General features: G+C 42.2%; 1 protein-coding gene across 1 annotated transcript; it reads left to right on the top strand.

The window, feature by feature from the left end:
* The first annotated feature begins 26,026 nt into the window (after positions 1–26,026).
* Positions 26,027–69,680, top strand: LOC126345269 (uncharacterized). The gene is made up of 2 exons (XM_050002091.1): positions 26,027–26,370; positions 67,843–69,680. The coding sequence occupies exons 1-2, from the start codon at positions 26,027–26,029 to the stop codon at positions 68,306–68,308; spliced, it is 810 nt and encodes a 269-aa protein (XP_049858048.1). The 3' UTR covers positions 68,309–69,680.
* Positions 69,681–103,025: the final 33,345 nt, after the last annotated feature.

The raw sequence follows: 103,025 nt of genomic DNA, 5'->3' as shown, positions 1-103,025 counted from the left end.
ACAATATAAAAAATCCACTACGGTGTACATTAACAACTTGCTAGATTATAGCCAATAATACATAACACAAATTTACGTAAGTTACAGCTTCCAGATGAGCAGGAATTCGTTATGCAATTGACTAGTTCTTGCCACGAAGCAAAAGGAATTTTTCTTCTCTCTTAGAGTACCTTTTACACGTGAGTCTCGTAATAATAGTTATGGCAGGCGAGAGAATGGACCAGGTCTTAGTGCTTTACATTTTAAACAGTACCTTCATTGGTGCCTTAGACTTTCACAGACATGGCAGAGGCTAACAGTCGAATAACCTGTAGGTGAGCTGGGAGAGGAAAGAAGCAGTCCGAACCACAGATTTACTCTGACTCCTCCCCCCCCCCCTCTTTCGTCCTCAAAAAAGGGACAAATGGACCACCCTTTATAATGTTACCACCTTCCCGCGGGTCGGCAGACGAGAATGAATGGCGGGAAACCCCCAAAATATACGGCTCGTATAATTTACAAGAATAAGTAAATTGAATTCAATTAAACTTCATAAAATCTGTTAACAATCAATACTCAACTTCTAGTGCGTTACGACTGCAGGACTGAACCAATGTAGCTCCTCCAAATGCTCTGCCGAGCCGCCCCCTGCCAGCCATTTCAACGGACGCAGGAAGGCGTGCCGATTTTCAGAACCGCCTCGCCGGTCGACAGCATACGGCCAAACTGCAAATTAAGCCCTTGACGGACCCACGCTGAGGAAGATTCCTTACGCGACGAGCAGTTAACGCCCCATACCACGGAGCTGCTGCTCACGTCTCTTACGCTTATGTCGCGGTCTGCGTGCTGTCCCTCTAGCACCGGCAGAGAAGTCGCTTCCTGATGCCCCGATTGCCAACTATGCACGAGTGCCCATACAGCCACTTCTTAAACCCACGCGAACAGCCCACTTTTCCCCTTTCCCGCTAGAGGGGAACACCAAAGCCTTCAATTGTGACAACGCTACGCACTGCGGCGCGCTTTTCAAAGCTAACTTTACAACGGCTCACAGGGCTACGCAATTCAGCTAAGGGTCGAGTTTCTTTCCAACAATGACACTTTATTTTGGGCGCCGCACGGAAAAACCCTTCTAGACAGTTCAAACAGTGCACGAATTGCGCAGTATTAAATCTATGCCACTTCATTACTACTTCCACGAAAGTTTAGTGAACACCGTTAGACATACTGGTATTGCAACATCTGAAAGTGCAGAAAGTACATAATCTGAAGCGCTCGTAGCTAAACAATAAGGAAGGATAGCTTGTAAAATTGTTCTTCGTTTATCTTTCATAAAAAAGTTCAGCTTATGTTCAATATAAAGGAAGCTATAGTACCACGTAGCAACCACCAATAAAGAATGAAGTAAAGACATAAGACGATGTGATTAAATATATGGATAAATTGGTTGCCAAGTGTTAGTATTGTGTAACCGCTGCTGCCACCAATGGGGACTTCAACGAACAGGCTGAGAGTGTGTCCTGAGCATGGCATTAAGTAAATACTGTATTACCACTCACAGAGCATATGCTAGCTTTCATCTTCAGCTTGCGACGTCGGCAAGTATACCTGAACTATCGTTGTCGGTGTTGGTCTGCTGAAAAAAGCGTTTGACAATATAAAATGGTGCAAGCTGTTCGACATTCTGAAAAAAGTAGGGGTAAGCTATAGGGAGAGATGGGTCATATACAATATGTACAACAACCAAGAGGGAATAATAAGAGTGGACGGTCAAGAGCGAAGTACTCTTATTAAGACAAGGCTGTAGCCTTTCGCCCCTACTCTTCAATCTGTACATCGAGGAAGCAATGATGGAAATAAAAGAAAGGTTCAGAAGTGGAATTAAAATACAAGGTGAAAGGATATCAGTGATACGATTCGCTGATGACATTGCTATCCTGTGTGAAAGTGAAGAAGAATTAAATGATCTGCTGAACGGAATGAACAGTCTAATGAGTAGACAGTATGGTTTGAGAGTAAATCGGGAAAAGACGAAGGTAATGAGAAGTAGTAGAAATGAGAACAACGAGAAACTTAACATCAGGATTGATGGTCACGAAGTCAGTGAAGTTAAGGAATTCTGCTACCTAGGCAGTAAAATAACCAATGACGGACGGAGCAAGGAGGACATCAAAAGCAGACTCGCTATGGCAAAAAAGGCATTTCTGGCCAAGAGAAGTCTACTAATATCAAATACCGGCCTTAATTTGAGGAAGAAATTTCTGAGGATGTACGTCTGGAGTACAGTATTGTATGGTAGTGAAACATGGGCTGTGGGAAAACCGGAACAGAAGAGAATCGAAGCATTTGAGATGTGGTGCTATAGACGAATGTTGAAAATTAGGTGGACTGATAAGGTAAGGAATGAGGAGGTTCTACGCTAAACCGGAGAGGAAAGGAATATGTGGAAAACACTGATAAAGAGAAGGGACAGGATGATCGGACATCTGCTGAGACATGAGGGAATGACTTCCATGGTACTAGAGGGAGCTGTAGAGGGCAAAAACTGTAGAGGAAGACAGAGATTGGAATACGTCAAGCAAATAATTGAGGACGTAGGTTGCAAGTGCTACTATGAGATGAAGAGGTTAGCACAGGAAAGGAATTCGTGGAGCGCCGCATCAAACCAGTCAGTAGACTGATGTCCAAAAAAAAAAAAAAAAAAAAAAAAAAAAAAAAAAAAAAAAAAAAACGTAATAACGCAATATGTTGATTAATTAAAAATACAATTCTTTCCATCTACTGAAGAGGGAGGGGTAAATATTAGTATAAATAAATGAAACAACTACATATTCTTCTGGTTTCCGTAACGTAATAATTAAACAATCTCAATATATAGTATGACAATGAATGAGTGTGTGTGTGTGTGTGTGTGTGTGTGTGTGTGTGTGTGTGCGTGTGTGAGTGAGTGTGTGTGTGTGTGTGTGTGTGTGTGTGTGTGTGTGTGTACCACTGGGCCAATCAACCAAACTTGGTACACATATACCTCACTGTTACGCCGTAATCGCTGTTAGGGAAAGTGCCACCTGACTATCAGAGAGGTGTCAGTGAAAAATGCTCGCAGCCCGCGACGCGTCAATTTCGAGACTTCATGCATCCAGTATTTGAGAATGAGAACACCTAGAGAGTTAGAACAAACTTCACACATCCTGTCAAAGCTTTACAATTTTTTTCTCGCTTTTAGACTGGTGAATGAAAAATGTTTATCGCTCTCTACTTTTATGCTGTTCATGCTGTAAAATTACTGCATGAGATATGACGCTATAACTTACTACTTCTTTAATACTAACTGTATTCAGGGCACTTTTGCGGACAGTATGCACATATACCACTGAATACATCAACAAAATTATGTCACTGTACGACACATAGTTCAGGACGGGGCCAACGAGATATACGGGCCCTGCAACGAACTTGTGACGTCACACTAATCGGCTTGTCACAGTTCGGGAACGCTCGCTTCGATGCAGGGCGCAAGGCAAATAAGTACAGTACTTGATCAAAAGTATTCGTTAACCCCCAAAAAGGTACGTTTTTGATATTAGGTGCATTGTGCGGCTACGTACTGCCAGGTACTTCATGTCAGCCACCTCAGTAGTCATTAGATGTAGTGAGAGAGAAGAATGGGGCGCTCCGCGGAACTCACGGGCTTCGAAAGTGGTCAGGTGATTGGATGTCACTTGTGTCACACGTCTGTATGGGACAGTTCCACACTCCTAAACATTCCTTGGTCGATTGTTTGCGATGTGATTCTGAAGTGGAAATATTATAGGGACACGTACAGCACAAAATCGTACAGGCAGACCTCGTGTGTTGACTGACAGAGACCACCGACAGCTGATGAAGGTCGTAAAGTGTAATACACACACATCTACCCAGGTCATCTTACAGGAATTCCAAACTGTATCAGGATCCACTGCAAGTACTACGGCAGATAGGCGGGAGGTGAGAAAAATTGGATTTCATGGTCGAGCGGCTGATCAAAAGCCACACATTACGCCGGTAAATGGCAAACTACGCCTCGCTTGGTGTAAGGAGCGCAAACATTGGACGACTGAACAGTGGAAAAACGTTGTGTGAAGTGAAGAATCACGGTACACAATGTACGATACGGTGGCAGAGTGCGGGTATGGCGAACGCCCGGTGAACGTAACCTGCCAGCGTGTGTAGTGCCTACAGTAACATTCGGAAGCGGTGGTGTTATGGTGTGGTCGTGTTTTTCATGGACAGGGCTTGCACCCCTTGTTTTTTGAGTGGCACTATCACAGCACACGACTACATTGATGTTTTAAGCACCTTCTTGCTTCCCACTATTGAAGAGCAGTTCGGGGATGGCGATTGCATCTTTCAACACGATCGAGCACCGTTCATAATGCGTCGCCTGTGACGAAGTGGTTACACGACAGTAACATCCCTGTAATGGACTGGCCTGCACGGTGTTGACCTGTATCCTATAGAACACCTTTGGGATGTTTGGAACACTGACTTTGTGCTGGCCCTCACCGACCGACATAGATACCTCCGCGCAGCACTCCGTGAAGAATGGGCTGCCATTCCCCAAGAAACCTTCCAGCATCTGATTGAAGTATACCTGCAGGAGTCGAAGCTGTCATCAAGGCTAAGGCTGTGCTAACACCATTTTGTATTCCAGCATTACAATGGAAGGCGCCAAGAACTTGTAAGTCATTTTTAGCCGTGTGTCCGTATACTTTTGATCACATACTGTATTTAATTGTAAAGGTAACTACTAAAGGTCTTAATTTTGTATTGCATCAGAAACGGTTTTGGAATGATTCAACAGCTTCTTGACGTGATAAAAATCGATTTTCACTTTTTGTTTTGTGTGGTGGAACAAAAAATAGTCGTTAGGCGATTAATCAGGTCAACTGAGGAATGCGCCATTAATTCCACGTTTTTATCCGTCAGATTATCAATTGTGTACAAGTGATGTCTGATGGCTACAAATGAAGACTGATGCGAGGAAGGATGCTACATGTTATATACATGTTACACACTCTTCGGTATTAGCTGTTGTTCGGTTTTATGATCAATAATAGTGACATATTGTAGTGACACAATCAATTCAAGTTATTAAGATACAATTAAGCAACACTTTTTCAAAACATAAAGACACAGCATGATATCCATTCGTTTTATCAGATTTACTTAACAATTCAATTTGAGTTGTTGCAATATTAGTGCAAATGTTCTTTAAATGTAACAAATAATGTCATCTGTTGGTGGCGCGGAGAACTACTTATGTAAAGACGTTTTTGTATTTTTGTCTGCGAAAAATAATGTACATTGTTTCAGTACATCCATTATGGATGACGAACTACAACTGTGATTTAAATTGGCGATTTATTGAGTATAAATTTGAAACCACACGCCTTGATATGATTTATAGTGCCATAAACATGTTTTCTAGCCACTGCAGGCTCATCATCGCTTCTAACTGTTACAGGAAAATCATATCGTGTACCAAGTATAGCCAGACAATGTGGTGATGGTGAGTACACTGCAGCGTAGTAACCATAGCAAATCCGTTCTAATAATGTACGTTATCAAGTGTACACACAAATATACACTGATCATTATGACCAAAGACCTACTGTCGATATAAACCCGCCCCTGTGATCGCAGCGTAACCTAGCAAGGAATGACTGCTAGTTAGACACAAGCACGGTACATGTAGCAACAGTGAGGGTGCTGTCCGTGTGTAAAATGGGAAATACACTCTACCTGGGTGTCCGAGGAGTTGTGCGGTAGGTGTCTTCAACATGTAGCGAGAGCAAGAGTGAAACCACGTCCACACGTCGTGGGGTTCTGAGGCCACCGCTCATTGCATACGTTGGACCTCGTAGGGTGGACAAGCTGGTACAACCTTCTTCATCACGACTATAGGAGGTCGCGAGTCCGTCGTCTTCCAGTGGAACAGTTTCTTGACACCCGTTACTGCTGGACAGAGACGAGCCAGCGGCGACTCCGTTGTGCTCTGGGAATCTTCACGTGGGCATCCAGGGTCCACTGGACCTCGTGCAAGACACTACAACTGCTGACCACGTCCTCCCTTTCGTAACTATCATGTTTCACGATGGCTGTGGCACTTTTCGGAAGGTAATGCGCCATGTCATAAAGCCAAGAGTGTAATGGCGTGGTTCGAGGAACACGATCGCGAGTTCCTATTGATGTGCTAACCCCCAACTTGTCAGATCAGAACAACGTCTGGGATGTAATCGAACGTGGCGTCAGAGCTAATTTCTCCTCTCTCCCAAATTTACGGGAATTAGGTGACTTGTCTGCACTCCCTCCAGCGGCCTACCAAGGTCTAATTGCTTCCATGCCACGATGCTTAGCCAATGCTACCCGTGCCAAAGGTTGACATACCGCCTATTAGTTACATGGTCTTAATGTTCTGGATGATCAATGTATACAGTATTTAGCTGTAGGCTTACTTATTTTTGTGCTTAGTCGCAAGAGTGAAATCAAGAGCATCTAAATACTGCATATATTTGTGTGTACACTTGATATGTACATTATAAGAACGGATTTTCTATGGATACCACGATGTAGTGCAGGCTCCATCACCACATTGTGTAGCTATACTTGGTCCACGGTATAATTTTCCTGTAACACATCCATCTACTGATGATCCTGCAGTGGCTATAAAACTTGTTAATGGTATAATAAATCACCTGAAAGATCCAAAAACGTGGTTAGTTGCATATTTATTTCTATATAAATCGCTAAAGTGCACTTCGTTTCCTATTATGTTGGAAAATCGGGTTTTGCTGCCGTTAATACGCGTCCTACTTGCACGATATTTCGATCGCGTAACTCGCAATTTCATCTGTTGTTCCCTGAGGCTCAAGGATGAATATTGCGAGTTACGCGCTCGCCGGGAAAGCATGAAGACGTGCTCTTTTTCTTGTTTCTTGTATGTTTCACTTTCGTAAAAGCTCAAATAACTTTCAAAAAGTGAAATTTGTAGTGTGAAACAAAGAATTTATGCTAAAAACTTTGTGAACATGTGAAGGAATACTCAAATGGTCATCTTTTTATTCTTACAAAAGTAGCGTATGTTGTCCTTGGAGACAGTCACTGTGCGAGGCAGTGTGCTTGAATGCGGACGTGTACATTACGGTGCTCGGAAGAGAGCACGTGATCAACACGTTTGTAGAGGCTATTTCTTGCGGTATCAGAAGAAGAAGCTTGCCAATGTCAATTACCTAACATCACCCGTCACAGAAAGACTAAGGGAGAAGACGATAAAATTTCTATCCGCCATTAAAATCACGACGTCCACATCAATCCAGCTAAATTCGATATCTTGTTGTCTGTGTGTAAATGCCTACTTCCATACTTTATTCGACATAATTTCATTAAAGACTTTTAACGAATTAGCCTTTTTATTAATAATTGTGCAATGTACCACCATTTTAAGTCGTTTAAAGTCGCTTCACTAAAAACTTCTTAGAAAACCTAAACGTCTTTGCAATAATATAGTGATTTCATTGGTTGCACGTTATGATTTGTATTAATATCAGTGTTGGTTAATGCATAATTAATAGTGAAGTTTGTATGAATGAGTGTGAGAGTGAGCACTATTAGCGTTATTATGTCGTATCGTCATTATGTGAATAAGTTCTAGAGAATAATACATCATTAGCAACACCCACACCAACCTTCCAACTATCGTCAATAGTTTTCTTTTTTCTTTTTGAATTCGATTTCTCATTTTTGTGCACTGTAACGTTCCCTGGCAGCACACACACTATTAATAAAATGAAATGACATTTAATTGTACTATGTACGCCGCTATGAAGCAATTCGAATGTACTGTAATTGTTTAGCAAAAATGTTATTTAATTTTGTGTAAAGGACGTTGATTATTATTGTAATATTTTCTGTAATAATATTCTCGATGTATTTACGAAGATAAATATGTCGATGGTAAACTTATAAACGAAGATAAATATTTCTATACTCATAATGTAATTACGAAATATGCTAATATCTGCGATGAAAAAATGTAAAATATAGCCACAGAGGAAAATAATGTAACATTACAAAGAGACATTCACAATAAGCAATATAAAAAGCACTACATAATGTGCATTCTTTGTCGCCTTCCTCTAGAGCTGAGAGAGAAAGGAGTCTGTGACGTAGCATTATATGAATGAGTAGACTTCGTTTGTCTGTATCTATCTTTAGCCGCCATTAGAGGAGAAATCAAAAAAAATGTGTAATTTCAATTATTGTTATGGTCTAAATACATTATAATTTAACAAAATTGTGTATTACTAATGTAAATTAGCTTGCCCATCGTTGGTGTTGCTGGGCTGTGCCGCGACCGAACGATTTGCAGCGGCGGCACATTTAAAAAATTGTTCCGCTATAAAATTAACCAAACCCGTAAATCGGGAGCAGGTAAAATTAGCAGTGAATTACGAAATATTTTTCTTTTACAGCGAGCCTGAGGCTGACTAAATTTATTACTGGTTTTACATTTGTGCATTCATAGGCGGATAATTAACGTTGAAGTTGTTAATCTGTAGGTTCTTTCCATTTCTAAAGCAAATAACTTAAACGTATAGTGAAGTGTGTTTTGTCAATGATAATCAAACGTTCAGGTAGGCTTGGCAATATTTAACCATTTTATGCTAACAGAGACAGTCTTGTGTTCCATAGCTAACGCCGGGAAAGAATTCAGTAAATATTTAAAAACTCACTGCATCTAGAAAATGTGTGCCAAAGCCGAAATAAAGAAAAAATTAATTTATCGTAAATAAGTTTCAAATAAATGTGATCAATCAGTTAATTTGAATTTATCAGCATGAGAGCGTTGCTAAGGTTCACGTAATTTTAAATGTGCTTAATTCTGTCTAAATGAATTTTTATTACCACACGTAAATAAGGGGTTCTACAACAAAGTTCGTACTGAAAGTGTAAATAACATAAATATTTAAAGCAATTTCTTCCCCCCACCCCCATTTTTTTTCATCCATTCATTCATTGTTACATAATAAATATTCTTAATTTTTTTCTCGTTAAAGCACATAAAAATAAAATACTTGATGATTTATCAAGTTAACTGACTCTTTCGACACTCCTTGGAAGCACAATATAATTATCAATGAAAGTTACAATATTGTATATTTTCTACTGGATTAACTTATTTAGCCAACAGTCTTCCTGCTTACAGTGTACCAACTAGTTAATAATGTTAGTAAACAACACTGGAAAAGACGTTACTCATCTAGACTAGGCACGAACCATTCCCTGATATACGATTTATCCTAACCGGGGCAGCAGCTTGGTTCGGCATCACTTCTTCTCGAGCACAAAAGTTAAAGTATTTAAAAATAACTCACAATTGTACAGAGAGTGGGATTTTTGTGACCGCGAAAATAAGACCTTCATTAATTTTGCACTCTTTGTTACCTATTAGCTAATAATTTCTGCTCTCGTGTAACATAAAACTAAATATAGGAAACACACAACCAGTGCAGCAAACAGGCAAGCAAGACAGTACACATTTCTCCAATCCTTAGGATTTTTCTCTCTAACCTTGCTTCAGTTATACATTGCGTGCTTTCCCTTCTGAGGAAGAATCTATTAGCTCTTCAAAATTCGTCTCATACTTAGTTTTATTTCCAATGACTGGGATCGTGAGGTCAGACAGACGTTGCTGACTCTTTGTTGAACGCAGATAGCTTTTATTTAGTTTCAGTCTGCTAAAGACCTGCTCACAGCTTGCAGATGTCGTCGGTAATGTGCAGTATATCCTTAAAGCTATGCTACATTAAGACACGCTTCTTGTGCAGATGCTGTAACAAGTCGAATAAACTTGGTTATTCATTACTTTCGGTTACCAGCTTCTTCAATACTGTGATTTCCTAAAAAAATCAACTGCATTCAAGTCTTTCGAATATTTCGTCCAGATCAGCTCCATTTTCTGCAGTTACTCAGTCGACAAACTTAAAAACGAGTGGCCACTGAGGAATCCGAAATTTTCAAGTAGAGTCTTTGTGATCTCTGCCCTTGTCTCAATTCGTCTTAAAACTTTGTCAGTTACTACCATTATGTCTACGGAAAATAGCTTAGTCGAATCTAGTGCTTGATTCGACTTCGCAGATTTCATACGTTGCCCTTTCTTCTTAGAAGTTCGTTTGGTTTTGAGGACTGGCAGGATTTTCAAGCTTTTTGATACATGAGCGGCTTTTTGTTTTCCTCTCGTTTCTTGCATGATCTTAGCAAGACCTTATATTAGGGCCACAGGACGCAAAATGATGATGTTCTCTTTTTGTATTTCGACATTCACTCTATTAATCTCTCGAAGAATGTGAGTCCGGATTGTTGAGGATAAATATCATCTCTGTCACCACATATAGTGCATGATCAGCTTCATACTTAGGCTGTGCGGCAAGATAGGATTCTTTAATTTCTTCCAGAGCTTTGAAAATTTCCGATAAATTATTTAATAAAACTTTAACAACCAGAGATTTAGCCGATAATCTTCTTTGACCACTTCCTTGTCTGTCGGTTTTTGTACACTTTTGCATTATTTCCCACTGCGTGGTAGACTCAAAAAAGAAAAAAAAAGTTTTTGTACAAGTCTTAATAGGCTGACTGATTCTAGACATCATGAAGCTGATTGGACGCCCACGAGATTCGAAGAGTGTCCTGGACATTGTACAAATCCTGTCAGCTCGTTTATTTCCATATCTCTGGATATGCCTGTATATGCCTACCATGTTATATCGTTTACTGTAAGATGTTCCACGCCTTTTTTTGCACATCGAAACCGTCGGCTCCTAGTTTTTTTAGAATTGGTTGTGTGATATATGACTGTACACAATTACGTTTACCTTTTAAAACGCTGTAGAAAGACAATAGCTTATTATTGACGCAGGGGAAACGTCATAGAACAAAAAAAAGTAATGAAAATTTTACCAGCAGTTTATATGACATTTTAGCGTCTTAATGTAAATAGGATCGACTACAAACGGCGGATGAATGGCAATACGACCACCATGGTCTGAAATGTACATTACCTCATCCGTACTGTTCAGTGTGCATGACTGCACAAATGTTGCAGTCAACTGTTGTGACACTGTTAGTTAAGTAAGTGCATCCACCACCGCAAGGTTGTGCACACTGGATGGGAAAAACTAGTTTTCAATTGTCTTGAGGCCAAAAATCGTATAAAAAGCAAAATGGCATCGTTTTTTGCCCTGCAGACAAAAACCACACAAAAAGGAAAGTGACACCGGTTTTTGGTTGTTCTTGGCCGAAAATCGGAATAAAAATCAAAATGACATCGGTTTCTAATAGTCGTGAGACTGGCGCAAGACCTTTTTAATATGCTGTCCACCGTTTTCTGCCGCAAGCTGAAATTGAGAAACAGCATATTCGACAACATACTGAAGTGTCTGCAGGGTCATGATCAGAAAGAATTGTGCAATGCGTGCCTTCAGTTCAATTACTTTTCTAAATGAAGCACTGAACACAACATCTTTCAGACAATCCCAACACCAGAAGTTAACGTGTATTAAGATCAGGTGGTCTGGGCGGACAGGCTGAAGGGAAATAACGGCTGATAATTCGAGTACTTACGCAATGCCTCTGCAACATTCACTTCACTGGCTGTGTAATGTGCAGAGGAGAGCCATCTGGCATAAAAATGATCCTATTCACTCATCAACGGTATTGAAGGTTAGGGATGACGCTGGTGATCAAAAGACTTTCATATGTTTGCGGCGATGGTACAGGTAGCAGGATGTCAGTACTCATCTCCTCAAAGAATCACTGGCCTTCTATAAACGCTGCCGTCAACTCAATCACATCGGCATCTTGGCAGAGTGAAGTGGTACCAGTTGATGTGCTACGGTCGCAGGTTCGAATCCTGCCTCGAATCCTGCCTGCTCGCTGTATTGCAGTAGCTCGAGTGACGAATATTTTTGTGAGGTAAGTGATTCATGAAAGGTATAGGTCACGGCCATTCTTTTGTAGGGATTATTGAAAGTCAGATTTCGTTGCGCTAAAAATATTGTGTGTCAGTTTAGTGATGATCAGAATAAGTGAGAAATGTCTGAGTACGTTCAATTTTGCTCAGCTGTTTGAAAATCAAATAACGTAAGAGGTTTAGCAGCACAGTCTTTCATAAATTTTTCTAAGGGGATGTTTCACCGTCCCTCTGCCACTTTGCACTTCAAAAGAAGTTGTCTTTCCGAATTCTGTAGAAGTTTTCCTCAGTTCCTTAGCAGACATCGGACCAATGCCTAACTCCATACCCTTGAGAGACCGGTACTTCTGCAGGGCAAATGGCGCACAGTCACGTTCTTGTAAAAGAGCTTCACCAGCGGGAGCGGTACTTCGTGGAGACAGTCATGCTGATCGTCTCGGATGCAAACTGAGTAACAGCCGTGTGCCGCGCATCTTTTGGTGCGCATGTTCTGGATCTTACGTCGGCATCTGCTGGTCATATTTTCGTTACATTTTTTTTTTTACTCGAAGTTTCCCCCTGCATCAGTAATATGTTGTTCTAATTTGACATCATTCTGAGTAGTGATTCTCTTTCTACAGCGTTTTGAAACGGAAGTTTAATTGTGGACACACTGTATTCTCCATTCTTTCCATCAACCTCTATAACATCAATAAAGCTTTCCTTTATTTCGCATTCAGCTCCTGTTATTTTCATAAAATCAATCATCTCGCTGATTTGTTCTGTGTGAAATACATGCGAAGTGCAGTCAAACATGATGGCAAAACAGTTGGTCTCGTTGATCTCTGGGGAAACAGCTGGTCTCGTTGATCTCCCTGAAAATGGTATTTCTAACTTTGCTTACCATTACATCGATGATTTTAGTTTACATTCTTTTCCGACAGGTAATGTACCTGTCCTCTTTTTAAGTGGCCTAACTGGTGCTTGAGACTAACACTGTGTTCGGCGTGCATAGTTACCAAATTAAGAAAATTTGCTTGGCAAGATTGAGTAAAATTTTCATTGATATCACTCAGTGTTTCCTTAGAACTTCGAAAAGAAAGTTGTGCAACATACATGACAGTGTCCATTACTACACGTAGAATATGTCTCCAATTTTCTTTCTCAGAGTGAATTAATCGCCCAATGTCGCAATCGATACCCTGACACTGTTTCATTTGCTGCAGACCGGTTCTGCATTTCATAAAACATTCTTTTTGTGTTTGTTATGTTTCATAATCAAATAATCTTTCTGAAACTTTTTTCGTATTAATGAAACCCTCTGTACACACGTCTGATGTAGAAGTACTGCCGTGTAGCTTGCAGGAAGTACGGTAAATAGCACTTTTTTCGAATAAACAAGCCGAACTTTTAATATTCCTCTTGATTGCATACATGATGTGTCAAATGGCTACCGTTGCGTTCACTGGACCTAAACTCTATGTTATTTAGCTGTTTTCATACATTAATACAGTTTTTATGCTGAAGAACGATCTTTTTTGATCTGCAATATTTCTGCAGTCTGGCCATGTACACGGATCTACTAGCTCTATGATTTTGTCTCTACTGCGCGATTGCAGTAGCTTACTACATAGTAGCTCAATGTCATACTCCTACTGAGTCAATGTCATATTCCTAATACCAACGATGAAGACTATTTACCATCATCTGCGCCTCGAAACGTCGTCTGTTCGTTAGAATTATCTTTAATATCCAAATATAGAATTATTCGATGCCTGACGTTTCAGTATCGGGAATAACAATGACACGCCTGCTTCGTGAAGCCATCTTCTAATCTTACAAGCGGCATTACTTACTTCAATTTTATCTTCAGCCCCAGAAAGAGTTTCTCTTGGTGCGCTCACCATGTGCCCTTTACTGCGTAAAAATATAAATAAATATATTTGAACACTGAGGAATTGGTCTTACATACAAAATCATGATCATGTGTCTATATGTATAATACATGTCTTTTTATGTGAATATCAAGCACGCACTTTTTGTTTTAGCCTATTTAAAAGTCTGACATTCTGGAAAAAACTTCCTGCCAAAATTAGATTTTCTTTGATATATTTCATGTCATTATGGTGCTGTTTGACTGGAATACTGCACTGATAGTATAATATGTAATCTTTCTTACCTATTATTCCCATTAATCGTTTATTTCCACTACGGCAGTTTAACACTATGTACTTCGCTGACAATTTAATATCTCTGTTTATTCGCACACCCAGTTAAACACATAAACAAACAACAATATCATTTACACTATGCATGTGTTCAAAAATTAACTTGGGATACGTTCAGAAATCAACTTAGAAAGTATCCAAAGACCAAATGGGATGCATTTCAAAATCAAATGAACAGTTGATGTAATAACGTGCGCTGGACGCCAGACGCTTTCCGAAACAAGTTGTTTCTTCAAATACATAAATCTGGCACTGTATGAAATCGTGAAATTTCTACCCAAGATAGATACCCCGGCTCGTGCCCCCCACCCCCTCCCTCTCCGCGCCCCCTACATCTGTGGCTGGCATCAGCACGAAATAAAGCACTTGTCCTGACTGTGATAAGTTTTATATTGGTCAGTCAGGCAGAGCCATAACATCTAGGTTGGTTGAATTATGGATCTACATTTGCTGAGCATATACTGAGTGAGGGACACAGCCAACAGCGACAATCCTACGTCCTTCAATTAGCAAACAAAGTCCAAAAACGCAACTGTCGGAAGCCCTGGAAATCAGCATACATTTGGCCCACAATTCTGATTTAATATTATTAAATGATCATCCACAGCTCAATACTTCCCATCCTGAAAACTTCACTTAATTCTCATGGTCTGCCAAACGCTTCTCTTACTATCTCATTCTTTGTATTCTTATATTTTCCAGTATTTATTTATTTTATTGTGGGAGCCTGTGTACTACATGTATTCTGCTATTATAACTGTCAGGTCTATCTGTTACTCTGTTTGTAAATCACTTCCCATATGTGATATCTGCCTAAGCCATTATTTAGTACTCCTATGAAGTAATTACTTTATCCTGATTGTTAATTTAATTTAAATTGTTGCTTTTTAGGTTAGTGTTAAAGTTTCTGTAGGGTTTCTCTCTTTATATTTATTTACTTTGTCAACCTTTTACTTCTTCGAGTGCACTGCAGCTGCAGTACCAGAGATGATATTTAATGTGTGTTCGTGCCTCTTTACCATTGTTCATTCAAATATTGTAATTCCTTTTATGACGATAGTTAAAGTCTGGCGATGACCTTGTAAGCCGAAAATCTATTAGCTAAATAAGTTAATGCTGGAGAACAAACACAGCATTGTGTTTTTCATTGAATAATTTATGTTGAAATGCATTGTCGGGTGCGCCATGCTCAAAGTCAATTTTCCAATTTAAAGAAGGTAATTAAATAGCAAATTCCAACTGTCACATTACGATGTACAATGTAATCAAAGAAGCAAGCAAAGATTAACTTGGACATACTTCTAGATAGAATCACTTTTGTTAGTTTCGCTTCATTTTGGAATGTCCAGACATATTACTGCTCAGTTTACGGCTCCTATGATATATCGAAGTGTTATCTGTTGTTGCATGTGGATTTAGCATTTCCATGCACCAACAGGCACTAGACTGCTTTTAGCTTCGATCAAATTGTATAGACTCCATCAAGAAAATATCTTTTTGCAAATATATGTTCATTAAAACTGTATGAAATCATCCAACGAAATCTTTCTTGTAAAATTTCAGTTTTTTGCAACACTGTTTCACTAAACATCGAAATCTTTCATGTAAAATTTCAGTTTTTTTGCAATACTGATTCACGAAACTCTCACTTTAAACGAACTACTCGGTCAGTTTCTGAGCTGACATTGTTGGCGCAACAACAAATGATAATATTTTAAAACAATAGTAATATGACTTCTCAATGAAGTACTTAAGAGGTCGTTTCTAATAACACAATAGGCCATTTGTTTATACTGTTCACGGGATATTGTGCTTATTCTATTGTCTCAGCAGCATTTTCGGCGATGCACTGCTGTCGAGGAGTGTCCGAAACTTTATTGTCAAAATAAACTCTCCAATCTCTCCTTAGATGAGGAATGTGATGCTATTAGTTGCACCATATACCTCATCTAAGGTGGATCGTCAGTGTGTGGCGCATGTCACACAGACGTAAACAGATGTGCAGATATGTATTTTACTGCATACTGTGATTTTTAAGAACGTACGATCATTTGTCAGCGCTAGGTAACTGACATTGCCACGTGGACAAGGTGTTTATTAACTGCAAATGTTTTATTTCTGGCCGGCCGGAGTGGCCGGGCGGTTCTAGGTGCTACAGTCTGGAACCGCGCAAACGCTATGGCCGCAGGTTCGAATCCTGCCTTGGGCATGGATGTGTGTGATGTCCTTAGGTTAGTTAGGTTTAAGTAGTTCTAAGTTCTAGGGGACTGATGACCTCAGAAGTTGAGTCCCATAGTGCTCACAGCCATTTGAACCATTTTTTTTTTAAATCTGGATAACCTGTGTACGAAGTGGTGTATTTTGTCCACCATAATGACTACATGACACAAGGCACTAATTCACAATGGACTCGTTCAGTAAAAGAATTTTTGTTAATACCGGAAGGTGACAGTTATGTGCGTCGAAACCGTTCGACAGAGATAAAAACTAATTATGCAATCTTACATATTGAGTTTTCCACCAAATAAAACAATGATCCCATATAATTTCTCAACGTGAGAAAATTCGACTTTTCTTTGACATTGAAACTCACAATCACATTAATGTTAATAGATTTAATGTTTATTTTTTAAGTAGGCTGTTTAGGTTTTTATGTTGGTAACGCCACGTAGCGCTCTGCCAGAAAACAGCTGACTGCGTTTTGTGCTGTCTGGGGCTGGTTGGACTCACTGTTGGAATATTCGCTTGTGCAGTGTTGGGCAGTTGGATGTGAACAGTGCGTAGCGTTGGGCACTTGGAGATGAGCCGCCATTAGTGGTGGATGTGGGGAGAGAGATGGCAGAGTTTTGAGACGTCACTATGAGCGGACGATATGGATGAGCGTCCGTCAGAAAAAGGAAATTTGTAAGACTGGATGTCATCAACTTTCATATATATATATATAATGACTTTTAAACACTATTAAGGTAAATACATTGTTTGTTCTCTATCAAAACCTTTCATTTGCTAACTGTGCCTTCAGTAGTTAGCATCTTTTATTTAGCTGGCAGTATTGGCGCTCGCAGTATTGCAGTAGTTCCAGTAACGAAGATTTTTGTGAGGTAGGTGATTAATGAAAGGTATAGGTTATTGTTAGTCAGGCCATTCTTTTCTAGGGATTACTGAAAGTCAGATTGCGTTGCGCTAAAAATATTGTGTGTCAGTTTAGCGATGATCAGAATAAGTAATGAGAAAACTGTCTGAGTACGTTGAGTTTTGCTCAGCTGTTTGAAAATCAAATAACGTAAGAGTTTTTCCAGCGCTGTCATTCATTACATTCAAAGGAGAAGTTTCAATTTGCATCGCAAAATGTAACGCAGTGAGCCTGGAAATCAAGCTGTTGACTCACAATAAGGTAGAAAGGAAAAACAAATGCTTATTTCAGTGTCACCCCATTTTGTAGTATATAAGTTGTCACAGAGAACACAAAATGTCATGTAAGAAAAAAATGAGCATCACGTCACTTGTGACACAACAACCATAGTGAAATGTATGTGGGTTTACGCAAAGAACATTGTGTTTTTTTAAGTGAGTAGCCCGGATGCAAAAGCCGTGAATATCGTGATAAGCAGATCTGAGACAATCGCGAAATATTCGTCCCATTCAAACTATTAAAGAACTTATTTCTTTTTTAACAATACTTAAAACTAAATAATTACTCGGTAGTAATGACTGAAGTCTGCCATTATTTTTGTACGTTAAAATCTTAAGTGAAATATTACCTTTGTGTTCTTTGCTCCCAATTTATACAGGTAGCAGGTTTTGCAAATCTATCGATCCAATTACAAAACAAACATGCGGTTGTAAAACTCGTTATTCGGTGATGTGTTAGGAATGACAGAAGAAAGGAATTTGAATACTGTAAATACAAACAGAATACTTTTTATTTCAAAGAGAAGTCTGAAAATTCTACAAAATTGGCATCTGAAAGACGAAAGCGGCATTACCTTACCAGAAAAAAACTGACTTATTTAACTTCAAAAAGAGAGTAAAAATTACACCATCGCATTTTAGATGTCACAAGATGTACAAAATAAAATGGACACCAAATTGCATCTTAGTAAAATATCAACAAGATTTTAGAAAATGAAAAACTTGGTGGAAAGTTGCGTCTTGGCTAAAACAGCGACAAAAAATTCTAGAAAACGAAATTGGCTGAAAATTGATTTTAAGCGACATCGACGTCAACACTATCCATCAACTCAAAATCGCTTCCTATTTCTTCCTCGTTCTGAAGGTTGGCAGCGGCAGGAGCGATTCTAGGAGTGCATTTCTGCTCGTCGAACACCTCGATGCAGAATTTGAGCTTTCCATTGATCACCCACTCTTCAACAATGTGGATTTCCGAAGGCTTTATGACGTTGCCGAGTTCGGTTTCTGAAAGTTCTCCACCTACTGTGATTGGTGTTGAGCCGCTTTCTTTGCTGAAATTGTCTTCAAGATGCTCTTCCCCTCTCCAACTGCAAAACTGTAGTAGGGCTTTCCACGAACTAGACAAATCTTGTTTTTGCTCTTGGTAAACACGATTTCTTAGTTTTTTTGAATCCGGGAATGCCAGTTGCCAGTATCTTCCAATTAGCCTTCTGCGTATTCTTTCCAGTCTTGAACAGGGCTTTCATTTTATTCTAGACGTCCTATCGTTGCAAATTTCTCAATGCGACGAATCTATACAGACAAGTTTTCAACGAAGCTCAACTTGTGAAGTTGTCCTTCGAAGTTACCAAAAACACTGTCATGTTGGATGAATGAGAGGCCCACTATCAGGAACCTCGTTCTATTTCTTCAAGATTGTCGGAAGTATCGAGAAGAAACTAGTGGCATAGCTTGCTGATCAACGTCCTGTTTTATTCTGACCTCCACATCCGTCGGAAAACAACCCAAGTTTTTTCGGTCCTTCGAATTTTAGGTGAGTTAATATGTGATAAACCATCGACGCTATTTGGTTTGATCCATTGACATATTCACGTTCCAACCAAATGCAGCAAAACACTATGTCCGTGTTCTGTGAGGGGTGGGAGGGCTATAAAGGTGTAAATGGACGTTTGACGGGAATAATAGGCTGCTTGGACATGCACATTTGGTAGTACTAGATTCTTTTGACACTCATAGCTGATAGTTACTTAACACTCGCCGGCCGATGTGGCCGAGTGGTTCTAGGCGCTTCAGTCTGGAAGCGCGCGACCGCTACGGTCGCAGGTTCGAATCCTGCCTCGGGCATGGATGTGTGTGATGTCCTTAGGTTAGTTAGGTTTAAGTAGTTCAAAGTTCTAGGGGACTGATGACCTCAGATGTTAAGTCCCATAGTGCTCAGAGCCATTTGAACCATTTGAACTTAACCTTCATTATTTTGTTCCAGATTTGTGTAGAACGTATCAGCTCTCAGTTGGTGGATTTGGAGCTGGGTTTGCAGGCTCTCCTTTTCGGCGCTTCGTTTTTCCGCTTCAGTACGACATTCTAGAGAAGAGCATGTCGAGCTGGTGTCAACATATTTGGGCAGAAGCGCCAATATTGAAATCTTGGCAAAAAAATCTCTCGTAGTAATCCTATTCGACAATGCTTCCAAGGTTCTCTCCATAATACATTTTTCACATCTTCGTTATGCTCAGTTTGCTACTTTAGGGACTCCTCGTGTATTGGTTCCTCGTGAGTGGATGAACTTCTTAATGCGGTTCTCGCTTCATACAACTTGGTTCTTCGGTCGCCTCCTCTCGTCTCAGTGGGAACTGCATCTTGGTCTAAAATTCTGTGGCACAACATGGTAACCCCGTCTTTCTTAATTTTTAAAATTGACAGAAAGGCGCTTTGCAAATAGCGACGTTTTCCATTTCTTCGACCCTCTCTTTGGGTAAAAAAACGTGGGGGTTGATGGTTCATTTCCTCCTTTTGTCCTCGCCAGATCTTCTTTTAGAGGACGTGGTAGAGATATTTCGAGCTACATTGTTGTTCTGCCACTCTCAGATTCTTTTCAGGTAAAAATTTTGGTGGTCTAGCATGGTAAGTTCATTACATCTTAGTTTAACGAAGATATATCTACAATCAGACGTCTTTGGGAAAGTATTGCTTTTGTGTGTGATACAAAGTCTCTTGCTTAAGTAAGCAGAAGCAATAAATGGTGAAGAGGGTGTGTGGGAAAGGGTGAGAGGGGGAGCAACCACATCACAGGTCTTGAAAAGTAGGCAGAAGTCTCTACATGCAGATAAAATAAAAGGGATAGTAAGCACGAAGAGCAAAGTTAAAAAAAAATCAAATAGCGTATACAAAAAGGCTTGATTAAACCACATTCCACCGCGCGCACTCCTTGCTGCTGCCTGCGAGATCTACTGCATTTATCACAAATTTTCTTTAGTTTTTCTATGCATTACACTCTTACTTTGTTGCTAGATAACTACCAGTTTCAGTTTTGCAGGAGTTGTCCATTAAACAGGTCTGTCTAGAGAAGTGCACAGATCGTACCACGAGTTTGTTGAGGTTGTGTCAGAACCACAGCTTTTGTTGCATAATATAGCTTTAACAATACTTTCCATGTTCTTACCTTACAGTTTTGGAAACATTTCTCTTCCACTGGTCAGGACACCTTTTCCTTTCCCGGGAGGGACTGTCGCCCATTTGCAACTGCTACGATTGGATTGATTTCTTGCAGAATTCCAGCTATTTCAGTCACTCCCCCTTCGTTTCTGCCATCTTCTACATTTAAACCGCCCACAAAATCACTTTTTTTTTTCAAAACACTCGCGCAAATACGTCAATAAACACGTTACTGATCAGCTAAACTGTGCTTACAGGCATGTATTTCGACGATGTATCGGCAGCAAGAGCTTCAGTGTTTCGTACGCGATCGCTACAGCGCAGTCAGCCTAATTCTGAATAAGAAAAATATCCCTTTTAATCGTAACAAACTGAAAAGTAGCTTTGAATGTCTAGATTGTTAATTCTGATGTCAGTTGACATGGTCTGCATTAGAATATGACACGGGGACCGCCATGCCTGTTGAGCTTGACAGGTTTTCGAAACGTTGGGCATCTAGCGGGCTTTGCCAAAGCGCAGTTAGCGTCTTTTTCAACCGAAGACTACTTTCTATAGCCATTTGCAGACGTTTACAGCGGGTTTTGCACCGAGAAACCTATTCCATCGTGTAGGCGTCGAAAAAATCTATTCGGCAGTGTGCCCAACTCAAGATCGACAAAAATACATTTAGTGGCTTTTGCATTTGGGCTACTCATGTATTTATCAGGTTTTTATGTATCATGCGAGCCAAAGTTATTTGCTCACGAAACGAGTCAAGTACATGATTAACAGAATGATGATTAGAACATTTCCAAACAAAAGAGAATAAAGAAATATGAAAAGAGGAAAAAATTGTTAAAGTAGGTGAATAAATAATTCATTGCAGAGAAAAGTTCTCAGCTGCTGTGCGGAACCCCTGTACAGAATAGAGCGTGCCATGAAAAATAACTTTCGATTTGTGGACGTCGAGTGTATTACTCAGTTTCTTCAGTTGTCCTGAAATCCTATTAAAAATTAAATCTGCTGAATGCCGCACACTGCTCAAGGGAGTGTTGTTTTCCTGCATATCGTTTTCACATCTAGCGTTCACTTAATTATTGTTGCAGTTTCTTCTCACTCATTCAACACTGTCAACGACAGTGACCGTGCCAAATATTTCACGCAATAAGCGTCGAACGAAAAAACTACAAAGAACGAAACTTGTCTAGCTTGAAGGGGGAAACCAGATAGCGCTATGCTTGTCCCGCTAGATGGCGCTGCCATAGGTCAAACGGATATCAACTGCGTTTTTAAAAATATGAACCCCCATTTTTTATTACACATTCGTGTAGTACGTAAAGAAATAACAATGTTCTAGTCGGACCACTTTTTTCCCTTTGTGATAGATGGCGCTGTAACGTATAACTACGTGGTATCACTTGACATCCCGCCAGTGCAGACGGTATTTGCTTCGTGATACATTACCCGTGTTAAAATGAACCGTTTACTAATTGCGGAAAAGGTCGATATCGTGTTGATGTATAGCTATTGTGATCAAAATGCCCTTGTATGCTGCGCGGTATCCTGGACGACATCATCCAAGTGTCCGGACCGTTCGCCGGAAGTTACGTTATTTAAGGAAACAGGAAGTGTTTAGCCACGTGTGAAACGTCAACCACGACCTACAACAAATGATGATGTCCAAGTAGGTTTTTTAGCTGGTGTCGCGGCTAATGCGCACACCAGTAGCAGACAAATTGCGCGAGAATCGGGAATCTCAAAAACGCCGGTGCTGAGAATGCTACATCAACATCGATTTCACTCGTACCATATTTCTATGCACCAGGAATTGCACGGCGACGACTTTGAACGTTGTATACAGTTCTGCCACTGGGCACAAGAGAAATTACGGGACGATGACAGATTTTTGCACGCCTTCTATTTAGCGACGAAGTGTCACTCACCAACAGCGTTAACGTAAACCGGCATAATATGCACTACTGGGCAACGGAAAATCCACGATGGCTGCCACAAGTGGAACATCAGCGACTTTCAAGGGATAATGTATGGTGCGGCATTATAGGAGGAAGGATAATGGTGCAATGTATGCTGATTTCCTACGTAATGTTCCACCGATGTTACTACAATATGTTTCACTGCATGACAGAACGGCGATGTACTTCCAACATGTTGGATGTCCGGCACATAGCTAGCATGTGGTTGAAGTGATACTGAATATCACATTTCATGACAGGTTGATTAGTCGTCGAAGCACTAGGCCATGGGCCGCACGTTCACCGCATCTGACCTTCCCTGGATTTCTTTCTGTGGGGAAAGTTGAAGGATATTTGCTATCGTGATCCACCGACAACACCTGACCAGATGCGTCAGCGCATTGTCAATGCATGTCCCAACATTACGGAAGGCGAACTACTTGCTATCGAGAGGAATGTCGTTACACGTATTGCCAAATGCACTGAGGTTGACGGACATAATTTTGAGCATTTATTGCATTAATGTGGTATTTACAGGTAATCACGCTGTAACAGTATGCGTTCTCAGAAATGATAAGTTCACAAAGGTACATGTATCACATTGGAACAACCGAGATAAAATGTTCAAATGTACCTACGTTCTGTATTTTAATTTAAAAAATCTATCTGTTACCAACTGTTCGTCTAAAATTGTGAGCCATATGTTTGTGACTAATACAGCGCCATTTATCACAAAGCGAAAAAAGTGGTCCAACTGAAACATTCATATTTCTTTACGTGTTACACAAACGTGTAATATAAAATTGGGATTCCTATTTAAAAAACGCAGCTAATATCCGTTTGACCTATGGCAGCGCCATCTAGCTGGTCAACCATAGCGCCATCTGGTTTCCCCCTTCAAGCTAGACAAGTTACGTTCTTTGAAGTTTTTTCGTTTGACGCTTATTTCATGTGATATTTAGCCCGGTCATGATAATTGGACCACCTTGTATGTGTGAACAGCCATAGTAGAGCTACAGTTCCAAGACAACTGAACAACAGCCTACATGAAGTTCACTAACAGAGCCCAAAGATGAGTTTGATCGCCCTTTTCTGGACTAAGAATATTCTTGGAGAGTGCAGATAGTGTCTTGAGAATATGACATCATAAGAGACAATAGAGGGAAAATAAGCAAAGTAAACAAGCCTCCTTGTTCCTTTGTCAGAGTCAGTAGAGATTACTCTTATTGCGAAGATATCAGGATTCAATTTCTGCTGAAGAAATCTTTTGATCTAACCTCAGTCCTAATAACTGGATGTTTCACCACCGTCGGACAACAAAACTTCGCATTTACAATTTTTAGGTATCGGAAATCGCGTGCATTACACTTTATTACTGTTAAGCGTTAATTTTTCCTCAGAAATTCACTTAGTAATGTTTTCGATTACCCTATTAGCTAGATCAGTAGCGTTAAATTCCTAACCTTTGACAGTAACATAATGACATCGGGATAGAGCAGAAAATACTGAACCATATGCCAGATTTGTTGGCAGAAATTTGGTGTACATCAATAAAAGCAATCGACCCAAAAGAGAACGCTGTGGAACCCACCGTCCATACACACATGAGATGAATCGTTGAGTTTTCCTGTAATCGCATAATCTTCAAACTTAAACAAAATACACTACTGGCCATTAAAATTGCTACACCACGAAGATGTGCTCCAGACGCGAAATGTAACCGACAGGAAGAATATGCTGTGATATGCAAATGATTAGCTTTTCAGAGCATTCACACAAGGTTGGCGCCGGTGACGACACCTTCAACGTGCTTACATGAGGATAATTTCCAACCGATTTCTCATACACAAACAGCAGTTGACCAGCGTTGCCTGTTGAAACCTTGCTGTGATGCCTCGTGTAAGAAGGAGAAATGCGTACCATCACTTTTCCGACTTTGATAAAGGTCTGTTGTAGCCTATCGCGATTGCGGTTTATCGCATCGCGACATTGCTGCTCGCGTTGGTCGAGATCCAATGACTGCTGGCAGAATATGGTAGCGGTGGGTTCAGGATGGTAATACGGAACGCCGTGCTGGATCCCAACGGCCTCGTATCACTAGCAGTCGAGATGACAGGCATCTTATCCGCATGGCTGTAAAGGATCGTGCAGCCACGTCTCGATCCCTGTGTCAACAGATGGGGACGCTTGCAAGTCTGCACGAACAGTCCGACGACGTTTGCAGCAGCATGGACTATCAGCTCGGAGATCATGCTTGCGGCTACCCTTGACCGTGCATCACAGACAGGAGCGCCTGCGTGCACGAATGGCAAAACGTCTTTTTTTTCGGATGAATCCAGGTTCTATTTACAGCATCATGACGGTCGCATCCGTGTTTGACGACATCGCGGTGAAAGCACATTGGAAGCGTGTATTCGTCATCGTCATACTGGCGTATCATCCGGAGTGGTGGTATGAGCTGCCACTGGTTACACGCCTCTTGTCCGCATTGACGGCACTTTGAACAGTGGACGTTACAATTGAGATGTGTTACGAACCGTGACTCTACCCTTCATTCGATCCCTGCGAAATCCTACATTTCAGCAGGATAATGCACGACCGCATGTTGCAGTTCTGTACGGGCCTTTCTGGATACAGAGAATGTTCGACTACTGCCCTGACCAGCACATTCTCCAGATCTCTCAGCAATTGAAAACGTCTGGTCAATGGTGGTCTAGGAACTGGCTCGTTACAATACGCCAGTCACTACTCTTGATGAACTGTGGTATCGTGTTGAAGCTGCATGGGCAGCTGTACCTGTACACGCCATCCAAGCTCTCTTTGAGTCAATGCCCAGCCGTATCAAGACCGATATTACGGGTATAGGTGGTTGTTCTGGATACTGATTCCTGAGGATCTTTGCACCCACATTGCCTGGAAATGTAACAACATGTCAGTTCTAGTATAATATATTTGTCCAATGAATACCTGTTTATCAAGAGCATTTCTTCTTTGTGTAGCCATTTTAATGGCCAGTTTTGTATTTGCAAGTTGTCGCAATCCTGTCTAAGGTGTAGGGTGATGATAGTTTCACTATTTTCAATGGTTATGTATTTTTACAGCGCTGTCAGGTCGCCTTCTTCTCCTGAGGGACGAAGTGGATGGAACAAGAATAAAGAGAAAGGAACAGACTATACCAGGGGAAAGAACTGGGGAAAGAACTGTTATCGTCAGCTCCTTCGTGAAGCATTCTATCACTTCATCTCTTCTGCCTTCAAGGCTGTGACTATCTTCGTAGTCGATCCTCTCGCTGGAGAAGGTAGGCTAGTGTCCTCTCGACGATGAAAGCAATAACGGCAGCGGCGTGTCCACAGAACAGCAGCCAGCAGGCGGAACGCAGGTGCGCCAGTCGGACAACCGGCGCAGCGCGGGGTGGGTTCCTAGGCGGCTGCGCTGGCGCCACGAGCCCGGCGGCCCACAGCTCCAGCAGCGCGCCCTGGTGCCAGTGCTCCAGCAGGCCCGCTTGGCCCGCCAGCGCCACCAGCCGGTCAAGGCGCGATGCCAGGCCAGCAGGCCGCCTACTCGCCACAAGGCTGCAGTACGCTGGCGCCAGCACCGGCTGCCCCACCACGTGCAGTCGAGGAAGCCACGACTCGTCCACGTTCTGCCACAGCCTAAATGCGAGGTGCGAGGTGACTATTCGAAGCAGTGAAAGAAGTACACAGACCCCAAACACTTCTCTAATGAAATTTCTTACAAGTAGGGGTCCATGTGTCTAATCAAATCTTGCAATCTCCTTAAGCTGTGCCTTTTGCCACAGTCTCCCTCAACAAAACATTGTCAGCACTGGAAAAAGCATAAACACATTTTTATTTGCTCGAACAGTCCAAGGATGTGCTGCCAGGCCATAGTGTCCAACGGGCACAATATTTCGGCGATCAGAGATGTCGCCATCGACAGGTGCGCAGTTCGTCAGAGACCCTGACGATGACGACATGTCTGATCGCCGAAATATTGTGCCCGTTGGACACTATGCGCCGGCAGCACACCCGTAGACTGTTTGAGCAAGAAATACGCCGGGAGAAACTGAAGAATCAGACATTTTTATTTATTCATTTGTTCATTTATATATGCTCTTACCGTTTTAGTACCTTTTGAATCTCTCATACATCGCAAAAGATATCCTTGGCTTTCAAATGTAGACATAATTACTTTCATCAAAGAATTTATTAGAATACAAGTGACTGTGTTATCTGTATGTAAAATAATGACAGGAAACAGTACAGGAAGAAGGGGAAAGTAAAGATTCGTGTAAAACTGCAAGGGAATGTGGTTTGTAGTGTGAGGGACTGATTCACAAGGGAACGCTGAGACACCATTACTTCAAGACGCAAGTCATTAGCTTACTTTCGAAATTATGTAAATACACTCCTGGAAATTGAAATAAGAACACCGTGAATTCATTATCCCAGGAAGGGGAAGCTTTATTGACACATTCCTGGGGTCAGATACATCACATGATCACACTGACAGAACCACAGGCACATAGACACAGGCAACAGAGCATGCACAATGTCGGCACTAGTACAGTGTATATCCACCTTTCGCAGCAATGGAAGCTGCTATTCTCCCATGGAGATGATCGTAGATATGCTGGATGTAGTCCTGTGGAACGGCTTGCCATGCCATTTCCACCTGGTGCCTCAGTTGGACCAGCGTTCGTGCTGGACTTGCAGACCGCGTGAGACGACGCTTCATCCAGTCCCAAACATGCTCAATGGGGGACAGATCCGGAGATCTTGCTGGCCAGGGTAGTTGACTTACACCATCTAGAGCACTTTGGATGGCACGGGATACATGCGGACGTGCATTGTCCTGTTGGAACAGCAAGTTCCCTTGCCTGTCTAGGAATGGTAGAACGATGGGTTCCATGACGGTTTGGATGTACCGTGCACTATTCAGTGTCCCCTCGACGATCACCAGAGGTGTACGGCCAGTGTAGGAGATCGCTCCCCACACCATGATGCCGGGTGTTGGCCCTGTGTGCCTCGGTCGTATGCAGTCCTGATAGTGGCGCTCACCTGCACGGTGCCAAACATGCATAAGATCATCATTGGCACCAAGGCAGAAGCGACTCTCATCGCTGAAGACGACACGTCTCCATTCGTCCCTCCATTCACGCCTGTCGCGACTCTACTGGAGACGGGCTGCACGATGTTGGGGCGTGAGCGGAAGACGGCCTAACGGTGTGCGGGACCGTAGCCCAGCTTCATGGAGACGGTTGCGAATGGTCCTCGCCGATACCACAGGGGCAACAGTGTCCCTAATTTGCTGGGAAGTGGCGGTGCGGTCCCCTACGGCACTGCGTAGGATCCTACGGTCTTGGCGTGCATCCGTGCGTCGCTGCGGTCCGGTCCCAGGTCGACGGGCACGTGCACCTTCCGCCGACCACTGGCGGCAACATCGATGGACTGTGGAGACCTCACGCCCCACGTGTTGAGCAATTCGGCGGTACGTCCACCCGGCCTCCCGCATGCCCACTATACACTAAAGTCCGTCAACTGCACATACGGTTCACGTCCACGCTGTCGCGGCATGCTACCAGTGTTAAAGACTGCGATGGAGCTCCGTATGCCACGGCAAACTGGCTGACACTGACGGCGGCGGTGCACAAATGCTGCGCAGCTAGCGCCATTCGACGGCCAACACCGCGGTTCCTGGTGTGTCCGCTGTGCAGTGCGTGTGATCATTGCTTGTACAGCCCTCTCGCAGTGTCCGGAGCAAGTATGGTGGGTCTGACACACCGGTGTCAATGTGTTCTTTTTTCCATTTCCAGGAGTGTACGTTGTGCACTATTTAATTCCTCGATGATTCCATGCAACACACAAGACTTTGTTGCGAAAAGTTTGCACTGTAAGTTGAATTTAGAATGCAAAAGATGGAGTATCTCGTAACATTTTAATGTACGAAAACAGCAAAAAGTTAGTTCTGTTAGTGACATTGTCCAACACAGAAGAGTTTGTTGCGAAGAGTTGCACTGTAAGATGAATTTAAAATTCAAAAGTCGGAGTATCTCGTAACTTTTAAATGTACGGAAACAGCAAAAAAATATATAGTTCTCGTTTGTGACATTGTGTATCAGCCTCCTTAAACGGTAAGTAGCCAGGAAATAATGGAATAATGCGAGCAAATAGTGTTACTTAGATATCGCATACAACAATTTAGGGCGATGTCGTGGGCGATATTGCTGTCTGGACATAATTGCAGCATGTCGCAGTAGTCAAAAATGGACAACGGTCACCCCATACCATTTCTCTTTTTCTCATCTCTGGATACTCCTTCATAGATATAAAACAGTACAGACCATCCGGCACATGTACATTGTTTTTAGAATATGTTTCAAGTATTTATGCAGCACTAACCAAGAATACGTTATCCGAGATGGAGCTCAGCGAACTCTATGTAGATTACTCCATTAACATCGTTGAAAGAAAACATAGCCAGCCCCAAACGCTTATCAAAGACGTATACTTTGCCGGCATTACTGGTTATAGCAACTGTACACATCTTGGAATGGCTTCATTTAGTTTTCTTGTACAGAGAAGTCTTCAGCGACACTAGCTGTTCATTAAGCCCAGTTTAGTTGTGTGTAATTTTGTGGACCAAATGCTAAACATTAAACCCAATATAAGCACACTCATATTTTGTAAAGCATTAATGCATACTCAGTAATTTAAATAGCCATTCGCAGTGTCAGGTAAGAGATTCATAATCTCGTTTTGTGTTGTTTGTGTTCTGTTTACTTTTTGTTTTGTTTTAGTATATAATGTCGCATAACGTTGTCTAATCGAAGGAGGGTTAAAAAGCAAATCACTACAGCTCACCAAGGATGAAGACAACATGTCGTTGCAGACATACATTACGTGAGAAACGTCAACGAAGATATATGAATGCATGGTTTCGAGGCGATATGAGTTAATAAAATTTTCTCTGGCTTGCAGTCGCGTCAGATGATTAAAATCCCACAAGCGCCTTAGTCAAGAATATATAATTTTTAGTTTTGATGTGGCCTCCGTGTTTACACGTGTTCCGATCAAAGAGTGTATAGATCTCCTTTCCCAGTTATTTGATAGCACAGTTGTGGGACTGTTTAAGCACACGTTGACAACGTCCTTCATGGCGGGCAGTATTTCGACCAGTTGGACGGCGTAGCTATGGGAAGCTCATTAGCTCCATCCATAGCCAACCTTTTTATGGAACAATTTGAAGACATCGCATTGGACACGGCTCCAGCTAAGCCAAGTTGCTTCTATCGTTACATCAATGACACTTTTTTCATCTGGCCCCATGGTCGTGAAAAACTGGGAGAATTCTTAGACCACCAGAATAGCATTCACGGCCACATCAAGTTTCCGATGGAAGTCGAGACAGATGGCGTATTGCCCTTTCTTGACGTCCTCGTATTTCTGCCTTTCTGTGGTACAGTGTCGGGAAATATTAGCCAACTCCTGAAGAGATATAACATTTCATCGCTGTTCAGGCCCCCAGCAAAAATCCGATAGCTCATGAGGCCTGTGAAGGATGATTTAGGGCTTAGAACGCTTGGAGTGTACAAGATACCACGTTAGTGTGGCTGTTACTACGTCGGCCAAACAGTACGCTCTGTGGAGCAACGTTGGAAGGAACACGAGAGGTGCTTACGCCTACGGTATCCAGAAAAATCAGCCGTGGCAGAACACGCCTTAGAAAATGGTCACCGAATTCTATTCGATGAAACATCTGTCGTTATGAGGACGAAGGGATTTTAGGGTAGGGTCATAAAAGAAGCTATTGAAACAAAAATCTCTGAAAACACCATCAACGGTTTGCAACTCAGCGCCGGCCGAGGTGATCGAGCGGTTCTAGGCGCTTCAGTCTGGAACCGTGCGACCGCTACGGTCGCAGGTTCGAATCCTCCCTCGGGCATGGATGTGTGTGATGTCTTTAGGTTAGTTAGGTTCAAGTGGTTTTAAGTACTAGGGTACTGATGACCTCACATGTTAAGTCCCATAGTGTTCAGAGCCATTTGAACCTTTTATTTACTTTTTTTTTTTTTTTTTTTTTTTTTTTTTTTTTTTTTAGCTCATCACTGCCTGGGACCGGCCATCGCGAGGTTAAAACGGGTGCGACAGACGCGGGATGAAAAATATTACCATTTACCACATACGGCGAGGAAGAGAGCACTTGTGACGTCACAGCCACGTGTGCGGCTATATAACGACGCGGCCACGGCAACACAGCAGTCAGTGTTACCACTCGACAATGACTGAGGAGAGCTCGGTCAAAAGCTCGTGGGATTTTAACCATCTGACGCGGCAGGAAGCCCGAGAAAATTTTATTAAGTCAACGAAGATGTCTGAAAGACAATACGCTATCAAACCAAAAGTATCCAGACGCCGCTATGTGATGCGGAAATGATCACCAAATGGCCACGAGGCAGACTTGTCAGTATGAAAGGAGGCGAGGAGATTTGTGCTGTCATTACAGAAGCAATAACAGCAAAGTGGCTGGGACAGAAGAGCTCAGTGATTTCGAACCTAGACTAATCATTGGATGTCACCTGAGCAACAATTATGTCTGAGGCATTTTAACATTTCTAAAGCCGCCCAGATCGACTGCTGATGATAGGATTGTGAAGTGGACACGTGAAAGGACAACTACAAGTAAACCAAGACCCAGTAAATATCATGTAGTGACGGATAGGAGCCGTCGAGCATTTCTGAGGTAAGTTGTGAAAAATCGCTTGAATTCAGTGGAAGGAATCACTTACTAGGCTCATATGGCTCTGAGCACTGTGGAACTTAACTTCTGAGGTCATTTGTCCCCTAGAACTTAGAACTACGTAAATCTAACTAACCTGAAGGACATCACACACATCCCTGCCCGAGGCAGGATTCGAACCTATGACCGTAGCAGTCGCGCGGTTCCAGACTGTAGCGCCTAGAACCGCTCGACCACCCCGGCCGGCTCACTTACTAGGTATAACGAGTTAAAAAGAATGAGTTACTGAGGTTGAGCAACTCTACGTAAGCCACACATTTCTAAAGTCAATGTTCAGAAATGCTTGAGGCAGTATTAAGAGTAGCACCACCGGACAGTGGATGACACGTATAGAATGATTTCGAATGATGAATCACTCTGAATCCTGTGGCAAATCCAGTGGAAGAGTTTGAGTTTGGAGAATTCCTGGAGAACTACACCTATCACCATATGTAGTATGGACAGTGAAATACAGAGGAGGGAATTGGTGTTACGGTAGGAGGGTGTTTTTCGTGGTTAGAGTGTGCTCCGCTTATTGCACATGAAAAAACGCTAAATGTGGAAGGATGAGAAAACATTTTACAGCGTTGTGTTTCGCGTACTGTACAGGAGCAGCTAGGAGCCGATGATTGTATCAGTTAACAGTGCATTCTGTCGTAAAGCATCATCTGTGAGGCAGTGGTGTGTGGACAATAAGGCGCTGTCCCCAGTGAGGCAGTGCGGTATCTAGTACGATGGGCAACGTGATTCGCAGTATGACGCAGAATTAACCTGCACTGCTAGAGCACAGAGAAACTTAGATGCAGCGACGTAACTGGTTCTCGCGGCGACGACAGCGATAAAATGCAGACACATTGTCGTACAGAGTGACGCAACACTACTGTGCGATACGCTGGGAGGAGTGGAGAGAACCAGACTTTGCATCATAAGACGTGCCACGAAAATATGTTTTATGTAAATGAAGGAAAGCTACCTCAGTCTCTCTACTTAGGTTCTTAGTAGAGCTTTTGTTTCTTACGCAAACATTTGAAATCATGGGTATGAGATCTACATCTGTTCTCCACAGAGCAGTCTTTCTCATTCTATTCTAAGGAAAGTAAATAATCTAGGTAACGTTGAGTATAGCAGCTAATATGTTAATGAGTAACGAAAACTACGTCAGTTCTATTATTACAGAAAAAATGACACAACAAATGTGTAAATACGAGGGCTATTCGGAAAGTAAGGAACGATAGGTAACGAAATAGAAACCATAGTTAAAAGCAAAACTGTTATATTTGTAACAGTTAGCTGCAACTACCAGCTACTTATCTCCATAGTCATCGATCCTACTTAGACGTTTGTCGTGGCGTTGTACCAGCTTTCCAGTATCCTCGTTATAGAAGGCAGCCGCCAGTGCCTTCCGCCAATTTCTACGCTGGCCTACAGTTCGTTGTCTGTGCCAAAATGTTGTTTTCATAGTCAGTGGTTCATATGAGCAAAGATGAAACTCAGGTGGAGACAATTACGGGCTGTCTTGTGGGTAATCAAACATTTCCAATTGAAAACGATGAAGGAGCATCTGCATTGCCCATGAAGAATGCGGCTGAGAATTGTCCTGAAGAAGAAGCCGTACGACAGTTATGTAATGTTGGCTGCATAGCTTCAGGCGAAATTTCTCACCAGGCCCTCGTACTTGGCGGGAGACACTGTTGTTCTAAATGTCTTTATGTGCTGCCTGTTTGCTGGGAACTAAACAGAGCGACGTAACGCGATTGACTGTCATACTAGAGCCACTGTCCAACACACCTGTGCAAAACTTCATCCGATTTTCGCTGTGGTTTCCATTCCGCGACCTATCGTTCCTTACTTTCCGAATAACCCTAGTATTACAGGTGAGATTGTTTTCATCGATCATTCTAAGGAAAGTATTTCGTAAAGAACTAATTTTTCTCTTATCTTACAGTCCCACAACACAGCTTCATAATGAACTGGTTTTCTTTTTACTATTGCCGATTCTTATTGTGATACTTTGAAAACAGGTAATCGACCTAGCATATTTTGAAATGTTTGCAGTGAAGAATATTGTCGCTGGCCAGTTTACGTTTGGTGCATTTTAAGTCATATGTTGCTACATGCTAAAAGTAACTAACATATTGCAGCTGTTTTCAATATTGGAAGGAGAACAATACGTTTTTCCAATCTCGAGCAGACAAATTATATTTCATGTTTGGTCATGATGAGCAGCGACGTGTCACGCTCCCCACTTTGGCCACAGACATGCAAAATTGTGGCTAGTCTTTCTCTTCCGCACGTGCTTTATTAAGCCAGTAACAGTCACATTTTAAGTCAATATTGCGTTAAGAATTATTTTCATTATAAACTAGAGGTAAGCAATCGCAGATCCAGTTTCAGAGTTAGCTATATACTATATATACAAAGTTTTTAATCGATACTAACGTTCAATAACAAAACATTCAGTAACAGTCTTCGTTCACATATTGTCTAACAAATGGCGTTTGTTCCAGGTAGCAATGAATATAAAATTGAATTTCGCTATTGATATAACTAAGCATATTGTTTTCTGGATGTCACCTACTTGAAGGCACATTTACAGCGAAAATATTTGTATCTGCTACAGACTGGGGTGAAAGAGGAGAATTGTGTCAGTGAAGAGAAACAGAGATGCAATAGCAAATTACTTTGTAGGTTAGACTAATACAGTGCTATGGCCGGGCAGAAAAATCGGATGTCTTACATATGGGGAAAAAATTGTTCAAATGGCTCTGAGCACTATGAGACTTAACGTCTGAGGTCATCAGTCCCCTAGAACTTAGAACTACTTAAACCTCCATAACCTAAGGACATCACACATGTCCATGCTCGAGGCATGACTCGAACCTGCGACCGTAGTGGTCGAGCGGTTCTAGACTGTAGCGCCTAGAACCTTTCGGCCACCCTGGTGGCTGGCTCCATATGGCAGAATTTCAGCTGTCGTATGCATTTCCTCTTATAGGCACAATTTTGTTACTATCGTTGCTCTGACTTGATTGCTATTTTCGGTAGTTGCATCTGTAAATTCTTCTGAAACGTAATAAGACAGACTAAGCAGTAGTCCGTGCTTACTGATTGTGGTTTGTTGAATGTTATATTGCTATTGGTGTGACTTTCAGTATTTTAAATAACGTGGCTACCCAAGCTGTTAAAATGTAGGTTAATTTATGTGATGTGGAATCAATACTACACTCCTGGAAATGGAAAAAAGAACACATTGACACCGGTGTGTCAGACCCACCATACTTGCTCCGGACACTGCGAGAGGGCTGTACAAGCAATGATCACACGCACGGCACAGCGGACACACCAGGAACCGCGGTGTTGGCCGTCGAATGGCGCTAGCTGCGCAGCATTTGTGCACCGCCGCCGTCAGTGTCAGCCAGTTTGCCGTGGCATACGGAGCTCCATCGCAGTCTTTAACACTGGTAGCATGCCGCGACAGCGTGGACGTGAACCGTATGTGCAGTTGACGGACTTTGAGCGAGGGCGTATAGTGGGCATGCGGGAGGCCAGGTGGACGTACCGCCGAATTGCTCAACACGTGGAGCGTGAGGTCTCCACAGTACATCGATGTTGTCGCCAGTGGTCGGCGGAAGGTGCACGTGCCCGTCGACCTGGGACCGGACCGCAGCGACGCACGGATGCACGCCAAGACCGTAGGATCCTACGCAGTGCCGTAGGGGACCGCACCGCCACTTCCCAGCAAATTAGGGACACTGTTGCTCCTGGGGTATCGGCGAAGACCATTCGCAACCGTCTCCATGAAGCTGGGCTACGGTCCCGCACACCGTTAGGCCGTCTTCCGCTCACGCCCCAACATCGTGCAGCCCGCCTCCAGTGGTGTCGCGACAGGCGTGAATGGAGGGACGAATGGAGACGCGTCGTCTTCAGCGATGAGAGTCGCTTCTGCCTTGGTGCCAATGATGGTCGTATGCGTGTTTGGCACCGTGCAGGTGAGCGCCACAATCAGGACTGCATACGACCGAGGCACACAGGGCCAACACCCGGCATCATGGTGTGGGGAGCGATCTCCTACCCTGGCCGTACACCTCTGGTGATCGTCGAGGGGACACTGAATTGTGCACGGTACATCCAAACCGTCAATGAACCCATCGTTCTACCATTCCTAGACCGGCAAGGGAACTTGCTGTTCCAACAGGACAATGCACGTCCGCATGTATCCCGTGCCACCCAACGTGCTCTAGAAGGTGTAAGTCAACTACCCTGGCCAGCAAGATCTCCGGATCTGTCTCCCATTGAGCATGTTTGGGACTGGATGAAGCGTCGTCTCACGCGGTGTGCACGTCCAGCACGAACGCTGGTCCAACTGAGGCGCCAGGTGGAAATGGCATGGCAAGCCGTTCCACAGGACTACATCCAGCATCTCTACGATCGTCTCCATGGGAGAATAGCAGCCTGCACTGCTGCGAAAGGTGGATATACACTGTACTAGTGCCGACACTGTGCATGCTCTGTTGCCTGTGTCTATGTGCCTGTGGTTCTGTCAGTGTGATCATGTGATGTATCTGACACCAGGAATGTGGCAATAAAGTTTCCCCTTCCTGGGACAATGAATTCACGGTGTTCTTATTTCAATTGCCAGGAGTGTATTATTGCTGCTTGTCCACAAAACAAGCGCGTGAACAGTATTCTTTATCATAGTTTGTGAGGGTTGATACACATTTTGCCGCTGATGGTTTCAATTTGTCTTGTTGCTTGCCGTGTTGTCCCTGTATGAATATAAGTGTCACATGGATATGCGTAACGTTCTGCAACCTTCGTTGCGACATGTCCTATCGCATGTCGACCGTCTGAGAGCGAACACCGCGTGTAACATTCCTGAAACGGACTAGCCTGCCCCGACTCACGACCTGTACCCAACAGAACACTCCTGGGTTGAATTAAAGTGTCGACATCGGTCCACGTCCCAATGTCCAGCACTAATAACCTCCCTGGTTTCGGTTCTAGAGGAAGAAAGAGTTGCCATTCCTCCTTAGACATTCAGACGCCTCATTGAAACTGTTGTCGGCTGAATTCAAGCTGTGATAAACACCGCCTATTAATGTCTACTAACAGCTGTCTAGATACTTCTAATCAGATATAGTGTATATGCACAAAGCGGTTCATTACAACGAAAGATGGCTCTGTGCACTATGGGACTTAACTTCTGAGATCATCAGTCCCCTAGAACTTAGATGTACTTAAACCTAACTAACCTAAGGACATCACACACATCCATTCCCGAGGCAGGATTCGAACCTGCGACCGTAGCGGTCGCGCAGTTCCAGACTGTAGCGCCTAGAACGGCTCGGCCACACCGGCCAGCTACAACGAAAGAAAAGCTTTTCAGAAGCATTTATTCCTTGTTCCCATTTCCTTCCTTGAATTATGAAATTGACCTGTCAAATGAAAATTTGTGCAATACCTCGGTGCATCCACATTTCTTGTTTTTCATGAGAAGTCGTGTCGGCTGTTAAAGCAATCTAAGCGCTCATTCCACCTCGACTAGACTTCTGTCATTTTTGAACACTACTAACAGTGTCTGTCGCATGGAATATGTTAAAATAGAATTTTTTGTTCTATTTCTAGTCTGCGAACACAAAAATTGCTGTCAGACTGCCGACGTAGATCGGTAGTGACAATCTTCAGATATGCAGAAAAACCCAACGCAACTAAGTTTCTCTTCTTTTGGCTACGCCATAAACACAGTAAATTTTAACAATAACGAATTACATCTCTTTCGCTTCAGTTCGGAACCGAACGACTGCTACGGTCGCAGGTTCGAATCCTGCCTCAGGCATGGATGTGTGTGCTGTCCTTAGGTTAGTTAGGTTTAAGTAATTCTAAGTTCTAGGGGACTGATGACCTCAGATGTTAAGTCCCATAGTGCTCAGAGCCATTTGAACCAATTTGCCATACATCTGTTTCAAATATATCCTAAAGTAAAAAAAAACTACAGTAGGTGAAATTAAGAAAAAAGTTAAGCTCGTGAGTAGGAGAGGAAAGTTACAAAGTGGTCGGCATAGGATTATTAACAGTACTTGCAGTTGTAAGCGACGATAAAAGGAACTGCGTCTAATCGCGTAGTACTAGGTTTGGGTAAGTGGACATATGTTTATTAATTTCCATCATTCTTATGTAGGATTTCTTGTTACGCCTTGTAACTGTGGCATTTTTTAGGCAGATGCTATGCAAACGTAGAGTCACCTTTTCTGTCTCCAGCTTCTAAGGTGTTCCTTCAAGCGGGTGGATACTGCCACGTCAGACCAGTTATACAGAATTTGCCACATTTATATAGCGACTTTGTATATACCACTCTTTTTGCAAAGGTGATTGGCTGTCTTTACCATTGCGAAAAAATCTCCAATAGTCTATCAACATAAAATGTTTTGAAGTTCTTGGATTTAAGCTATCTGGCCACATACAGAGAGACTTTTCCTGACAGTGGAATCTTGCAATCTGTACTAGCTCTTGAGGTGGTAGGCCGAATACAGGGTAAAGAAGAGAGAAAACCTGTTGTTTTTGTTTTTTATACATTATGGAGTCCACCAAGGTAGAATGTAGCCTTGATGACAGTGTTTGCTTGTTTTTAATACAGTTTGGAAGTTTTCATCAGTCATATAAGTTGATATTAGTTAGTGTTACCAAATTCCTCTTTTTCAGGCACGATTTTGTTACTATTACCAATCTTCATGTTATACCCTCTCTACTTTGGCCATCGTCAGTTATTTTCCTGCCCTAGATCAAAACTCATCGAGTACTCTAGTGCCTCAGTTCCGTATCTAACTCTATTACAATCACACGATTTAACTCATTTGCCTTCCATTACTCTTGTTATACTTTTGTTCACATCTATCCTATAACTTCTTTTCAAGACGTAATTCATTCCATTTAATTGGTCTTCCAGGTCCATTGCCGTCTTTGACAGAATTACAATACCCTCGGGAAACCTTTTATTTTTTATCCCTTTCCAAAACTCTCATTGGTGTCCTGTACTGCTTGGTCAATAAAGATTGAAGAACGCTGGAGAGATGTTACAACACTGTCTCACTTCTTCAATTACTGCTTCCTTTTCACGCTCTTTGACTCTAATAACTGCAGTCTGGTTTCTGCATAATCTCTATGTCACTTGTCGCTAACTGCATTTTACCCTTGTCACGTTCAGATACTCAAACGAGTATTAATCATGGCATCTCACGCACTTCAGGCATCAGAAAACGAAGAATATAAATAGTAATATCTCAATACTTCACTGTCTGTCATCGACAAAAGCTACGCACATTTAATAACACTTTCATCTATGTCGCTGGTACAACAGTTTTGTGGTTTACGGCATCAAATAAAAATTACCAAAAAAATTGCTTTGCAGGCATTTCTGATAAAAACAGATCACAAAAGGAAAAGAACCTGCTCTTTCTGGTATCGCCTACTAAAAACGAGTCCGCTTTGTAATGAAAATCGTATATGAACGTAGTTCCCAATCAGTGTAGCATTTCACCTGAATGCATTTGCTGGCAGATGAGTACCGCTCACCTGAATGCATTTCTCATTTCCGCATCAGCCTTGTTTCTCACGTTTTGTATTGCCCCTCGGCAGTCTGCGAGGGAACATCGGAAATCACGCGTGCCAGCAGGGTGACAAGAGGACCGCTGTAATTCTGTACCGATAGGGGCGCATTGGAACGGAATAGCACCCCATGTGTGACGTGCAAATTTAACAGTGCGCTAACTGGAGTTCACTGTTGAAGACAGCCTGATGTTATCTCACTGCGTCATTACGTGAAGAGACTGTGCATCTTGGATTTGCCCATAACCTTCTTAACGTCACAAGATCACCATATCATAAAACTAGTGGTTTTGTGGAAACTGCACTATCTGGCTGGGAATTGTGAAAACTATCATACGGTTTTCTTGTTTACCTGCTTGTATGTTGCGTACCCCCAAACGAAGGCACGTAAAAAAAAAATCAACCCAGTATTCGTCTAAAACTGTGTTGTGTAAGTCCTTGCCATAAGATCTCAAGTAATTGTTAAAAATCTCATGCATTCCGGCAAGAAGGGCAGAGTTGGTACCGCGCAGCTATCGATTACCAGCATCAATATCAGTATTGCAGGTTAATAAGCGGGAATCTTGAGATTGTAGTTGTCGAAAGTGATCCGTCCCATTTAATATAACTAACTATTCTTGGCAGCATTTGTGTCTGGAAATCTGAAAGAGAAAATTCGTATAGGCTCAAGTGCAGACAAAAGGAGTACCAGGCATTGATTCATCGGTAGGATACTGAGAAATTATACACGTTTATATAGATAAAAAATGAGCCCATACGGCATTCGTGATGATGATGTTTAGTTTGCGGGACACTCAACTGCGCGGTCATCAAACCCCAATTCTTACACAGTCCAATTTATACACAATCCGATCTAGCCACAGTCACGAATGATGATAATAATGATCTGCATCTACATCTACATGGATACTCTGCAAATCACATTTAAGTGCCTGGCAGAGGGTTCATCGAACCACCTTCACAATTCTCTATTATTCCAAACTCGTACAGCGCGCGGAAAGAATGAACACCTATATCTTTCCGTACATGCTCTGATTTCGTTATTTTATCTTGGTGATCGTTCCTCTCTATGTAGGTCGGTGTCAACAAAATATTTTCGCATTCGGAAGAGAAAGCTCGTGATTGGAATTTCGTGACAAGGTTCCGTCGCATCGAAAAACGCCTTTCTTTTAATGATGTCCAGCCCAAATACTGTATCATTTCTGTGACACTCTCTCCCCTATTTTGCGATAGTACAAAACGTGCTGCCTCTCTTTGAACTTTTTCGATGTACTCCGTCAGTCCTATCTGGTAAGGATCCCACACCGCGCAGCAGTATTCTGAAAGAGGAAGGACAAGCGTAGTGTAGGCAGTCTCCTTAAGAGACCTGTTACATTTTCTAAGTGTCCTGCCAGTAAAACGCAGTCTTTGGTTAGCCTTCACCACAAAATTTTCTAAGTGTTCCTTCGATTATATGTTGTTCGTAATTGTAATACGTCGGTATTTAGTTGAATTTATGGCTTTTAGATTAGACTGATTTATCATGTAACCGAAGTCTAAGCCGGCCGTAGTGGCCGAGCGGTTTTAGGCGCTACAGTCTGGAACCGCGCGACCGCTACGGTCGCAGGTTCGAATCCTGCCTCGGGCATGGATGTGTGTGATGTCCTTATGTTAGTTAGGTTTAAGTAGTTCTAAGTTCTAGGGGACTGATGACCTCAACAGTTAAGTCCCATAGTGCTCAGAGCCATTTGAACCATTTGGACCGACGTTTAACGAGTTTCTTTTAGAACTCCTGTGGATGACCTCACACTTTTCATTATTTAGGCTGATGTCACTTTTCACACCATTCAGATATCTTTTCTAAATCGTTTTGCAGTTTGTTTTGGTCTTCTGATGACTTTATTAGTCGATAAACGACAGCGTCATCTGCAAACAACCGAAGACGGCTGCTCAGATTGTCTCCAAAATCCCTTGTCAATAGCACTCAACACTTCATGTGAATAAAGAGATACTTGTGTTTCACAGAAACGATGTTCTCTAAACCCATGTTGACTATGTGTCAATAGACCGTTTACTTCGAGGCAATTCATAATGTTCGAACGCAATGTTCTAAAATCCTGCTGCATATCGACGTTAGCGATATGGGCCTGTAATTCAGTGGATTACTCCTACTACCTTTCTTGAATATTCGGGTGACTTGTGCAATTTCCAGTTTTTGGGTACGGATCTTTCGTCGAGCGAACGGTTGTATATGATCGTTAAGTATGGACCAAATGCATCAGCATACTCCGAAAGGAACGTAACTGGTATATAGTCTGCACCAGAAGACTTGCTTTTATTAAGTGATTTAAGTTGCTTCAGTACTCCGAAGATATTTACTTCTACGTTACTCGTGTTGGCAGCTGTTCTCGATTCGAGTTCTGGGATATTTACTTCGTCTTATTTTCTGAAGGCATTTTGGAAGGCTGTGTTTAGTAAATCTGCTTTGGCAGCACTGTCTTCGATAGTATCTCCATTGCTATCGTGCACAGAAGGCACTGATTGTTTCTTGCCGCTAACATACTTCACATACGACCAGAATCTCTTTGGATTTTCTGCCAGGTTTAGAGACAAAGTTTCGTTGTGAAAACTGTTATAGGCATCTCGCATTGAAGTTTGCGTTAAATTTCGAGCTTCTGTAAAAGATCTCCAATCTTGGAGATTTTGCGTCTGTTTAAATTTGGCATGTTTGTTTCGTTGTTTCTACAACAGTATTCTAACCCGTTTTGTGTACCAAGCAGGATCAGTTCCGCCGTTTGTTAATTTATTTGGTATAAATCTCTCAATTTCTGCCGACACTATTTCTCTGAATTTAAGCCACATCTGCTCTACATTTATATTATTAATTAGGAATGAGTGGAGAGTGTCTCTCAGGAAGGCGTCAAGTGAATTTTTATCTGCTTTTTTGAATAGGTATATTTTTCGCTTATTTTTCGAGGATTTGGTGATTACATTATTCAATCTCGCTAAAACAACCCTGTGTTCACTAATCCCTGAATCGGTTTTGATGCTCGATATTAACTCAGGATTATTTGTTGCTAAGAGCTCAAATATGTTTTCACAACCGTTTACTATTCGCCTGTGCTCATGAACTAACTGCTCGAAATATATTTCAGAGAATACGTTCAGGACAATTTCGGGTGATAATTTATGAGTACCTCCGGAATTAAACATGTATTTCCGCCACATAACGAGGGAAAAATTAAAGTCACCACAAACTATTATCGTATGATTCGGGTATTTGTTTGAAATCAAACTCAAGTTTTCTTTGAACCTTTCAGGAACTGTATCATCTGAATTGGGAGGTCGGTAGAAGGATCCAATTATTATTTTATTCCGATGATGAAATGATGAGTACAACATAAACACCCAGTCTCCGGGCACAGAAAATCGCCAACCCTGCCGTGGTCCAGAGTTAGTAACGCTAGCCACTAGACCACTACGGCCTTCGTGTGTGTGATACCTCATCAGGCAACCAGTCAAAGAAAGGCGCCATATATCACGAAAACACCTGCATAGAACATACCAAGAGCTGTATTTAAGAGAAAAATCAAGAACATTCCTCAGCCGTCTAAGCATCAGTCAAAACAGATATAAAATTATGTTAATAACAGCATACACAAGGCACATAAAGAATCTCCCAACACTTCATCTGTGATTAGACTGAGAAGGAACGTAAATCGATTAAAATATGAAAGCTATCCTCTTCATGCGCTTTATAGAAATTTACAGAATGTTCAGGATGAACCAAAATTCATCGGCAAAATTTTGGAGGTTGTTCGTTAATATTTTCTGAGTATGTAGATATAAGGGACCCGAAATTTCGGATGACTCGTTACGGAATAACGGCATTTTGTTTCATTTCTTAACCCCATTTGTCTTCGTATCTGTACTGCAATGAAAATATCTGCGGAAAAGTGGAAATGCCAGTGGTATGCACTCGTGTGTCTTCTTCGATTCAATTCTGCTCCATTAACTCACGGTAAGTGCCACAGAATAAATCGTAAGTACGTCATTATTCTGTAATCTAGCCGCCGGAGGACAGGTATCCCTTCTACCAAAATATTCAGAAAATTTCTGTGAACAACATCGGTAATTTTCAAGATGGAGCTCTGGTTCACCTGGTAGATATTGATTAATATGGTACCGATCGTGTCGGCAACGTTGGTGTTATTTGGGAGGGGTAGCCAACGTTCTACACTGGGCTCGTCAGCTACAAAGTACAACACTACATTTTACATGGTCTCATAGTCACGTTTCGTGAAAGCAAGATTCTGTGATGAGTCTGTATAAGAGGAGGCACTGAAGACAGGAAAAGATGTACAGTACCTAGTCGATGATTCGTTGGACGCAATTGTAAGAGAGGCCTGCAGTGCGTTGTTCATCAGCAAGTAGGTGGAAGTGCAAATTGTATGGGCTAGAGGTCAGTCCAGAGGTCATAAAAGAGACACACAGTTTTACGAGAACACAAATGTTGGAAAATGTATCTAAAAATTAATCGCTTCTGCGCATTGCCCATAGATGAAACATTTCTTTGGTTAGTGAGCTCACTGTTACATACTAGCAACGGTTGCTAACAAATAATTTACCAGGGTTCAGAACCAGCGCTCACAAGTAATAAAAAGCAAGAAGCAGCCCAGAGTGCCTTTTTGTGGTCTGTCAAGGAAGAAATGACTGAGACTTCGGTTCTATTACTCACGTGACGCACATCGACCTCTGCTGAAAGAGACATTGGTCCGAGAGATGAGATGGGAGATTTCTGCTGGAGGTCGCTAATAATTCTCGTCGTGAGTATAAGAGATGACATTCAGGCCAGATGCCTGGCACCATTTGTCCTGGAATGACAGCAACCACACACACACACACACACACACACACACACACACACACACACACACACACACACACCTGAAGCCGTCCCCTCTCTCCCCCGAGAATACCAGGAATGCTGTGTTTTGCCTGAGTAGATGCACTTTTCATTTCCCAATAAGGAGAGGCCACACCGTCACCTAAATATCTGTCTGACAAAGTTGCAGTTGTCTCACAGTAATAAATAACTGACATCCAGTTACTAACCCTTACATTGTTATTAACAGAATGGTCATATTGTTGTTTTCAAATTTTGATTTCTGGTATCAGTGGCTTTGTTTAAACAAATTGGACTGCTGTTTTAATAAATTTGGCGAAGTTTAAATGTCATTAATTTTGCAATTGTCCAGACATAAGTTATTCGCAAATAAAATTGTGCCACTCTAACATTAAAATCCTGTGTAGTGTATTCTGGTCTGTCATTATTCACTTGTTTTCGAATTTTCTAATATACTGTATTTAGGCTTTAGATTCCACTTGTGATTTGCAGAGTACCCATGTATATTTCGAAATAGATGATTTAATTTTGGTTGATCGTATCGAGTAGCGTCCCTCCTTGCCTGTTTATGGTGCAGAGCTTATCACAATGAGTCTGTGGAACACCCATTTGATCGTAGATGACTGCAGTTGCATCTTGGTGCTACCATTTCGTTCAAGCTGCACTTTGACAATAGGGGCAGACATATCCTCAAAGATGGAAACGGTATATTTCAAATCGAGTCCTATGCATATCGCGATAATCAAATTCGCAAAGCTTTTCTTGTTTTTTGTAGGAGGCATCAGTCCTACTTCAGTACCACGAAGGCCAGCCACGTCCATAAGGAGCGTGCAAGGCAGTTTAACCTTTACCCTCCAGGGTAGCCGAGAGCGAAGCGGGCACGGTAGCTCAGCGTGTTCGGTCAGAGGGTTAGCAGCCCTCTGTAATAAAAAAAACTGACCTAATCGATCAACAACGAACTTAAACGGATGTCTTACGACGTCCGCCCCGAGCAGATGCAACGAACAAACGCGAACAAAATGAGAGCTAAAAAAAAAAAAAAAAGAGAGAGAGAGAGAGAGAGCGCTAACGCGCTGCTTCCTGGACTCGGGTAGATGCGCCAGTCCCAGATCGAATCCGCGCGGTGGATTAACGACGAGGGCCGGTGTGCCGGCCATCCTGGATGTGGTTCTATTCAGTGATTTCTCTTTATTGCTGATGGAGCTCTACAGAACACGTATAATCAAGAAGGCACTCGAAACGTTATAGTTTATGTATTTTTGTAATAGAGAGAAGTGTAAAGGGTAAGAATTATAGAGAAAGACCAAAGTTTATTACAGTAAGAAGATACGTTGCAGTAGTTAGACACAGATAAAGAACCTTGCACAGAATAGATTAGCATGCAGAGCAGCAACAAACCATTCTCCGGTATGGGGTCCACAGCAACAGTTATGCTTACTGTTCCGATAGCCAATAGTTCCTCTAATAGGATATGGGTCTCCCCTCGCATCACAACACTGTTGCTAATCTCAGAAAGCAGACACACAGTTCCTCTGTTTTTGTACATATACAAGGTGGTCCATTGATAGTGACGGGGACAAATATCTCACGAAATAAGCGTCAAACGAAAAAAAACTACAAAGAACGAAACTCGTTTAGCTTGAAGAGGGAAACCAGCTGGCGCTATGGTTAGCCCGCTAGATGGAGCTGCCATAGGTCAAACGGATATCAACTGCGTTTCTTCAATAGGAACCCCCATTTTTTATTACATATTCGTGTAGTGCGTAAAGAAATATGAATGTTTTAGTTGGACCACTTTTCTCGCTTTGTGACAGATGGCGCTGTAATATTCACAAAATTATAATTACGCGGTATCACGTAACATTCCGCCACTGCGGACGGTATTTGCCTCGTGATGTATTACCCGTGTTTGAATGGACCGTTTACCAAGGGCGGAAAAGGTCTACATCGTGTTGATGTATGGCTAGTGATCAAAATGGCCAATGGGCGTGTGCTATGTATGCTGCTCAGTATCCTGGACGACATCATCCAAGTGCCCGGACCGTTCGCCTGATAATTACGTTATTTAAAGAAATACGAAGTGTTCAGCCACATGTGAAACGTCAACCACGGTCTGCAACAAATGATGATGCCCAAGTAGATGTTACAGCTGCAGTCGCGGCTAATCCGCACATCAGTAGCAGACAAACTGCGCGAGAATCGGGAATCTCAAAAACGTCGTTGTTGATATTGCTACATCAACATCGATTGCATCCGTACCACATTTCTGTGCACCAGGAATTGCATGGCGACGACTTTGATCGTCGTGTACAGTTCTGCCATTGGGCACAAGAGAAATTACGGGACGATGACAGATATTTTGCACGCATTCTATTTAGCGATGAAGCGTCATTCACCAACAGCGGTAACGTAAACCAGCATAATATGCACTATTGGGCGACGGAAAAACCACGATGGCTGCGACAAGTGGAACATCAGCAACTCTGGCGGGTTAATGTATGGTGTGGTATTGTGGGAGGAAGGATAATTTGCCCCCATTTTGTCGATGGCAATCTAAATGGTGCAATGAATGTTGATTTCCTACGTAATGTTGTACCGATGTTAATACAAGATGTTTCACTGCATTATAGAATGCCGATGTACTTCCAACATACCGAGCGAGGTGGCGCAGTGGTTAGCACACTGGACTCGCATTCGGGAGGACGACGGTTCAATTCCGTCTCCGGCCATCCTGATTTAGGTTTTCCGTGATTTCCCTAAATCGCTTCAGGCAAATGCCGGAATGGTTCCTTTGAAAGGGCACGGCCGATTTCCTTCCCCATCCTTCCCTCACCCGAGCTTGCGCTCCGTCTCTAATGACCTCGTTGTCGACGGGACGTTAAACACTAATGTCCTCCTTCTCCTACTTCCAACATGATGGATGTCCGGCACAAAGCTCGCGTGCGGTTGAAGCGGTATTGAATAGCATATTTCATGACAGGTGGGTTGGTCGTCGAAGCACCATACCATGGCCCGCACATTCACCGGATCTGACGTCCCCGGATTTCTTTCTGTGGGGAAAGCTGAAGGATATTTGCTATCGTGGTCCACCGACAGCGCCTGACAACATGCGTCAGCGCATTTTCAATGCATGTGCGAACATTACAGAAGGCGAACTACTCGCTGTTAAAAAGGAATGCCGCTACACGTATTGCCAAACGCATTGAGATTGAGGTCATCATTTTCAGCATTTATTGTATTAATGTGGTTTTTGCAGGGAATCACGGTGTAACAGCATGCGTTCTCAGAAATGATAAGTTCACGAAGGTACATGTATCACATTGGAACAACCGAAATAAAATGATCAAGAGTACCTACGTTCTGTATTTTAATTTAAAGAACCTACTTGTTACCAACTGTTCGTCTAAAACTGTGAGCCATATGTTTGTGACTATTGCAGCGCCATCTATCACAAAGCGAAAAAAGTGGTCAAACTAAAACATTTATATTTCCTTACGTACTATATGAATATGTAATAAAAAATGGGGGTTCCTGTTCAAAAAAAAGCAGTTGATATCCTTTTGAACTATGGCAGCGCTTTCTAGCTGGCCAAACATAGCGCCATCTGGTTTCCCACTTCAAGCTAGACAAGTTTCTTTCTTTGTAGATTTTTCGTTTGACGCTTATTTCGTGAGATATTTGGCCCGGTCACAATCAATGGAGTAGCGAGCGAGCTGGCGAAATGGTTAAGACAATGGAGTCGCATGTGGAAGAAATGACATTACAGCTTAGCTTTAACCTACCACCCCCACCCCGCGACCATTCAGGTGTAGGTTCCCTGTAGTATGACTAAATCGGTTAAGGTAGATACCTGGATGGTTGCTCCGGCAATCTATCACATCGTAACCAATCCAATCTTATATGTTGTCTGTATTCTTCTGTTTGACGGGACCTGAAGTCTAATTTTCGTTTTTTCCTATTTTTACTACTACCTGTTACGGCTAAATTTCCCAGTACTTGCTCTGAGCCACTCATGTCCACCGCGCTGCTGATGCTGTTCCGTTACGTTGGTCCCTCATTCCACCTCGATGCTGTCACACAGTGTTTGATCCGAAGAACTGACCAGTAGATGAATCGAGAGTCGGACCCGCCACTATTGTAGGAGATGAGGAGCATTGTAGTCAGCAGAGAGGCAGTTACAGCAATACGGGTCGGGCAGGAGAGCTCAACGGCTTCGAACGTGGACCAGTCACTGGACACCACCTGTGTAACAAATCCATCAGCGACATTTCAATCCGTCTAAAACTTCATAAGTCAAATGTTTGTGATGTCACCTTGAAGTGGAAACATGACACAACAACCATAGCCAAATGAGAACCACACAGACCTCACGTAGTGACAGACTAGGGCCATGAAGTATTGCGAAGAGTATTTATAAGAACCACATTAAATCAGTTGAAGTAATCACTCATGAGTTGCAAAGTTCTGCTAGGCTACACTTAGCACAGTGGCTGTGCATAGGGAGTTAGGAAGAATGGGTACAATGGTGAGTAGCCCCTCATAAGCTACACATTTTTGTAGTCAGTACGAAAAGTAGCGCTTAAGGTGAGACTGCTGGAAAGTGGATGACGGAAACGTGTGAACTGAAGTGATGAATCACGATATAATACTTGTAAATCTGATCGAACGGTTTGGGTTCATAGAATGCATGGAAAACATTGCTGCCATCATGTGTAGAATTACTTTAAGGCATGGGGGAGTCTTTCGTAGTTAAGGTGTAGCCCTCTTATTGCATTTACGAAAACGCTAAATGCAGAAGGTTATGAGCATATTTTACAGCATTGTGTGAGTAGAGGAACAGTTCTGAGATGATGAATGCTTCTGTGAGTATGACAATACACTCTATCATAAGATCCGTGAAGTAATGGTTTGCGGACGATAACATCCTGAAATAGACTAGGTCGCGCAGGGTCCCTACCTGAGCCCAAATGGAACCTTTAGGATGAGTTACAACGTAGACTTTGCTGCAGACTCAAGCGTCCAAGCGTCTAATTGTTGGCTCTTGGAGATGAAGAGTCTGGCATTCATCCACAGTCGTTCATACACCACATGGAAAGTGCTCCAAGCGAATTCCAAACGGTCATAAAGGCAGATAATGGATACACCCCACATTAATGTCTACTAATATTTTTTTTCCTTTATTGGATTTTGATTCTCCCAGAAGGGTGCGGGCTGGCAGCAGCTTAGTACGCTGCTCTTTAGTCTACAGACTTTTTAAAACATAAGAAGATAAGAAACAATAAAAGCAGGCGATAAAATGGTGACGTAAATAGTAAAACGACGGAAAGTTAAAACATAAAACAAATGGCGGGCGATGATAATATTGATAATATAATACACAGGAAGCAGACAGGGAAAATAGTAGACAGACAATTTAAAAAAAAAGCGGCGACAGTCTGGTTTCTGTTTGCAAGAGATACGTGAATCACGCCCTGCGACAGTAAGATGTCCGTTCGCAACACCTCAGAAAAGACGCACAACACTTAACAATCACTGGAAAAACTGCACTAAAAAGTCGGCACGAAGATGACACACCACAGGCAAGAGCAGATGGGTGGGGGTGGGGGCCGAACAGATGAGAAGGAAGAAAGGGGGAAGGAGAGGTAAAGCAAAAGGCGGGGGTGGGGGACCGACGAAGGGAGAGGACTAAGAAGGGGGGGGGGGGGAGCAGGGCAGACGCAAGAGGGAATGGGGAAAAGCACAGGAAGGAAACTTAAAAGGACTCAAGGGAGGCAGAGAGAGGGTAGGTGGGGAAATAACAGCATGGGGGGGGGGGGGGGGTGGACAGGGAGCCTAGGAAAAGGACAAAGGAAAGGAGGGGGAGGTGAGGACCAGAGTTGATCGGAGGGATAAATGGAGAGAGAGGGGGCATCATCCAGGAGCGGATCTACTAATAGGTGTATGAATACTTTTGATACAACCGGTATCGAGCTGGAAAAGGAAGCATCGTGTTAGGTTCCGATTGGTGTAATCATAACTTTGTAATCATACGGGATGTTGAACACGTTCGGAACTACATGTGCGAGTTCAGATGGTATATGTAGCAAGTGTCTTGCCTCACCTGCGACGGAAGGTGTGGACGCTGCGAGGGTGTACGACGGCGACTCCTCCCCATACGCCTGCCTCCCTCTCCGCACGCTCCCATTCCCGCATGTCCACCGTCCGAACAAGGCGTCGCCACAGCGGCTGCAGGTCTTCGTCGTCACCCATGGCAAGTTCCAGCATCTGCCAGCAGAGTCCTATGAAGGAGATCAACGCTGATCGAAATATAAGTACCAGATATAAATCATTGTGCTCCATAAATCGAATAAAATAAATTACTTTGATATATTTTATGAATTCCTGTATTCTCCAGAAGCGTCGTAACGTATATCATCAGAATGTTAAATGTAAAGTTTTATAATCATTCGATCTGCCGCACCTCCACGATTTACTCCACATGAGTGATCCCTCATCTTATGCCGTCGGCACACGGACCGTGCTGTCGAACGTTAACGTTGAGCGTGCCACGTTCAACGTGCTGCTGAACGCTCAGGAACGATGCGACTTGTGCGTGCGGTACATGGGCCCCAACCTGGTACACGCGATCGCAACGCACTCCAGGGGCAGTTGAGGGATGTTTCTAGTTCGTAAATCGCACTGTTTACTCAACGGGCGCGCGTAAAATTCCCACGTTAGCTCTATTAATACGCTCATTTCCTCCGTCGTCCACGAAAAGGAAAGTACCATGTCCAGTCAATAAGTACACAGGCTTATAAAAGTTCCATTACAAACAGTGCGGTACAAATTTGGAATACTTCTCCGCATAAGGTAAACATTATTTCATCATTCCCACACTTTAGTAAAACCCCAAGGTCAGTCTTACTTGATCACTGTTCCTACCCAGTAGCACAATTTTTGCAACACGTGAATTACGAAGCGTAAAAGAAAAAAGAGCAAAATGCCTTTATACATGTAGCGCAAGCTGTCCTGTAGGTTAAGCCAAACGAACAGTCACCCCTCAAAAAAGGTGAACTTACATTTATATAACATCAAATATTATAGTACATACTTATATTAAACTAACAATAAAGTATCAGAACCTAAAAAAACGCGAATGTTAGGAAAAAAATTTGGTAGTGTCAAGACGCGAACCACTGCCCAAACCAAAATCTCAATACAGGTCAGCAACGCGACCCATTAAGCTTTTTTTTAATCTCATTTTGATCGCTTCCGTTACTTGCATCAGCTCGGGGCGGACGTCGTAAGACATTCGTTTAAGTTCTTTGTTGATCGATTAACTCAGTTTTTTCTTTTTTTTTTTATTACAGAGGACAGCAAACCCACTAACCGAACACGCTGAGCTACCGTGCCGGCATTAAACCAACAACACATTCCGTGCATCTAAACATATTATGTTACGCCTTGCTGAAAATCTTAATCGTAGATATGTTACTAATTGAAATTTAATTATAACAAATTGTACCAAGAACAATGCGTTTTGGGTGGATCTTCAGTGTGTCGCTACCTATTCTCATAAAGCGCAAGTTACAATAATTGTTTTGCCACGAATATGATGTTTCTCATTATTTTATTGGAACGAATCACACAGTTAACAACGGGTTTTCCAGCGATTCTCAATTTTCTGGTGCTCATAAAAGACATATATACATATAGGATTGAAATGAATGTCAATATGGCGCCTCACAACTCTGTGCTGAAGGGAGTCGACGTGCGTGTGACGTTGGGCCATCTCATTGGCCAACGCTCAGACGCACGCTCAGAATATCTCATATGTTACCCATTGCTCTGCACGTTCGGAAAGACTCCCGAACGTGCTATTCGACGCTATGACGTGAGAAACTCGGCACGCTCGACGCTCAATGATCGGATGCACGGTCCGTGTACCGACGGCTTTAGTCGTAACACAAGGTCTCATTTATATAACACCCCTGTTGTGTCTACCCAAAAGCACTGCCATCTCTCGACCTCAAAGCTCTTGCCCAAAAAAAGGCCTCTCTCAAACAGAAAAGAAAATGCCCTACCTTCTCCTAGTTGAAATTAATGTACAAATTTTCTACCAGTTGAGGTGCTCGTCCGAAGTTGCACCAAAGTAGTTTACTTTTTTTTGATACTGTGTTCGGAATCCGACGAGGAGAATAGAAAGCAGTTGTTCGTGAAATTCACAACGTATTAATTCCCGTTAGTATACCAAATTTAGTTGGCACTTGTGGGATTTAGTTTGCGACCAGCTGAACATTGAAGAGCTGTTTGCATTCATCTGTGCGACAGCAATATCCGTCTCTTCACGTCTGGCACTAAACCAACGCTGGAGGTCGTAGGCATATAAGTTATACCGGGTGATCAAAAACTCAGTATAAATTTGAAAACTGAATAAATCACGGAATAATGTAGATAGAGAGGTACAAGTTGTCACACATGCTTGGAATGGCATGGAGTTTTATTAGAACCAAAAAAATACAACAGTTCAAAAAATGTCAAACAGATGGCGCTTCATCTAATCTAAATAGCAATAAATGGCATAACAAAGTAAGACAAAGCAAAGATGTTCTCTACAGGAAAAGCTCAATATGTTCACCGTCATTCCTCAACAATAGTTGTAGTCGAGGAATAATGTTGTGAACTGCACTGTAAAACATGTCCGGAGTTATGGTGAGGCATTGCGGTCGAATGTTGTCTTTCAGCATCCCTAGAGATGTCGCTCGATCATTATACACTTGCGACTTCAGGCAACCCCAAAGCCAATAATCGCATGGACTGAGGTTTGGGGACCTGGGAGGCCAAGCATGACGAAAGTGGCGGCTGAGCACACGATCATCACCAAACGACGCATGCAAGAGATCTTTCACGCATCTAGCAATATGGAGTGGAGCGCCATCCTGCATAAACATCGTACTTTCCAGCAGGTGTTTATCAGCCAGGCTGGAAATGATGTGATTCTGTAACATATCGGCGTACCTCTCACCCGTCACGGTAGCAGTTACAAAACCAGAATCACGCATTTTCTCGATGGAAAAAGGCCCGATAACGGTAGATGTGGTAAATCCAATCCATAACTTGACTTTCTCGTCGTGCAATGGAGGTTCAACGACAGTTCTAGGATTTTCTGTAGCCCAAATTGTGCAGTTGTGGGCGTTGACAAACCCTCGGAGCGTGAAATGAGCTTCGTCGGTCCCAACACGTTACTCAACCAATCGTCATCTTCCGCCATCTTTTGAAACGCCCAGACCGAAAATGCCCTCCGCTTCACTAAGTCACCAGGTAACAGTTCATGATGCCGATGGATTTTGTACGGATAGCATCGGAGGGTACGCCTAAGTGCCAACCAAACAGTAGTGTATGGAATGCCGGTGCGACGTGCGACTGCACGAACGCTGAATTCCCCGTGCATAGACGGACACGCTACAGTCTCCATTTCTTCCTGAACTGTCTCAGCAGCATTACGCCCTGTGCTCGGTCGGCCACTACGGGGTCTATCGTCAAAACAAACTGTGGCTTCGAACTTCGAAATCAATCTCGCCACAGCTGCATTAGTCAACGGACCTTTACCCGTTCGAATCCCCTTCCTATGACGACAGGATCGTAACGCTGAAGTAGCACATTCCCCATTCTGATAATACAGCTTCACTACAAGCGCCTTTTCAAGTAATGTCAACATGCTGCTGTTGCTGGCGCATCTGATTCTCTCTCTCATTACAGCTCCTTTTACACGCGACTGTCATGCGCAGTCACTGACGTTTTGCTTTCCAGCACCATCTGTCGGACATTTTGTGAACTTTGTTTTTTTTTTCTAATAGAACCCCATCTCATTCCAAGCATGTGTATCAATTTTTACCTCTCTATCTACATTATTCCGTGGTTTATTAAGTATTCAAATTTATACTGACTTTTTGATCACCCCGTGCTTACAGGAGGACAGAATGAACAAGATGCCTCTAACATTCAAGAAGTAAAATAACGAGCTCAGACCTGACTCCTGAGAGAAGATGCTTCCAGGACGACTTTTCATTCCCACAGAAAACACGTTACTGTAGCTTTCAAAGAGTCTCAGGTTGCTATCTGAAAATGTTAGGTGTCCTGTTTTTCTGAGTAGTATGTCAAAATTAACGGTATAATGTGCTTTGATGAATACTTGTAGCGTCAATATGTTGGCTACACCGTTGTCCACAGCATATTTCAGGACATTAACTGCCTTAAATGGTTCAAATGGCTCTGAGCACTATGGGATTTAACTTCTGAGGTCATCAGTCCCCTAGAACTTAGAACAACTTAAACCTAACTAATCTAAGGACATCACACACATCTATACCCGAGGCAGTATTCGAACCTGCGCCCGTAGCGGTCTTGCGGTTCCAGAACATAGCGCCTAGAACCGCTCGGCCACCCCGGCCGACCCATTAGCTACCTTAATTATGCTATGATACTTATGAAAACCATAACTACAGAATACTTAAGTGAATAACAGTCTTTCCTTTCAGATCATCCTTTAATGTAAGGACGCAAAAACATATAGATGGTAACTGTGAAACTAGGACTGACTGAAGGAAGCAAGCTACTTAAGACAGGCAGCGCACCTCCGCCAGAGGAGTGTAGATGTAGACCTGCGTCACAGAGGCGGCAGCGTCCAGCAGCGTGTCCAGCTGGGGCAGGTAGCGCGGCGTGGTGTGCAGGCTGTAGAGGCAGCCCTGGAAGGCGCCCAGGACCACCATGCCCGCCCACAGCAGAGTAGCCGCCACAGGCCGCTGCCCCCTGTGCGCTACGCCCGCCAGAAATGTGGCGTATACGCCGAACAGCACGTTGCTCGCTGCATCCAAACCGACGGAGCCGCCACTCTGAGGAAAACACACTGCACTAGACTCACACATCTACACTACTGGCCATTAAAATTGCTACACCAAGAAGATATGCAGATGATAAACGGGTATTCATTGGACAAATATATTATACTAGAAATGACATGTGATTACATTTTCACGCAATTTGGGTGCATAGATCCTGAGAAATCAGTACCCAGAACAACCACGTCTGGCCATAATAATGGCCTTGATACGCCTGGGCATTGAGTCAAACACAGCTTGGATGGCGTGTACGGGTACAGCTGTCCATGCCGCTTCAACACGATACCACAGTTCATCAAGAGTAGTGACTGGCTTATTGTGACGAACCAGTCGCTCGGCCACCATTGACCGGACTTTTTCAGTTGGTGAAAGATCTGGAGAATGTGCTGGCCAGGGCAGCAGTCGAACATTTTCTTCATCCAGAAAGGCCCGTACAGGACCTGCAACATGCGGTCGTGCATTATCCTGCTGAAATGTAGGGTTTCGCATGGATCGAATGAAGGGTAGAGCCACGGGTCGTAACACATCTGAAATGTAACGTCCACTGTTCAAAGTGCCGTCAATGCGAACAAGAGGTGACCGAGACGTGTAACCGTATCATCACGCCGGGTGATACGCCAGTATGTGCGTTCACCGCGGTGTCGCCAAACACGGATGTGACCATCATGATGCTGTAAACAGGACCTGGATTCATCCGAAAAAATGACGTTTTGGCATTCGTGCACCCAGGTTCGTCCTTGAGTACACCATCGCAGGCGCTCCTGTCTGTGACGCAGCGTCAAGGGTAACAGCACCCATGGTCTCCGAGCTGATAGTCCATGCTGCTGCAAACGTCGTCGAACTGTTCGTGCAAATGGTTGTTGTCTGTTGACTCAGGGATCGAGATGTGGCTGCACGATCCGTTACAACCATAAGGATAAGTTGTCTGTCATCTAGACTGCTAGTAATACGAGACCGTTGGGCTCCAGCACGGCGTTCCATATTACACTCCTGAACCCACCGATTCCATATTCTGCTAACAGTCTTTGGATCGCCACCAACGCGAGGAGCAGTGTCGCGATACGATAAACCGCAATCGCAATAGGCTGCAATCCGACATTTATCAAAGTCGGAAACGTGACGTTACGCATTTCTCCTCCTTACACGAGCCATCACAACAACGTTCCACCAGGCAACACATTCAACTGCTGTTTGTGTATGAGAAATCGGTTGGAAACTTTCCTCATGTCAGCACATTGTAGGTGTCGCCACCGGCGCCAACCTTGTGTGAATGCTGTGAAAAGCTAATCATTTGCATATCACAGCATCTTCTTCCTCTCGGTTACATTTCGCGTCTGTTACACGTCATCTTCGTGGTGTAGCAATTTTAATGGCCAGTAGTCTACATCTACATCTACATCGTTACTCTACAATTACACATAAGTGCCTGGCAGAGGGTTCATCGAACCATTTTCATACTACTTCTCTACCATATCACTCTCCAATGACGCGTCGGAAAAAGGAACACCTAAATCTTTCCGTTCGAGCTCGATAATTTCTCCCTACGTAGGAGAGTGTCAACAAAATCTTTTCGCATTCGGAAGAGAAAGTTCGTGATTAAAATTTCGTAAACAAATCTCGCCGCAAAGAAAACCGCCTTTATTTCGGTGACTGCCACCGCAACTCGCGTGTCACATCAGTGACACTCTCACCCCTATTGCGCGATAACACGAAACGGGCTGTCTTTCTTTGCACTTTTTCGATGTCCTGCGTCAATCCTACCTAGTAAGGATTCCACACCGCGCGGCAAGTGTAATGTAAGCTGTCTCTTTAGTGTGTTTGTCGCATCTTCTAAGTGTTTTGCCAACAAAGGTCAGTCTTTGTTTCACCTTCCCCACAATATTATCAATGTGGCCTTCCCAATTTAAGTTGCTCGTAATTGTAATTCCTAGGTATTTAGTCGAATTGACAGCCCTTAGATTTGCGTGATTTATCGTATACCCAAAATTTATCGGATTTCTTTTAGTACCCATGTGGATGACTTCGCACTTTACTTTGTTCAGTGCCAATTGCCACTTTTCGCCCATACAGAAATTCTCTCTAGATCATTTTGTAATTGGAATTGACCGTCTCATGATTTTACTAGACGGTAAATTACAGCATCATCTGCAAACAATCTAAGAGGGCTGCTCGTATTATCACCTACATCATTTATGTAAATCAGGAACAGCAGAGGGCCTATGACACTATCGTTCGGAACGCCATATATCACTTCTGTTCTACTCTATCACTACGAACTGTGACTTCTCTGAGAGGAAATCATGAATCCAGTCACACAACCGAGACGATACTCCATATGCACGCAATTTGACTAATAGGCGCTTGTGAGGAACGGTATCAAAAGCCTTCTGTAAATCGAGGAATGTGGAATCGATCTGAGATCCCTTGGCGACAGCACTCATTACTTCATGAGAGTAAAGAGTTCTGTGTTGCACAAGAACAATATTTTCTAAATCCGCATTGGTTATGTATCAATAAGTCATTTTCTTCAAGGTGATTCATAATGTTCGAGTACAGTATATGCTCCAAATCGTACAGCAAATTGAGGTCAGTGATATGGGTCTGTAATTCATTGGGTACTTCTGTTTCCCTTCTTGAATATTGGTGTCACCTGTGCTACTTTCCAGTTTTTAGGAACAGACCTCCCGTCAAGTGAGCGGTTGTATATTATTGCTAAGAAAGGTGAAATTGTGTCTGAATACTCTGAAAGGAACCTGATTGGTATAACATCTGGACCGGAAGACTTGCCTTTAAGTGACTTGTTTCGTAACACCTAAGATATCTACTTTTATGTCACTCCTGCTAACAGTTGTTCTGGTTTCGAATTCTGGAGTATTTACTTCGTCTTCTTTCGTGAACGAATTACGGAAAACTGTATTTAGTAACTCCGATTTAGTGACACCATCATCGGTAACATTTCCATCGCTATCGCACAGTGACGGTATTGACAGGTTTTTGCCCCTGGTGTACTTTACATACGACCAGAATCTTTTTGGGATTTCTACCATATTTTGAGACAATGTTTCACTGTGGAAACTATTAAAAGCATCTCGCATTGAAGTCCACACTGAAATTCGAGCTTCCGTGAAATTTAGCCATTCTTGGAGATTTTGCATTCTTCTGAATTTGGCATGGTTTTTCGTTGCTTCTGCAACAGTGTTCTGGCGTGGTTTGTGTACCATGGTGGATCAGTCCCGTCTCTTAGTAACTTATGAGGTATGAATCTGTCTATTCCTGTCGATACTGTATCTTCGAATTTGAGCCATATCTGGTCTACACTTTCAAAATTAGCTTGGAAGGAATGGAAACTCTCTCTTTGGAAGGCATCAAGAGAATTTTATCTGTTGTTTGAAATAGATATATTTTGCGTTTGTTTTTACTGGTTTTGGTTGGCATGGTTTTGAGCCTCGCTCCAATGACCTTGTGTCCACTAATCCCTGTATCCGTCATGACGCTCCCTATTAGATCAGAATTGGTAATTGCCCTATTGGTGGAAATTTCAAGATAGCGGAACTGCATGTCTGACAGCGAAATTAACTGTGTTGCCTGTAACTCAGAGCACGAACTATTATGTCCTGGCTCAAGGCAGTCACAGGAGATTTATTGTAAACAATGACGGTGTTTTTTTGCAGTCGCACGGCAATATCAAGGGCCTCCCCCAGAGGTAATAGAAAGGGTGTTAGGGTTTTTTCGTATCAACAGTTATGGCTTTTTTGTTATAAACATTTTCATCCAAGCTGCATGTAGTACATGTGTCCCACTCAGCACGCACTGCCGCACACAGTGTTTCTGTCTGCTCTTGCTGATCGGCAGCACCCTGGTAATATAACTTTTTTCAACGATTTTAATGTAAGCTAAAAGTTATAAAGATATGCTGTCATTGTAGATCAGTCAGTAAGGTAACTCATTCTTAAACATAGGTTGATACAAAATATATTGCTCCCATTATTATTCCCTTCAGATTGGCTAAGCTCTAATGGCAATGCATTTTTTATCTCACGTAGTAAGAAGTTGGCGATTTCATTTGTATGGAAAAGCATGTAATACGTTAAAAAGTATTTGACTGGTGCTTTTTATGTCCTCTACAACTCACATTAATAAGGAACCATCGATTTTCTTATAACAATGTTCATACGTAGAAATAAATAAATCACTCCGAAATCCTTGAGGTAGTTTCTGAAAGCTACAGTAGCTATCAAATAAACTGGGTCTCAGTTGTTTAGGAAACAAATAACAGTTAATTTCGTTCAAATCACGACGCTGTTCTGCAAGTTTTTTATGTATTTCAAAAAACAGCTTACACATATTTTTTGAGTTTTGAGCCACTCGAATAAGCAATGAGCATTAATACTCTCTTTCTCTGTACTCTCGCTGACCCTGTAGTTTCTCAGTTGCAGCATTGTCATGTATTAAGGAACAATTTGTTCCAGAATATTTACGACTATAGTACTCAGCAGACTTCATGAAAACACCAAGATTTTGCAGTCATCATTCACTTTAGCTATGGTTGAACATTTGAGGTCAAAGTAGGGAGAGATACTTCATTGTTCAGAACCTGTAGTATATGTCCATAGCAATCACTTATATTAACAACTAATATTATTGCTCTGCTTTTATTAGATTTTGCGTCAAGTGTCATAACCTCATTCATTTACAGTTGCATCTGAATACAACTTCAGTGATAGCGATAAAATTGCAATAGACCCCGGTGTATTTTTGTTTTATACCTGAAGCAGAAATATAATGATTTCGAGCAGAGGTGGTATTGCTGTACGTTTTGTATTTTAAGGGTACATGCACTGCTGCAATTTAAATGATATTTACAAATAACTGAATAAGCATTTTCCCATTTATATATCTGCAGGTTTGCGTTGCCCCCAAAATAATTTCGTTCAACCATGTTTATTTTTGAGCTTTCTATACAAGTGGAGTACAAACAATCCTGTTGAGCGCTCATAGGTAGCACACTACGCCTAGTACACTTCCACAGCGGCGCTCGGGAGGGGGGGGGGGGGGGCAGCACGAAGTTATGACACCTGAAGATGGGCTTATAAGAGCCAGAAACCGGTCTTATGATAATAAAAGAACGTTACAGCTGAAGCGGTATTTTCAACCTCTGGCAAGTGGAGTAGTAGCGCACCTTTTATCTCCCTGAACTGCCTGGTCACCAGCACCAAGCCGCCCAGGCATCGCAGAAACAGTGTCCGAACTCATCCGAAGACAACCAGAACTTACAGACCTTCGAACGATGTGGAATTCTCGCAGTTACTTCCCGTTCATGTGTAGCTGCCAACGAAGTAACTATTTACTGTACACTGTGTTCGTTATTTCAGCGTGCGCTCTACTGAACTTAAGGCTTAAGTAACAAGTGAATATGTGAGATAATGGACCAGGTAATTTCCTTGCCCTCTGAACCTTTCAGATTACGCAAGTCTAAGGAAATATTAGGGCTCAAGAGGCTAGGAAGGCTGCCTACTACTTCGAGAATTTTACATACAGTTAAAACGAAAAATCGTCGATTAAACAGAATATTTAACTATGAACTGTACAGAATCATAAATGGCTTTGTGGTTGTGATTTGGAAAACACCTGATTTTGTTTTCCTTGCTCATTATTTGGAGGAGAGCTTTCGTGACTAAAGACGGAGTCTGTGGCATTCAGCGCCTCCATGACAAAATTAGGAAACACGAACTTTCCTCAGTCCATGCGAATAACGTTTTGAATCTGGCAAGTCTAGGCAATGTAAAGTAGCTACAGTGGGCACAGAATAGTTACCTACAATAGGTATTTACTAAAGCTATTTATTGACTGTATACTTTTCAGTGGTGCGTTGGAACTTGCACTTAGACGACATAACGTGACTGAATCATCTTTATATCCTGGCGGCTTTAGTTCCTTTGATTAATTTTAATGCAGAATTAGACTTTGTACTGAAACCACATTTAGAAAAAGCAATAGTTTTCAAAGGGACCTCTAAAACCAGCTAGAATGAACTCCTCCAATGCATGCTTCAAGTAGACCGAGAGGAAATTAGAAAAAAATAAATGATGTGTTGTTTTTGGCTATAATAGATGATGATACCAGTGATGTAGACTGCGTTTTCCAGATGGTTGTAGTGTACAAGTACGTAACTAATAGTAGGCTAGCTGTAAGATTTAGGACTTCATAGCACCACCAGAGAAACGTGATACCGAGACTTTGACAAACTGCTTCATAGTACAGACAAATCACCACTTGGAGAACTGCCCATACAAACAAGTAGAACAAGCATATGGAGAAGCAGTGCTCGTTACGTGAGGTGCAAGCTATTGTTAGTGAAAAAAATTCCAATGCTTCATCCATTCATTGCTATCGCCATCAGGTGAATCTCATTACACTTAAAGCCACTTCGATTAATATAAATATGCGAATATTTTTCGCAAAACGTCATGTACTTTGCAGCTTCTTTTCAGCATCTCCATAAAGAACATCAGTGCTTGAGGAAATAGTACGAAAATGACTGACACGTTCAGTGTCTAGTGGATGAAACTTCCAGTCAAAGAGTGTCAATAATGTTTCCGAATATAAGGACGATATTATCAAGCGCATGAATAATGTGAGCAATGGGGAAAAACTCTTTAATGAAAACACCGTCCTACAATCCTGTGGTTTAGTAACGATTTTAAAGGACGAAAGGTTCATTTTCTTGCTCCACGTGGATATCTTATACAACCAGCAACAAAAAAGTGATATTGACCCAACTTAGTCTCGACTTCTGGTAACAGCTTTTGAGTGTGAAATTACAAAAATTAGAGAAAGAGTGAATGAAAATTCAACAAGTTTGCAGGAGTATCACAAAAAAGGGAGTACTGAAGATGCCAGAGTGATGTGCAATCTACTGCAAGAGGCAAAAGAGTGATTTTATGAGTTACGAGGGGAAAATGATTTACGTTCACTGAGCACCTAGTCGCAGTATCACTATTTCTACCAGAAAAATTCACCATTTACTCTTCCAGTTCCCAAAAACTTTTTTCGGAGTTTCACTTGAATATTATTCGTTTTTGGAATCAAAAAACCCTTAAACGGATCTCTGAGTTATTTATGGACGAGAGGAGATCAAGAGTAAGTGTGGTGTTTACATTAAGTGAACCTGCGAAATTCTTGAAAGCGATCATTACAATTGCAATGGTCACATCAGAAGAAGAACGTTATTTTTATCACTGAAACGCATTATTCTTGAACGTGTGTAATCAACTGCAGTGAAAATTTATGTGGGGAAGGAAAAACGCCAATTCTCCTGCAAAGAATTCATCATGGTATTCGCCTTCAGCACTGTATAGTAATGAATCAAGGAATCTGGGAAGACGGGAAAAGTAAAACAGCAAAGCCATTGAGACATGGTGCTATACAAGAATGTTGATGTTAGGTAGACTGATAAGAAATGAGATTTTCATCAGAACCAGAGAGGAAAGAACATGTGGAAAACAGTGACAATGTAATGTCACGAGCCAGAGGCAAGAGGATTGAGTGCTACAAGAGAGCAACTTGGCGGTATACGCTGGCTGAGCGTTACTCCACTGCACCTGCCTAAGCACCACAACTCATCTATGTCAGTGACCAGTGAGTTACCGAAATCAGAGATACTTCGGCACGTGGTTACGTGACACTTGCAGATGCCACACCGCAACAAACCCACAATGGGGCATAGAAATATCGGTCGTTGGTTCAGATTATCGAATCGGCGAGTCATGGAGCCAGCTGTAGTGTCTACTTCCAACATGAGGTCCCCATTGGTCAACAGTCACCCTTACGGGATCAGCTGCTACAGCGTACAGCTGCGGCACTGATGGAGCGACGATCGAGTTGAGGGCTTCCGGCTAGCGAGCCATTGGGCGTTCACCAGCGCGAGACGCTATAACCGGGCGTAGGTCTGGGGTTCGTACTCGGATGGCTCCATCGCCTCATCCCAGGTCTACCGCCAGCTGGTCTTACTTTCGGCAAAGCCCGGCCGTGTCGCCTCATCCCGCAGCTGAACACCAAGAGCACCTGATGCCCGTGTGCTCATTCATCACAAGGTCTGCTTGCTGCTGCGCTGATCTAAACACAGCAACTGCTGCCTGCATCATGTCTATGTATCGTGCACTGTACGTCACCCACCACCCAGAGCCTGCCTGGCTTGGACACAAGTTACTAGCAGACACAGTTTGGAAATAGATAAAGATTTCTGCTGTCAACAAGCTGGTTTTGACTCACCCTGACCCACTAACCTCCACTATATAAAACCTACTCCCGTTACAACGATAAGAAGGGATAGGATGATAGGACATACGTTACAATATCTAGGAATAATTTCCATGGTATTTGAGGGAATCTTAGAGGGCACCAACTATAGGTTAAGATGAAAATTGGAATATATCCAACAAATAAGTGAGGATCTTGGTTGCAAGTGCCAGTTTGAGGTAAGACTTTGCTACAGGAGAGAAATTCGTGACGGTCCAAATCAAACTCATCAGAAGACCGATGAAAAATTTTATGTGGGTCAGTAAAGTCGACAAATTTTACAAAATGTTAAGAGAGATTTTTTACCAGCCTAAAAACTGGTCAGCAAAAGAAACCGTGATTCTAAGGATTCAAAAATGAGAAAGTGGTGGCAACAGTGCATAATATGAATTAGGTCAGATCATCTCCACAAAAAAATGTTTTTAAGGTTTTGGACATCCCCGCTCCTCCGCCGACACCCAACTGCGCAAGTTGTAATGAAGATAAATCCGAGTCAAAATGCTTTTTATCAGCTTGCTCTAAAGTAAATGAAATTATCTAAAGGTGCTATTTAAATTTCACTAAGTTCTTTTACGTGTGCAAGAGCTGGTCATGACCAGCTGTTACCTGAAAGAGCGTCTTTAAGATATGACGCATTTTTTAAATTTTATGTTGTGTGTGTAAAAAAATATATAAAACTGTGTTATATGCAGATGTGTATGACAATGTATCTGCTAAATTCGTGGTTATCAAACCCAAGTGTGAACAACCACATACACTACACGAACAATCATCCCTGCCGCCATCTTCTCCCAAACGATATGGAGGCATCCCTCTATTGACTGTTTTAGGCACAACTGATATATCAGCTGCAGCTTATGTTTTGCTCTGAAATGATTTTTGTTAACCCCACGAAAAATTTTGTGAAGAAAAGGAAGTCATGAAGGTGAAGCCTATAATCGCTTCATGGAAAAATTTCCACGACTGAGTGAATCAAAAGTCAAAGGCAGTATCTCGTTCAGCTGAATGAAAACAGTTGATTCCGCTGGTTGTTGGTAAACAATGGAATCGTTTGATTAAATATTTAGGTATTGTTTGAATTATTCATTTATTTTTTTTTAGTGAAACCAGTCTATGAGTGGAACCAAATTACAACAATTGACGCTGTCCGGCGCATTCAGTTCTGGGCGGCAATATTCGACCGTTTTGCATTGTTATATTACTATTCTTGACTGCACTTTGTAATCACCTTTCGTCAATGCCATTCGTGCTCCGACATTTGCATTTTATTGACTGCTAATAAGTAGCACATTTATTCAGTTTTTCGATTGTGTTTATGAACAGGCGTCTTCTTAGTAGGGATCTTTGTGCCTGGATCAGAGTGTAAAAACACTCAGTGGAGTTGGACTGAAATAAATCAGCAGACTGGATAAAATACCATCCCCAAGTAAATTCAGTGTGACAAACATCTTCATGCATGGACACATTATGAAAGAGTGTAAATTAAAAAATTCAAAGAAAATTAACGATTGATGAGATATTTTGGGTAAAAAATATTTGTGAGAAATGACAATATATGCTTAAAAAGCAAGTGATTAGTTCACTTGACAATTTCAAAAACTGAATTTTACACGCTTTCTTTTCACATCACGTCAGCATTTATCGAAACATAATTAACGATGATGTGCAAACCAATGGGAAGACAGAGAGGAAGATGTTTCATAAATTTACATTTTTGTTTATTTAATCATAAATTAATGATGAAGTACTAGTTATTAACCTTTTAACACCAACCAAAATTCCATATTTAATGCCAAAAGTGCAAAAAATTCATATTTAATGAAATAACTACGTAAATTTAGAAAATACTTCCGTCTTAGACACATGTTTTTTATTCACCTCTACGGGAAAGAAGATTTGTCTGTAAAACATTTAGAAAGATCTAGTCATGGTTTACGTAAAACCAAGAAACCTGACAAATTCAGATTGCGAACATATTTGCTGTCTGTATTTTATGTATGTTTACTAAATTTTTTTAACAACTGCCACTTTGGGCGTTAAAGGCCTTCAGCCGTGATTGTGGTTACTTGCTTAAAATTCTGATTGCGACCACATTGGCTCGTCTTCAAAATTATTGGCGATCTGTATTTTATGTATTTGTTAAATTTAAATAATTGGCATTTTTCGCGTTAAGGCCTTCAGCCGTGATTGAGGTTACGTGCTCTAAACTTCTGATTGCGCCCTTATTGGGTTGTTTTCAAAAATTATTTATTAAAATAAATGAGTGCAAACCAGTAGTAATTGGTTCGGGCCCCGTCCACAATCGTAACCCAATCCTGCCTTCCTCAATTACCAGGTTTCACAGTATTCGGGCATTTTTCGTCATTAGGGTGTGATCCGCTTATTGACACTTAAGAAAGGAAGGATATCAACACATTTTACAGCTTGTGTACTGCATACAGTAAATGAGCAGTTTGGAGAGATGCTTGTGTGAGCATGACTGTATACCCTGAAGTAGCATCCAATGCAATACCTGTGGGCTAAGTCAGAACGTCGACTTCTCTGCAGACGCCAGTGTCCAAGATAACAAACTTCTCTGGTTTCGGCTCTTAAGGGAGACAAAACATTCAGACACCTCGTTGAAGTGTTCGCAACAGAGTTCAAGCCAATTATTCAAAAACAGTCTTAATCGCATTTATTACTATTATACCGCCAACCGGTTTCAACCCGACGTAGGGGTCATCTGGGCGTTTACACCATTGGTCGACTGCTGGTGGTGTACATAACGGCAGGAAACTATTGGTAATCTTCAAAGAAGATTACCACATTCCAGTCCCTTGACCGAATGATAACTTCATTACTAAGTAATCCATTGACAAATGATGGAGTATAATTGTCATGAGTATCCTGAACCAGCAAAACGGGCACATTGAAACTTCCTACATTTACCCGCTCGCTGCTCGCTCTAGCGCTCCTGTCTACATAACGGCAGGAAACTATTGGTAGTTTCCTGCCGTTATGTAGACAGGAGTGACACCACCAGTAGTCGACCAGTGGTGTAAACGCCCAGAAGATGACCCCTAAGTCGGGTTGAAGCAACGCCGACTCAAAGGAAGACATCGGCGCTTGCTGGTGACGTCACGTCACCTAGGCTCGGCGAACGCCAGGTCTGTTTCAGGCAGAAACGCCTGGGCGTGATTATCACTATAAATCTCTTATTTTTGGACAAAATGTTTGGTAGTGTTTTGGATTCTGCAGTTTTATTTAGATCAAAGATTTTCTTACCATCGTAAAGCTACAAATGAAGATCATAGTTCTGTATTACTGAATCCTGGCGAAACAAACGTATATCAATATGAGAAGATGCTTTGTCCCACTGCAAGATTCAGAAGTTTTACATTCAAGTAACTATATTTACTTGATCCATTTTGTTATCGAAACTTACCTCAACCCCTTTACAATTAACTCATTTCTTTATTTATTTTCGTTTGACATCGCCACTGGAAATGTGAACTAATTTACATGTGTAAATGTCCAACTGATGCCAGTCATTAGATTACAGTCGTTTTCAACGAAAGGAATTCTAAACAGGAAACAAAATAGCTTTATAAAATCGAAAATATTGCTGAGCTTAAATTTTTTTAAACATGCACATTAGAAAAGATAAATATTCCCCTCTTGCAACTGAAAGGAGAAACTTTATAAGATCAAAAAATTTTTTTTGATAAAACAAGTATGTCTCTTTTGCCTCTTCTTCTGTCTCCCACCACCTCCCCCAACGAGTACAATCGCATATTTCATTAACGTTCAGTGCTCCTCACCCCATAGTCGACCAAGATACCTAAAGAAGAGCACCAATATGTTCACAGTTTCTTGTAAAAGCAACCCAGTACAAACGTAAATTCCTCAGATTTACAAATAAGGTAAAGAAGCACGAATTTGTTGCTAATGTACCATGAAGTTGTTTTTGTATGTCAGTCCTTAAAACAGGTGGAAATTTAAGTTCAGGAGTACACTATTTGCTAAGAAGCGTAATGAATTGCACAATTAATTGATTGCCGAAATCTCTCAAAACAATGTGTGTTGGTGAACTACTGCCAATAGTTTCACACTTTCCTGTGTCAGAGAGGGAGACACCACCATTATGAGTATGCCTGCAACACACCTGGCGTTCACCGTGCCTAACTGACGTGACGTCACGAACAAGCGCCGAGGCCTTCCTTTGAGTCGGTGTTGGTTGAAATCGGTTGGCGGTATAATAATAATAAATGAGATTAAGACTGTTTTTGAATAATTGATTAATCATACTAATCGCTGCTTCATCTCCACAACTATGATGTGCAAAAAAAAAAAAAAAAAAAAAAAAAGAGTTCCAGCCGCCATAGTGGCTCATTAATTGGTGTCCGGACACTTTTCATCATATAGTGTAAGAAGTAATTGAATTTTCAAACAAAATTTCTTGCACAGTATTATAGCGAGGACACTGCTTCTTAGAAAGTACCGTTACTAACAGGTGCCGGCCGGAGTGGCCAAGCGGTACTAGGCGCTTCAGTCTGGAACTGCGCGACCGCTACGGTCGCAGGTTCGAATCCTGCCTCGGGCATGGATGTGTGTGATGCCCTTTAGGTCAGTTAGGTTTAAGTACTTCTAAGTTCTAGGGGACTGATCACCTCAGCTGGTAAGTCCCATAGTGCTCAGAGCCATTTTTTACAAACAGGTTGGCGTGGAGCACTCACCAGCAAGCGGAAGGCCGCGCAGGCGAGGAGCGTGGCGGCGAGCGCCAGCCAGACGGCGGGTTGCAGCGGCAGCGGCAGCAGGCGCTCCGCCGGCACCGCCTGCGACCGCCGCACCAGCAGGTGCACGTCGCAGCCCACGTGCGGGTACAGAGTCTCCAGCGGCGCCGCCTCCTCCGGGGAGAAGAGCCGCACGTGGGCCGACACGTGGGCGCGCCCGGACTCCAGGTCCGCCAAGTCGCCCGTGAAGGAGCCGTTTGTCAGCCGCATCCCGACGTGCGTCGCGAACGGATCCTCCGGGAACCGGGCGCGCAGCCCGAGGAACGGCGCCAGCTCCAGCAGGATCGCGCTGTTGTGTCCGGCCGGCTCGTCCACTACCCTGTCTCCCACGGCGGTCTTCCTCAAGAAGACGCCAGCTGGAAGTGTCATCGTGGCGGCGACCCTCAGTAAGCCGTCCTGAGGCTCAGCTGAAGTGGCAACTACTACGTGATGCACCTCCACTGCTGTTTGCATTCCCACTCTCGACAGTACGTCTTTCGAAATCACGTTTCCCATACCCCTTATTTCCATTCTAGGGCGTTCCTCTTCGTACTTGTGCAGAAATATGACTGTTGTATTTTCAAATCCGTCTTCATGAAACCATCGGAATAACTCTTCTGCACAGCTGCTGTTATTTGCTGACGAATAGATTGTCAGTATTAAACCCCTTGTTAAACGGGACGCGATAATTCTACGGCGATCGCTGCTGACGTACTTCAAAATATCTTCGACTTCAAAGAAGATTACCACATTCCAGTCCCTTGACCGAATAACTACTTCATTACTAAGTAATCCATTAACAAAAGATGCAGTATAATTGTCATGAATATCCTGAACCAGCAAAAGGGGCACAGTGAAAGCTCCGACATTTACATGGTTGCTGCACGCTCGAAATACATCTCCTAGAAAGCGCTGACCCCCATCTCGCCTCGAAGCTCCCAATAGCATGTATACAGCGTTACCTTCCTTTGGGATTAAAATCTCCTGAATAAACTGACTTAAGGTTGTTAGCGTTAAATCTGACTTGTAAGTTTGTTGCTCCAAATGTGTTGTGCCTTTATGGTATAAGGTAACGACAACGTTTCGTCCAAAGCCTTCACTCTCACGAAGACAGACAATGTACGTCAGCAGAATGAACATAGTACAATGATTTGAACCCTTGTAAAGCTCAGGTCTACCGGAATACACAGACTTCATAGCGAACTGTGGATACAGAAGCCACACTTATCATCATTCGTCTGCAGCAAACTGCTGCCGAAATTCGTACTAAACAGTATAAATGCAGTAGGCTAGAAACAGCAGCTAAGTAAAGTAGTAATTATACTGAAGCTCCTTTTGAACATCGACGACTATTCTGTCCCTCTGCTTATTGAAGATAGTCCTTTCCCTTTCTCTCCTATTTACATATGAAGGAAGCTAGCGTGTAACATGGATTTAAGATTACAGCGATGCTGATATTTTCTATATATATATATAAAACATCGCCAGGTAGGAAATTCACGTCAAGTGGGAAAAAAAGCCGCACGTTCGCCAGGAGAACGAATCGGAAGTCTTGGAATGTTATGTTAGACAGTTCCTGAGCTAGAAAGAAAAGTGCTCACAAAAAAATGAAAAATTTCAGATTATCAGAATTTGAAACTTTGTGAACCTTTCTCGTCTCTCTTCCTTATCCCACTGTGATGAGCTGTGATGATAACGCACTAAAATAACTTAAAACCGAGATTTTCAGTTTGTTATTATTCTTTGTCATAGAATACAGAGGTGTTACACTTGTTCAACATTGCCTGAATGCCTGTTAGGTGGCTCCAGTAATACAGAAAGATTCAGTAACTATCGCTCTACGACTTGTATATTAGCCTATAGAGACATGTTTACTGCTTAAGTCTTTTCATTACAAAGTCAGTCACCTTTTTCAGGAGCATCGAGCACTGTTACTATGCACGCAAGAGCGTTCTATTGCTTTTTTCTGCCTGTAAGAAGAGGAACAAAAGATTTAATTTCTGCAGTCGCTATTCCACTTGAACAGAGAGAATTACAAAATAAGTCCACGATACGAGAGCACGTACATTATCAATCTGATATTTGACATGAATAGGTGAGTGCTTTCTTAGATATGCTCTTAGCAAAAGTTGTGTGACCTTTCCTGGTGCTCACACCAAGGAACTAGCTGCCACGTCTGTTCAGGAAGTCTTGCCGTCAAACGTGACTTCTGTGCACGGTGTAAAATTTACGAGTATGCTAGTAAATGTTTTAGGCTTGTTGCCAGAAGAGCTTATATCATTGTGTAGTACTGATATCCACCAAGTGAATCACTACATTAGTTAATCAGGACGTTACCTCGGCTATAAAGTGTAATCAACTGACCTCCAGCAAGTAAATCAACACTTTACGTAATACTTCTGCTTTCTCAGAAACTAAATGTATTCACACATATCACAACTGCAATGGTCTAATGCCACAGTACGAACATGTCGACGTTACACTTTCAAAACAGAGAGTCGTTACGGCATACGTTCGCACTGGCAAGTCAGAATTATTGAACTGACGTCTCATGAAGTCGCACTAGTACAATAAAGAGCAGTTGCTTACTCAGTGATCTGAACAACACTGCAGGCAACAGGCGTCGTTGGGTCACGTCAGACACGCAACATCATTAATCGTAATTCTGTACGTAGCGCAATGTGACATCATGTTTAGACGCGCGCTGAGATAACTGACACGCAAGCTTTATTAATTTCCATTTATCTCTTATGATACATAAGTCTGATAGCTGTATCCCAAAATGGCTTACAGATAGACGGTTGTGCGATATTTCAGTAGCATAAATAATTCACCCTCTCATTTTCGGATGAAGAACGCCCATTCGATCATAACATTAACAATATACTTATTACAGGCAACAATGTAATAGCCGTGAACAAAATGTTCGTGACAGGCTTTACGTTATAAGCACTAACTTACGTTATCAATGCAATGAAAGAGCACAGGTGCACCTCATTTAAAATAAAGCATTTTCTTGACATTCACCAAAAGTTGATGCCAACAATACAGTCAGTAAGGATGAAACAGATAGAAGTGATAACCGTTGCTTCTGCGAGATGCTAAATAGCAGATTGATACCTTTTTATTTCACTCACCTTCCTTTTTTTATTAGGATTTAGTTTGACGAGATCATACATCCCTAGACATTATTGTCCGCTCCAAACATGCCGCTCCAATACTGTGTACGAATTTCTTATACTTCGGTTACAGCGTTAACATTAGAGCAAGGTGTAACGCAGCACGTTATTACGAGGTAACATCCGTTGCAGTAAGGCATACAGTCGTCTGGCATGGTGACTTCACGGTGCCTAAGTTTTGTTTTTTTTTTCGCTTTGCTCATAGCACAGCTGCTGTGAGAACTGCATAGCGTAACGTTCAGTCGATACGAAGATTCATATCCTCTACGAATCTAAATAATCCATATTAATTATTATCCGATTTTGTTCAAATTTGATACACAGCTTTTCGTTATTAATGGAATTGTGCTGTCAGATTTTTATTTATTATAGTTCCGAAGATAAAGAGAATTACCCAAAAGTGCTAAAACCTGTGCTTGTTTTTTAAAAACCAATATACGAACAATAACAGATTGACTTTCATTATCATTTGAAGCCACTACAAAGTTGTCAGTGCATAAAAACCAATTAATTAGAATTTTCTTTTTAAAACTTTTGCCACTTTACGTTACGTAATACAAAAATCGGTCAAAATTATTATTTGATTATATTCTAACCGCGCGACTGCTATAGTCGCAGGTTCGAATCCTGCCACGGGCATGGATGTGTGTGATGTCCTTAGGTTAGTTAGGTTTAAGTAGTTCTAAGTTCTAGGGGAGTGATAACCACAGTAGTTAAGTCCCATAGTGCTCAGAGCCATTTGAACCAGTATATTTTGTTGTGTCAGTGCGTGAGAATGATTGAGAGAGTCTATGTACGACATACGTTAAAATTTAATATTTCATTTTACGTAAAACCTTGCACAAAAGAAACGTGGGAAAATTATGTTGCAACCACGATTCAGGTGACGTATGTCTGTGTGAGCATGCTCTTGTATAAAAGCAAGCAGAATGGAACTTAGAGGCGGAATAAGTTTACTTAACAATTTGAAGAATATTTCGCACTTTGCTTATGGTGATTAAACATAACACAAAAAATTGTTTTGCTAAATTATTTACTCTCAAATTAGCGATTGGATAAGGCAAGATTTGCCGAGAGAATGATCAGGAAGGAACATCCTGATTGGTCGTTTAGATCAACAACCAACCAGAATTTAGCTGTTCCCGAGCGAATAGAGGAGCGGCCAGAGAGGAGAGTACCTTCAGTGACTCGCTTGCCAGCCGGCCTACGGATAAAACGATGTTAGATCGCTGCTTAAAAATACTCTGCAAGATGAGGAAATAGTGAGCTAATTTCGGTTCGAACATATCGTGACTGAAGCGACTGGAGTTACGGATATTTTAATGGACGTTTGGTGTTTCTAAGTTACATATCTTGACAGTTATGAGAGTGTGAACTTTCTGGTCGTAGTAACAACTCCACGTGCCGTGTTTTGTGCTCTGTACGGAATATTTTGGCGAGCACTTCTTGCGAAGAAGACCACTGTAACGGCCGAATGTTTAACTATCGAATAGTTGTGGGTCTGTGACTGGTAGAACGTGAAAATTAGTCGGGTCAGACTTGCTAAAGTTCTGGCTGCTTTTCGGTGGTGGTGGTTAGTGTTTAACGTCCCGTCGACAACGAGGTCAGTAGAGACGGAGCGCAAGCTCGGGTGAGGGAAGGATTGGGAAGGAAATCGGCCGTGCCCTTTCAAAGGAACCATCCCGGCATTTGCCTGAAACGATTTAGGGAAATCAGGGAAAACCTAAATCAGGATGGCCGGAGACGGGATTGAACCGCCGTCCTCCCGAATGCGAGTCCAGTGTGCTAACCAGAGCGCCACCTCGCTCGGTCGCCTGCTTTTCGAGTGAATGTTTGTTATACATGCAGTGAACTTTCAATGATAACGTTTCACCATATGAAATACGGATTTGATAGCATTTCATGTGTTTCAATTTAAATAAAAAAACAGAGTTAATCTAATTTTAAAAGCTTTTCTGCAAGTAGACTGAATATCCCGAATGTCCGATTTTTTAATCATGAACTTTCCGGAACTGACTTTAAACCAGAGCTTCGCGGCCTCTGTGTGGTAGGTATTAGGCAGTGGTTTCATCAACGCTGCTTTACACTGCCTAGCACGTATCCGTTACTACAGAGTGAAGGAACATCGGCAAGAATCCTATCGCGGTATGTGGACTGAACGGTAGCTTTAACGACACAGCTGACCGACCCCCCCCCCCCTCCCCTGCCGCAAAGGATTTGCAAGATTTTCTACAACACTGGTGATGCAATTTGTTTCCATTTTCTCTGAAGCAGGGGGAAATAGCTCATACCATGTTATGGAACTGTTTCATGTAATCTACATTCCATTTCAGCTAAAAAATAGTTAAATGTTTACTCAACATGAAATGAAGACTGACTTACTGCTACTACGCACACCTATAATTATATACAAATGACTCCTGTAATTCCTGTATCATTTACACAGAACAGTAACAATAAAATCAGTTAGAAGCAATTTATAATTATATTACTTCTTTAAAAGATACAGAGCATTGACTCTTAGTATTTCTAAAAATTCTTGTTACTTTGACTCACACAAAAGAGATGCTTTTGCATAGCAATCTAACAAGTGACTTACATTTCACTAAGTACAATTACAAAGTTTATCCTTTTTTAAATTACTTCTGCAGCATTACTGTGACCTGCAGCATTTCTATGCTCTGACATTTGTATACCCATACACAAAAATGAAATTACTTACGAAACTGATCGTACAAAAATAAAAACATAGCATACATCGTATCTGTTTAGTAACTGTCTCTCGTAGGGCCCACGGAATGGAGTACATCGAGTGGCAATACGTCTCTCATGGGATCACTTCCATTTTGTATTCATAACCTTCTTGAATACCGGCTTTTTCGTAAAATACCTCCATATGAAGATATGACAGATCAGTTGATTCAGCAGATTGACGATTATGTACACTACTGGCCATTGAAATTGCTACACCACGAAGATGAAGTGCTACAGACGCGAAATTTAACCGACAGGAAGAAGATGCTGTGATGTGCAAATGATTAGCTTTTCAGACCATTCAGACAAGGTTGGCGAAGGTGGTGACACCTACAACGTGCTGACATGAGGAAAGTTTCCAACTGATTTCCATTACACAAACAGCAGTTGACCAGCCTTGCCTTGTGAACCGTTGTTGCGATGCATCGTGTAAGGAAGAGCAATCACGTTTCCGACATTGATAAAGGTTGGATTGTAGCCTATCCCGATTCCAGTTTACCATATCGCGACATTGCTACTCGCATTGGTCGAGATCCAAAGACTGTTAGCAGAATGTGGGTTGGTGGGTTCAGGAGGGTAATATGGAACGCCGTGCTGGATCCCAACGGCCTCGTATCACTAGCAGTCGAGATGACAGGCATCTTATCCACATCGATGTGCAGCCACATCTCGATCCCTGAGTCAACAGATGAGGACGGTTGCTAGACAACAACCATCTGCAAAAACAGTTCGACGACGTTTGCAGCAGCATGGACTATCAGCTCGGAGACCATGGCTGCGGTTACCCGTGACGATGCATCACAGACAGAAGCGCCTGCGATGGTGTACTCGACGACGAACCTGGGGGCACGAATGCCAAAACATCATTTTTTCGGATGAAACCAGGTCCTGTTTACAGCATCATGATGATCGCATCCGTGTTTGGCGACATCGTGGCGAACGCACATTGTAAGTGTGTATTCGTCATCGCCATATTGGCGTATCAACGGCGTGATGGTATGGGGTGCCATTGGTTACACGTCTCGGTCACTTCTTCGCATTGACGGCACTCTGAACAGTGGACGTTACATTTCAGATGGGTTACGACCCAAGACTCCACCCTTCATTCGATCCCTGCGAAACCCTACATTTCAGCAAGATAATGCACGGCCGCATTTTTCAAGACCTGTAGGGGCCTTTTTGGGTACGGAAAATGTTCGACTGCTGCCCTGGCCAGCAAATTCTCCAGATCTCTGACCAATTGAAAACGTCTGGTCAATGGTGGCCGAGCAACTGGCTCGTCACAATACACCAGTCACTACTCTTGATTAACTGTGGTATCATCTTGAAGCTGCATGGGCAGCTGTACAGTTGTACTCAAAAGTATCCGGTCGACCTGAATTGCATTTCGCCTGATTCGCATGCAACCCACATAACGCAGCTGTCTAGCACGTCCTCTCATCGCTCCTTGGTACAGTCGTTTGACTATTGAAAATGGTTCCAACAAGTCACCACTAGAAAACATTGCTCTGTATCGCAATAACTCAAGATGTAAAGTAATACTACGATACTACCTTATCACAGGTATGACTGTCCTTAAGGCTTGCAAGCTCACATTTATTACAATTATTACGTCAGATAGGTAATGCACGTAGTAAGTATGTCGTATTCATAATTTCCTCTTCAAAGTAACATACCGTACTTATTATATAACACAAAATGACATTAAAAATTTAAGTTAATCACAAGTATCTAGTTGAGAATATCTATGAACTTCAAATGACACGACGAACCGCCTCGTTCTGCATATGGATTCCAACACAGGTCATGCATCCTAAGCAAAGATTTCGTGACTGACGGAACCTAACAGTCATTCCTGATTAGGCATACAGAGAGTGGTATACTTCGATTTTAGACAGTATCAATTAGCAAATAGCAACTATAAATTAGATAATGCAAACATTTTTAACGGACTCGAATTCCTACCCAGCACCTGTTGTCCCCGTTAACGAACTACGAGAGATGTTAAATATTGCTTCTTCACAAGTAACTGATCTGAAATGCCGGGAGGTAAATCTTCGTGTTGGACAGGGATTCGAAGCCAGAACCTAATAAGATAGATATCGAAGTACAATCAACAGTGACATATCGTATTTTCTCGGTAGTAGCTAGATGTTTTAACTGAAATGACGAGACGAAACATTAATTTTTTCCTTCCCAGGACTCCAACCCGGCACCTATCGCTCTTATATTCTAGAGAAAACGAACGTTAAATATGGGTTTGTTGCACCAGCAGCGACATGTGAGCGTGTTTGGACTAGAAATAATACGACGAAGAGTTCAGATATGACTGGGAATAGGGCTCCACACATATCGTTGTTGACTACACACAAAGAGACATCAGCTACCGAATTTTTGTCCACCAGCAGCTCGGAATAGCATCTTGAACTTACAGTGATCTCGCAAATAGTTCTGTGTCTCACTGGGAGTCAAAAACGTCAAATATCGTTGGTGTTGACAACGAGTGAAAATACATTAAAAATGGAAATTCTTATCCACCAGCAAATAGGTGTTCTCATGCTAGAGCTTGATAATACATAATGAAAACATTAGTGCGGGGCCAGGATTCGAACCCATTCACGCGTAATATGTGGTTATGTGGAGGAATCTGCAGCTTTGAACAAACAACAAATTGTAGCCGAGCTATATTGTCACGAAGACATCAAATTCCGCGTTAAGGGCGGTCTGAGTTGCATTCCCAGTTCAGAACCAATTTTATCGACATACAGAAGCTCAAATAAAAGATGGAATAAGTGTCCTGTGAGCCTATATATCGTTTGTTTCGTCACTAGAAATAATTAAGTAGTGTAAGAAAGGTTGCTGGGCGATAGAGTTTCTACATATCGCCACTCCAGACTTAATTGTGGCTCAACCTAACGTCTACTTCGTAGAGAAGGAATATCATTTTTAATATGAATTTCACACCACAATGCCATTATATCTTCTTCACTTGGTGTAGTCAGAAGAGAATGGAATCTGTATCTCCCTATCTAAAATGATTGACTGAAGTTGGAATCGAACCCACACCATAGATATATGAACCTATCATCAGCCTAACAGACCACCAAATCCAATTGTCAGTGGCTCATTTTTCTATCATAACGTCGTTGTACCACATTGGCTGATAAATCTTACACACAGGCTCCCTGTATCAATTTGCAGCATGTTAGTAAATTCATTCACTTGGTTGACTTGTGGAGCTGTTATAGCTACGTGTCAGGTAGTGGCGTAATGGTAAGTATCGCGCACGGTAGATTAGGTGTCGCGAGTTAGAGTACATTCACTGCTGTATTTTTTAAAACAGAATTTTGTTGTCTGCTAAAATTATCAATCCAATGAAACTCGTAACATAAATTGCTTCACTTCTCAACCCAAAATAGTCGTATGTGCAAAAAGGGTTAACTTCTGCGACATTTTGTTCGTTTCATGTTTAATTGACAGCCAGACAGTAGATGCATCTCGAAATTTTTGTATTATGTATGGGCAGAGCGCATCGAGCCAAAATATGTCGGAAAAGTATTTTCTACATTAGCTGTCGTCTGGTAGTGGCATTTTATTCTTCTTCATTTTTGTTTGAATCTTTAACTGCGAACAAGTTTTCTACATGCATGTAATCAAATCAACTGCATGTGCATTTTCAGACTGTTATAGATAACATGAGAGAATTCGCATATATCGTTGATTAATTTCTTTCTCATGCTTACTATTGTTTTAACAACATTAAAGGAAACCTTACGAAAATTGTGAACTGTATTATAAAAAATGAGATAAAACTACCCACGATAACCTTACGACGAAAGTCTGTTTTAATAAAACTGAGTATCTGTACACAAGCGTGCCTCTATCGTCACGAATTGGTAAAATACTACTCACTTAGATTGGGTCTATGTTTAATTGGTATGCTATGTCATACTCAAGAGGTATGCAAATGTGGCATTTCATAAATAAAGTTATGTATTCCTAGAAACCCAAAATTTGCTTGTCAGCAGCGGAAAGAGGCGTTACCTGTTGAGCAGCAGTGTAAGTTTTTCACCATTGTACTATGAGCCGAAAGTATTTTCTTGCGATTTCCTTACCGATGTTTGATCTGACTGCTTGTAGCACTTTCAAAGAAGGAATAAAAACGCTACACTCAGTGAGACTGGAAGTGCGCACCATATCAGATGCTTTTTCACAAATCAGTTTGTGCCTTAGGTTCCTCTTACGAGACCAGTATTGGCTAGAACTCGTAAACCGCTATTTGAAGGACGAGATTAGTTGCGATTTCCACGTGCAACGACTTTCCTGGGCCGAAAATCGTAAATTTACAATCTTTTGTTACACCTCAAGTGATAATAACTCAGATTATTCAATGGAAATGACAGGTAAAATCAAGTGAACTTTGAGGGTTAATTCCGTGAACACCAGGAAGTAACTCGCCGATCACAGAGTTGCCAAACATACATTCTCTTGTTGCCAAATCTCAGTTACAATACCAGCAGGAAGAAGACGAACCGATGTGATCTTACAGAGGGCTGGGAAATGACCATAGCTGGAGTCTCCAAGTCGCGGCTGCTACGGCCTGCAATACGTAATGTGTCTGATTCGCATTTCTGTAACTAGGTTTAGGGACTGGAGCGTAGTTACTAATAATACTCAGAACTGACTACAACTAAGAATCATAAATCCGTAACTCTCATGGGACTGGAGCGTAGTTACTAATAATACTCAGAACTGACTACAACTAAGCATCATAAATCCGTAACTCTCATAGTTGTTTTTATATTCCTTTCGTAAAAATAAACTCATACACAGACGTTTTCGTGCCTCGCCGATAGTCGAGCACAACAAACAAATAAAAATAAAAGAAAGAATGTGTGTGTGTGTGTGTGTGTGTGTGATAGAGAGAGAGATAAAAATGAAAAAGAATGAGAGAGAGAGAGAGAGAGAGAGAGAGAGAGAGAGAGAGAGAGAGAGAGAGAGAGAGAGAGTAAAAAGTTGTTGTAAAGAAATTGAATCATTGTATGTAAAGATATCTTTCATTAAAATGACACATTCCACATCATTAGGAAATATCGTATTCATGATCTATGAAACAAGAATTGATCTAATGTAATCTCATCTAATCTAATCATATCATATTGTTGACTAGCCATGGAGAGTCATGAATAACCGAAATATTTGCCAGTACCAGTAACCAAATCTTAACTTGAAAATAAAAGACGACAGTTTTTGTAATAAACCGGGACTTCTATCAAGACCCTTTCGTCCCTGTTAACTAACCACGAAATATGTTTGATATACCTCTATTGTGAAGTAACAAGCGTGCATGCATTTAAAGATGAAGTGCATGATGTGAAGTTCTGTGACGGAGATACGAACCCAACACGTAATCGGATTGTTAACTAAGTAAAATCAAATGTTACGTATAGGTTTTTCTTACCAGCTGCTAGGTGTTTGACTCTAAAATAAGGATACAAACGTTTGTGTGTAAGCGAAAATCGAACTGCACACCTACCGTGCATCCACGAATATAGCTTAAGTATCAGTTGCTTACTCACCAATAGTAACATGTGTGCGTGTTTGACCAGAAATAACGACACCTATTGCGATTGATGCAACTCATGAACAGGCATCAAAAATGCAAGTTAATTTTCACTAACAGACCGGTGTGCACGTGATAGGGCTTGAAATGAAATTATGAATATTTTTATACTGGATCAGGTTTCGGACCCATATACTTACCTTTGGAGGAAAACCTAGAGAAGGCTGCAGTCTTGAGAAAAGGGACGAAACGATTGATCTGTAATGTTCCGAGAGATTCAGATCCTCGAAAAGAGGAGATACGAACTCGAATCACAGTCGAGCACCAAATGTTTCACACGTCTCTAGTTCAATCAAGTACAAGTAAAGTAAGAGCACTGTTCCTTTAAATGGCTATCGGTTCATCAAATAAAATAAAATTTTCTAATGTAAGTAAGTTTACTGGTGACTGTATTTCTGTTTACCATGACTTCCGCTATGTCATTTCCCAACGTAAACCGGCTCTGTCCAGTTGGTAATGAAGGAACGTGATGTTTAATGCGGATTCTGAATTATAACGTCTTTCTCTTGATGTTACCAGGGGTAAAGTAAATCTGTTTGTGCCTCTTAAAAGTAGATGCGTCAACCCACGCATTGCACCTATGATAGTTCGTTCTGCCAGACCATTGTGGCCACATTTCCCAGCCCCAGGAGTGTGCTGCAATAGGTGATGTGATTAGCTTACAAAATTAGTCACGCTGGAAAAAGCGCGAGACTATTAAATAATTAAGCAGAAGCAAGCTTCTGAAGCAGAGATTATGCTATTCTCATGTCAGCAGTATGTAAAGACTCTTCTAGGCATCATAGGGTCAATGTGAGGCCATTTTGAAATTTTCACAAATTCAGCAAATTTCTTAGTTCGAGAAAATCCACTGGGAAGTTTGAAGTTACCGGATAATTCGATTATGACCGCCATTATTACTATCATTTTCTTCATACCGCTGCTGGAACACTGTACTTGATGCATTTTGGTCACTATAGAAGTAGTTTCCCAAGAACAGGTTCTTTCCCTGTCTACGGAATCCTTTTCATGTTAATATCAAACATCAGTAATATTACCGGATAATTCGATTATTACCGCCATTATTACTATAATTTTCTTCATACCGCTGCTGGAACACTGTACTTAATGCCTTGGTCACTATAGAAGTAGTTTCCCAAGAACAGGTTCTTTCCCTGTCTACGGAATCCTTTTCATGTTAATATCAAACATCAGTAATAACTCGTAGATTACATGAAAACTAAAGTAATTGATGAAGACGTTACTTGATAACAAAGAGGGCTGCCTTTCTTCATTTACTTGGGTCTAGAAATGGCTATCGAGTACTGCCAAACCAAAAAGCAAGAGATCTTACTGCCTTCCGATATACGTCGCTGTCAATTCTTCCATATGATTTGATCGACACGACCTGTTTCAAGTTGTGTATCTCAGATAATGTTTCAGAAAACCATTTGTTTTCCTTTGCAATAAACAGAAAGAATTTCATTCTAAGCTGTCCAAGTACAAAATATTCGCAATATTAGTTGAAATTTAATATTCGCTTCTATAATGTAGGAAAGTATTTCACAGTTGCAAAACTCGCATCCGACTCATTGACCTTACACTTAGTCGCTGACCATAAATTCTACCTCAGAGTGACACCAGATTAAGTAACCTAATGTAGCGAAGACTGTTTGCCAGTGCTCTTTCTCACCGGAAAATACACAATTCACTCATTGGGCTCCATAAGTACAGTGTAACAGTAATTTCTGTCTGTAAGCAATGCATACGGATTAGGATTTAGTGGTGCTCTCTCTTCCACTTCTGTATACAATATGCCTGACTTAAACGGACCCTTTATCATTACAGGCCCTGGGCAGTGCAAAATCATACTGACAACAGGAAGGTGCTTATACTGACAACCTGACTGTTCGTTTTACCTGATTTTGTAATCATTTAAATAAAACAACATGAGCTTCCAGTGGGAGACGTTTGTCCCCCTTTTCCTTCTGTGAAATTTGTCAGTAAGCTTTTCGCCTTCCAACTAGTGAAATGCTGCAGAGTACGGCCGGTAAATGATTCACAAACCACGATTTAGTGCCGTTAAGATGATTTATGTAAACTTCACAAGACTGCACATAGGTGCAATCGATTTCGAGGTGCAAACTGTTTGTTATCTTACTTTTGTGACAGGTGGGCATAAGTGATTTCCAAAGACTTTTTATTGTACTGAAATAATCTTTTGTCACAAAGTAACAAGGTAAGTGTTTTATTCGTATATATTTTGTAGGGAACTGTAATTATGATGGAAGATTATACACCTGAATGTTTGACACAACTGCATAATAACCAAACCCCGCGCCTCCTCTCCGTATCCTCCTATGACATGAGCACGGGATTCTCCTCGCCTACCGCTACAGAGATGTTCCTAGCACAGCTGAGAATTGGCAACATCGACACAAACATTAGGCAACACTGTGACAGGGCAATCACTTCCGCGTATTCCCTTTCAATTTGAATGGCTCGTGCTATATAATCCTCATGTAAACTAACACACTGAGACAGAAAATTCAATTTTTTGCCTAAGGAAATGCTATTCTCCACATAAGTGACAACTTTTATTATCTTTCACGATGCGTTATGAGGCTGAGCGACAATGCCATGATGAGATCGGCGTACAGGCAGCAGTGTGTCCGTAGCCCGATGGCACCGCCCGTGTCTCGGGTCATAACGTCTCAATCAGTCATCAGTTCTAACCATGATAGGGGCCAGCGTGTGCGAGCTTTTTTTATGATATTTTATGGAGCTGCGAATTTCCAGAAAAAATTCTGGATCGAAATCGGAAGAAAACCTTTTCACATCTAATCCTCTTGGTAGCTTGACTCAGTAAGTTGTGTTAATGGTCATAGATCTTGGCTTTCTGACTGCCAAACTGCTTCGCAATAGCAGCGTCTATGAAGAAATTCGAATCGACCATCAGCGATACGAATTTCAATATCGTTCTTCGCTTAAGACTCACATACCAGGGTGATAAGTATGAAGGAAATGAACCTCTTGACTACTATAGGGCCTCGATGCTAAATTTCCACAGTTGCAATTAGGAACTCCCTTGCAGACATTTGCTAACAGCGGCTCTAGCAACTTACTTTTTCTCTGGGTAGCTTCAAATATGGGAAATTTTGTAGCCTTAAATCCAATTGAATATTTAAATATCACTTGTGAACAGCGTTCACTTCTCCGTTAATTAAGGTATAGACCTCAAAACAAGCAGTTTGCCTCAGTAGCTATAGAGCAGGTTCTGATAGGTATTGACACAATCTTCTGCATCCATTCACCATGGAGAATCAAAGGAAGAAACCAAACACATTACATTGCATTGCGTTTACTCTCTGTGTCTTGACTAATCCATATGAATCCACGACAATAATAAATTATTTGAAAACCTCCAGTGAAAGGAAAAAGAACAGAATGTGACGCTTTAATTAAAGAGCACTGGATCAGAAACAATTAAATTAATTATGTGCTACATTGATGTATTCCATTCTAGTGTAATAAAATAATTATCAAATAATAACGGTTTTGTGCCTGCTTTGCTATCAAGAGCGAAACACAAATCGTAGACAGATTTTTATGGGTCACCAATCAACAACATTAAAGCATTTTACATGGTCGAGACTGCAGAGTGGAGCAGACGTTGTCGGCAGAAGGCGAGACAATGCAGTGACAGCCCCCGCCGGTAGGCAGTAAACGTGTCCAGAGAACTCACACGCATGCGGTGTTCAGAGGCAGATGGTCGGCAAAGAAATCTTTCGCTAAAACATTGTTGGACCACACTATTATTACCAGTGTGACAGAAAGCGAAATCTATTGTAGATTCGCTTGAATTACACTCATAGCTTCAGCACCGAGAGGAAAGGGGCGAAGAAAACTTTGTCGACGTGTGCTTTTAGCTACCAGACGTCGTATTAGCTAGTCTCGCGTTTGACCTCAAGACTACGGTTGTAGTCAAGAATAAAATATTAAGACTGGAGTCAAGACTTCCTCTGGGAAGTGCCGGAGTCTATAATGTTGGCAGATCGAGCATACTGCCGGACATAGGATTCTGAGAGGAGCACGAGTGTATTGCCCGCCTTACATGAACGATTCGGTGGACAATTATTTGCTCGAAGACTGTATCTACAACACATATTGCACGCTGAAGACCCAGTAGAATTAAAAAACGAAAGTAATTTATGAGTGCAACGTTAACTATAGCATTCGAAGTATTCATAGTATTGTATACGTGTGTGTAAATGGCTTCCAATGCCCACTCAAGGAAGATAAGGATACACAGTCTAGCTTCAATATTATAAATTCGCCTCAGTTTGCGGATGAACTCAGAGTTAGGTTGATAATCATTTTAAATATTTATCAGTACTGTACCCATTGGTGTTAACTCGTTTTAAACCAATGATTCCCACAGCTACAGGAACACTACTTGTGATACGTCATAGACAAAATGCTTACGCAGTGCTATAAGACGAAAAGATCAACCTCACATAAAATGTGGGAAGTTTGTTTTACAACCTACGTACCTGGATAATGAGCTTTTTCCTATTTGAGATGTCTGTGAACGTTGCTGCTTGAGACGATTTAAGATGAAACTAAATTCCTTCAGCTACGACAATGTTAAAAGAAATCATCTTAACTCAACTAAATCGTGGTTTGTGAATCATTTACCGGCCGTACTCTGCAGTATTTCGTTGGCTGGAAGGTAAAAAGTTTACTGACAAATTTCACAGAAGGAAAAGAGGGACGAAATGTCTCCCACTGGAAGGTCAAGTTGTTTTATTTAAATGATTACAAAAACAGGTAAAACGAACAGTCAGGTTGTCAGTATAAGCACCTTCCTGTTGCCAGTATGATTTTGCACTGTCCAGGGCCTGTAATGATAAAGGGCCCGTTTAGGTCAGGCATAATGTATACAGAAGTGGAAGAGAGAGCACCACTAAATCCTAATCCGTATGCATTGCATACAGACAGAAATTACAGTTAGAGTGTACTTATGGAGCGCAATGAGTGAACAGTGTATCTTAGGGTGGGAAAGAGCACTGGCAAACAGTCTTCGCTACATTAGGTTACATAATCTGGTGTCACTCTGAGCTAGAATTTACGGTCAGCGACTAAGTGTAAGGTCAATGAGTCAGATGCGAGTTCTGCAACTGTCAAATACTTTCCTACATTTTAGAAGCGAATATTACATTTCAACTAATATTGCGAAAATTTTGTACATGGATACCTTAGAATGAAAATCTTTCTGTTTATTGCAAAGGAAAACAAATTGTTTTCTAAAACATTGTCTGAGATACACAACATGAAAAGAGGTCATGTCGACCAAATCATATGAAAGAACTGACAGCGACGTATATCGGAAGGCAGTAAAATCTCTTGCCTTTTCCAAACACACACACACACACACACACACACATTCATTTTTATTTGTTTGTTGTGCTCGTCTATCGGCGAGGAACGAAAACTTCTGTGAATGAGTTTCTTAGTTTTGAGTACACTTACGAAAGAAATATAAAAACAACTATGAGAGTTACTGATTTATGATGCTTAGTAGTAGTCAGTTCTAAATATTATTAGTAACTACGCTCCAGTCCCTAAACCTAGTTACAGCAATGCAAATCAGACGCATTGCGTATTGCAGGCCGTAGCAGCCGCGACTTGGAGACACCAGCTATGGTCATTTCCCAGCCCGCTGTAAGATCACATCGGTTCGTCTTCTTCCTGCTGGTATGGTAACTGAGCTTTGGCAACAAGGAAATGTATGTTTGGCAACTCTGTGATTGATGAGTTACTTCCTGTAGTGCATGGAATTAAGCGTCAAAGTTCGCTTCATTTTACCTGTCATTTCCAGGTTATTATCGCTTATTTCTGAGTTATTCTCGCTTGAGGTGTAACAAAAGATTGTAAATTTACGGTATTGAGCCCAGGAAAGTCGTTGCACGTGGAAATCGCAACTAATCTCGTCCTTCAAATAGCGGCTTACGAGTTCTAGCCACTATTGGTCTCGTAAGAGGAAGCTCAGGCACATACTTCTTCGCCAGCTCTGTGGTAACTCCCTGATCTGTGAAAAAGCGTCTGATATGGTTCGCAGTTCCAGTCTCACTGCGTGTAGCGATTTTATTCCTTCTTTGAAAGAGCTACAAGCAGTCAGATCAAACATCGGTAAGGAAATCGCCAGAAAATACTTTCGGCTCATAGTGGAATGGTGAAAATCTTACAATGCTGCACAACAGGTAACGCCTCTTTCCGCTGCTGACAAGCAAATTTTGGGTTTCTAGGAATACATAACTTTATTTATGAAATGCCACATTTGCATACCTCTTGAGTATGACATAGCATACCAACTAAACATAGACCCAATCTAAGTGAGTAGTATTTTACCAATTCGTGAGGATAGAGGCACGCTTGTGTACAGATACTCAGTTTTATTAAAACAGACTTTTGTCGTAAGGTTATCGTGGCTGGTTTTACTTCATTTTTTATAATACAGTTCACAATTTTTGTAAGGTTTCCTTTACTGTTGTTAAAACAATAGTAAGCATGAGAGAGAAATTAATCATCAACGATATACGCGAATTCTCTGGTGTTATCTATAACAGTCTGAAAATGCACATGCAGTTCATTGATTACATGCATGTAGAAAACTTGTTCTGAGTTAAAGATGTCAAACAAAGTTTGAAGAAGAATAAAATGCCACTACCAGACGACAGCTAATGTAGAAAATACTTTTCCGACGTATTTTGGCACGATGCGCTCTACCCATACATAATACAAACGTTTCGAGATGTATCTACTGTCTGGCTGTCAATTAAACGTGAAACGAACAAAATGTCGCAGTAGTTACCCATTTTTTGCACATACGACTATTTTGGGTTGAGAAGTGAAGGAAATTATGTTACAAGTTCCAGTAAATTGATAAGTTTAGCAGACAGCAAAATTGCGTGTTAAAAAATATAGCAGTCAATGTACTCGATACTTACCATTGCGCCACTACCTGACACGTAGCTATAACAGCTCCAGAAGTCAAAACAGTTCATCCAGAATTCCACAGCGCTGTGGGATAATGCATATCGCCAGGTCAATAGTTATGAGAGACAAACAGTTATACCTTTTCGTTTGCACTGCACGACGTTTTCAACAAACAGATACCGGTGTAGAGTAGCTCAAGTGGAAAGGAACACTGCCTATTTAAATTTCTGGATCCTACACTGTTGGCAGGTCTCTGTTGGTGGCAGTCACATGATTTTATTTTGGTGATTACAAAATAAAGTTGAATGCATGCACTGGGTAGCCGAGGCAACTAGTTCATGGTGATTCGGTCAACCAAGCAAATGAATTTACTAACATGCTGCATATTGATACAGGGAGCCTGTGTGTCAGAATTCTCAGCCAGTGTGGTACAGAGATATTATGATAGAAAAATGAGCCACTGAGAATAAGATTTGGTGGTCTGTTGGGCTGATGAAAGGTTCATATATCTATGGTCTGGATTCGATTCCAACTTCGCTCAACGATTTTAGATAGGGAGAGACAGAATCCGTTCTATTCTGGCTACACCAAGTGAAGAAGATATAATGGCATTGCGGTCTGTAATTCACATTAAAAATGGTATTCCTTCTCTACCAAGTAGACGTTAGGTTGAGCCACGATAAAGTCTGGAGTGGCGATATGTAGAAACTCTATCTCCCAGTAACCTTTCTTACACTACTTAATTATTTCTAGTGACGAAATAAACGATATATAGGCTCACAGGACACTTATTCCATCTTTTATCTGAGCTTCTGTATGTCGATAAAATTGGTTCTGAGCTGGGAATGCAACTCAGACCGCCCTTAACGCGCAATTTGATCCCTTCGTGACAATATAGCTCGGCTACAATTTGTTGTTTGTTCAAAGCTGCAGATTCCTCCACATAACCACATATTACGCGTGAATGGGTTCGAATCCTGGCCCCGCACTAATGTTTTCATTATGTATTATCAAGCTCTAGCATGAGAACACCTATTTGCTGGTGAATAAGAATTTCCATTTTTAATGTATTTTCACTCGTTGTCAACACCAACGATATTTGACGTTTTTGACTCCCAGTGAGACACAGAACTATTTGCGAGATCACTGTAAGTTCAAGATGTTATTCCGAGCTGCTGGTGAACAAAAATTCGGTAGCTGATGTCTCTTTGTGTGTAGTCAACAACGATATGTGTGGAGCCCTATTCCCAGTCATATCTGAACTCTTCGTCGTATTATTTCTAGTTCAAACACGCTCACATGTCGCTGCTGGTGCAACAAACCCATATTTAACGTTCGTTTTCTCTAGAATATAACAGCGATAGGTGCCGGGTTGGAGTCCTGGGAAGGAAAAAATTAATGTTTCGTCTCGTCATTTCAGTCAAAACGTCTAGCTACTACCGAGAAAATACGATATGTCACTGTTGATTGTACTTCGATATCTATCTTATTAGGTTCTGGCTTCGAATCCCTGTCCAACACGAAGATTTACCTCCCGGCATTTCAGATCAGTTACTTGTGAAGAAGCAATATTTAACATCTCTCGTAGTTCGGTAACGGGGACAATAGGTGCTGGGTTGGAATTCACTGTAAAGTGTCAGGCAAATCCAACACCTGCCATGAAATCCCTGACATGATAAGCAAATCCAGTAGTATGTCACATAGCTCCGAACAAATCGTGACATTAAATTAAGCAAAGTAATACGAGTAACGAGTGAGCAAATGGAATACCACAGACTAACACAAGAATGCCTAAATGTATGTCGTACCTTCCCACCGTGCGACCGACGCAGTTCCGAGGGGGGAAACGAGAACAGAAGCCGAGAGCAGAACCATGTTAAGCTAGAAGGCCCTACGATAAGGGACGGACTGGACACACACGTCGCCATCTAACCACTAGGGCACACCACTCGCAAGTTTTAGCGTGAGACTTTTTCGCGTCTCTGTTACGTCAAGGACCACCCACCAGCCATGTTAAAAGCTAGAGCCCTCCAGAAGAACAGTATACATCTTACGATAACGCTAAAAGGACCACACCAGCTGCAGGTTTTAGCGTGAGACTTTTTCGCGTCTCTGTTACGTTGCAAACTTTAAAAACATTGCCCCACCACGAATAGTATAACGTTTCTCATTGGATTGACAGAATTTTTGTAGGCGGAGCTTAAGGTTAACATTGAGACCCTGATTGGTCAGATTAAAACACAGCCAGATAGTTTTTTTAAAACCAACTTCGGAAAACTGTAGTAAGGAGAAGTTAGGAGAGGTGAGTTAGTTCCGAGACGGCGAGCTGGATGGCTGCAGCGCCGGCCGCTGCCCCCCTGAAGCTGCCTAACCAACGACAAGGTAAAGAACGCACGCAATGCCGCACAACAGCGCATAAAGCTTCACTCAGAACTGCAGAAGTCTCATCTGTTACACCCCCTTTTTGCGTAATACTAGTGTCGATCGTCAATTAAAGCTCATGGTGTTCACATTTGCCACTTGAAGTAAAAATCTGAAAAGCGATGATTTCTCTGTTATATAATTATTGAGAAGCCACATTAGCCACTGTAATTTACGACAAGCTAGATAAGTAATTAAAGATAATTGAGGGTCAATGTAGACCATTTTGATAGTTTGCTCTTTTGTGAAACTTAATTTAAACCTAGATTATAGATGTGATATGGCATAGGTCATCCTTCGATCCATTGTAGAACTTGGAAAACCATTCAGGGAATATTCGTTCACATTTTTGTTGAACGCAGTTGGTTTTTACCATCCTGTATTAAAACACTTCCTTTTATCAATAGTGCAATTTATAAACAATGTTTTGTGAGTAGAATAAAATTTACAATGGTAAACGTAACTGCTTTTTCGACGTTATTTTACCAGCTAACTAAAAATAGGAAAGCCTTGAACCCCTTCCACTAAATTTAGTTAGTATTAAGATTCTTTTACAGGGAGTGCAGTGGAGCTGACGCTGAGATCATTTAGTACTTGGTTATATCATCGCTAGTCTCACTGAACTCTTCTGAATTCTACATGTCATGTGTGGTCTGGCGTCTCCTTACCAGCAACAGGTCCCAGGTTCAAACTAGTCAATTCCCTAAAAACCATGCTCAGAGCGTCGTTGCGCGAAAGTGGTATGGAGACACGATATAGAACAAACAGACACCACCATGAATGTTTAGATCACGTCCGTTAAAAATGTTTGCTTTATGTAATTTAAATTTGGTATTCGCTCATTGATACTGTCTAAAATCGAAGTATATCACTCTCTGTATGCCTAATCTGGAATGACTGTTAGTTTCCGCCAGTCACGAAGTCTTTGCTTAGTCTGCATGACCTGGATTTGAATCCATATGCGGAACGAGGCGGTTCGTCGTGTCATTTAATGTTCATAGATATTCTCAACTAGATGCTCGTGAATAACTTAAATTTTTAATGTCATTTTGTGTTAAATAATAAGTACGGTATGTTACTTTGAAGAGGAAATCATGAATACGACGAACTTACTACGTGCATTACCTATCTGACGTAATAAAGAGAGTTGTATCATTTCAGGTATGTCATTTATTGTAATAAATGGGAGCTTGCAAGCCTTAAGGACAGTCTTACCTGTGATACGGTGTTCCCTGATATTTGTAGTATCGTAGTATTACTTTACATCTTGAGTTATTGCGATACAGAGCAGTGTTATCTAATGGTGACTTGTTGGAACCATTTTCAATAGTCAAACGACTGTACCAAGGACTTGGTAGACAGCTGCGTTATGTGGGATGCATGCGAATCAGGCGAAATGCAATTCAGGTCGTTCGGCTGCTTTTGTGCATGACTGTACCTGCACACGCCATCCAAGCTCTGTTTGACTCAATGCCCAGGCGTATCAAGGACGTTATTACGGAGAGATGAGATTGTTTGGGTACTGATTTCTCAGGATCTATGCACCCAAATTGCGTGAAAATGTAATCATGTAATCACATGTCAGGTCTAGTATAATGCATTTGTCCAATGAATACCCGTTTCTTATCTGCATTTCTTCAAGGTGCAGCAATTTTAATGGCCAGCAGTGTAGACATATAGTTTTGCGCTGCCACATTTTCAGATGCAGGAGCGCTGGTTTGTTTTACGGGTTGATTATATCTTATTTCCAGTGTTTGCACCTAGTTACTAGGCTGACTATTATTTCAGTGAGGTTGCGAATTATTTCCGATATTCCCGATTTGAAAATACGCAGGAGTGTATCTCGCATCATTTCGCCGATACTTGAGTTTGGTGAGTTTACGCCATCAACTAACAGCTAATTTGCACCAGCTTGACCCGTCGTTGACGCGTAATAACTTCTTCCATTGCCGTTCCTGTTATAATTATCATAGTGATACCTGAAAGATAGAAAGGTATATGGAAGGTCTGCAAAAGGGAGATGAACTTTTATGAAATGTTATACAAGAGGAAGAGGACTCTATGAATATGAGATGGGAGAGCACTGAAAGACCTAAGTCGAAACAAGACTCGTGACTAGATGACGTTCTGTCAGAACTATTGATAGCCTTGGGTGAGCCAGTCAATGATAAAATGCTTCCATTTGGTGTGTAAGATGTATGGGACAGGTGAAACACCATCATACTTCAAGAAGAATATGATAATTCCAATTCCAAAGAAATCAGTTACTGAAAGATGTGAATATTACCGAACTATAAGTTTAATAAATCATGGATGCAAAATACTAACTCGAATTCCTTACAGAAGAATGGAAAAACCGGTAGAAGCCGACGTTGAGGAAGATACTTTTGGATTCCGGAGATACGTAGGAACATGCGAGGCAGTACTGACAGAAGATAGGATAAGGAAAGGCAAACCTATTTTTACAGCATTTGCAGATTTAAAGGAAGTTTTTGACAGCGTTGGAACATTCTCCTTGAAATTCTGAAGGTAGCATGGGTAAAATACATGGAGTAAAGTGCTATTTGCAGCTTCTACAGAAACCAAACGGCAGGTAAAAAGTCGAGGGACATGTGAGGGAAGCAATAGTTGAGAAGGAAGTGAAAGGGGCTATAGCCTATCGTCGATGTTATTCAATCTGTACATTGAGCAAGCAGTAAAGGAAGCCAAAGAAAATTTCTGAGCAGAAATTAAAGTTCAGGGAAAAGAAATAAATACTTTGAGGCTTGCTGACGACATTGTGGCTCTGTCAGAGACAGCAAAGGGCTTGGAAGAGCAGTTGAATTGGATGGACAGTGTCTTAGTAGGAGGATGTAATACTAATGTCGACAAAAGCAAAACAAAGATAATGGATGTAGTAGAATTAAATCAGGTGATTCTGATTGAATTACATTAAGAAATGAGACAAGTACTAGAACAGTTTTGCAATTTGGGCAGCAAAAGAAGTGATGGTGGTCGAAGTAGAGGATATAAAATGCAGACTGGCAATGGCAAAAAAAGCGTTTCTGAAGTAGAGACATTTGTTAATTTCGAATATAGACTTAAGTGTTTGGAAGCCTTCACTGAAAGTATTCGTCCGGAATGTATCCATGTATGGAAATGAAACATGGGTGATAAAGAGTTTAGAAAAGAAAGAACAGAAGATTTTGAAATGTAGTGCTGCAGAAGAATGCTGAAGATTAGGGGGGTAGATCATGTAACTAATGAGGAGGGTGTCAATACAATGGGGAGACAAGGAATTGGTGGAACAGCTTGACTAAAAGAAAACAAATGGTTCAAATGACTCTGAGCGCTATGGGACTTAACATCTATGGTCATCAGTCCCCTAGAACTTAGAACTACTTAAACCTAACTAACCTAAGGACAACAGACAACACTCAGCCATCACGAGGCAGAGAAAATCACTGACCCAGCCGGGAATCGAACCCGGGAACCCGGGCGTGGGAAGCGAGAACGCTACCGCACGACTACTAAAAGAAAATATTAATTGTTATGACACATTGTAGGATATCAGAGGATGACCAACTTAGTACTGGAGTGAAGTGTGGTGGGTAAAAATTGTTGAGGGGGACCAAGAGATGAATGCAGTAAGCAGATCCAAAAGGATGTAGGTTGCAGTAGTTATTCGGAGGTGAAGAGGCTCGCACATGATAGAGTTGCGGGAAGAGCTGCATCAGACCACTCTTCGGACTGAAGACCACAACAACAACAACAATGAATGTTATCGTTCGTAAGAGATACACTACTACCGTTACCGTTATTTAACTTAGTCTCTTCATGTAAAAGGTCAGTAGAATCAAGGATTGACATGAAAATAACTGCGTCAGTCTCGGGTACATGTATCAGCTTTTCCTTGATAAGTACACGGAGTTTAAATTTTAACAGTCATATCAACTCTTATGACGTGCATTCAACCCAGTATTTCTCAAAATACCTCCAGAGGTTGCCATGAGCACTATTATGAGGCTGAGGATTATATGCTTCTCTTCGAAGGCGCTTCTGAATTTTAGTAAATTCATATTTGTTTAGGAAGGTCGTCTCGCATTATGCGTAAGTATTATACCAATCTGCTGTTTCACTGGTCAACAGGACGCCACCTCCTTGAATGTATATATACATACAAAATAGACAAATTGATCATCCCTCCATGTTTTTTGCATTACGCCACGAAACCTTTTGATGAAAATAACTGGGTGAGGGATTTGTTTTCGGGGATGAATACCTGAAATTGCCTGTGTTTCATAAGACTCTCCCAGTTAAGTGTAGCGTCAGTCTACTAGCCGCCTCATGTCACTAGATAAGTGACTTCTTGGCGGTCTGACACTTCCTGTGTCACATCTGTTTACATCCGCACCTCGCGGTGGAACACGGAACGTTTCAGCGGTTCGAAGTAGTGATGGGATGGCGAGGAGCCGCGACTCGAGCCTACCGAGAATTCCTCGAGCCTCTGGTTCTCGAGCAATTCTCGAAAGCTCACGGGAAATGGCTCGGCGGCGTGTGCTGCTGCGCGCCAGTTGGCTGCGACAACAAACGCCGCGCCGGTGTTGTTTTATGAACTGAATGCCGCCACTAGACAAACACGCCTGCTGTGCTCGTAACTACTATGTCTCACGTTTCATTCGAGTAAAGTTGTTATTTAAATCAATATGGGCACTTGAAAACGAACATCATGGTGCTGGAAATACTTTACGGAGGAAAGAGATAACGTTACTTGCAACATTTGTCGTAAAAATCTCCGTAATGTATCAAAAAATACAACGGGCATGACTACACATCTTAAACTGCACAATTTATCGAGCAATAAAACAGCGACGTCCGTGGATACACTCATTCTTCCAATAGTGCGAGGCAGACAAAATATCCAGGTACGTATGGTACAAAAGGTGAATTCCGTGCAAAAGTTAACTTTTAATCGTACTCCGATGACATACAACATACCCCAAAATCATACCTATACCATCCTAGCTTTTGCACGATACGATAAGTAATTTTATTGGACTAGTTGTTGCGCTTAACGTATCCCCTTGCAGGCGCACTGATCTAAATTTTACGTTTATCTTCATAGAGGGAAGTAAACGGCAACAAAAGGTAGATGAAGCACTAGTGGTCATGATAACAGAGATTTTCAACCGCTTTCAATCGTTCAAGGCACTGGTTTTCGACGTTTAGTTTCACTGTTGGAACCACAGTATTCGATACCAAATCGAAAAAAGTTGCGCCTCATGGTTGAGGACGATTACCATAAACAGAAAGAGGCTGTAAACTTGATCGTGGAAGACTCTATCTGTGTTTCTTTAACGACCGATATTTGGACCTCACTCAATAGTGAGGCATATGTTGCTGCAACTGATCATTTCATTAACACTAATTGGGGCCTGAAAGCTTTAGGTCTCGAGACATTCCGTTTCCCGGAAAAGCATACAGCGCTAAATACTAGTTCAAAAATGGTTCAAATGGCTCTGAGCACTATGGGACTTAACATCTGACGTCATCAGTCACTTATAACTTAGAACTACTTAAACCTAACTAACCTAAGGACATCACACACATCCATGCCCGAGGCAGGATTCGAACCTGTGACCGTTGCGGTCGCGCGGCTCCAGACTGAAGTGCCTAGAACCGCTCGGCCACTCCGGCCGCCTAAATACTAGTGAGGTGTTAGATAACGTGATTTCAAAATGGAACATTGAAAACAAAGTTGTGAGCATCACAACTGGCAAACGCCAGTAACATGACGGCAGCCATACAACTTTTCACAGTGCCTTGTTTAGCACACACCATCAATTTAGTTGTGAAAAGTTCTTTGAACAGCAACAGTGAGCTCTGCATAATGCGGGAAAACGCCACAAAAATTGTTAGCTACTTTAAAACAAGTTGCAATGCTGATGAAAAACTTCGCGAGATCCAAGATCTAATGTCAAAAACCTATTCTTAAATTGAGTCAGGAAACCGAAACCCGATGGAACAGTACGTTTCATATGCTACAACGTGCAGTGGAGGAAAAGGAATGGCATTGCAGCCTGTAGGGAAGCTGCCTACTCGCGCCATATAAAATTCACAGCAGTCTTTCCATTGTGTACCAGCCCAGTCTGCTGTAACTAGCTCTGACGTCATAAACGTTGCGCAATACTTTAAAAATCAAGTAAATAACCTGAAACGTTGCTAGCATGTCAGGAGTAATACTATATCATTATGTGCTGAATATCAGTTCAATAACTTTAACCACTTTCGGAATTTGGACTTTTTCTGCAAAAATCATTGGCGCAACAGAAAAGAGCTAGAAACTTAAAAATTTATATTTAGATTCCTTTTGCATAACAGTTTAGTAGAAACAGTATTCTGGATCTCACAAATTAAAATTTTAGTTGAAATTCATGATTTTCTGGTTTTTGTCTTAGAAATTAAGGAAGCAAGATAGATTAAGTAGGTGAATAAATAAAACTAGGATGTTTAAATTTAAGTAGAAGGGAAATTCGCTATAATCATAAAGATGTGAAAAGTTTCAGTTGAATAAATATAAAACTATAGCGATAGCGTATCTCCAAAGGGCAAGTTCAGAGTTTGTCTACTGCGGATAGTGTAATTAAATTAATTCTCCCGCCCAAAATATTGGACTTAGCCACGTCAGACTTTTATTATGACTACTTACCTGTGTGCTGATTGCACATTTAAATTGAGAGCTTCACTGGTCATCAGCAAAGGTATCAATGATTTATTCGATAACTTAAAGTGGTGCATTACTAGCCCAGTGGCTAGTCCGGACAGCGGATATAATCAGGCGTTCCCTTAGCCGTCCGCACCGCGCCTTTATATATAAGAACGCTGCGCGAGTAGACGTCCACGGGAACACTCCAAGCAGCTCCCACCAGACATCCTCCAGGCCATCCGGGAGAAGAACCGTCTGTTCCGAGAGTGGCAGATCACGCGACAGCCGGCAACGAAGGCCACCATCAACCGAATGCGTCGCGAGATCAAATACGCGATTGAAAACCACCGCAATCGCGACTGGGCCGGCAGAATTGCCACTCTCAGGATAGAGGACGGAACGGCCTGGAGGGTGACGAAGAGTTTCCTGCAACAACGCCAACGAGTTCCACCGCTCCAAGTCGGAGGCATCGCCATCACAGAGCCTGACGCCAAAGCTGGCGCGCTAGCCGACGCCTTCGCCGCCAATTTCACGCCAGTGGAGGACGTCGTGGACGAAGAGCACGTCCGCCTGGTAGAGCGGCGCCTTCCTGTGTACTTGGCGCACAGAGACGAGGGCGACACCATCGCGGAGGTGACGGAGGACGAGGTCGCGCAACAACTCGCACACCTACAGACAAGAAAGGCGGGAGGGTGCGACAACATCAGCAGCGAGCTTCTGAAGATGCTGCCGCCAGCCGCTGTGCGGCAACTCACGAGGATTTACAACTCTGTGCTCGGGACCTGCAGCTTCCCAACTGCATGGAAACATGCGGAAGTTGTAGCGGTCCCCAAGGCCGGAAAAGACCTGCGGCTACCGCAAAACCACAGACCTATCAGCCTGTTGCCCGCAGTCTCGAAGGTCTTCGAACGGCTCTACGTCAAGAGGCTGTGGCGGCACATCGGGGAGGAAGGCCTGCTCCCTAACGAACAATTCGGGTTCAGGAGGGGCCACTCCACTCAGCAGCAGCTGCTTCGACTGGTTGAGCAGGCGATGGGGGCGCTGGAGCGTCGCGAGTACCTTGGGGCGGTACTCCTGGACGTTTCCAGAGCCTTTGACAGCGTGTGGCACGACGGCCTTGTGTATAAACTGCTTACACAGGGCCTACCGGTGTCGCACGCCCGCCTTATCAAATCCTATTTGACTGGGCGCACCTTCCACGTGCGCACCGACGACGGGACATCGACAGCGCGTCCCATTGCAGCCGGAGTACCGCAAGGGTCCGTCATCGGCCCCTTGCTCTACTCACTCTACACCGCCGACGTCCCGAAGAGGCAGGGCGTGCATGTCGCGCTCTACGCAGACGACACCGCGCTCTATAGCAAGAGCATCAACGCCAGGATGATGCGTCACCGCCTGCAATCGGCTTGCGATGTGCTTGGAGCTTGGGCCACCAAATGGCGGCTCAAGTTCAACGCAGCCAAAAGTCAGGCGGTGATCTTCACCAGGAAGAAAATTCCGGCCGACCTCCAGCCACTCAACATCATGGGAGGCCCCATCCCATGGTCGAACACCGGACGCTACCTAGGCGTCACACTGGACCGGCGCTTGACGTGGAAGGCGCACATCAAGGAAGTAAGGGGTAAAGCGCTTGGCAGATTGCGCTTGCTATACCCCTTACTGAACCCAGCGACGACCCTGCCCCCACACTGCGGTGTTACACTGTACCTAACATTGATCAGGCCATTGTTAGAGTACGCTGCTGTGGTGTGGGGCAATGCGGCCGACTCGTCAATCGCCAAGCTGCAGACGGTCCAGAACAAAGCGCTTAGGCTAGCGCTTCACCTGCCACGAGATTTCAGCACGGGAGAACTCCACAGAATAGCCGGAGTCCCGCTGCTCAAACACCGATTCCGGCAAGCGGCGCATCGATTTTATGCGGCCGCGAGGACTTCGGAGAACGACCTCGTCCGCAACCTGGGCAACCAGGTGCACTGGCTCCCGACCACAAGGTGGCCAGATCTGTTGCTGGCGTAAATATACGCCGCAACACGAGCTAGAAGAAAGAAAAGAAACAACGCAACCGAGACGAAGATCCAGAAAAAGAGGAAAACAACAATCAAACCAAGATAGAAGTAGGAAAGGCGTGATCCGCTCACCCTACAACACACCAGAGCATGGAGCTCTGTGAATTTGCGAGCGAGTGAGTAAACAGGCCCCAGTTCTCTCCAGACGCTAATCAGCGCACCTCCTATGCCGGGAGTCGCGTCGCGTCAGCATCATTGCTATGAACAGCCTCGGATGCCGTAATACGTTACTCGGGTTATGCGTAACAATGAAATCATTTTCGAGTGAAGTGTTAATTCTGGGATGACTTTAATGATATATCTTCAGTTTGCGCATGTCGTATTTTCACGTGCCCCCTCGGGACAGACATTCTTCCATTATTTAGCGTGGCGTTTGATGAACATTATCATCAAATTATGGCGAGCATTCACTTAAACATTTAATTTGAACAGTTATAGTTGCTCTGAACTGCTCTGGTAGTTGGACTGCGTGGATTCTTTTTGGTCTGTGACTTTCAGAATATAGTAAACATTTTAGAAAGAATCGTTTTTGATTATGAATCCCAGACAATCTCCTAATTCCTCAGAGCTATAAGTGTATTTCTCAGTAGAAGAAGGCACTAGGAATTCTAATTACAGGCATCACGTATTGCTAATCACTTTCTGGTTGCCAATATTGTAGTTAGAGAGCCAGTGTTGAGAACGGCATACAACAGCGTTAAATAAATCATAGGAAAATTTTAATGACAATAATTCCACCCGCCACACCACATATGTTGTATCGTTGGGAAAGACATTCCACATCGTTTTTCATTAACAATTATTTCCACCTGCCGCACCATATACACTCCTGGAAATTGAAATAAGAACAACGTGAATTCATTGTCCCAGGAAGGAGAAACTGTATTGACACATTCCTGGGGTCAGATACATCACATGATCACACTGACAGAACCACAGGCACATAGACACAGGCAACAGAGCATGCACAATGTCGGCACTAGTACAGTGTATATCCACCTTTCGCAGCAATGCAGGCTGCTATTCTCCCATGGAGACGATCGTAGAGATGCTGCATGTAGTCCTGTGGAACGGCTTGCCATGCCATTTCCACCTGGCGCCTCAGTTGGACCAGCGTTCGTGCGGGACGTGCAGACCACGTGAGTCGACGCTTCATCCAGTCCCAAACATGCTCAATGGGGGACAGATCCGGAGATCTTGCTAGCCAGGGTAGTTGACTTACACCTTCTAGAGCACGTTGGGTGGCACGGGATACATGCGGACGTGCATTGTCCTGTTGGAACAGCAAGTTCCCTTGCCGGTCTAGGAATGGTAGAACGATGGGTTCGATGACGGTTTGGATGTACCGTGCACTATCAGTGTCCCCTCGACGATCACCAGAGGTGTACGGCCAGTGTAGGAGATCGCTCCCCACACCATGATGCCGGGTGTTGGCCCTGTGTGCCTCGGTCGAATGCAGTCCTGATTGTGGCGCTCACCTGCACGGCACCAAACACGCATACGACCATCATTGGCACCAAGGCAGAAGCGACTCTCATCGCTGAAGACGACACGTCTCCATTCGTCCCTCCATTCACGCCTGTCGCGACACCACTGGAGGCGGGCTGCACGATGTTGGGGCGTGAGCGGAAGACGGCCTAACCGTGTGCGGGACCGTAGCCCAGCTTCATGGAGACGGTTGCGAATGGTCCTCGCCGATACCCCAGAAGCAACAGTGTCCCTAATTTGCTGGGAAGTGGCGGTGCGGTCTCCTACGGCACTGCGTAGCATCCTACGGTCTTGGCGTGCATCCGTGAGTCGCTGCGGTCCGGTCCCAGGTCGACGGGCACGTGCACCTTCCGCCGACCACTGGCGACAACATCGATGTACTGTGGAGACCTCACGCCCCACGTGTTGAGCAATTCGGCGGTTCGTCCACCCGGCCTCCCGCATGCCCACTATACGCCCTCGCTCAAAGTCCGTCAACTGCACATACGGTTCACGTCCACGCTGTCGCGGCATGCTACCAGTGTTAAATACTGCGATGGAGGTCCGTATGCCACGGCAAACTGGCTGACACTGACGGCGGCGGTGCACAAATGCTGCGCAGCTAGCGCCATTCGACGACCAACACCGCGGTTCCTGGTGTGTCCGCTGTGCCGTGCGTGTGATCATTGCTTGTACAGCCCTCTCGCAGTGTCCAGAGCAAGTATGGTGGGTCTGACACACCGGTGTCAATGTGTTCTTTTTTCCATTTCCAGGTGTGTATGTTTCTAATCGGCCGGGAAATGCATCTTTTCTACATGACATTACAAAACATTTAATATACCATAAAAATTCCACTCGCCGCCCCACAAGCCTGCTTATCAGTTTTGTATTCAGGTGTAGAGAACCTCACAGCTGACGAGTGGCGAATTTTGCGCCAATGTTTATGTGTGCTTGAGCCATTTGAAGTGGAAATAAGTGAAATCGCAACTGAAAACTATACCTCTTTTTCGAAAGCTATTGCAGTATTCAGACAGATAATCCTAACCGTATGCAATAGGAAGTGGGCTACCACGACACTGCAAGAGCTACAGCAACATCTGCACGATTCACTAATAGCCCGGCTAGGATACAAAGTACAAGCCGTTGCCACAGTTCTCGACCCAAGATTCAAAACGTTACCATTTACGAATCCCATTCATTCAAAACATGCCGTTGCAAGCCTAATTGCGGAGTGCACATACGTGGTAGAGACCGTTCGATCTACTCATTCGGCTGAGAACGACACTAGCCATTTCGTACAAAACGCCAGTTGTTCGTCACGGGCTTCTTTCGATGAAGAGGTTTCCAATAAAAATCTAATGAAAATCGGTGATGGTATAGACCTGGAGGTACAACGACGTTTGGAAGAACCGTACCTACAACGCACGGATAATCCTTTACACTACTGGAAGAAAAAAAAATGAGAACAGTTTTCCAGGTTTAGCTGTTATGGCAAAAAAGTCGTGCAATACCTGCAACTTCTGTTCCCAATGAAAGAATATTTTCGAAAACAGGACTGCTTATAAACAAACAAAGAAGCAGACTAAAAGGCCGATTGGTTAATAAAATCATATTTCTAAACAAAAATCGACGGCAGTGCAGCAACGGGATGAAAAAATCCCTTCTGCTGAACAACTTTTGTTTCCTTTCTTTCTTCAGTAAGTAAACGCATGAAAAGGCTATAGCACTTCTCTTTTACGTTTAAGCATCCATGCTTACATGCAGAATGTACAAGGTAATTTATTTTGTAAGAATAAAGCTTCTGTTTCATGCGAATTCTGTGCTATGATTTTTGTCTTATGAGACATATACTAATACTTCATTTACATTAATAAAGGTAGTACAGTTGATATCAATCATAGAATTTCAAAGTTTACCGTGTACGTACGTACGACGAGTACGACCGCTGCGGCTCAGTGCTTCGTATATTGAAGGTTTGCGCAATTTCTCAGAGAGCGCAGCACTGTCAACTTCTCGAGCGTCCCGAGACATTCTCGAGAAATTGTCTTCGCGCCGCGCGTTTCTCGAGCGCGATCATAGCCCATCCCTAGTTCGAACAGCAATAGGCGTTACATGTTTGACAAACTTATTTTACCAGAGTAAGTTGCCTTTTAATTTAATTTGCTTCCTTAGTCATGTCATCAGGCCTTTGTGACGATTTAGTGCCGTTCACTTCATTAGATTCTGTCCGTCCTGACAAAGCCTCGTTAGTAGTTTGCTGTACTATTACCGGTAATTCTTTCTGTAAGCACTCTGAACCAGCTAACGTAGTTAAGTGCGTTCTTATTGCTCTTTTCCTTAAACGTTTCTTGTATTTGTTCTTCTTGTTCAAGAGTAAGATCCCGTACATGTCCAGCGAGCTGCTGAACGGTTCCTTCTAAAGTTGCGTGGTCTGCTTTTATCCGATTAACTTGGCTGAGACAGGTAACTCACAGCTCCAGCAAATCTTTATACGCTTTCGTTTTCGATAATTTCCGTCCTCATACTGTGAAAGTTTTCTTTTATCTGAAAATTAATTCTTGTTTCTAGTTCAGATGCTACACGTTCAAAATTCGTATTCGTATATGAACTTAAATGTGCAGTTACTTTAATATGTATTTCAGATGCTGTACATTCAATGCTCGTATTTTTATCTAAATGTAACTTTACGATTCCTTTATTGTGTATTTCAGATGCTACAAGTCCAAATTCGTGTTCATATGTTCTAAATTCGAGTTTAAAATCTTTCCAAAAGTTTTACGAAGATCAGAAAACGATGCAGCTAATGGGTTTGATGGAGTTGTCGCTTCTGCTGATGCTGAAAGCTGTTCAGTTTCGCATGTGACACACCCCACCTTTTCGACTGGGGTGCGTGGTATTTCTTGTTCGTCAACTTCCGATTCCACGTCGCTATCCTTAGCGCAAGACCTCTCTTTGGGCCTTCCGACTTTCCCCATATTTAATTAATTAAAATAATTCTGGGATAGTTTTGAAACTTGCTCAAATATTAGCTATTACGCTAAAGTCAGTCCTGTTATTTCGCTGAAATAAGCAGTAACGCATGACCTGCAATAAAACAATCTAATAAAGCCAATGAAAGTTCTGCACTATATTTTGTCCATCTTGTCGACCGAGCTCTCTACTGAACATTTTCTTTTATTTCAAATAAAGTTGAAAAATGTTATTTTCTGAATGGATTAGATCAATAGTTTTTTTCCGTATAATATCTCTCTCTCATTCATTTACAAGATATGAAAAACATAACACAAATTTTTGAAAACACAGTAATGCAAGACCCAAATTACATCTATCCATAAGATTAAATTTAATATATCTTTCATCTTTTAAGAAATTGGAAAATATCAGCTAGGCTCATTATTTTTATAGAATCGATCCGTTTAATAATTGCGCGACCGCGTGATTATTAAACGTTATTCACTATATGAAAATCTCATTTAGTGCAATATTCGTATTTCGTCTCTTGATTCTACAGGTTCAGTTTTTTGGTAGGAAACAAACTGGAACCAATGATGCTTAGAATTTTTAAATGAAAATAATTGATTCCGTTTTAATGATGGCCACATTTAACATTATTCAATTTACTTTCTGGTTAATATTTTTTTAAACGTAATTTTTGAATAATTATCATGACACGTTCAATGCTGAGATGGATTATTAATTAACGGAACGTTAGACACAACTCACGTTTAATCTGGGTGACATCCAACAAAATAATAAGATCAATTAGACATAATTCCTTTTATCTACCAAAAAAACAAAGATCTATTTTCTTTACTACTACTTATAAAAGCATTGTTCTTAGACCTCTCTGAACCTTTTATTGGCTCTACGTATACTTTTTGTCGTACCACGACGAAAATACTGAAACTCTCTCGGGTCATTGAATTTGGGGGGTTTACTAAGAAAAATTAAAAAT

The sequence above is a fragment of the Schistocerca gregaria genome, chromosome 1, assembly GCF_023897955.1.
Source record: "Schistocerca gregaria isolate iqSchGreg1 chromosome 1, iqSchGreg1.2, whole genome shotgun sequence".
Lineage (NCBI taxonomy): Eukaryota > Metazoa > Arthropoda > Insecta > Orthoptera > Acrididae > Schistocerca > Schistocerca gregaria.
The sequence above is the reverse complement of the archived record's forward strand: the minus strand, read 5'-3'. Positions and strand labels throughout refer to the sequence as shown.

Bases quoted from the DNA above. Each gene is read 5' to 3' on its own strand.
- LOC126345269 (XM_050002091.1), top strand. From the start codon at position 26,027: ATGAAAGCAATAACGGCAGCGGCGTGTCCACAGAACAGCAGCCAGCAG. The intron at 26,371-67,842 runs GTGCGAGGTGAC...TTTTACAAACAG, and splicing joins TGCCACAGCCTAAATGCGAG to GTTGGCGTGGAGCACTCACC.